This window comes from Giraffa tippelskirchi, chromosome 6 (assembly GCF_054371585.1).
Source record: "Giraffa tippelskirchi isolate mGirTip1 chromosome 6, T2T-mGirTip1v1.2.pri, whole genome shotgun sequence".
Lineage (NCBI taxonomy): Eukaryota > Metazoa > Chordata > Mammalia > Artiodactyla > Giraffidae > Giraffa > Giraffa tippelskirchi.
Window position 1 is genome coordinate 41532605 of NC_137280.1, and position 121896 is coordinate 41654500.

The 121896-nt window shown below is 42.2% G+C and overlaps 3 protein-coding genes across 19 annotated transcripts; 2 read left to right on the forward strand and 1 right to left on the reverse strand.

The window, feature by feature from the left end:
* Positions 1–35100: 35100 nt before the first annotated feature.
* RDH10 (retinol dehydrogenase 10) lies at positions 35101–65630 on the reverse strand. Of its 5 annotated transcripts, XM_081501659.1 has the most exons (8): positions 65531–65630; positions 65169–65374; positions 64034–64282; positions 62190–62425; positions 39936–40034; positions 38593–38738; positions 36625–36756; positions 35101–36517 (listed from the first exon to the last, which is right to left on the reverse strand). In XM_081501659.1, the coding sequence occupies exons 2-8, from the start codon at positions 65173–65175 to the stop codon at positions 36394–36396; spliced, it is 993 nt and encodes a 330-aa protein (XP_081357785.1). In that variant the 5' UTR covers positions 65176–65374; positions 65531–65630; the 3' UTR covers positions 35101–36393. The 5 variants fall into 5 exon arrangements, with proteins under 5 accessions (XP_081357785.1, XP_081357786.1, XP_081357788.1 ...); XM_081501660.1 differs by lacking the exon at positions 65531–65630 and having other exon boundaries at positions 62190–62381; positions 65134–65343; XM_081501662.1 differs by lacking the exon at positions 65531–65630 and having other exon boundaries at positions 38589–38738; positions 65169–65327.
* Positions 63671–73142, forward strand: RPL7 (ribosomal protein L7). Of its 6 annotated transcripts, none has more exons than XM_081501664.1 (7): positions 63671–63906; positions 66684–66792; positions 67053–67219; positions 67709–67846; positions 67964–68073; positions 68400–68609; positions 68891–68951. In XM_081501664.1, exons 1-6 carry the CDS (start codon positions 63875–63877, stop codon positions 68606–68608), a joined length of 765 nt encoding a protein of 254 aa, XP_081357790.1. In that variant the 5' UTR covers positions 63671–63874; the 3' UTR covers position 68609; positions 68891–68951. The 6 variants fall into 6 exon arrangements, with proteins under 6 accessions (XP_081357790.1, XP_081357795.1, XP_081357792.1 ...); XM_081501669.1 differs by lacking the exons at positions 63671–63906; positions 68891–68951 and adding exons at positions 65971–66211; positions 71234–73142; XM_081501666.1 differs by lacking the exons at positions 63671–63906; positions 68891–68951 and adding exons at positions 65971–66004; positions 71234–73142.
* Positions 73143–74005: 863 nt separating this feature from the next.
* C6H8orf89 (chromosome 6 C8orf89 homolog) lies at positions 74006–109945 on the forward strand. 8 transcript variants are annotated; one of them, XM_081501672.1, is made up of 7 exons: positions 74006–74102; positions 88292–88458; positions 93355–93508; positions 95689–95782; positions 98042–98099; positions 107682–107720; positions 109649–109945. In XM_081501672.1, the coding sequence occupies exons 2-7, from the start codon at positions 88332–88334 to the stop codon at positions 109795–109797; spliced, it is 621 nt and encodes a 206-aa protein (XP_081357798.1). In that variant the 5' UTR covers positions 74006–74102; positions 88292–88331; the 3' UTR covers positions 109798–109945. The 8 variants fall into 8 exon arrangements, 7 of the variants coding, with proteins under 7 accessions (XP_081357798.1, XP_081357801.1, XP_081357796.1 ...); XR_014057022.1 differs by lacking the exon at positions 74006–74102 and adding an exon at positions 74501–74803 and having other exon boundaries at positions 95689–95788; positions 98044–98099; XM_081501670.1 differs by lacking the exon at positions 74006–74102 and adding an exon at positions 74501–74803 and having other exon boundaries at positions 87838–88458.
* Positions 109946–121896: the final 11951 nt, after the last annotated feature.

Consider the following 121896-nt stretch of genomic DNA (forward strand, 5'->3'; position numbering starts at 1 on the left):
TGAAGTATATTAGTTTTACTAATGTCCACCTTTTCTTTACTGTATTTTCCACCTCTTCTGTCTGATCCATGTTGTTCCCACCCCCATCCTCTATCACTGCACATTCAACATTGGGTTCCCATCCCCTGGCCTATCCCTGCTGTGGCCCATGGCCAGAATGACACACCACCCCCATCTCCACCCCAAATTGCTTCAGGCATCCTCCAGGACACGATTTGGTCCATATTTCAATCTTATTAATGCTGATAAGCCTGGACTGAGCTGAACATGAAGGGGCTAAAAATGAATGAAACAGGGACTTCTCTGGCAGTCCAAGGGTTAAGACTCTGTGCTTCCAATTCCAGAGGTGTGGATTCCATTCCTGGTCAAACAGAAACAATATTGTAACAAATTCGATAAAGATGTTACAAAAAAATGAATGAAACACCATTGTTATTCTCAGGAGCTGAGCATCTATTAGGAGAGTCAGACAAACCGCGCATCACTAATGCAAGGCTGTCTCTGAGAGGTCCACCGATAGCAGTGAAACAGATCTGAAAGAGGAGATTCTAATTTCCACTCTTGGATCTCAGATGATTTCTTAAAGAAATTGAGGTTTGAGGGGAAAGGTATTTTAGCAGTACAGTCTAATAACAAGAGCAACCACTTATTAAATAACTGCCATGTGTCAGATTGGGACATATGTTATCATTAATTCTTTTAACAGCTACACATAGTAGGCATTATTCTATTTCACAGCTGAGAAAAGAAGGGCTCAGTGAGATTTAACAACTCAAGGATGCTGGGTGGTGTTAAAGTAAGAATTTGAACCCAGGTCTGTCAACATTGTTTTGTCCTCTTCCAGTTACTCTTTGAGCAAAAGTTGTAAGGTCGAGAGTATGTAGAGCACAGGATTCTTGGGGGATCTTGAGCTGGGCCTTGTCTCTTGTCCCTACTGCCATCAAGACTCAATTCAGATATCACCTCCTCCAGGAAGCCTTCCCTGACTTCCTCAAGTTACCTAGATGTCACCATATGCCTTCTCTCACACACATATTTGTAGGTGTGACAATGTGTCTTCTTTTCTCATGGATTTACTCACCAAATATGAATTGCCTACTCATTGGTTTCTGCCCATTGGATGGTAAGCTCCTTGAGGGTGGGGTTGTCTCTGGTTGTCTTCACATTCCCAGTTTGTGAGAGAATGACAGAGTCACAGGGGCACTGTGTGCGGAGAAGAGAGAATGAGTAGGCTTGAGGCATCCTGGCAGGATTTGGCAACAGGTCATGGGTGGTAGATGAGAGCTTCCCTGGTAGCTCTGCAGTGAAGAATCTGCCTTCAATGTAGGCGCCACAGGAAATGCGGGTTCAATCCCTGGGTTGGGAAGATCCCCTGGAGGAGGGCATGGCAACCCACTCCAGTATTTTTGCATGGAGAACCCCATGGACAGAGGAGCCTGGTGGGCTACAGTCCATAGGGTTGCGAAGAGTCGGACATGACTGAAGCGACTTAGCACACACGCATGCACACATGCGTGCACACAGAGATGGAAGAAAGCTCTGAGTTGCAGGGTAATGGAGAAAAGGGATGTGGAAGGAGGAGCAGGATGACTGAATGGTCCCCAGCCCTCCCACAGGGGTAAGGAGTCCAGGATCGGGGAGGTGAAGCCATCGGTTTTATTTGTGTGTGTGTTGCTGCTTGGGCTTTTTTCTAGCTGCAGCGAGCGTGGGCTGCTCTCTAGTTGCCGTGGCTTCTCTCATTGCAGAGCATGGGCTCTAGAGTATGCGGGCTTCAGTAGTTGCAGCTCCTGGGTTTTAGAGTGTGGGCTCAGTAGTTGTGGTGCACCAGCTTAGTTGCTCCAAGGCATATGGGATCTTCCCAGGCCAGGGATCGAACTGCATTTGGCAGGCGAATTCTTTACCACTGAGCCACCAGGGAAGATCCTGTTTTGGTTTTATAATTATCTTTTTTAATTAAAAAAAATTTTTGGTAGTGCCTCGAGGCTTGTGGGATCTTAGTTCCCCCACCAAGGACTGAACCTGTGTCCCCTGCAGTGGGAGTGCAGAGTCCTAACCACCAGACCACCGGGGAATTCCGAAGTGAGGCCATCTGAAGTTCACAAGTCTAATGCCATCAGGGACCCATGATAAAAGTAATGTGGGTCTGTGGGTAAACTCCTTGCCTCTGTTCTGAAACTGTCTGGGTCCAAGTTCCAGCTCCACCACCTGACCCCCTTCGTACCCCTGGCAATGTGGAGACCTGTCTGTGTCTCAGTTTTCCTCATTTCTGAACAAGGATTTAATCCTACTCCGAGGCTGGGGGAGGGTGGAGTGGAGACTGTGTGGGACCAGGGCTCACACCATCGTCCTCCTTTCTCTCAGGACGTCTCCCAGCACCTCGAGTTTTGCCTCAGGTGCAGAGTGTAAGCAGAGTGTGCACTTCTACTGGGGGCTTGAACCAGCTCAGCTTAAGGCTGAGCTTGTGTTGCTAAAAGGTCTGTAGCCAAGGTGTGTGTTTGTTTGTTTAAGGTTTTGGGCTCTGGAATCACGAGTCCTGGGTCAAATCTCTGCTCCAAACTTACTCCTGTGGAATCTTGAGTTTGTTACCTAACCACTCTGAGCTTCAGATTTTTTTTTTTCCATATAAAACAGGGACGATAATAACAATAGTATGTGCCTCATAGAGCAGGTCTATCCCTGGTGACTCAGATGGTGAAGAATCTGCCTGCAATGCGGGAGATCCAGGTTCGATCCCTGGGTTGGGAAGATCCCCTGGAGGAGGGCATAGCTACCCACTCCAGTATTCTTGTCTGGAGAATCCCGTGGACAGAGGAGCCTGGTGAGCTATAGTCCATGGGATTGCAAAGAGTCAGACACGACTGAGTGACTTTCACATTCACATAGTGTTGCTTGTGAGAATTCGTTGAGATATTAACAGTATGTGACTTCTCATTAAACTTTCACATTTCTCTGTGAGTCCCCTCGTGCTCTGACTTCTGTGCAGAAAACTGATAACTGCTCCCCTCCCCACTGCCCACTTCCCATCCCATGCACACAGATCTCCCGCCTGCTCAAGTTGACTTTCTTCTTGGGGTGTTTTTCTCCCCTGACATCTTTGCCAATCTTTTTTTTAAATTATCTATTAGCTGTCCTGGGTCTCAGTTGTGGCTCACACTCTTAGTTGTGGCATGTGGGATCTAGTTTCCAAACCAGGGATCGAACCCAGGCCCCCCACATTTGGGAGCTAGGAGTCTTAGCCACTGGACCACCAGGGAAGTCCCAGTGTTTGCCAATCTTTCTCCTTCACTTCATCAAGTCTGCTCAGTGTCATCCCCCTCTCAGAGCAATCTCCCTGGATCTCCCCACCACACTTGTTTCCCTCCAGCCTACCCTGTCATTCCCTCTTCTTTACTATTTTTCTTTCCTAACTAGCCCTTACTTCGTACAATATTCACATTTATTTTTGTGTTGTCTCTCTCTCTCCTGGAATGTAAGCTTCACAAGCATAGGGACCTAGTTTTTCTCCTAGAAAAGCAATCAGCACAGAGTAGGTGCTTAATAAATGCTTGTGGAATGAACATGTGAAAAAACAAATTTCTTAGCACCCACTAAGAGCATAACCGATTAAATGTTGGCTATTGTGCCTCTCAACATTGTCGCTGCTGCTGCTGCTGCTAAGTCGCTTCAGTCGTGTCCGACTCTGTGCAACCCCATAGACGGCAGCCCACCAGGCTCCGCCGTCCCTGGGATTCTCCATGCAAGAATACTGGAGTGGGTTGCCATTTCCTTCTCCAGTGCATGAAAGGGAAAAGTGAAAGTGAAGTCGCTCAGTCGTGTCCGACTCTTAGCGACCCCATGGACTGTAGCCTACCAGGCTCCTCCATCCATGGGATTTTCCAGGCAAGAGTACTGGAGTGGGGTGTCATTGTCGCTACTCCTACAGAAAAGCAGGGTTATTTGGGTTAGGGCAAGAACTCTAGAGTATAGTGCATGGTTTCAAATCCCAGCTCTGCCTTTTTCTACCCGTACAGCTGACTGTATGTTCCCTGGATGTATGTCACCTTCATGGTGTTGTGAGGAGCAGATAGGTCAATGGTGTGAGGCCCTAGGGCAGCTTGTGGGCAGAAGAGATGCGTCAGTCATTGTTATCTGGTGTCCACGGTTCACACTCAGCCACACTCACCCGAACACTCAGGTTTTCAGAAAAACATGCCAAACTACATTTCTCTTCTTTTCCACACTGTATATTTTGTTTTTACTTTTTTTTTTTTTAACGGAGGTAAATTCAAATAACATTTCCACGTGAATACTTCAGTGGCATTTGGTACATTCATAACATTGTGCAACCATCAACTCTACAGAGTTTCAAAAGGTTTGAGTCATTCTAAAAGGAAACTGTGTATCTATTAAGTAAGCACTCCCCAGGCCTCCCTCCCTCCAGATCCTGGAGACCAGGAATCTATTTTCTGTTTCTATGTGCTTACCTCTTCCGGATAAGATATCATATAAAGGGAATCATAGACTAGATGACATCTTGTATTTGATTTCTTTTACTTAGCATAATGTTTCCAAGATTCATCCACATTGTAGCAGGTACTGATGCTTTGTTCCTTTTGATGGCTGAATAATATTCCACTGAAAGGATATATGACATTTTGTTTTTGCCATTCTTCCACCGATGGACATTTGGGTTGTTTCTGCTTTTTGGCTATCTATGAACATGTGTGTACAATAATCTGTTTGAATCCCTGTTTTCAGATCTTTGGGGGGATGTATCTAGTAATAGAATTGCTGGATCATATAGTAACTCTGTGTTTAACTTTTTGAGAGACTGTCAGACCATTTTCCAATGCAGCTGCACCATTTCACATTCCCACCATCAATGGATGAGGGCTCCAATTTCTCTACATCCTCACCAACACTCCCCTTCTGACTTTTTGATGATAGCCATCCTAGGGGGTGTGGAGTTGTATCTCACTGTGGCTTTAGCATTTTTTCCTTCACTATGTATTGTTGAACCAGAGGCAGGACTTGACTCAATTGTCTGGTCTGAGGTTGCGCTTCATAGGAAAATGCACTGGAGACTGTGATTCTTCCCCTTGGTTTCCCCTTCATCATCAGGGTGTGAGGCTAGTTTTCTGGGTCCTGTTTCACTTCTAGGTGTGGCAGAGGAATTGGAGCCCAGCCTCCTCTGCTAAACTGGGCCATCAGCCCCTGACTCAAAGTGTGGGCAAGTGAGAAGGAGGAGTAGCTGGGTGCAGACTCCGAAAACAGATTATGGGTGTTCTAAGCCTGGCTCTACATCATCTCTATGACTTTGGGCTGACTGAGTCACTGCCTGTCTCTGTGCCTTTGTGTTTGCCTATAACTGGGCTTAATAATAGTAACTGCCTCATGGAGTTGTTGTGAAGATTAGATGAGTTACTATATGAAAGCCAGCACTCAGCCAGGGTGTGCAATTATTATCCCCGGCATTCTGAATTTCAGCTTCAGCTACCATGGCCCATCAAGCTCAGGATTGTCCTGCTCAGCTCCCCAGCCTCCTTCGAGTTCTTTAAGGACCATCTTCCATTGAACTACATAGGGACTCTCTTATCTGTTGTTTGGCCATCTTCAAAGCAAAAAAAAAGAGTGTGGTCTCAGTTCATAGCTCCTGTTGTGTCAAAGCAAAACTTTGATGAAACTCTTTGAACAATGTGCAGCTCTGATCATCAGACACAGGGCCAGGAACATGGAATGGGAGAGGTAGAATGTGAAAGGCCAGTGTAGTCCCCTGGACCACAGGTGCCTGGACATGATAGGCAGAAAGGAAAATCCACTTCTCTCTCTATCTCGGCACCCCCACACCATCTCTGAATCCTGCCCCGCCTCTCACTGGACCTCAGTCCCCTTGGGATGAGGCTTGGCCAACCTCACCTCTACCCTCCAGAAATGCTTCTGGGACTCCACCTGGAAACTGTCCTAACAATGGCTCCCTGTGCCACACCTTCAGCTCCCCTGATTCTCTCACGCCCTCCCCTCAAGCCTTAGAAATCCTAGGCAGGAAATCTGTTTCTTTGGGGAAGAGAAGAAAGTCCCTTTGAACTTCTGTGTTTATGATTTGTTTCACAGCCTGCTTTGCAGCCCCAATGAGCAAAAATTGTTTTAGCTGGTGGAGAACATTCTAGCCAGAAGAGGAAGCTGGGGACTGGATGGAGAGTAAAGATGAGGGTGGGGAGGCAACCCACAGCAGCATCACCAGTTCTGGTCTCAAGGGCACATCTGGGGCGCTTGGCTAGAGCCATCCATACTTTGGGCGGGTCAGGTCAACCGCTTCTGGATAATCCTATCATCCAGCAGCAGGAGCTCTAAAGCTTCGGTCCAGATGCTTGCACACTTGTAAGCCACGTCCTCATCTGAGGAGCGGGTGAATGAATGCATTCTATGATCAGCACAGTGTCCCGCTGGCTCTGATTAGCTTCGTGAGCCCTTCAAGCTCAGACTTTTCCAATGACCCACCCAAGAGAGTACAGCCGAGGCTCTTAATTCAGTGGATATCCATGGAGATCCAGCCTGGAGAACCCCAGCCCAAGGCAGGCAGGAAGATCCCTGGCCTTCCCAGGGCAGGCCTGAGACTCATCCATGGTTCCTTACTCTACTCTCTGGGCTTCCAGAACTTCCCAGATGCTCAGCTGTGTCCACCCATCTCCATGTTGGTAAATCAGAGATGTGGGTTGCAAAGACTGGAAACCCCAGTTTCCCACTGCTTCCAATTCAAGTTCCTCTGCTAGACCTCACCTTGAACTATGTATAGATTTATTTATTTTAAAAATAGTTTATTTATTTATTTGGCTGCATCAGCTCTTAGGTATGGGACATGAATGTGCAAACTCTTAGTTGTGACATGAGGGATCTAGTCTCCTGACCAGGGATCAAACCCCGGCCCCCTACTTTGAGAGCACAAATTCTTAGTCACTGGGCCACCAGGCAAGTTCCCTGGTTGTTTGCTTTGCTTAGAACACTCTCCCCCAAGATTTCTACATGGCTTACCCTCTCCCCTCTTATAAGTCTTTGCTCAAAAATCACCTTCTCAGTGAGACCCACCCCATTCCCCTTTATTTTCCTCCAGATCAGGTAACATCTTCTGTGAAAGTGTTAGTCACTCAGTGGTATCTGACTCTTTGTGACCCCCTGGACTGTGCCTCTGTCCATGGGATTTTCCAGATAAGCATACTGGAGTGGGTAGCCATTTTCTTCTCTAGGAGATCTTCCCAACCCAAGGATTGAACCTGGGTCTCCTGTATTGCAGGCAGATTTTTAACTGTCTGAGCCACCAGGGAAGCCAACATAATCTATAATTTTACTTTTTGTTTATGTTTACTGTTCATCTCACCACCGTGACAATGTAAGTTTCCTGTGGACTTGTTTTATCACTGAAGATCCTATGGACCTGAGACCAGGCCCAAACTACTCACAGTAAGCTTGCATTAATCATTTGTGAAATGAACTAGTAAATTACTGAATAATTTGTAAGTTACCTTTTAGTTCTGTGGGCTTTCCTGATAGCTCAGTTGGTAAAGAATCCACCTACAATGCAGGAGACCCTGGTTTGATTCCTGGGTCGGGAAGATACTCTGGAGAAGGGATAGGCTACCTACTCCAGTATTCTTGGGCTTCCCTGGTGGCTCAGCTGGTAAAAAATCCACCTGCAATGTAGGAGACCTGGATTTGATCCCTGTATTGGGAAGATTCCCTAGAGAAGCGAAAGGCTACCCACTCAGAGTCGGACACAATTGAGCGATTTTCACTTTTAATTCTGTGAAGCTGGGAATTTGGCTAGTGAAGGGAAAGAAGTCTGTATTTGGAATCAGAGGGCCTAGGATTGAGTCCCAGCTTTGCCAACTCACAAGGTAAGTTATCTGAAGAAAGTTAGCTGAAGATGTAGGAGTCTCAGTTTCCTCATCTGTAAAATGGGATTAATAATAGACAATGTTTATTTTGTGTTTACGGTGTTCCAACACTTAACAAACATATTTCCATCCTTTTTAAAAAATTATTTATTTATTTTATTGTGATTTTTTCGGCCACACTGGGTCTTTGTTGTGGCATCCCAGCTTGTCTAGTTTTGGTGAACACAGGCCTCTCTTGTGGCCCACGAGCTTACTTGCCCCACGGTCTGTGGGATCTCAGTTCCCTAATCAGGGATCAAACCCAAGTCCCCTACATTGGAAGACAGATTCTTAATCACTGGACCACCAGGGAAGTCCTGCACATTGCCATCTTAAACAACTTCTACTGAGATGATCCAATATTATTAATCTCCTGATATGGTACAATATTTAGTATGTTATCACCTATGATGCATTCTTGCCAAAAATATTTAACCTGAACCTAAATGACCCTTTTGGCCTAACTTCTAGTTTACAGGAAAAACAGAGATAGGGAGACATTAAAATAGTGTCAGGGGAAAAAAAGACAAATTCATAATTTGGGACATTCTTCAAGACAACTGAATCTGGAAGAACATCAGCTTCATGAAATTAATGATAAAGATGAAGAGTTGTTCCAAATTAAATAATATAAAGAGACATACAATGCATGACTCTTGCTTGGAAGGTAGTTTAAGAAAGCGCTGGACTTCTCTGATGGTACAATGGATAGGAATCTGCCTGCCAATGCAGGGAACAGGGGTTCGATCACCAGTCCAGGAGAATGCCACGTGCTGCTGAGCAATAAGCCCGTGCACCACAACTACTGAACCTGCATGCTATAACTACTGAAGCCTGTGGGCCTAGAGTTTATGGTCTGCAACAAGGCAAGCCACCGCAATGAGAAGCCTGTGCACCTCCACTTGCAGCTATTAAAGAAAGCCTGAGTGCAGCCACAAAGACCCAGCCCAGCCAAAAATAATAAAAAATCAATTAATTAATTAATTAAAAAAAAGAAAACACCATTTGCTTAGGCAAAAACTAGAAAAATAATACTTACAACCGGTTGAATGGATATATAAACATATATATTTTATAATAGAATATGATGTAGCAGTATAATACATTGTACAGCACAATATTCTGGTGTGCAGTCTCAGTTGCTTCAGTCATGTCTGACTCTTTGCGACCCTATGGACTGTAGCCCACCAGGCTCCCCTGTCCATGAGATTCTCCAGGCAAGAATATTGAAGTGGGTTGCCATGCCTTCCTCCAGGGAATCTTCCTGACCCAAAGATCAAACTCACATCTCCTGAGTCTCCTGCATCATAGGCAGATTCTTTACCTACTGAGCCACCTGGGAAGCCCACAATTTTCTATTTAGGCATATATTAAACAATGTACTGATGCATCACACTACATATCTGTATCTCAAAAGCATGTGAATTAAATAAATTAGACCCAAATGAAAAAAAATCAGTGGGATATACATTTGAGAACATTTGAATATGGACTAAGAATTTAAATGATTTTAGGAAGTCCTTGGGTTTTTTGTTTGCTCTTAATTTGTCTCTGCCTCACAGCTTGATCCCCTTCCAGGTACTGAACCTGCATCTCAGCAGTGTAAGCACAGAGTCCTAACCACTGGACCATCAGGGAATTCCAGGAAATCCTTGTTCACATTGTCAGGTGCAACATGGTGTTATGATTCTATTAGAGAAAAACCTTACTTTTAGGAGATTTCTAGTGAAGCATTTTGAGATTAAGTGTCATGATATCAGCAAATTGCTTTATGATGGTTCTGTTAGATAGATAAACAGATGATAGATGAGACGAAAAGTGTTAGTTGCTCAGCCATGTCCGACTCTTTGTGATCCCATGAACTATAGCCCGCCTGGCTCCTCTGTCCATGGGATTCCCCCGACAAGAATATTGGAGTGGGTTACCATTTCCTTCTTTAGGGGATCTTCTCAACCCAGGAATCGAACCCAAGTCTCTTGCATTGCAGGCAGATTCTTTCCCGTCTAGACACCAGGGAAGCTCAGATAAATAGATGTAAATAAAATCAGTATGGCCTGAAGTTTGCAACTTTTGAATCTAGGGATAAGTGTATGGGTGTTTATTGTACTGTATGTTTTTCGATTTTTTGTATGTTTGAAAATTTTCATAATTGAACATTGGAAAAAGATTCCATGGAGCTTCTGTGTTTACGCAGCAGCAGGAATCAGGGAGAGGAACACTTGGCCCCAGACAGCAGCCCGTAGCGGTGCCCAGCTTATCCTCCCTTCCCACCTGCAAAGCCCTGGGCAGCCCCTCTGCCACTTCTATAAAGTGCAGTGATCAGTGACTTGTGTAATGTCCTGGAGGGGAGATCGATGTGTAAAAGAGACACTACTTGTGTGTGCATTAGTCACTCAGTCGTGTCCACCTCTTTGTGACCCAATGGACTATAGCCCACCAGGCTTCTCTGTCCACAGAATTCTCCAGGCAGGAGTACTGGAGTGGGTTGCCATTCCCTTCTCCAGGGGATCTTCCTGACCCAAGCATCAAACCCGGGTCTCTTGCATTGTAGGCTGATTCTTTACCATCTGAGCCACCAGGAAAGCCCAACAATACTTGTGGTTACTTTTAAAAAATTCTACTCAATTTAAATAATACTTTGAGGAAAACCCCCTAATTTTCCTTAAGCTTTTAAGTTCAACTGACAACTCATTATTTTATTTATAAATCTAGTAAATTTTAACAATCACTCTTAAAGGGGCTTTTTACATTTTATTAATCAAATCCCCTTATATATTTTAAATTGGATTTATAAATGTAACATATTTGGCTTTATTTATAAACACTTCAAACAGCTAACAATCAGAACATTCCCTAAGACTAAAACAACCCTAATAAGTATAATAAATTAAACTTAAAAATCCACTGCATCTCAAGTTCTCATAAACATTCCAATATTGTTTACAAACCTAGTAAAATCACAAATCTAAACAATTACTCAATTACACATTTTAAATTGGAATCATGAGGCTAATATATTAGATTCTTTAATTCCAATGCCTCTTAAACATTACAAACACTCAAAAAGCCCAATATACACAAGTCATTGCAAAACCTAATAGAGGAGTATTAATACTTAGGTTGAATCCCTTCCAAGGTCAAAGACTTAAACATGGATGAAACAGCAAAATGGAAACTAGCAAGCTGTAGTTCCCATCTCAGCGGATTGAGGTGATTTTACTGTGGACATAGAGTCCAGTTTTCCTTGTGACTCACAGATGCGTTGACTAGAATTCTTGCTTTGTAGAGGGGTTTGGAATCTCCAGAATTCAAGGTATATGTCGCCCAAGTCTCTATGTGGTCTGAGTCTGTAACTCCTCGCACCAGAGTTGCTTCATCTTTTTTACTTGTTGCTTGATTCTGTTAGAGGGGCTTCCTGGGTGGCACAGGTGGTAAAGACCCTGTCTCCCAGTGCAGGAGACGTAAGAGACTCGGGTTCAATCCCTGAGTTGGGAAGATCCCCTGGAGGAGGGCATGGCAATCCACTAGAGTATTCTTGCCTAGAGAATCCCATGGACAGAGGAGCCTGGTGGGCTATGGTCCATAGGGTTGCCAAGAGTCAGACATGACTGTGTGACTTAGTGCACACATACACTCTGTTCAGAATACCCCAACTCCCATATATTCTTCTTGTCTAGGAGGACCACAGTTCTCATAGCTACTTCAGTTCAGTTCAGTTCAGTCGTTCAGTCGTGTCAGACTCTTTGCGACCCGATGAATTGCAGCACGCCAGGTCTCCCTGTCCATCACAAACTCCCGGAGTCTACCCAAACCCATGTCCATCGAGTCAGTGATGCCATCCCACCATCTCATCCTCTGTCGTCCCCTTTTCCTCCCGCCCCCAAACCTACCCAGCATTAGGGTCTTTTCCAATGAGTCAACTCTTCACATGAGGTGGCCAAAGTACTGGAGTTTCAGCTTCAACATCAGTCCTTCCAATGAACACCCAGGATTGATCTCCTTTAGGATGGATTGATTGGATCTCTTTGCAGTCCAAGGGACTCTCAAGAGTCTTCTCCAACACCACAATTCAAAAGCATCAATTCTTCGGTGCTTAGCTTTCTTCACAGTCCAACTCTCACATCCATACATGACCACTGGAAAAACCATAGCCTTGACTAGATGGACCTTTGTTGGCAAAGTAATGTCTCTGCTTTTTAATATGTTATCTAGGTTGGCCATAACCTTCCTTCCAAGGAGTAAGCGTCTTTTAATTTCATGGCTGCAATCACCATAAGCAGTGATTTTGGAGCCCCCAAAAAATAAAGTCTGACACTGTTTCCACTGTTTCTCCATCTATTTGCCATGAAGTGATGGGACTAGATGTCATGATCTTAGTTTTCTGAACGTCGAGCTATAAGCCAACTTTTTCACTCTCCTCTTTCACTTTCTGCAAGGAGATCCAATCAGTCCATCCTAAAAGAGATCAATCCTGGGTGTTCATTGGAAGGTCTGATGTTGAAGCTGAAACTCCAATACTTTGGGCACCTCACGTGAAGGGTTGACTCATCGGAAAAGACCCTAATGCTGGGTAGGATTGGGGGCGGGAGGAGAAGGGGACGACAGAGGATGAGATGGTTGGATGGCATCACCTACTCGATGAACATGGGTTTGGGTAGACTCCGGGAGTTGGTGATGGACAGAGAGGCCTGGCGTGCTGCAATTCATGGGGTCGCAAAGAGTCGGACACGACTGAGCGACTGAACTGAACTGAACTGAACTTAACTTTCACTTTCATCAAGAGGCTCTTTAGTTCTTCTTCACTTTCTGCCATAAGGGTGGTGTCATCTGCATATCTGAGGTTATTGATATTTCTCCCAGCAATCTTGATTCCAGCTTGTGTTTCTTCCAGCCCAGTGTTTCTCATGATGTACTCTGCATATAAGTTAAATAAGCAGGGTGACAATATACAGCCTTGATATACTCCTTTTCCTATTTGGAACCAACCTGTTGTTCCATGTCCAGTTCTAACTGTTGCTTCCTGACCTGCATACAGGTTTCTCAAGAGACAGGTCAGGTGGTCTGGTATTCCCACCTCTTTCAGAATTTTCCAGAGTTTATTGTGATTCACACAGTCAAAGGCTTTGGCATAGTCAATAAAGCAGAAATAGATGTGTTTCTGGAACTCTCTTGCTTTTTCGATGATCCAGTGGATGTTGGCAATTTGATCTCTGGTTCCTCTGCCTTTTCTAAAACCAGCTTGAACATCTGGAAGTTCACGGTTCACGTATTGCTAAAGCCTGGCTTGGAGAATTTTGAGCATTGCTTTACTAGCGTGTGAGATGAGTGCAATTGTGCGGTAGTTTGAGCATTCTTTGGCATTGCCTTTCTTTGGGATTGGAATGAAAACTGACCTTTTCCAGTCTTGTGGCCACTGCTGAGTTTTCCAAATTTGCTGGCATATTGAGTGCAGCACTTTCACAGCATCATCTTTGAGGATTTGAAATAGCTCAACTGGAATTCCATCACCTCTACTAGCTTTGTTCGTAGTGATGCTTTCTAAGGCCCACTTGACATAGCTACTTAATGACACACATTTGTATTGTTTGCCATGTGGTTTTGTCTAACTCCACGCTTAAGATCATGAAGCTCATGCTAGGGCTCTGAACCCACCTCTGTCCCATGCTACGGCAGCAGCTTGCCCAGCAACGTCCCTGGGGCAGGGCACAGGTCTCTTTCAACTCAAATCCTCCCAGACTATTTTGGCTGTTGCCACTTCCCCATATCTCTTTGCATGGGGGAGGGGCAGAAGGCTCTTTACCCTCAGACCCCAGAATCAGTATTCTTTCTCTACTTCTTCTCCATCCTCCCCCTGTGAGATCCCCAGCCCTAGGAGTATTTCTGTGGAATAAGGGTGACTGGGATCACTTTACTCTTCTTAAACCCTCTGATCCCAAATGCTTTGTGTACATTCTTCTTTTCTCTAAGGAATGTTTCAAATTCATACATTTTTAGAAGGCAAATGCAGGAAGGGATTCACGGATTTCTTTGCTTTTATATCTTCTGAATTTAGAAAACTAGGAAGTACTCAAACATGCAAAAAAAGAATAAAAGTCAATATAAAAATGTCAGCATACTCTGTTATTCTACCACCCAGTACATTAGAGTTTAATGATTTTCCATTATTTCCTTCAGGTGTGTGTGTAAATAGGATTTGGTGGCTCAGACAGCAAAGAATCTGCCTGCAATGTGGGAGAACTGGGTTCAATCCCTGGGTCAAGAAGATCCCCTGGAGGAGGAAATGGCAACCCACTCCAGTATTCTTGCCTGGAGAATCCCATGGACAGAGGATTCTGGTGGGCTACAGTTCATGGGGTTGCAAAGAATAGGAAACTACTGAAGTGACTTAGCGCGTACGCACATATACATATATATACTTAGAAAAAGACCAAAAACATTATACAGTTGAAACCCCTGCACACTCAGCTCTCATCTGATCCTATTCCTTTCTCTCCCCTGGGGCTAGTACTATCTCGTTTTGGTGCTTAGCATTTTGTGGATGCTTTCATAGTGATTCTTATATTTCATATATGCATCCAAGAATAAGCATAAAATAATTTTGCATATTTTTGAACTGTAAATAAATGACATAATGCAACTCTCTACAATGTCCTTATTGTATTCAATAATACATTTTGAGACTTACGCATGTTGATGGCATATAGCCATAGTTCATTCCTTTTTTCACTGCTTTATAATAATCCACTGAACGAGCATATTTCAGTGTGTTTGTTCTCCTCTTGATGGACCTTTTGATCATTTCCAGTCTGTTTATACAAGTCTATTACAATGGTTGTTCTTGTTTGCATCCTCTTGTGCACAAATGTGAAGATTTCTCTAGGCTTTTTATCTAGGGTGGGGTTGTAGGATAATGCTGTGTGTGCTGCTTCAATTTTGCTGGAGATGTCAAAGGTGGTACACCCTCTCCAGCAATTATGAGAGTTCCTGTTGTTCCACACTCTGGACAAGGTATTGTTAGAGTTGTTTCACTTTTGCCAGTAGTGATAGGCATGAAATAGTATGTCTTTGAGGTTTTATTTTGGTTTTTAATTTAAAAAATTTTTTTTAGTTGCAGCATGTAAACTCTTGGACTTCCCTGGTGGCTCAGATAGTAAAATATCTGCCTGGAATGCAGGAGACCCAGGTCAGGAAGATTCCCTGGAGAAGGGAATGACTACCCACTCCAGTATTCTTGCCTGGAGAATCCCATGGACAGAGGAGCCTGGTGGGCTACAGTCCACCGGTTCGCAAAGAGTTGGATACGACTGAGAGACTAACTTTCACTTTCACATGTGAACTCTTAATTGTGGCATGTGGGATCTAGTTTCCCAACCAAGGATTGAATCCAGGCCGCCTGCATTGGGAACTCAGAGTCTCAGCCACTGGACCACCAGGGAAGTCCCTCCTTGTGGTTTTAAATCCCATTTCCCTGATTATCAGTGAGATTTGCTTACAGATCCTTTGCTGTGAGGTTTTCTTCTTCTGTGGCCAAGAGCAGGGGACAGCCCAGCTGTTTGAAGGTGGGGGGAAGACACAAGAGTTGGAAGGAACTGATAGCTTCAACAACCATACAAAGGATGAATTTTGTTTTGTTATCCTGTAAATATACAGTGCTTGCCTTGGCAGCAGGAGGATCCATTGCCACCCTGTTGCTTGTCTATCTTTTCATTATCACCACTGCACTTCCCGCTCCAGCAAAGCTTCACTTTCCTAATTGTCCATAACTAACCCGGAGTATTAGATGAGGTTCACTTGCCAAGGGCTGGGATATCCTTGGCTCCAAAGGTATGGTACCTGCATAGAAAGAGCTTTATCTCCAACCAGTGAGCTTTGTTTGGGTATCAGTTCCAGGTTGGAGCCAATTTTGTGGAATAAGTGCTCCAAATCTGAACACTCCACCTCTAGAATTTTTACACGGTGTGTAAGACCTCAGTTTCCCTGAACAAGGATTGAATCTGCATCCTCTGCATTTGAAGCACAGAGTCTTAACCACTAGACCATCAGAAGAGTCCCTAAAAGCTAGGATTCTAAATACACTAGACTCATTGGAAAAGACCCTGATGCTGGGAAAGATAGAAGGCAGAAGGAAAAGGGGATGACAGAGGATGAGATGGTTGGATGGCATCACTGACTCAATGGACATGAGTTTGAGCAAATCTGGGAGATGGTGAAGGATAGAGAAGCCTGGCGTGCTGTAGTCCATGGGGTCACAAAGAGCCAGACACGACTGAGTGACTGAACAACAACAACAACAGATGCTCAATATTTCCTGGGGAGATGTGAAGACTTTCATAGAATTCTAACTCTTGGACAGTGTCGCTTTTTCATACCTACAGATTTTTTGAAAATTTTATTTATTTATTTTAACTGAAGGATAATTGCTTGACAATATTGTGATCATTTTTGCCACACATCAACATGAATCAGCTATAGGCATACATATGTGTCCCCTCCCTCCTGAACCACCCCCGCCACTTCCCTCCCCACCCCATCCCTCTAGGTGGTCACAGAGTGCTGGCTTTGGGTTCCCTGCTTCATACATCAAACTCCCACTGGCTATTTTACATATGGTAATGTATATGTTTCAATGCTGTTCTCTCAAATCATCCTACCCTCTCCTTCTTCCACTCTGTCCAAAAGTCGGTTCTTTATGTCTGTGTCTCCTTTGCTGCCCTGAACGTGGGCTATACCTATTGATTTTATGACTCCCTTTACCAATGACTGGGGCCATTTCTTTTTCACAGAGAAACAAAGTGGTATTAAAATTTCTATCACTTCTCTTCTATCTTAATGTACAAAAGCCATTAATCCCTTGTGAGTATAAAGGAATCTAGCTGGCATCTGGTCTTCCCATTTGGCCCAAGAACTCCCTTAAGTATGCCAGTTTCTTTTTTTTTATTATTAAATAAATTTATTTATTTTAGTTGGGGGCTAATTACTTTACAATATTGTAGTAGTTTTCGCCATACATTGACACGAATCATCCATGGGTTTACATGTGTTCCCCTTCCTGGACCCCCTCCCACCTCCCTCCCCATCCCATCCCTCTGGGCCATCCCATTGCTCCAGCCCTGAGCATTTGTCTCATGCATCGAACATGGAATGGTGTTCTGTTTCACACATGACAATATACATGTTTCAGTGCTATTCTCCCAGAACGTCCCACCCTCACCTTCTCCCTCAGAGTCCATAAGACTGTTCTATGCATCTGTGTCTCTTATTCTGTCTTGCATATAGGGTTATCATTGCCATTTTTCAAATTCCATATATATGCATTAGTATACTGTATTAGTGTTTTTCTTTCTGGCTTACTTCACTCTGTATAATGGGCTCCAGTTTCATCCATCTCAATAGAACCGATTCAAATGTATTTTTTTAATGGCTGAGTAATATTCCATTGTGTATATGTACCACAGCTTTCTTATCCATTTGTCTGCTGATGGACATCTAGGTCGCTTCCATGTCCTGGCTATTGTAAACAGTGCTGCGATGAACATTGGGGTACACGCGTCTCTTTCAATTCTGGTTTCCTCAGTGTGTATGCCCAGCAGTGGGATTGCTGGGTCATATGGCAGTTCTATTCCCAGTTTTTTAAGGAATCTCCACACTGTTCTCCATAGTGGCTGCACTAGTTTAGTATGCCAGTTTCTTGACTTGTGGAATTCAAATTGGGCCCCAGCAAATTTTAAATGATGGCATGTCTTCTACAGTACATTGCATGAATATTCAAAAACACAAATATGAAAACTTGAATGGTAAAATTTATTAAGCACATTCAGTTATTCTTTTTTTTAAAAAAAAAAACTTCATTGAAATAAAATTTAAATACCATACAAATCACTCACTTAAAGTATGTAATTCAGGAAATTCTCTGGTAGTCTAATGGTTAGAACTTGGCGCTTTCACTGCCTAAAGTATACAATTCAGTGATTTTTAGTCCATACACAGAGTTGTGCAACCAACATCAAAGTCCATTTTAGAGCAGTTTTATCACCCTAAAGAAAAACCCCATATACTTTGGCCGTCACACCCCAACCTCCATCTCTATTCCTAGTTGTAAGCAACTATTGATCTAATTTCTGTACCTACAGCTTTGCCTGTTGTGGACATTTCATACAAAGTAATGACATGGCAATGTGTCATCTTTTGCACCTGGCTCCTTAGAGTAATGTTTGCAAGGCTCATTCAAGTTGAGGCCTATAGAGCACATTCATTTGTTGATGGAAACACATATTGTTTCCACCTTTTGACTATTGTGAATAGTGCTACAATGAACATTCATGTACAAGTTTTCATTAAAATACCTATTTCTAAGTCTTTGGGATATATGCCTAGATGTGGAATTGCTGGGTCATGTGGTAGTTCTTGGGCTTCCCGGGTGGCACTAGTGGTAAAGAACCCGCCTGCCAATGCAGAAGACATAGGAGACTTGGGTTCGATCTCTGGGTTGGGAAGATCCCTGGAGGAGGGACTGGCAATCCACTCCAGTATTCTTGCCTGGAGAATCCCATGGACAGAGGAGCCTGGCAAGCTACAGTCCATAGGGTCTCAAAGAGTGGGACAATGACCGGAGTGACTTAGCACACACGCGGACATTGTAATTCTTGGTTTAACTTTTTTAGGAGCTACCAAATTGTTTTCCACAGCTGAACCATTTTACATCCGCACCAGCAATGTGCAAGTGTACCAATTCTCCCACATCCTCGCCAACATTCGTTTTCTGTTTTTATTATTGTTTTTATTATGATAGCCACTCTAGTGGATGTGAAGTGGTATCTTATTACGATCTTGACTGGCGTTTCTCTAATGACTCATGACATTGAACATCTCATGTGCCCATTGGTTGTTTATAGATCTTTGGAGAAATGTCTTCAAGTTCTCTGCTCATGTTTTAATTGGGCTGTTCGGTTTTATACAGTTGAGTTGCATGTATTCTTTCTGTAAACATTTTCTGAGCACAAATTTTGTGTGAGGCATGGGGGAATGACACGGGAGGAGAAATACAAAGATGGATAAAGTAAGATCCCTACCTTCTGATTGCTTGCAGCAGAGATGTGAACAGTGAGTGCCCCCAGCACAGACCTGGCACTCGGAGAGTTCAGTGGAGGGAAGGAGACTGCAATTCTGGTGGAGCAATTTTGCGGCCCCATGGAGGAAGTGAGCCTGGGACTCCACATTGAAAGTGGGAAAATGGTAGAAATGGCCTGGCCAAAGCTCAAAGATCCCCAGGTGTCCCGCAGGTTCAGTCATGTCCGACTCTGCCACGCTATGGACTGTAGCCTGCCATGCTCCTCTGTTCTTGGGATTCTCCAGGCAAGAATACTGGAACAAGTTGCCATTTCCTCCTCCAGGGGATCTTCCAGGCCCAGGGATCGAACCTGCATCTCCTGCACTGGAAGGCAGATTCTTTACCGCTGAGCCACCTGGGAAGCCCAAAGACCCCCAGGGAGATAGTAAATCCAGGAAAATGTTGGGGACAGAGGTGGGGGAAAGCATGTCGGGGAGGGAGGAGGGATACATGAACGAGATGATACACAATTAAAAATTGACAAGGTGAGGAGATGGAAATAACAACCCATTCCAGTATTCTTTCCTGGAAAATCCCATGGACAGAGGAGCCTGGCAGGCTTCAGTCCATGGGGTCACATGCCTGAGCACGCACGCATGAGGCAGGTGGAGGGAGATGGATTGGTAGCAATAAACAGGTAGAACTAGAAAAAGAAAAAAATTGATAAGATGAAGCTATAGAACACAGAATAACAACAACAACATGAATGGAAGTTTCGTCTGAGGATTTTAAGTGCTCGGAAACTGAGTGCCAACCTACCAGGAACTGTCCCCTGGATGTGGCAACAGAGCAGTTGTACCAGTTTGTGGTGGGGCTGCTATGACTCCGGTGTGTGAGTGTGGCTGAGAAAAGGCAGCCTGAAGACCTTGGAGCCCAGAGAAGTCCTGTTTCCTACTAGAGGACTTCTGTGTTAGCACCTGGACCACTCTGCAGAGCCAGGATGGCTGGTGGTCTGCCCCCTGCCTCTGGGTCCCCACTCTGCCTGTCTGAGCCCACGGCCCACTCTGTGGGCTGTCGGTCCCTGCAGGGCCTCAGCTTAGTGGTTTCTGGTCATGCCTCAGGTTACTTCCAACCCAGATGAAGGACCAGGACTCCTGAGAAAAACCACAGTGTCCTCATTACTTTCCACCCCAGACCAGTGAGAGAGCTGGCTCCCAACTAGGTCAACCCTCACCTCAGTTTGGGAAGGAAAACAATGGTGCAAAGCAATAGCTCATGTGCCCTGAAGGCCTTCTTGGTGCCAAGCCCTGGGAGGAAACCAAGACTCAACCCTGATTTGCAGAGAGCCCTGGTCAAGCCAGGATCAACCCCACAGAGGTGTAAACAGCAGCTGAATTCTCAAGATTGCTCAGAACCGGCTACCCCTCAGGACTGAGGGGTGTTCCTGATGCCCTGGGAAGGGTCTCTGGCTGTGAGCACTTTCCTAGGAACATCTCTGGAGACTTGTGGGGGAAAGGTGCGGTATTTCATGTGAGCATGCTTGATGTTGTGAGTAGGGTGCAGTCTGGGAGCTGGAGAAGTCACTGGAAACTGGAGCCAGCAATGCTGGTGGCTTAGAAAGTACACTTGGCAACAGCCTTTGCAGTACTCACACAGCAATCATTTCCTCTGAGTGTCTGGCCTTCAGTCCCCTAAGGATGTGTGTCCTGGTCACCTTGGCATCCTCACTGCCCAGCATGAGGCATCAGCTTGTAGTGCTTGCCCTGTGATTTCTTCCTCTCTTGTCACAGTCAAAGATAGCATCTCGTAAGGAGACCATCTGCTATGGTCACTTATGGGTGAGATGGCACCTTCTTCATAGTGGCCCCAAAGGCCGGGCCATTCAAGTATTTTTTGTTTAAATTGTAGTAAGATACCCAAGTGGGCTTCCCCAGTGGCTCAGTGGTAAAGAATCCGCCTGCAATGCAGGAGACTTGGGTTCTATCCCTGGTTCGGGAAAATCCCCTGGAGGAGAGCATGGCAACCCACTCCAGTACTCTTGCCTGGAGACTCTCCATGGACAGGGGAGCCTGGAGGGATACAGTCCTCAGGATCGCAAAAACTCAGACATGACTGAAGTGACTGAGCACGCACACACACAAGATACACAGTTCAGATCACTTAAGTCACTCAATTGTGTCCGACTCTTGGCGACCCTATGGAGTGAAGCACACCAACTCCTGGAGCAAAATCATGTCCATTGAGTCGGTGATGCCATCCAACCATCTCATCCTCTATCGTCCCCTTCTCCTCCTACCTTCAATCTTTCCCAGCATCAGGGTCTTTTCCAATGAGTCAGTTCTTCGCATTAGGTGGCCAAAGTATTGGAGTATCAGCTTCATCATCAGTCCTTCCTATGAATATTCAGGACTGATTTCCTTTAGGATGGACTGTTTGGATCTCCTTGCAGTCCAAGGGACGCTCAAGAGTCTTCTCCAACACCACAGGTCAAAAGTATCAATTCTTTGGCGCTCAGCTTTCTTTATAGTCCAACTCTCACTTCTATACATGACTACAGGAAAAATCATGACTAGATGGACCTTTGTTGGCCAAGTAATGTCTCTGCTTTTTAATATGCTGTCTAGGTTGGTCATAACTTTCCTTTCAAGGAGCAAGCCTCTTTTAATTTCTTGGCTGCAGTCACTATCTGCAGTGATTTTGGAGCCCCCCAAAATAGTCTGTCACTGTTTCCATTGTTTCCCCATCTTTTTGCCATAAAGTGATGGGACTGGGTGCCATGATCTTAATTTTTTGAATGTTGAGTTCTAAGCCAACTTTTTCATTCTCCTATTTCACTTTCATCAGGAGGCTCTTTAGTTTCTCTTCACTTTCTGCCATAAGGGTGGTGTCATCTGCATATCTGAGGTTACTGATATTTCTCCTGGCCATCTTGATTCCAGCGTGTGTTTCATCCAGCCCTGCATTTCTCATGATGTACTCTGCATAGAAGGTAAATAAGCAGGGTGACAATATACAGCCTTGACATACTCCTTTTCCAATTTGGAACCAGTCTGTTGTTCCATGTCTGATTCTAACTGTTGCTTCTTTACCTGCATACAGATTTCTCAGGAGGCAGGTCAGGTGGTCTGGTATTCCCACCTCTTTCAGAATTTTCCACAGTTTGTTGTGATCTACACAGTCAAAGGCTTTGGCATAGTCAATAAAGCAGAAATAGATGTTTTTCTGGAACTCTCTTGCTTTTTCGATGATCCAGCGGATGTTGGCAATTTGATCTCTGGTTCCTCTTCCTTTTCTAAATCCAGCTTGAACATCTGGAAGTTTGCAGTTCACATTCTGTTGAAGCCTGGCTTGGAGAATTTTGAGCATTACTTTGCTAGTGTGTGAGATGAGTGCAATTGTGCAGTAGTTTGAACATTCTTTGGCATTGCCTTTCTTTGGGATTGGAATGAAAACTAACCTTTTCCAGTCTTATGGCCACTTCTGAGTTTTCAAAATTTGCTGGCATATTGAGTGGAGCACTTCACAGCATCATCTTTTAGGATACACAAGTATGGTACAATTTACCATCTTGACCATTTTTAAGTTTCCAGTTCAAAAAAGATTTTTTTCTGACTGCACTACATGGCTTTGTGGGATTTTAGTTTCCTTACCTCCATCTCGGATTGAAACTGGGCCCTGGTAATGGGAGCATGGAGTCCTAACCACTGGACCACCAGGGAATTCCCAAGTTTACAGTTTAATAGCATTACACGTATTCACAATATTGTGCAATCAGTCTCTAGAACTTTTTTGTCTTGCAGAACTGAAACTTTGTACCCATTAAATAAATTCTCATTTCCTTTCCCCCCATCCTGGCCTCCCAACTGGCCCCTAACAACCAACATTCTACTCCTGTTGCTGTGAATTGATTACTCTAGGTACCTCGTATGAGTGGAATCATACAGTATTTGTCCTTTCGCAACTTGTCTATTTCACCGAGCATCATGTTCTCAAGATTCATCCCTGTCGTAGTATGTCTCAGAATTTCTTGTCTTTGTAAGGCAGAATAATATTCCATTGTATATCTATACCGAATTTTGTTTATCCACTTATCTGTCAATGGACATTTGGGTTTCTTTCACTTTTTCAGTCAGTCAGTCAGTTCAGTCACTCAGTCGTGTCTGACTCTTTGCGACCCCAAGGACTGCAGCATGCCAGGCCTCGCTGTCCATCACCAACTCCCGGAGTTTACTCAAACTCATGTGCACTGAGTTGGTAATGCCATCCAACCATCTCATCCTCTGTCATCCCATTCTCCTGCCTTCAGTCTTTCCCAGCATCAGGGTCTTTTCCAATGAGTCAGTTCTTCACATTAGCTGGCCAAAGTATTGGAGTTTCAGCTTTAGCATCAGTCCTTCCGATGAATACTCAGGACTGATTTCCTTTAGGATGGACTGTTTGGATCTCCTTGCTGTCAAAGGGATGCTCAAGAGTCTTCTCCACCACATAGTTCAAAAGCATCAATTTTTTGGTGCTCAGCTTTCTTTATAGTCCAACTCTCACATCCATACATGACTACTGGGAAAACCATAGCCTTGACTAGATGGACCTTAGTTGGCAAAGTAATGTCTCTGCTTTTCAATATGCTGTCTAGGTTGGTCATAACTTTTCTTGTGAATAGTGTTACGAACATAGGTTACAAATACCTCTTTGAGGTGCTGCTTTATTTTTTAATTTTTATTTATTTTTTTATATTTGGCTGTGTTAGGTCTTCATTGCGGTGCTCAAACTTCTCATTGTGGTGACTTCTCTTGTTGCTATTGGTGGGCTTTAAACCATGGGCTCAGTAATTGTGGCACAGGGGCTTAGTTGTCCCAAGGCATGTGGGATCTTCCCAGACTAGGGATTGAACCTGTGTCCCCTGCATTGGCAGGCGGATTCTTTACCACTGGACCACCAGAGAAGTCCTCAAGACCCTGCTTTTAATTCTTTTGGATATATATGGAGAAGTAGAATTGCTGGATCATATGAAAATTCTATTTTTAATTTTTTGAGAGACCACCATACTTTTTCCATAGTGGCTGCAGCATTCTACATTCCTACCAACAGCACGCAGGTGTTCCAGTCTTTGAAACACCTGTTTTTCTAAGACTGAAGTGTGCTCTTCAAATAACTTATTTGAACTTAGAAATACAGAAACATTTTCTTTCTTTTCCTTTTTCATCTTCCCACCTCCCAGATTGTATCTGGTGTGGTTGCAAATGAATCTGGCTTTTGGAGGTCTGATACAATGAGAAAATACTAGAAATCCCAAGGCTGATTAAGGAATCTGCTTCAGGCTACAATACTCCACTGCCTGGGAGGGCCAAGTAGACTGGCCTGGGAAATCCTACAATTGTGTGGATTTTTCTGTAGTCCACCATCACCTCCTCCCTTCCTCTTAAGCTCACAATGAACTGATCTGTGAAGTTACTCGATTGTTTTCTCCCATCCGTAAAGCACTACTTCTTCCCTTATAAGAGAAATAATTTCAAATGGACAGTTCTTCATTGAGAATCCAGATTGCGCACCCTTTATATCCTGTGGTTCTTGGAGCTAAAACCTAGAATTGCAAATGAAACTTGTTCCCGAAACCTCCATCCCAGAGAGGGGATCCTGCTGGCCCCTCTCTCCAGAATGTGCTGCGTTGCATCTGGAGCAGGTAAGGAGGGATGGTTTCTGGCTTTCAGCTGGCCTCGGGAAGGTCCTTGGGGACAGACTCCAGGCCGTGGTGGAGCAGGAAGTCGGAGCAGCTGGAGGAACTCTGGTTAGGGAATCTCCCCCGGGGCCACAGCTTTTGCTCCATCTAGTTCCTTCCGTGACAGCCGGATTCATTTCTTCACTCCCTGGCCACGTTCTCTGTTTCCCCGGCTCACAGTCCGGGGTGGGCGGGGGTCGGGGGGTGGGGGGGTGACGAGAGGGGGTGGGGTGGGGGGTCTCCCTACACTGCTTCAGGAATGCTGAGGGCAGCAAGTTGGACTCCAGAGGCTGTCATGAGAAAAGCATCTTCAGACCCCTCCCGGGAATGTGGCAAAGATCCTCTAGCATCCATCTTGCTGTAGAGCCCAGAAAAGCCTGACAATGCTGTTGCCAAAGTCAGAGCAAAGCCATAGAAAAGGAAAAGTCAGATTCTGGACAATAGAAGCATCTATTTCTTCTTTCTCTTTTTCTTCTTCTCCTGAAAAAGATAAGCTTTCCATTGTTACTTCAATACAGAAGAAAATGATGTGTTAGGGGTCCAATTCAACTTCTCTATGTCTGCCTCAATGCTCATCTTTTACAAACTGTGGCTAACTTTTGTTTTTCTTTCATGACTTTCCAAGCCTGGTGAGATACTCAGAGAGGTTGGGAGGGACAGCATTGGTGAAACAGCATCTATTGGTGCCTCACAAACTTTTCTGGTCTTTAGAACCTTACGTACTAATGAGGTTAATAGGAGTAAAGTCTACCAAGGGCACGTGAATACAAAATTCCTTTGTCCTCATAATTCCTTTAGAAGCAGTAGAGCAGGAAAACAGCTCCTTTAATGCGCACAAGATATGGGAAAGTTCCTTTTTATTGCATGGATGAGATGGCCACTAGGTAATATGTGAAAAACACTAAGGTCATTCAGTCAACATTAACTGAGCATCTAACTGTGTGCTTGGCTCTATTTGATGTTCTAGGACTAGGACAGTTGAGATGAATAAACAGGACCGTTGACCTCAGATGTACAAATAATTGCAACATAGTAGATTCCATGGGGTTGTAAAGAGTCAGACTCAACTTAGTGACTAAAACAAACGAAACAACAACAGATTTTTGTGTTATAATAAAAAGACATATATATTTGTTCTTTGCCCCCAGTTCCTGGCATAGAACTCTTAAAACCTTTGGAATTTCAGGAGTGAAAGGAGTGTCTTTTGTTATTCATAACAAGCCCCTTTCAACCAAGCCTGAGTTTATGCTAATGAGGTGACTCGAAGTTGGCAGTTAGATGGTTTCAAGAAGGGGCTGGCCTTGCCTAAAGGGTTGGAAGTTTCAACTGCCATCCATCCCCTCCCACCAGCAACCTCTTGGGTAGGAAGAGGTGATGGAAATTGAGTTCATCAGTGGCCAATGATTTAGTTAATCTTGCCTACATAATAAAACCACCCTACAAGTTCTTTTTCTTTTTTTTTTTTTTAATAAATTTATTTATTTTAGTTGGGGGCTAATTACTTTACAATATTGTAATAGTTTTTGCCATACATTGACATGAATCAGCCACGGGTTTACATGTGTTCCCCTTCCTGGACCCCCCACCCACCTCCCTCCCCATCCCATCCAAGTAGTTTGGGGGAATCTTAGTTCCCTGACCAGGGATCGAACCCCTCTGTAGTAGAAGTACTGAGTCCTAACCATTGGACTGCCAAGGAATAAAAATTCTTTTTTTTTTTTTTTAACTTTTATTTTGTATAACTTCCCAGATGGCACTAGTGGTAAAGAACCTGACTGCCAATGCAGAAGACATGGGTTCAATCCCTGGATTGGGAAGATCCTCTGGAAAAGGAAACAGCAACCCACTCCAGTATTCTTGCCTGGGAAATCCCATGGACAGAGGAGCCTGGTGGGCTACAATCCATGGGGTCGCAAAAAGTCAGACATAACTGAGTGTCTGAGCAGGATAGCTGATTAACAACGTTGTGGTAGTTTCAGGAGCAGAACAGCCAAGGGTGAAAATTCTGAAACTATGAGATTTGGAGAGCCTTCAGGTGAGCATACACCTTAAATGCTGGGAGGGCAGTGTGTCTGGAGAGGGTACCACCTTTCCTCTCCTCATCCTTGATCTGTGCAAACTTTTCATCTGGCTGTTGATTTGTATCCTTTATAATAAACTGTTGCCGGAATAGCTCAGGTGGGAGAGCGTTTAGACTGAACAGTTATAATAAACTGTTGTCTTAAGTACAGTGTTTACCTGAATTCTGAGTTGTTCCAGCGAAGTAGCAATCCCAAGGGGGTGTTGTGGGAACCCCTGACTTTGGAGTCAGCTGGACAGATGTGTGGGTAACTTGGGCTCCCATTTGCAGCTGGCATCTGAAGTGGGGGCAGTCTTGTGGGACTGAGCCCTTAACCTGTGGGTTTGTGCTCACCTTAAGAAGAGGTGGCAAGAATACATAGGAGAATTGTGCAAAAAAGATCTTCACGACCCAGATAATCACGATGGTGTGATCACTCACCTGGAGCCAGACATCCTGGAATGTGAAGTCAAGTGGGCCTGAGAAAGCATCACTAGGAACAAAGCTAGTGGAGCTGATGGAATTCCAGTTGAGCTATTTCAAATCCTCAAAGATGATGCTGTGAAAGTGCTGCACTCAATATGCCAGCAAATTTGGAGAACTCAGCAGTGGCCACAGGACTGGAAAAGGTCAGTTTTTATTCTAATCCCAAAGAAAGGCAATGCCAAAGAATGCTCAAACTACTGCACAATTGCACTCACCTCACACGCTAGTAAAGTAATGCTTAAAATTCTCCAAGCCAGGCTTCAACATTACATGAACCGTGAACTTCCAGATGTTCAAGCTGGTTTTAGAAAAGGCAGAGGAACCAGAGATCAAATTGCCAACATCCGCTGGATCATCGAAAAAGCAAGAGAGTTCCAGAAAAACATCTATTTCTGCTTTATTGACTATGCCAAAGCCTTTGACTGTGTGAATCACAATAAACTCTGAAAAATTCTGAAAGAGGTGGGAATACCAGACCACCTGACCTGTCTCTTGAGAAACCTGTATGCAGGTCAGGAAGCAACAGTTAGAACTGGAAATGGAACAACAGGTTGGTTCCAAATAGGAAAAGGAGTATATCAAGGCTGTATATTGTCACCCTGCTTATTTAACTTCTATGCAGAGTACATCATGAGAAACACTGGGCTGGAAGAAGTACAAGCTGGAATCAAGATTGCTGGGAGAAATATCAATAACCTCAGACATGCAGATGACACCACCCTTATGGCAGAAAGTGAAGAAGAACTAAAGAGCCTCTTGATGAAAGTGAGAGAGGAGAGTGAAAAAGTTGGTTTAAAGCTCAACGTTCAGAAAACTAAGATCATGGCATCTGGTCCCATCACTTCACGGGAAATGGATGGGGAAACAGTGGAAACAGTGTCAGACTTTATTTTTCTGGGCTCCAAAATCACTGCTGATGGTGATTGCAGCCATGAAATTAAAAGACGCTTACTCCTTGGAAGGAAAGTTATGACCAACCTAGACCGCATATTAAAAAGCAGAGACATTACTTTGCCAACAAAGGTCCATCTAGTCAAGGCTATGGTTTTTCCAGTGGTCGTGTATGGATGTGAGAGTTGGACGGTGAAGAAAGCTAAGCACCGAAGAATTAATGCTTTTGAACTGTAGTGTTGGAGAAGACTTTTGAGAGTCCCTTGGACTGCAAGGAGATCCAACCAGTACATCCTAAAGGAGATCAGTCCTGGGTGTTCTTTGGAAGGACTGATACTGAAGCTGAAAGTCCAATACTTTGGCCACCTCATGCGAAGAGTTGACTCATTGGAAAAGACCCTGATGTTGGGAAGGATTAGGGGTAGGAGGAGAAGGGGACGACAGAGGATGAGATGGTTGGATGGCATCACCGACTCGATGGACATGAGTTTGGGTAAATTCCGGGAGTTGGTGATGGACAGGGAGGCCTGGCGTGCTGTGATTTGTGGCGTCACAAAGAGTTGGGCACGACTGAGCGACTGAACTGAACTGAACTGAGTGGTGTCAGAATTGAAACTTAACTGTAGGACCCCCTGTTGGGATCAGAGAGCTGAGAATTGCTATTGGAAAAACCAAATGATATTAGAAACAAAGTCTCTGTTCTTACCACAATGACTATCATTACTGCTAGGCTGAACCCTATGAAATTGCCTTTTTTGTAAGTCAAAAATAATTGTCACAGCATGTTTATATAATTCAACCTAATGCCTTTTGTTCAGCATTTATAATTGGTAGTAGGCACAGTACTGAGTGCTTTATGTGAGTCTTCTTGAATATCCCTCACAATATTCTTGAGATCAGTACTACTGTTATTCCTAGTTTATACTTGAGGAGACTGAGACTTTCAGAAGTTAAAGAAAAGGCTGAGGATAAATGGCCAGTGAGGGGCAGACCTGGTTTTGAGCACAGGCTGTATGTCAGCAGACTCTGATATGCTCCTTTCTGTGGACTGCCTTAGCAGAGTGTCACAAACTGGATGCTTTTTTTAATTTAAATATTAGGAATGAGAGTAAGCTTTAATAATATAGTTCACATGTTAAAAAGAGTAATTCTATGATGAATAAATTTCTTTGTGTACCAAATGAAAAAACACACAGGGACTTCCCTGGTAGTCCAGTGGTTAAGAATCCGATCTGCAATGCAGGGGATGCAGATTTGATCCCTGGTCTGGGAACTAAGATCTCACCTGCCACTAAGCCTGGGAGCAGCAAGGAAAGATCCCACATGATGTAGCAAAGATCCTGCACGCTGCAACTAAGACCTGACACAGCCAAATAAATAAATACAAATAAATATTTTAAAAAGAAAAAATATACAATGAAGTGAAATTTAAATACATATACAAAGCAATTTTTTGTGCATTAAATAAAACACATCATTTATAAATAAATGTATGGCATGTGGGATCTTAGTTCCCCAACCAGGGATCGGACCCATGCCCTCTGTAAGGGAAGCATGGAATATTAATCACTGCACCATCAAGGAAGTTCCTTTTATGCCTTTTTAAAAAATATATTTATTTATTTATTTGGCTGCTCCGGATCTTAGTTGTGGAATGTGAACTCTTAGTTTTGGCATGGGGGATCGAATTCCCTGACCAGGGATCACCCTCAGACCCCTTGCATTGAGAGTGTGGAGTCTTAGCCACTGGACCACCAGGGAAGTCCCCCTTTTATGCATTTTTGACCAAGAGGTTTATATCCTATATTAAATCATAGGATAAAAGAAATGGGTGTTTTCTGTTAAATGTATTCTCTCACAGTTTCAGAGGCTAGAAATCTGAAATCAGGGTGTCGACAGGCTTGATTCCATTTTGTAGGCTCTAGAGGGGAAATCTGCTCCTTCTTTCTTCCTCACTGTCCTTGCTGGCAATCCTTGGCATTCCCTGGCTTGTAGCCGCGTCCCTCCCATCTTTGCCTTTGTCATCACATGGTCTTCTCTCCGTAGGTTTCCATCTTTCTCATAAGGACTCCAAGTGATTAGACTGAGGGCGTCCCTTCCTGCAATATGAACTCATCATGATTACATTTGCAAAGCCCCTATTTCCAAATATGGTCACATTTACAGGAACTAGGGGGTTAGGAGTTCAGGACATTATTTTTTGGGGGGAGGGGACACATTTTGATCCACACAACGTTGAGCTTCAATGGGGAATCTATGGCTTCAGGATGCTGCATGCCTGTGTTGTTGCCAGGATTCCAACCGGCTCACTGGCCTCCTGGATCACGCACACCCTTTACAGAATCAGGCTAGCTGGGGTGACAGCATGGGTACAGGCAGAGGGCTGGAAAGGAGGAGCCAGGCTCCTCCTCTGTGGGGGAGGGGATGCTGCCGAGGAATCCAGGTGGACCACCCAGGACGTGTGGGCAAGGCAAGGGGGCATTTTTCATGGCTGTTGTGAACACACATCTCTCCCTGTAGTATGGTTTAAATCACCTTGACAGGAAAACCTCAAACGTAGAATCTGAGCTGAAGATGCTTTGTTTTTCTTGCTAATCAGTTCTCTTGCTTTTGGTGAGTAGTTAGAAAGACTTCAACATTTGACAGCTGAAAAGCTTGTTGGAAGCTCCTGGAGGACATCTTGGGAATGCTCTACAGAAATGCAGCAAGTTAAATGAGAACTAGAGACCCAGTGACTAGAATTCCTGACTGCATATCCTCAATACTTGTCCAAAGAGACAGGGAAATGTGTAAAGTGCTGTTGTATGGTAGAAACTGCAAGGCCCAGGAAGAGTCACGAGAGAGTACCTAGGACTGTGGTCCCAGACAGCTCTGGCCTTGATTCCTAGGAGAACTGGGGAGTCCCCGGATGTCCATCTTGACCTTGGGGACCTGCCTGGAGTAGATCTTGTGTAAGAGTTTAGTACTTGAGGGAACCAGATAGGAGACTGTCTCGTTGAGCAGACTGATAGAAGTTGGTTCTGTCCAGTCTTTTTTGGCAAGTCACAAGGAATTCACTTGAACTAACAAGTATCCATTTGGCGATACTTGGAAAGCACTTTGGTTTTCCCCCGGGTTCTCATGAAACATGGCCTCACGCATTTAAGCAAGTCATGCTTCTGAGGCCAAGCCAACAAAACGGTCAGATCGCAGTCTCCAGCCTCCACGTAGAAAGAAATTCTCCTCTGGTCATTTCAACAATGACTCAGTTACTAGGAGCCCGAGTACTCGGGTAGATAGCCGCCATGTGCTATCTGTTAACACTGCCCTTCACCTTCTGGGCCTCTGCCCCAGTGCTGGCCACAGACTCTTTTTCTTGGGCCAGACGGAGGTTTCTTAAGCGTGACTCAGACTGGAGATTAGGCCCAGGCAGAGGAGATAATTGTTTCTAGTCTGGTTTCTCCTCGGGAGGAGGAAGTTCCCGTCGGAACTTTGCTCAGACGTCACCCTTTATGACTCTCCCCTCAGTTGCTCTCTCATGTTCCCCGGGTTTTGAGCCCTGGACCTTCTCATTCTGTGCTTCCCCCACTCCCAGTTTCCGTCCAGACTCCCAGCGCCCACTTCTCTCCTGAGGGCCAGGTCTAATGCCCCCTTTCTGTTGGGGATAGATTGTCATCTTGAATGCAGTTTTTTAGATTCCCTGCTGGTTCTGCTGTTCCCACTTAGAAACAACCTGGCTCTGTCTGACTTAACTTCACTTAGTATGATAATCTCTAGGTCTGATATTCAATATCTTCTGAGCTTCCCAGGTGGTACAGTGGTAAAGAATCCACCTGCCAATACAGAGATGCTAAAGATGCGGGTTTGATCCCTGGGTGGGGGAGATCTCCTGGAGTAGGAAATGGTGACCCACTCCTGTATTCTTGTCTGGAAAATCCCATAAACAGAGGAGCCTGGTGAGCTACGGTCCATGGTGTCTCAAGGGGTCAGACATGACTGAGCACAGCAGTGTATAATGGAAAATCATATGAGTAACTACATCTCAGCCGGCTAGAAGTCCAGTGTGCTACCCATTGTGCAACACAGCCAGTTAAGGAAAAGCATATGAAAAAGAAGATATATAGGTGTGTATAACTGAATCACTGATGTACACCTGCAACTAATGCAACATTGTAAATCAACTAGACTTCAATTTAGAACATTTTGTAAGTTAAAAATAAAAACAGGGACTTCCCTGGAGATACAATGGTTAAGACTCCATACTCCCAATGCACAGGGCATGGATTTGAACTCTGGTCAAGAAATTATTAATAGATCCCACATGACACACAGTATGGCCCAAAGATAAAAAAAAAAAATAAAAGTAAATTAAAAAATAAAAACAAAACTAAAAACAACATGGCTTTTGACTTGAGAGGCTCCAGTCACTCAAGCCTAAGTCAGATCTTGTGGGCAATCAGCTGTTTGGCCTTACAGAGTTCTCCTACCTCCTAAATTCTCACTGTGTTATTTTCCGGTCTCACTGCCAGGCTGGCTCGCAGGCCCGTCACCGCTCAGCATCACAGCTTCCCTCCTGACCGCTCTCCTGGCTCCCAGCAGCTCAAAATTCTTACAACAACTTGATTGATGCTCTTAACTCCCCAACTCTGCTCCTGTCACTTCCCTGCAAAAAAAACCTCCCTGGGCTTCCCTCTTCTCCATCAAATGAAGCACCCCTTCCTCCCCCCAGAATGAAGGCTTCTTTTCAAAATGGGCCTTTTGTCGGGGTTGCATGGCACTCCCTTCATATGTTCTGTTTCAGGCATGATGAGTATTTGTTTTTCAACCTCTGGGCCTTTCCTGATCATTTAATTTATCCCTTGTAGTGTCCACACTCTCACCCTCATCTCCATCTGTTGCACCACCAACCTGCAGGGCTTATCTCAGGGGCCTCCCCGCCTCACTAAGACCTTATCACACCTGAGGTTAATCTGTGGCATATGCACAGAAAGGTACACGTATTTGAACTTGCACGCAAATTGTATGCTACTTGAGTCCCTGGGCCTAGTAGATGCCTGGTTTATCTGTTAAACTGAGTGCGGACAAGTGCTGGCTTGATGCTCCCTGCCCCGTCCCAGCCACTTCTGGCCCATTACAGCCTTGCTTTCTCTACTCTTTTTAATCAGACACAGGCAATAAATTTGGCATGGAAAGAACTACCCCCACCCCCTGACCAGCCCCAACTGATTTTATATTTTGTTGGAGGCAAAAGCAAATTTCCAAGATTCAGGTCAACACCAATTTCAAATTTTTTCTGCCAGTTGGAAAAGAAAACTTTGAAAAAGACATTTGACTTTTTTTTTCTCAACTTGGGGAAACATTTGAAAGCTGTAGCCTTTCAAGGAAACAGGATACTTTAAAAACAAACAAACAAACCCCACCTACCAGCCTGGCTTTATGTAGTTCAATCCTGTCAAGCTCATCTAATCTTTTGTGACAGAACAACAGACCTGGCAGATCAAGGGGGGAAACAATAGTTGGAATTTATCTTTGCTGCCTTCAAAACTTTTGATTCCTGGGTTCCACTCAATATGATTACCATTAAACTGCTTGAGAGGTTAGAGAGAACCAGTTCTAGCTAGGGGATAGAAGTGGCCTCCCTAGGGGGTCAGCCGTGAGCCCAGTTGCCCTAAACAGTGCCTGAAAGGGCCAGACAACAGAAAAAGGTAACATATTCCAAGTCAGCATTAATCTCAAAGTGGAATTGGGGGTGTCAATGAATAATCAGCCAGAAAAGCAGCCTTGGCAGTTACATAAATGATCAACAAAAGTGGGCAGAGTTGACTAGAAGAGAGTTCACTTTTGGGGAGAAGAGCATCATTCATGTACCTTTAGCTTAAGAACAGGAGACTGGAGTAAAGCAGTGCAACAGGTAGGAATCCTGCAGCCCTGAGCTTGCATTGACTCAGTCCACTTGCCAACTCCACAGCTAAAGATGGGAAAGAGAATTTGGATGACATTCAAGGAAGAGTCACAGAGGTAATTCAACTAAGGCTGGGACATGGGAATTGAAGACTTATACCAAAAAGTTAAATGAATTTTGTTTATTGAATTTAGAGACCGACAACTTTGTCAGGGCAAAGACAAAAAAGAATAGAAAAAGGTTTGAATGACAATATATGAGAATAAAATTAAATGTAGGGGAGACTTGCTTTTAGTCTTAAGATTGATAAGTGGGTTTTAGAGTATTGGAACAGATATCTTGTAGGATGGTTGGAGGGTGCTAGGGGTTAACTGACAGGCACACCTGGAGAACCACTGAAAATACATCTCCACCCCATGTTGTTATATGAGGTTTACCTCAAAGCACAGTTGACTCTTGAACAACATATGTTTGAACTGTGCCAATCTACTTATACACAATCTTTTTTTCAGTAGTAAATACTATAGTACTACACAATCTGTGGTTGGCGGAATCAGTAGGTGGGGATTGGGGCAACGGAGGAACCATGGGTACAGGGGGCTGATTATAAGTTATACATGGATTTTTGACTACATCGAGGGTTGATCCTCTAACCCCTGTGATGTTTGAGGGTCAACTGTACTTCAAATCCGACATGGAAAATAAGAGCTAGCCAGTGCCTCAATGGCTTCAAGTTTAGTTATCATTTATAAAAAGAAATTTAAACACTGAATAAAGCTATTTCTTAAGACCAGTGCTGGGGACACTAGTGGTGAGGCAGTACTTTCCTATATGTGGATACATGGCAGAACTCATCTGTAGTGTAGCCAGACAACACACAGGTAATGGAATTCTTTCTATTTCCCCACCTTTAGTATCAACAAGCCCTTGATAAAGTATCTAATCTGTGAAGATGGTAACATGGGAAATGCGAGTGTAGGGCACCCTAACCCACCAGTATCCCTGAACACAAGCCCGTTCAAATGTTTTTCATTCATGAGTGATATGGCACAGAAAATAAGGACACAGTGTCTGTCCCGACAACATTGCTGATAACTAATGATCACACAGTCATTTGTATGTAAGTTGTCTTTAAATTTAATCACTCCTTTATAAAATCTCCCAATTAATTAGTAAAAGATGGCTTATTTGAATAGCCTAAAACATTGGCCGCTATTTAAACAAGACATTCTAAAAAAAAAAGAGCAATCACATAATAGTTTATAGTAATTTACAAGTGGATGGTATACATTTAGATACAGAGGTAGAAGTTCACTTTTACAACGTTTCACTAATACACATTTACCAAATTCAAGGCACAAAATAGTTTGCTTTACAAAAAAATACTGTAAAAATGTCATTTGCTGTTCTACAATGTGAATAAAACTTTCAAAAGAATCTTTACACCTTTCCATATGTATTCCATAGTGTAAGATTTTTTTCCCCCTTGCTAATCATAGTTGGCACAAAAACGGGGACGTTTTTAAGTGCACAAGTTCCCACTTTTAGAAACTGTTTCTTTGCAGAGCTGCTATGTATTCTAGATCAAAGTCCAACCAAAGAAATGAAACACAGCAACTTTCTTAGGAAAGGGCACTTTCTGTATGCAGCAAAATTCACAGGTAGAAAATCTATGATCTTTTTTTTTTTTCTTGGATAAATAGGTCTCCAGAGGAATAGATCCTTATGGAAAGACCTCAGAGATACATTTTAAAATTTGACCAACAATTCGGTCGTTGTGACTTTAGCAAAGAAACCTGATCACATGATTTTACTGTAACAATCAGACATCCTCTATTTTCAACTGATGGCGATTTCAAAATGCCTTTTTAAAAGAGTTGTATATATACACACCATGAAAGAGCCACACAGGCTTTGCAAAGCTGAAACTTAGAAAACAGAAAATACAGCACTGTCAGTCCTTGAAGTTGCAAGGGTGTCAACTTGCTAGAGATTAATTACAAGAATTAATAAATTCTATGGGAATGAAGGAAAACAAACATGTGAAACACACAGTCATTATCATCTCGAGACTTCCTGTTCATTCCAAAAATAATAATAATAATAATAATAATGGTGGCCTGGCGATATCACACAGCGGTTGTCTAAAAGACTGGACTGGTCTTAGGGTTCTGCCTGCAAAGGACCCCGTTGGCAACGACTTAAGCTCACTTTTGCTGATCACGTTTTCCAAGTACTCTAGTCAGTTAATTTACACTTTATTTATTTTTGTAAAAAGCTGATTTGAAAAAAAAAAACAAAAACACGGATGTAGAATCCAGAGAATATCCGTCAAGCTGATGTAGGTCAGACTAAGATATCCTGACCGTCTTCTGGTAGAAATGATATTCCGTACAAAAAAGATCCTCAGATTCCGTTTTTTGCTTCGTTGTTGTTTGTGGCTTGTTTCCTTTGAGCGATAAAGGGGTACATACACTTGTCTGCTCCTAGGAACCGATACATGCACACAACTGCTTCAAAAGGGAGGATGCTGGAAAAGGAAGAGTCACAGTTAGCAAACGTGAGATGTAGTGTGTTTGTTAAGTTACAGGGTGGCTGTGGGAAGGCCCGCCAAGCAGGGAGGCCCCTCACACTCACCTCTTCATGAAGGTCACGATGTACATGAGGCGGGGAGTGCAGATCATGGGCTGGTCGGTGAGGATGGCCTTCATGGCCTGCTTCACGCAGTAATCGGGCTTCAGAGGGGGGAGGAAAGGCTCGATTTCTTTCCTGGGAGTTACATATTCAAAAGATGAAATTAAGAATTCACACAAAATATGGTAGGCTGGAAATACACATCAAAACACGAAGGGTGATGTTATCTGAGCAATAGGATTTGCAATCTGTTTTGTTCACTTCGTTGTGCTTTCACTGTATTTTCCAAATTTTCCTATTGTGAACATATTTTATTTGCATTGTCTGGAAAGCAAGTTTTTTTTTAAAAAAAAGAAAAGCAGAATTGGTCTGCTTTTCTGTAGAGTGAGAAAGTTGTGTTTTCAAAATGCCTTGGAATGTATTTCAAATTATTATTTTTTTCTTTCAATTGAAAAAAGAGAGGGTGTCTGACATAACAAACAGTAAACCCAAACAGGATGCTAAACTTAGCATTAAGCGTAGTTCAAATGATGGTGTGTAAACACCAACATAAACCTTCCTGAGTGAAATAAAATTCAGCTGTGTGCCTCCCCGGATGCCTGGAGAGGAAAAGTCCGGGGCTTTTTTTGGGGGGTGGGGGGAAGAGTTGGGGGGGTGGTGTCTCTGAAATGAAGTGCACATGAGACAGCCTACCTTCAGCTGAATTCATCCAGTTACCGGTAGAAGTTAACAGAATTTACTCCCCTCACTTCTCATTGTCCCCCTAGAGCTCTGGACACCTGCTGTGATGCTAAATAGGAGACAGAGCTCCTCAGGCCCTCTGCAACCGGTTCTTAAGTTTGTAAGGGGCAAAAGCCAAACACACACACACACACACACACACACACACACACACACGCCCACGCGCGCAGGAAAAGACGTGGGGTCCAGTTCACTCCCAGTCTGGACCTGGACTCAGCCTGAGATTGAAATGACTCAAGCCACCTCCACTTACTTCACAGCCCGGCCAGGTTCAGGATGTGCCAAGATTGGCCCTGACCCACTGGGAACTGGTTCACTTATCTCGCTTTGTCTTTCAAATTCGTCTGAGCAAAGATCTCGGCAGTGAGCATGTCTGTGCAAGTGGCCTCTTAGTGAGTCACGACTTTGTTTATTCTGTGTAGCTCGAGTCAGATGTGACTTGACATGGCTATTCCCATGTGCCTCCTTCCAAAGTGTGGGGGTGTCTTATTTCATTTGTAGAAAATCTCAATGTTTCTTCTCATTCTGTCAGAGTGACTCTAGCTACAGACTATTCTCTGCAAAAAGGAAGTTCCCAAATGTGGGAAGGGTCTTTTCAGAAGAAAGGCCACCCTCCTCAGTGGCAGTGACACTGTTCTGTATCCAAACCAAAGTCACATTTATGTGCAAACATGGATGTTAAGGGGCTTCCCAGGTGGTGCAGTGGTAAAGAACCCGCCTGCCAATGCAGGAGATGCAAGAGTCTGGGGTTCGATCCCTGGGTTGGGAAGATCCCCTGGAGGGCACAGTAACCTGCTCCAGTATTCTTGCCTGGAGGACCCCATGGACAAAGGAACCTGGCAGGCTACAGTCCATAGGGTCGCAAAGAGTCGGACATGACTGAGGGACTGTGCACTAACTACACTAATGTTAAAGAAAGAAAATCACTTCCAAAGAAGTAGCTTCTAAGCAAAATCCTAGGTATTTGCTCCCTGAAGGTACAGAGAGGTCGTTTCCTACTGATGCTCCTTGCCTTCTGCAAGTTAATGCCAGCCCTTGCTTGTCAATCACACACGCGTCAATTTTACAAACCTTGACCAATGAAAACTACACATGAGCTAAAATGTCAGCTGTTGAAGTGCCAAGCTGCTTATGGTTGGAGATCTGACTGATTTCATATAGTCTCCTGAGATGGAAAGATGATTTGTTAGAACTGCTAATTGTTGGCATTGAGGCGAGTCCTTTACTGACCTGATTCGGCAGCCCCTGAACATGCCAGTGTCCACCAGGTAAGGGCAGACCAGCGTTGTTTTAATTCCATCCTTCTCTGCGGCTTTTAACTCATGGCTCAAGGATTCATGAAAACCAACGACTCCAAATTTACTGGCGCAGTAGTCCTAGGGGCAAAGTAGAGAGGGCAGAGGTACTCAGTATAGTGCACATTCCAGACCAAGCCCCAAGTCGCCCCGTTACTCAGGTTACATGTAGATACAAAAGGTTACAGGTGACTAAGCAAAGAAAAGGAGAGCATTCTAAAAGACAGGTATCTGATGTGGTTTGGTGCAGAAATAATATTTTCAAAGCAACAGCAGAAACAGATGAACACTTTTTGCCACATCAACGAAGTATCAGATTACTTTGGGGGAAGTTACCACAAAGGAGTCTATGAAAGCTAACAAGCTGGGGCTAAAAATGGAGAGAGGCTCACTTTGAAGTGTCTGGAAAATTTACAAATGGCCTCTTGTTCAGTAAAGGAGACTGAAAAACCAGTTTGTTTAAATTAATGCTAGGAGAACAAAGGCGACTAGAGCTGGAATTATGAGCTGTTTCAATGATCCAATTTTCAGGGCCAAGTGAAAATGGAAATGATAACTCCACCTTGTAAACTTCAACTAGAACTCAACCTAAGGATTCACGGTATAGAAAGGAAGTTCTTCTCCATTACCCAACTTTAAATTTAGGAATGGAAATGTACAATGTAGAAGTCGGCTCTTGTGCATCCTTTTGCATATTTGCATGGGGTGATGTTTTCTATTTTCTGCTACAGGCACCCATGGGACAAACAGCACAGAACAACAAACACATGCATGCTTTGCAACTTGAAGTTGGTGAAGAACAGGGTCTGATTAAGCCCAGTTTCACAGACTTAACATGCAGACACCTCACACCTACCCTAACCAGCTCATCTGATGAGCTAACACAAGATAGCTCACTTTTGACAAGCTGACCAAAACAGAGTGTCAACCTATAGCCTCATTTATCTGTTCTCTGGGGCACTGCCAGTGCCCTCCAGTTGCATCTTGACCCTATCTATGTCTTCCCACTGTCGTCAAGTAAAACTGCTAATGAGAATGGGGCCATACTGAGGACGGGCCCACCTACTTCTGCTGCTGCTGTTGGTTTGTCAAACTAGTGTTAAGTTTATGGCAGAAGATGTAGAGTTGGTGGGTGCTGGGGTGCACTCCACAAGCAGCATACAGGTAGCTTCCAGGGGCTCGCAGGAATACGAGGGCAGCAGGCACGCTTCTAGGACTGTAGTGTATTTGTGATGAGATGAACTGATTGAAAGAAGGAAATGCTTTATAATGACAAACCTCAACTCCAGCAGTGCTGAACAATCCCAAGGAACTCGCAACTGTCACAATATGACCATGATTAATCTCCAGCATGGTAGGAAGAAAAGCCTTAGTGGTCTGAAAGAAAAGGAAGATGTAAGCTTCAGAACTGACCTATGGATTTCACCTAAAAAAAAAAAAAACCCAAAAAACAACAAAACCAAACCAAAACCCCACCAACTCAAGATCATGAAACAAAGTTTTATTCATATAATACACATTTCCCAATTTGTTTTAAAATATTTCACATTTATCAAAAAGAGAAGATCCCTGAAGCATCCTGGTTCACTTAGCACCGTGTCATCGGCATGGCAGGCCTATTACAAGCCGTGACCCACAAGACTGTAATACAAGTGCTCTCGGGGACCATGTCCAGAGATGAAAAGAAAGCCATTAGGAGAAGGCTCTTTATCACTTTTCAAGTGAGTTATCTGCTAATCTAAACTACTCCTGGGTCAGAGATCTTTTCATGCTTGTGACAGCTGAGTGCAGCATCTCATGGTCTGGGAGGGACCTCCCGCTGCCCACAAATAGGAGGCTCCTATAATGTTTGCCTCATGACTACGTCTATTCAGCAACAGACCCATGAAGGCTGAGATATTCCAGCAGTATCTTCAAACATCCAAACTGTATTATCAGAGTATACTCACAGGAGGTTAAGTATTTTAGGTGTACAGAAAGAGGGTAAAAGTACAGAATAGTTTTAATGAAAACTGTGTCCTAATGCTAACTTTACATGACAACAGTTTATGGCATCTGACTGACCAAGCTCTGCTGTGGGGTTTCCTGGGGAGTGTATTTCCCGTGGAGGCAGGTGACCAGCCCTAGGGGGACAGAGCATGTGGCAGAAGCTCCAGGGCAGTGGACCCAGAGGTGGCATCCATTTCTTGTTTCACTAAACTTCTCTTTTCCCTCTAGCTTTCATGCCTTCAAGACACAAGGCTGTAATTTTTCTTTTTTTAAATTACTTCAAATTGCTTAAGATAATCTATTAACTACTCCACTAGGCTCCCAACAGTTTTATAACCTGCTTCCTAAAAGAAAGCAGCAAAGAGCAATCCATCTACTGCTGAGTTATATCCCACTGCCAACACAGCCTCCCATGATTTATGAAGTTAAAAAAAAAGCCCAAACACTACCCAGTGGACTTAAAGAAGAGTTGCATTCCCTTCTCAGAGGATTTCCTGGTTAAGACATCATTGAATTTTTGCACACGTATTTGATTTGCTCTGATAACTTCTGCGTGCTGCTGCTGCTGCTGCTGCTGCTGCTGCTGCTAAGTCGCTTCAGTCGTGGACAAGATCAAACAGTCATTCCATTAATTTTGAAGTTTTTTCCATGTTCCAATCCATGATGCATTCAGTTGTCAGATGAAATTTTGTGAAGTAGCCCAAGGTCTTCCCCAGTCTGACCCCTGATTATCATATAACCCCTCAGTCCCCACTTACATCCATTGTGGACTCTGCACGGTTGTTCCCTGAAAGTTGCTCAGTCATGTCCGACTCTTTGCGACCCCATGGACTATACAGTCCATGGAATTCTCCAGGCCAGAATACTGGAGTGGGCAGCCTTTCCCTTCTCCAGGGGATCTTCCCAAACCAGGGATCGAATCCAGGTCTCCCTCATTGCAGGCAGATTCTTTACCAGCTGAGCCACAAGGAAAGACCAAGAATACTGGAGTGGGGAGCCTATTCCTTCTCCAGCGGATCTTCCCAACCCAGGAATTGAAGTGGGATCTCCTGCATTGCAGGCAGATTCTTTATCAACTGAGCTACTAGGGAAGCCTGCTGCTGCTGCTGCTGCTAAGTCGCGTCAGTCGTGTCCGACTCTGTGCGACCCCATAGATGGCAGCCCACCAGGCTCCCCCGTCCCTGGGATTCTCCAGGCAAGAGTACTGGAGTGGGTTGCCATTTCCTTCTCCACTAGGGAAGCCTAGGTCATGCTTATTCTCATCTGTACAGTTTTACTCATGGACTCAACACTTCTCTGACAATCTGCCCACAAAGTCCTCTTATATAACTCAAAGTGTAATATCAACCATATATTTACATAGCCTCTCATGCTTTTCAAAGTGCTTTATGTTAATTATGTCACCAGAGCCCCTTAAAAATTCTCTAACATGGGTAGTTAAGAATGGTAAGTCTTGAATGTTATTCCACTCACCTTGACTTTGTCCATATAACCAGTATCAGTCACTGTGACATATAATTATATGTTCTGTGGTAATTTGCGTTTTTCTGGTTGTTTCAGTTTATAGCACCTGCAAACTCTAGGCTTTATAACTTGTATAAGAGCACTATATCACAGAATTACAATAAAGTAACATCACAGGGAAGCTTATCTACGTCAATCTAAACTAAAAACACATCCTTCAGTACTCATGCCTATGAGTCTTCTTTTAAATATCTGATTATAATCAATTGTTTCTAGATTAGCTCAAAAGTATAAAATTTAGTCTTGACATTATCCAGAGATCACTTCTAAGTATTAATAGTTTCCCTAGTCTTGGAAGAGAAGGATAGATTTAGCACGAAGGTCCTATTTTTAAGTTAAGAAATTAGAAGGACTTGAGAGTAAATCCTAAGCAATTACACACAGTACAGAATACTAGCAGGAATTTGCTACATGGTTACGACAAATCTGAGTTGCTGACCGTGGTCATCCCCAGCCTGCGTCCATGCTAACTCTACGAGGTGGCCAGCCCTTCCCAGAAACCCAGATGCCCAGTGGGCTGGCTCTAATGACTTCTCCACGTTCGTGCTCCACGTTGGTGCCAGCAGGTATTAAAGGACTAATCCATATCCCAGCACGTATGAAGGCAGTAACTGTTTTAAGTTCCTGTTTTTAAGTTTAATTTCTTGCAAGGTTCTAAAATGGATTCACGTCCCCTCTAGCCCTGCTGGCATTGACTTATTCCTTCAACCGGTATTTCTTGAACACCTACTACGTGCAGGACCTGATTATGATCTGGCCAAGCAATGATGGGGAACTCGTGAGCAGGTCTCATTCCTATCTCTAAGCAGACTTTTATACGCAGGTGGTGCCAGTGGTAAAAAGAACCTGCCTGCCAATGCAGGAGACAGAGGAGATGTGGGTTCGATCCCTGGGTTGGAAAGATCCCCTGGAGAAGGGCATGGCAACACACTCCACTATTCTTGCCTGGAGAATCCCATAGACAGAGGAGCCTGATGGGTTTCAGTACATGGGGTTGCAAATAGTAGGACACGACTGAAGCAACTTGGCATACTCACCAGCACCAAACTGTGTTACATCAGTACAACAAATAGAAAACAGTTCTGGTTTATCCTTCACAAAAGCAGCGTGCTGCAGCTGCATATTCTAAAAAGTCTGATTTGAGCCTGCTTCCCCTCCCACCCCACAAAGTAGTTCAGAGGGACATTTAAGCTGCTGGGTTTGTGCTTAAAGGAAATAAGAAAAAAGAACAAGAGAAACAAAAGGATCCAAATATAGCTATGTGACTAAAGTCTTTTCCAACTGTGTGTTGTAAACATATTTTTTAGGGCTTCATTTTAAGTAGCTAGTAAAGTGTGACACAGGTTTGTTTGTTTTAGTATGAAGCTTTCTTTAGAGGGAGGGGTTGTTTTTTTTTTTTTTAAAGGGGTGTGGCAAGTCAAAGATTCTTATAAAATATGTGACTTCTTTCCCCCATCAGGGACAAATTTGGCCTTCTGTAGAAACAAAACCCAGCATGTCATTATGCTTTCTACCTTCCAAGGCAAAGGCCTATGTTCATCTAGAAAGGCTCACTACTTACAGGTCTAACACTACAGTTACTACAACTCCTAGCCAGACCAGGGACAACACACCAGGTGCTGAGGAAACGGGGAGGGGAAGTGAGCCATTCAAGGGCCGGGTGGCCTTGGGACCCCGACTGATTGTCTTTCAAAGCTGGTGGCCACCATTCAGCTCCTCCTGGGTGCTGGGCGGAGGCAAGCCTGGGGGAAAAGCTTTCATACCGGGGCCACTCAGGTTTCTTTTTAAACCCAAGTTTGCACAGCTCAGGCTGGAGCCTGATCCACGTGACTGAGCACTGAGGCTGTTAATCATTTCCTTTGCTGCCTGAATAGAGGCGAGCAATTACTGCCCAGGCGTTCTTTCCACAACCAAACCCCTGCCTTGTGTCTGGGGCACATTACCACATATGCTTTGATCAACACGAAGCCTGGTCCTTATGTTAGGAATAAAAAAAAAAGGCTGTAAATGGGTGGTGAGAAAGCATCGTGTTCTCAGGAACTTTCCAGAGTAACCCGACAAGTTTTCCTTTCTAATTACTCTTGCCCTCGACAGTCTGGTGGGTGACATCTGAGATAGCACATCATATCCCGTCCTTGACATGGTTTGACAGCACAAAGAAACCTGGCACTTTGTAATGAATTACTAATGTGCACAAATATCGTAGCACGCATGAGAGGGGGACCAGCAAGAGGTGAAGTGCTAGTTGCCATGACACCAGTCAGTTCAAGCTCAGGTTCGTGATCTTCAACTTTGTCTCAGACTCGTTAGAAGAACATAAAGAGCAAATCTGCAGCTCACACTCATAAGGTTTGAGTGTAAATTCACGCATGGGCTGCTGACAGTGAATCTGAGAGGGGCAACTCAGAGAGCCTGCTGAACACCGCTGAAGGACGAATTATCAGGAGTTACCAGCTAGTCAAGGGATCTCTAAAGGAAGTACATTTCATCAGTCACCACAGTTAGCAGGTCCTAATGGTAGCTGGCAAGGTTAGCTTCATGCTTAGCCTAAGTCTGACTGGGCTGATGGGGACTTCAGGTCCTATTTGGTGGTGGTGGTATAATCACTGAGTCTCTTTGCAATCCTATAGACTGTAGCCAGCTAGGCTCTTCTGTCCAAGGGATTTCCCAGCCAAGAATACTGGAGTGGGTTGCCACTTCTCTTCCCCATCCAGGGATCGAACCTGGGTCTCCTGCACTGTAGACAGATTCTTTACTGACTGAGCCACCAGGGAAGCCTGCACTCCAAGATCTGTCCTCTTATTCAAATGTCTGAGACAGAGAGGAGGACATCTAGTTTGTCATCAGGAAAAAGTGGTTGAGTCTTGATCGGGCCAGGGGTTGGGGGGCTGAGAGTCAGCAACCAGTATATACCAATTTGTATGTTCAGTGAGACAATTTAGAGTTGGGAGGGACCCAGAGGGATTAGTTTATCTGCAAAAGAGAAAACTTTTAGTAATGGACTCTGGCTAAAAAGTGTGATAAGAGACCTTTGATTACCTGTGATGAATTTTATCACAAGACTCCAATATCATAACCTGCCACTGGCTGACAGGGTTGCTATGTGACTAAAGAAAAGAAAAGAAAGAAGGAGGATATTCAAATGGACACTGACATTGCTATGAAAACATGCTTTGCAAGTTTAATATCTCCATAGCTCCTCAGGGTTCCTCTTCAAAGCATTGGGACCTTTGAAAAGATAACTGTAAAGGTCATATTTATAATATAAACAAGAACTTCTTAAACAGAAGTGTGACTGGACATAGACATGACATGTCATATCTTGAGAAATCTTTGAGTGTTAGGTTTACGCCAAATTAACTCCCAACAGTTCCAACCCTCCAGACCATTCTTGGTGCTCTTAATGACAGACTGCAAATGCAGAGCCTGCAGCTGCACTGTCAGGACAAATTAACCTAAAGTTAAACAAAAGAGAATGTGAAGAAATGCGGTATCCGGCAAAGTCTGACTTGAGAAATTTCAAGATTGATGACATTTTAAAGGTATAGGTAAAACACTCAGAATATGTTTTCCATATTTGCGAGTTTTTCAAGGTTAATGGACACTAAGGGAGGAGCAAAGCTAATTTCTCACAGTAGGAAAAGGTTGCATCCTCTATTTTTGTGCATTTACCTGACTGTCCTGCAGTAAATGTCCTCAAGAAAAGGCATCTTAAAAAAAAAATCATTTTGAAGTATTTCTCACCTGAATGTCCAAAAATAACACAGAAAACTTTCATTTCTAAGTGAAGTCGCTCAGTTGTGTCCGACTCTTTTTGACTCCATGGACTGTAGCTCACCAGGCTCCTCCGTCCATGGGATTTTCCAGGCAAGAGTACTGGAGTGGGGTGCCATTTCCTTCTCCAGAGGATTTTCCCGACCCAGGGATCGAACCCAGGTCTCCTGCATTTTAGGCAGACGCTTTACAGTCTGAGCCACCAGGGAAGTTCAGGTCCCCTTCATGTCTAAAGGGGACCAAAAATCATATTATGATGGGAAAAGGCTTAATGCCATCAGCACATGTATTGGACAGTTTTCTGATGTATGTTTAAGGGTTTTCAGAATCTCCAAATAAGAGCAATATATATGATTTGGAAAAAATGCAATCAAGACTCTATTAAACAAAGAACATTTAACTGACAGCCTTGTGGTATCCCTCCAAACGGTTCAATGACCCTCCTTGGTGTTTTGCTATTTCTGCCTGTGTCGCTATGAGAGTCACTTGTCTTTATCAGAATCACAAAGGGTCGTACTGTTTATTTACAAGGCTAAAATGACATCTGGTGGCACATTCCTCTGAAAACTCAGTCACTGCTCCTGGAAAACTATGATTCAACACTACAAACTATTGAGGGTGCTGAAAGTATAGGGAACTGGGTTTAAAAATATAGGATCAATCATTAGTATGTTCAAAGATTAAAAAAGGGTGGCATGCTCCCAAGCTAATTTGGGAAAGGAACACATACCTAAATAAATAAGTCTTAATCCTATCGATTTACAGGTATCTGTTTAATCCATGTACTGACCACCAATGTTGGAAACTTCATTTTGGCCACATAAAGTGTAACTTGAAAATTTTTATTACAAAATTATCTTCAATTAGGAAGTCAAACTCAAATCTGTATTTGCTAGCAATACACTGGCTTTCAATACTTCATTTGCAGTTGACAGCATGCGTGCTCATGTTCAGTTGTGTCCGAACTCTGCGACTCCATGGACTATAGCCCACCAGTCTCCTCTGTCTTTGAAAGTTTCCAGGCAAGAATACTGGAGTGGGTTGCCATTTCCTTCTCCAGGGAGTCTTCCTGACCCAGGGATCGAACCTGTGTCTCTAGTGTCTCCTGCACTGGCAGGTGGGTTCTTTACCACTGCGCCACCTAGGAATCCAACCCAAATTCAGAAATTCATCTAATGCGATGATGGCCCTTTCTCCCCTTTCCTGTTCGGGTATGTTTGTAGGGACAAGAAAGATCTCCTGACAAATTGTTCAATAGAGTCTCCAAGATACTGAAGGCTGGACTGAGTCTCAGACTTAACAAGATGTTCATCAAAGTCTCTATGTGCTTGATACAAAATGTTCTCTCTTTAGCTGTTGAGAATATATCATAATCACCAAATTCCTATCAATGTTACATCTACTGTCCTTTTTCTGATTATTCTGAGCCCACAGGGATTGGTTTAACATTTAGAGGCATCAGCAGTTAATACTTAACACACATGCACGAGTCTACTCCTGCAGTTGCCCTGCAACCGAGAAGCTAATAAAAGAGCTGGGCTTTTCAAAGGAACACCTAGATGATGACACCATTAGTTATTCAGCAAAAATAAATGTTTCATTAACTTGCCTTCTCACTGTTAAAACAGGATGGATCTAACTTGAGGCAGGGACTCAGATATCAACATTTAGAGTTCGCTGTGCAGAAATGCCAGAAAGGAGGGGACTTAAAAACTCAACGTGCCTGGAAAGTACCCTGGTCTTTACTGTCCAGAGACCACATAATTCTGACTGTCAATCACTTAACCTTCCTTGTTAATTGACCTCTCTTGGCTTAACTCATTTGGGAGACAAAAAGGAGATAGCCAAGATTTCTTAGCTCAAAAGTGTGATGACAGCTTATATCCAACCATTCGTTCTTCGATTCCCACCACGTGTTCAATACACAAGTCTTAACACTGAGGTATTACTTGCCTAAGACTCTTATAAATGACTCAGTAAGGTATCAACTCCATTAGCGCAGTTGCCAGCATCTGGTGAGCAGTAAAAATATCTATTCATTAAACATTTATATGTTGTCATGACTGTGCCTTTTACAGTAAGATAATGTGAATCCATGCCTTTTACCTAGTAAAAAAAAAAATAATTTTTCTTTTACTTGAGTCCATGGAAGCTCAGTGTGTTAAAAGAAACGATGAAAAAAAAAAAAGAGCAAGACAATGAATGTTGCCCACTGGTTCCTAAATGCTACATTCCTTGACCCTCCCCCAGCTGAGTCCTAGATGATCAAAGCAGTGTGCCATGAGCTCCAGCTCAGGCCCCTTCCCCGATTTAATAACTCTTTATAGAACAGTGAAAATCACCCGAAAAATTGCAGTCAAATAGTCTGCTAACAACAGGTTGTCATTAATCCCTTTGTTTTGCTTTCACATCACCGAAAGTGTTAATAAAAACAGATCTTCCCAAGGGCAGGGGCTTCAGTTCTGCTCCAGAGACTGGTAACCACTTCCAGGAGGCACATCCACAGGCACAAGGGCTCAGCCACTGCCTAGGTGGCAGGAAGCCCCCCTCCACCCCACCCCCACCGCCAAACCATAGCCCAGCAAGGCCCCCATGATCACTTTCTGTCACCTCTTGTATTTCATATGTGCAAAGAGTTCAAATTCTTCTCTACCTTCTAGGGTGCTTATTGTAGGAGTCTTTATAGAAAATCAAATCTTTACCTAAACTCCAGGTACATCTCATCAAGAGCTTACTCCTAAAAACTACCTTTATTCTTAGGCATGCACTGTAACAATTCAGAACTCACTCACTGTGTATGAGGGTTTATGAGGCACCTGTATTGTGCTAGGCATTGTTTAAAAACATCTTTGCAATTGCACGGACTGTAGCCTGCCAGACTCCTCTGCCCATGGGATTTACTAGGCAAGAATCCTGGAGTGGGTTGCCATCTCCTCCTCCAGGGGATCTTGCTAACCCAGGGATCAAACCCACACATCTTCTGCACTGGCAGGCAGATTCTTTACCGCTGAGCCACCTGGGAAGCCCTTTTGAAAGCAAGTTAAGGATCATAAAAGCCACGTTTTCTAGAAATTGGTTCTCAAACTACGCTATACATTGGAATCATCTGGGGAAGTTTATTCTGATGCCCGGGCACACCCTGGACCAGTTATATCCCAGAGGGAGTCCAGCCTCTAGAGTCAATGTTCCCCAGGTGACTCTGTTGTGCAGCTGTGTTTGAGAGCTTTAGAAAAGAGTTATCTCACCCTCAGCATCACCAACATTTTGTGCTGGATAATTTTATGCTGTGGGAGGGCTGTCATGTGCATTGTAGGATGTTAAGCTGTATCTCCGGCCTCTACCCACTAGATGCCAGAAATAACCCCACCAGTTCTGACCCAGGAAAATGTCTTTAGATGTGGCCAAATGCCCCTGGGGAGGAAGAGTCCCCATGAGAACCACTCTTTAGAAGGAATACGCACATTAGTAAATTAGGTTCCATGTAGTCCAGTGATGATTTTTTCTGAGCTCTAATTCTCATATTGTCATCACATTTTCTAGCTTTGGAAAACATTCTAGACTTTAAAATCATGACTTATATTCAATCAGTTGTTGACTGGGTTAGGCTCAAAAGCCCATTCATTTTAGTTTACATGTCAAAACCTTCAAACCACCACTCTAGCACTCACTTCAGAAACACTGTTGAAGGTAAATAATGCTGACAATTTGCAGGGACCAGGAGCAGAGGAGGGGGATGCACAAGAGGCAAGGCCTCTGCCCTCCTGCAACTTGTTTTCAGACAGCTGTTTTGGTCCTAGGCAGGAAGAACATAGCTCTTCAGTGCACTGTGTGAAACTCCATCCTGGGCACAGCAACCAAGGGGAGGAGTGGGCAAGAGAGCACCTTTTAACAATGGCCTGGAACCACAAAAACAAAACAAACAAAATCCTAGACAAGGATGGACCCCAGAGTCCATGGTCTGGCATTTTTCCAGTCTACAAAATTCCTAAGGGACTAATTAGCTCTGGGGGAAAAATATGCAGAGAATACTGAGAAAGTGGGAACGGAAATACATGCTCAAGAGCAGTTCCTCCACTAACTGTGATGTGCACGAGAACCACCTGGCATCTAAATCAAGTGCAGACCTGACCCAGGAGATCTGGGAGAGGCCTGAGTTTCCTAATGTGCAGTCTGGCGGGTGACATTACCGCTCTGGACCACGGGCTGAGCAGAAGATTGCAGCATGAGCCAGCTAATGTCTACTCCAAACGTCAAGTGGCTTCAAATCGATTTCTCCTAGGAATTCAACAAAAAAAGGCAGACTAATTTCTCTGCCCTCTGTCTTACCTGTGTTCTCTGAACCAGGGAATCTGGGGTTGAGAGGTCCCGTTCTCCACTCCACCCATCCTTTCCCCAATAATGTCTTGTCAGATAAACACCAGTTCAAATTGATGTCAAGAGCCCTGGGAGATGTGTATGGACAACGATGGGAGTTTATAGGCTGACTGTTTATAAATTTGCCTTGGTTCCATTTTTAGCACCAGCAAGCCCCTCTGCCATGCCATGGTTTGAATGTTTGTGCCCCTCCAAAATTCATGCTGAAACCTAATGCCCAATGTGATGTTGCTGGGTCATGAGGGTAGAGCCCTCACGAATGGGATATGTGCCCTTGTAAAAGAGACCTCAGAGAGACCCTTCCCCCTTTCACCATGTGAAGACACAGCAAAGATAGCTGTCTACAAACCAGGGAATGGGTCCTCACCAGACAACCCATCTCCCAGAGCCTTCACCTTGACCTCGTCCAGCCTCCAGAACTGTAAGCAAAAAATTCCTGTTGTTTATATGCCCCTCAGTCCATGGTACTCTGCGCAAGCTGCCCAAATGGACTAAGACACCCCCATCTGCATTAGAACAAGCTCTCGAAAAGAGACCCAGAAGATTTCAAAATCCTTTCCCCTTATCTACAGAGGCTTTGATGGCTTAGTTTTCAAGGCAAGGAATTTAGACCTTTTTAGCCTCAGTATTCACCTTTAAAAATTTTCCACATTTACCTTTTGAAGTTTTCATGCTTTGATTAGCCTCTGAGAAAACCCTAATAGGAAAAGAACTATTCCTTTAAAAATCAGATGATTAGTCCACAAGTTTGGACACTATAAGCTGCACAATTTTGAGAATCCATGATTACATTTTCTAAGCAAAGCTCGTGGAGTTATCTGGAATTTTGATCTCGTAAGATTATTATGTAACAGAATAAAGGTTTTACATTTTCCAGGAGATAAGCCTAGAACAAACCAACAAAAACCAAAACTCAAACCACACTGTTATTGACATTTCAGTACCAAGTATTTACAGAACTTTGTTGCCAATCCATCTAGAAGAGCCCTTTTTATTCATTACTTTCTGTGTCTGTCAGTGCTGACCTGCAAATTAGGAAAAGAAGGAAGCTGGGTGGCTAAGGATGCACCATACTCTCCTCAATGAAGTAACCACCTCAGCTATAGACCACAGAAAATTATAGAAAAACACATGAATTGGGCCTTGGCAATAAAATTGTAGTGTAGTATTGGTTCTTTGTAATTTTACATGCTTATCTAATTCATGGACCAGACTTTTGGGGATATTAAGTTAGGGTTAATTAGTCATTGCTAAACTAACCATGCTAATTAAAAAAAAAGGAACATTTGAAGGTGTATTCATACCTTATACCACAGGGCACAAGCATAGGCGACTCACAGGAGAATTTACCTTTGAACATGTGGCCTGGAGAAGTATTTGCAGAGCTTCTACACTAAGGTTCCAGGCTTCCCTAGTGGCTTAGACGGTAAAGAATCTGCTTGCAATGTGGGGAGACCTGGGTTCGATCCCTGGGTCAGGAAGGATCCCCCAGAGAAGAGAATGGCTACACTCCAGTATTCTTGCCTGGAGAATTCCATGGACAGAGAAGCCTGATGAGCTACAGTCTGTGGGGTGGCAAAGAGCCGGACATGACTGAGTGCTCACACACAAACTAAGGTCCTAGGCTGAAGGTCTAGGTCCTAGATTCTTCCTTTCCCAGTGGAGCCCTTAGGCAAGTCCCATAGCCTCCCTCGGTCTGTCTCCTCATCAATAAAAATGGGGATAATGGCTCTACTTAATTGAGAGTTGCTGTGAGGAGCAAATGAGAGAAGAGCATTCATGAAAGGGCTTTATAAAATTTAAGTGCTATATAAAAGTACAGTAAATGCACCCAAGGCTAATTAAGCATATATTTAGAGGTTCCTTGGGTTAGAAGTGCCATCTATTTTTGGTTATGCTGTTTCTTCAAGTTCCTGCCAGTTCCAGGTTCTTACTATGTATGGTTCCCAGGCCCCCTGCCCTCCGGGCGGTGTCAGACCACACTTCCGGCAAAAACCCAGGACCGGACCACCAGAAGCGGTCTCACACACCCAGGGCTGACAGCTGCCTGCCCTCTTCCTCCAGAATCCTAGGAGATGCTCGGGAACCACACACTTTCCAGTAACACCTCTTTTCTTCCTCCAGAATCCTGGGAGATGTGCAGAAACAACAGACACTTTCCAGTAACACCTCTTCTCTAATCCTTTGCTTCAGTTCTGTTCTCTAGGGGTCAGAGAACCACCGTTTCAAAATACAAATGACATTGCTTGATAAAGGAGAGTCCAGCAAATATAAAAATACTAAAAGTCAGTCCTGAACTATTTAACAATAATTTATCAGACCTGTGGAGAAGGCAGTGACACCCCACTCCAGTACTCTTGCCTGGAAAATCCCATGGACGGAGGAGCCTGGTAGGCTACAGTCCATGGGGTCGCTAAGAGTCGGACATGACTGAGCGACTTCACTTTCACTTTTCCCTTTCATGCACTGGAGAGGGAAATGGCGACCCACTCCAGTATTCTTGCCTGGAGAATCCCAGGGACGGCGGAGCCTGGTGGGCTGCCGTCTATGGGGTCGCACAGAGTCGGACACGACTGAAGCGACTTAGCAGTATCAGACCTGAGGTTCCCTCCCCCCCCTCAGAGATTACAGAACTATCCCCATTAAAAAGATCCTTGAGAAATCAGTAGGGGGCAGTATGTTAATTACAATTTGCACGTGGGAAAAAATTCAGGCTTTGAATTTGAAGTTTTCACTTGTCCTCAAGCTACCCATGTGCTTACATAAGTTACACCACAAATATTTTCCCAGTTACACTGATTTGGGAAGTGTTAATTTTGAGCCTCATTGTTTAGAGTAACACTGAGAAGCTGAACCGTGTTAATATTCAGCAATTCCAGTACTAAGCCATTTGAAGGCAAGGCAAGAAATTCACATTTTTATGCAAGCGGCAAATGAGAGAGAAACACTTTGGTTTCCACAAGCCACCCCCCACAATGCCAATGTTTCCAATTTTAACACCGCTGCCACCTTTCACACATCTTTGTGGGATCTTTGGAAGTTTCACCGACCAAGTCATGTTGTTTCCAATGTGAATTCACTGTAAGTGGCTTGTCAGTTGGGCTCATTTGACAGCACTCAAGTTTGCGGCAGTAATTGCCCTTCCTTGTTCAATATTCTAGCAGCATTTGCTGTCGTGTTGGAAGTCTTATCATCATTATGAGAGGATATTCGTTTTTTTTTTTTTCCTCCCAGTGGTTCACTTAATTTTAGCTCCAGAGCGTTTAGGAAAATGGTCCCTGACAGGTGTGAACTTGAGTTTTGAGGGACTTGACAAATAAAGTGAAAAAGAAAAAGAAACCTCGGGAGCAGGCCATGCTGGATAAGAGCAAGTAAAAGACGCTGGCATCCTTTTGTCAGAAGGCATGCCCGCCAGTGCTGTGATGGTGTAAGCCTATGTAAACCCAGAGGTCCAGGTGATGGGAACTGGCTGGCCAGGTGTGGCAGGGTGAACGAGATTAGGTCCTAAGGCCATGCTCTGACAACAATTACTCTAAACAGTGGTGTCTGATCAGGGTTAGACCACAATCTGGGAGGTTCTCTAAGACAGCCCTGTCATGGGGCCCAGCTGTATGCTTTACCTGTCTACTGTATATTTTCAAAGAAAGAATGAAAGATTCCATCCTCTGAGTAACTTTCTGGTTATGCTTACAAGGGGTCTCTGCCTAGGTCAGTTGATAGAACTTTAAGAAGGGGTTAGTTCTTTGAATAGTCAACTACAACAGTAACTTCTGAGATAAGAAATCACTAATTAAACCAAGAGAGATTAACACATTTTAATCCGTCCGATCCCTGGAGTTACAGGCTCAAAACACTGGATTTAACCCCTTCAGCTGAGGCAGGGAACAGGTCCCTATTTCTTAAGGACTCTCAAGAGTTTGTCACACTCCAGAGATGAACAACAAAAGGCCTTTTATCTTGGAACAACTAGTTGCTCTGTGTGGGGAGGGAAGACACAAATTCACCCTGCCAGGACACCCCCTAGTGGAATTTCAGCATAGTACAATTTGGGGGTCCAAAACCATCCCTGGTGTTTTGGACTTAACACAGTCTCTGGAGTACTTTTCCAAGTCCAGAGGCTGTAGCTGCACCAGCCACAGTCAGGAGCCTTCTTCCTTACTGAGCACTCCCACACAAGCGCATAAACCACACACATCATCTCTCCATCCAGTCACACAGGCAGATAGCCGGGTTAGGCAGAGATAAGTTGCCTACTTATCATTTCAGTTTCTGAAAGAACTAGAACAAGAATTTTAGATGAATCTGCTATTAATATTCCTTAACTCAAGGGGAAAAAAAACATTTAAAGAAGGGTTTCCTACTTAAAAAAAATTATTCCCCCTCCCTATTGAAGGTATTAAACTGCTTGGAAGGAGTTTTCTGATTGTCACATCTTGCGTATGTTTAGATTACTCAAGTCAATTCACTAGAATTTGCCAAAGATCCTGAAAACCTGAAAAATGGTTAAGGTAAAGATAAACATTTCTTTCAAATTGTAGTGCTGGAGAAGACTCTTCAAAGTTCCTCGGACTGCAAGGAGATCAAACTAGTCAATCCTAAAGGAAATCAACCCTGAATATTCACTGGAAGGACTGAAGCTGAAGCTCCAATACTTTGGCCACTTGATACGAAGAGCTGACTCATTGGAAAAGACCCTGATGCTGGGAAAGACTGAAGGCAGGAGGAGAACGGGGTGACAGAGGATGAGATGGTTGGATGGCAACACTGACTCAATGGACATGAGTCTGAGCAAGCTCCAGGAGATAGTGAAGGACAGGGAAGCCTGGTGTGCTGCAGTCCATGGGGTCCCAAAGAGTCGAAGACAACTCAGTGACTGAACAACAACAAAAGACAAATGCAGAAGAAGCGAATACACTGAGAATGTGAGCAGTTAAGCATTTAAGCACAGGGTCTGTAGCCATCCTCTGGGCCACAGTGACCTGATCCTGCAGCCAATCAAGTTGCTGAGGACTCTGCCAGGTGCTCCCCACTCAGTCTTTCTGAAAAAGCTAGTCTGGCAGTGTCAGCATTAGTGCAGGTTAACGAATGCTGCCACTTTGACGTGCCCTGTGGGTTAATGTCTACTTGGGCAGATACTGGATAAAGCCCTGGATGCAGAAATAATGAAGGAGAAAAGAACATCAATTTTGCTTCCAAAAATCAAGATAAACAGCACATAATCAAACAAGAGAGTGCCATTCCCTGAACAAGGAACATGCAACTATTCTCATCTACAAGGACTGCCCCTTTAGTATATCAAGACACTATGAAGTCAATGTGAAAAGATTTCAAATGTGTTCGTTTTTCTTTCTCAGGAGCAGTGATACATTTTGTCTGAACTATTCAACTTTTGCCCCCAGGAAGACGGGACCCAAATGGTAGAAGAGGTGAATGTGCCGGCCCCTTCAGGCCCAGTGAGGCGATGGGCTCAGCAGGCAGGTGGAAATCAGCTTTGGAAGGCTGGAGCTGCCACGCTAACGAGCCTGGACTTCATGCTGTGAACAATATGGTCATGCAAGGGCTTGGGGTAAAGTTCTAGTCAGCATAATCTTTAAGTAGGCATACAACCAATTCAAGTCTGCTTAGGTAACCTGAGGTTGGAGAATAAAGGCTGGAAACAGGGAGAGAAGTTCACAGATTCTTTGCAGAGACCAGGCAAGAGGTGAAGGAAGCACAGAGGAGGGTGTGGGAATGGAAAGGAGGGGATCAAAGTACACGGTAGCAACAGAAGAGTCAGGCTTTGGTGACCCGTGAATGTGTGCAGCATGGAGGATTAAAGACATTGCTGATGTTTCCAGGCCTGGCATCTGCCACATGCCAGGGGATTCAAGAGGGCACAAAGAGGAATCGCTTTCTGTTTTGAGATTTGCTGGTTTTAGGAAATGCATGGAAGAGCCAAGACAGTTGTATGAACTTGGGAAATCTCAGAAATCACAGTCAAAGCCACTGAAATAAAGAGACTACCCAGCTGAGGAGCACAGTGAGAAGCAGTCTGAGCATGCCATACTAGACAGCCCTCAGATCTTGGAGGCAGGGAGAAGAGAGGACTGGGAAGACGAGAGGAGAAGCAGGAAAAAGTGGGTTTATCATGGCAACTAGAGCACCAGCATCTCAAAGAGATGCTTGACAGGCTCACTTTCTGTAGAAGGTCATGCCACACACTGGATATGGCCATTAAATAAGCCCCTGCCATTTTCTCATATGACATTGGTTACTTAGCAATATTTTCTAAACCACTGAGATAACCAGATTACAACATATATCAAGGGTGCTGGGAAGATTTTTGTAGGATGGTTCCCTGCTCACACCGGCTATGTAAGGTGACAGTTTATCATGTCATAGATGTTTATTTCTAGTAGCACTAGATTTGGGTCCAGCATGTAATAGATCAAGTATAGACACTTGAAGCTCACTGAGCACGTGATCTTATTTTATGTTAGGAAAGAAGGCTATGCAATGACCCTGATAGGAATGTATAGAGTTCCAGGTACCCAAGCAGTTGCTATCTAAAGAGACATTTTACTCGGTTTTTAACTGTGACCATGAGAATTAATAAGATGAAGTATGCTGACCCTATGTCAGTTTACAATTCGGTTTAAGACACAAAAAGTTTATTGCAGAAGCTCAAAACATTTGATTTTTATGCATATGAATTTATTTAATAACAAAAGCCAGCTTTAGTACAGACTTGAAAATACATCATGACTTTCACATTTTTAATCGCTGTCCTAAGACAAGAAAACAATATAAAATATTTACCCTAAGAATTCTTAATATTACATTTTGGAGGAGGAAGTATCAGCTACATAGTTTTATAAGAATACTTTAGAAATGATTTTTTTTAAAAATCCTAAATCCAAGAAGCCATGAACAAAACTAGATTTCTCTAACCAAAGGACAGAGGAATATAGTATTTGAGATTAAAAACCAATAAATCACGAAAGAACTTAAACATTAATGATTAGGGACCATTCATGAGATATTAGGTACAACCATAGCACTAATGTCTTTAAGTGCTACATTACTCAGATCTAGCCGGTGGGCTTTTACTTTTCCTGGATGGATTTTAACTAAATAGACTTTAGACACTTGGATATAGATAAATGCCCAATTCAGTAATTAGTATTTTAAAACTGTGAAACCTTTTAAGTTAAGTGGTCTATTAATTAACTACCAATTATCTTGTCTGACTATCATATCAATAGAAGTAAATTACCGACTAGCAATTTGACAGATTTAGTCCTTTACCATGCAAAATTTCTTTAGAACATAAAAAGGCCTGGAGTTAAATGCTTTTGCTTCCCCCTTTTGGTTAATCGGGGATCAATTTGCTGCTCATGTATAAATGCCAAATGCAGCTGTTTGGTCAAAAAGGACCTACAGATAAATTCTGTCTTTTAGAAATGACAAGTTACGATTTTTTTTTTCTTTTAAAGATTCTCTTTAAAAGTAACAAGTGAAGCAAAATATCAATGTTTTGGGGGAAACATGGGTTTGCAGCTCCTATGCGGAGGCCAGTTCTCCATATTCCAAAGGATATTAGAGAAGTATTTTCAAGTTTTTGCCTCTTACCCAGATACAGAGTGAGTCTGAATAGATGGTTTCTCTGATTTATGCCAAAAGTCAAGAGCACTGTATTGAACACATTCCCACGTTCTTGTCCTAACTGAACGTTGCACAACATATCATGCTGATTAAAACCTATCCCCTAAATCTATCACTTCTTGACTGGTAACCAAGACAAGGTTCTGAGGAGAGCTGCTGGGCTAGAAGAACCCTGAGTATCATAGCTTTGCGACCCCATGGACTGTAGCCTGCCAGGCTCCTCTGTCCATGGGATTCTTCAGGCAAGAATAGTGGAGTGGATTGCCGTTCCCTTCTCCAGGGGATCTTCCTGACCCAGAGATCAAATCCGGGTCTCCTGCATTGAAGGCAGATCTTTAACTGTCTAAGCCACCAGGAAAGCCCAGAGCAGACCTGAGGGCTGTGCAAAATAATGCTAAGTACTGCAAACACTTCTAATGGGTATGGAAATAGGTTCAAGGCCGAGAAGCAAGAAAGGAATTGCATCACAGACTTAGAGAATGAACTTATAGTTGCCAGGGAAGGGGGGAAGGATGGGAGGAAGGGATAGTTAGGGAGTTTGGGATAGACATGTACACACTGATGTATTTAAAATGAATAACCAACAAGGACCTACTGTATAGCACATGGAACTCTGCTCAATGTAATGTGGCAGCCTGGATGGGAGGGGGGTTTGGGGGAGAATGGATACATGTACATGTATGGCTGAGTCCCTTTGCAGTCCTCATGAAACTATCACAACCTTGTTAATCAGCTATACTTCAATACAAAAGTTTAAAAAAAAAAATCAAAAAACAAACGAACCATGGCCAGAATCCTCTCCTTGAGGCTCAGCAAGAAACAGGAATGACTGCCATATATGCAAACTGAGCTGATTTAAACTTATCTATCAACTGCCAGCCTTGCATCAATGAGCAGAGTCAATATACTACAGGAAAAAGCAAGCTTACAGGTGGGCACAGAGAATGGGAAAGTTGTGGATGAAAACAAAAGGAGAGACACACGGTAACAAACATAAGATCCCTCGCTTTGAGATCCTGTCACTCTTCCACAGCTTGAATTAGTCCAACATAATGCTTACCTTTTGAAACTTCAGAAGCCAGACTCATGGGAGCATTCTCTGAGTAGGTGATCTTCTAAATATTTAAGCAGAAGCCTAGCCTCTACTATCAAACATTTACTAAGTGACTAGGAGTAGAGTTCTGTTCCTGGCAGAGGAAAACAAATAGAGGTCCGTAACAACTTGCCTTCAGACAGCTTGCCATCTATCTGGGGCTCCGGGGGCACAATGGATCAGGAGGTATACCAGGGAGCACATAGCAGGCACAAAGGGCGAGGAGGACAACAAACACCGCGAGAGGTCAACAGAAAGAGATCAGTCATTCGACTGCAGCGTCATCAGAAAACAAAGGGTTGGACAAGATGGTCTCTAAGGATCCTTGTGGCTCCAACACATCAAAACACGAGAAAAGGGCCAGAGTGAGGATGTAGGTCATAGGAAGAACCTGAGCTAGCTCTGAAAAGATATACGGAGCGGAGCAGAGGGCCTTCCAAGCTGGGGGAGTAGTACAAGGGGTGGTTTGAAATCAGAGCACCCACAGTGAATGTCCACACGGTTTCCAGATCACTGCCTATGACTGTAGTGCTGGGTCAGTATCAACACACTGTTGATTATGTTATGAACACAGACATCAACTGCTACTTAAAAGTCTGGCTCAAGATGACCTGTTCCAATCACTGGACGAGTCTTGACTCAGATGATCCACTCTTTAAAATGTATGGGGCAACTCCTTTTCCCCACCCTGATGCAGTAAAAAGACACTGTGCTAGTTATCTTTTTCTGGAAGGAAAGCAGCACATGACAGTACATCTTGGAATAGTTACCATGAACATTTTCACCTAAGGGGACTACTGGAAGGGAAGCTGAATTCAGGTGGTTCTTAGACTACTCGATGCCCTCCCCCCAAAGAAATCACTATAAAATTATAGTAAGTTGTCTTTTAAATATTGGCTTGCTAGATTTCTTCCTAAATGGTTTGTGAATCTTGGCAAGAAGTCAGAAACTCCAACTCTTAAAATGAATTTTCTGACTCAATTTTGAAAATAAATTCTGAGGTTTAGATGCTTAAGGGAAAAACAGCTGGAGAATTCAGGAGCCTCCCATAGTTTAATATGAAGTGACGTCATTCCTGTCAAAGCGTCCAAGAACTCCCTAAATTGTGCAGTTAAACAACATTTCCAAGCAAAGGAAGGACTCTGGGAAGGTGGTATGTTCCTCATTGGTAGAGAGAGAGATTTGGTGCCACAAAAATTTTTCTGTTCGAAATTTAATTTCCTCCTTAGGTTAGAAAGTCTATCAACTAACTGATGTGCATTTTCAAAGCTGAGGCTATGGATTTTTTATGCCTAAGACACTCGACTTGGCTCTCTTTTTATAGGATGTCTGACAAACAGAAGCTTTCCTCTTACAAGTATCTAACTTCAGATTGCACAGGGTTTTTCTAAAAATCTGGTTATGTGTGACATTGTACAATTTAGCAAAATAATCAAGTAGGGCAAGTGGTCAAGGTGGTTAAACTTCAGAGTACTTTGTGGAGGTAAAGGTTCACAGTTTGGAAACTGTGCATCGTCTCAGTCAGAGGTGACTGGGAAAAAAAAAACAATCCTGGTGTCCATGGTTCATAACTAGTCAACTGACGGCTAGAGCTCTGTTTAAGAATGACAACTGGACTGAAATCAGATGCAGTTGCTAAGGCACCCTCATCCTCACCAGGCTTTAAATATGAAAACTACAGTCTACCCGCAATTTATGTACATCTTTTATTTCAAGTGGTGGCTATTTGATTTACTCTAAATTATAAACACACAAGATTCTTGATGAACTGTGTTGCCAAGTTTATTCTCTTGCGCTGGCTTTTACCCACCTGATCGCCTGCCACCTCTTTCTGTGGCCCCCATGGCAACAAGGATTTTTATTCAGTTCCCCACTCCCACTGCGCACAACACATACCCATCTACACTTGCACACGTGCACACACAAAACACACTGGAAGCCCTCCAAACTGTATTTGGTAACCTTATGTGCTTAAAACTTAGGTATGAGTTAGCGTCTGTCATTTATATGTTCCTTTTTGGAGCTTTGGAAATGAATTAAAGCTCATGCTTGAATATACAACATTAAAATGAGCGTCTGTGGGGGTTAGAGAAATGGTTTACTGCTCAAGGAGCAACGTTTGAATCAGTACTTCTAAAGCCAGATTAAGTTTTTAAGCAGTTGCTAAAAAATTAATGAGGTTTAATGTGACCTATTTAGGAGAAACAGTTCTTTGTTGTGTTCTGTTAGAAGACTAATCCGCCTATGAGACAATAAATAAACAAAAATCCTATTTCCTTATCCCTTCTTTATTGGATCCCACCTGCCTACAAAAGTAAAGGGGGGTTAGAAGAGCATAAAGTGGGTCAAGAGTATACAGTTAAAGGGGAGAGCTTCATGCCTACCATTACTGAAAAGGTCAGCTAGCAAACTGGGATCAGTTTTGCCCCCAGAGCAGAAGGCCCTCTCTCTCATCTATTTAGATGAGGTAATAGTTCTGTGATGACTGGAAGCTGAAATGGTTCAAGTCCCTGTTTTGCCAGGTCTCAACCCCTTTGCCCCCTAGAGAGGGACTCTGTGGTCCTTTCAGAGTGACTTCTTAGAGATATATCTTCTAAGCTGAGAAAGTTCTGAGATATGCCCCAATATGCCACAGACCCTGGGGATAGTAAATGGATGGTAAGAGGCTGCCAGGGTGGCCTGACCACTCCCACCGGACCACAGATGCTGATCTCAGAATCTTTGGCGCTTTCTGAGATGTGGCTCAGCAGTAATTTGGAAGCCTAAACTCTGACTTTAGGAATTCATAAGAACAACTGATATTTTACAAACTCAACAGAAAGTAAAATAAACAAACCCAGGGTTTTATACTCCCTCTTGTTATTTTTATGGCAATCTTTCAAACTAGTTCAAAATGTTCAGTCCTCTACCCTCTCCAGAAGTTCTGAATTGGGAGTAGGGGGGTGGGGAGGAAAACAACCATTTAATAGTAACTGGCATATGCTGTAACTCACCAGGAGGGAAGAGTGAGTTGGAAGGAAGCTTTGTGGGTTAAAGAGTGCAGGTGGCTTTCAGGCTGGTACTGAAGTCTCGCTCTTTCCCAACCTTCTTGCTGAGTAGGGCCCAATAATAAAAACAAGGATGTTTATATTTACCCAGAAGTGTGCGTGGCAATTGACCATCATGGTTCTCTCAATGAGCTCATCGGGACATTCCAGAAGGTGATGCCCAGACACCACGCCGGCATTATTGACCAGGACGGAGACCTCGCCAACTTCCTTTCGGACCCTTTCTGCTGTCAGGTAGACATTCTCCCTCTTTCCCACATCACAGGTGTAGGTAAAAACCTGCAAGTTACAGTGGGGCAGAATTTCTTCCTCACCATTCCCAGCTGTCCTCAGAAGTCCAGATGAAGGGAAAAAAAATGGAACAGAGAAGGGACAGGGGGTGGGGAGGGGGGTTGCAAAACATGAGTCACGTGGCCATCAGTAGGACAAAGATCACACAAAACAAAAATACTACAGTGAGCTTCAAGTTTCTAACACCATAAGGCTTGCCAATGACTGCACTTACAGCTGCCTTCCTCCCCCCAGTCTTTGGGAATTACAGCAATTTACTGGATAACTTTGCTTAGGGGAAAATCATGTAATTGTGACAAGCCCAATACAAGTCAGACCTCATGGGATTGGCTTTCTGGAGCTAAAGACACCTGGAATGAATGGATCTCAACCCAGAGAGTAACACCTCCTCCTCCCAAACACACACACACACTCCTCTTTGGGGGGAACAGTGGTCAGAAGCAGCTCTAACTCTTTAGTCTATGTGCCCCAAGGCTCACAAATCAAAACTGTAATTAATAATCTGAATTCAGCCAAAGCCCAGAAATGAACAGAATTTCTCACGACAAAGCGGGGATCACACTGGTTGGTCCTACGTGGAGTAGCTAAAACCTCCCAAGAAGCAGCCTTACACAAATCGAGTTGATAGGTAAATGTACGATTTTCCTGTATAAGAACTCAATTTAAAAACCTGATCTCTGGAAAACAACTACCTTTCTCTTTTAGGTTTGGGCAGGGAGCACAGAAATCTGTTTGCTACCCTCATACCAATGGAGAAAATGTACCAGTTTTGACCTTTGGTTTTCTGACATAAAAGACAGGTGCCAATAATTTTGGTGACAAATGATCGATATCTGGGAGGGGTGGTGTCCAAGTTAATCCTCCCAATATAATTCGGTGTTTTCTCTGGAAATGAAAAAATTGTCAAAAAGCAAGAGCCATTATCAAATCCAGACCAATACTTATGGTCGGTTATGGTTTCCACTTTCGCTTTTTTTTTTTTTTAAGTCCAGACTCAGGTTAGTTAATAAATATCCAGAAATGCAGATTTCCTAAGGTTATCAAAAACATGGAATGAATTTTACAATAAGGCTTAAATCCTTCAATCGTTTTCCCTTAAGAGGCCGGGTGTCTTTGAATCGGGCTGAGTATGTAACTAAAGCATTGACTTAACATCTCCGGTGCAACAATGTTAATTATTTTCCCGTGGCTAAACTTATAGTGAAATCATCAATGCTGCCCTCGTCTCAGCCCTTCAGACCGCAGTAACATACGTGTATGCATCAATGAGCGAGTCTGAGAACAACTTCCCAAAGACACTAGTTTCTCCTTCCCAAAGGAGACTGAGACATCTCTTTAGGATTCAAACCGGGGGTCCCAAGTTCCCTCGCTCTCCTTAGACTCCAAGGGCTTAGGAAAGCCCATAGTCTTCCCCAAAGGGACTGGATCTCCGTTAAGACCGGGCTTTGGCACACTTTCTCCCTTCTGATACAGAAGGGCTCATGCTCCTGATCAGGGAGCAAATTCCACTCGCGTAAGCCTGGGCTGCAGGGGGTAGGGTGCTCTTCCTCGAGAGCAGGACCGGCCGTGACCGTGGGGGGAGGGCGCGGGGGTGGGAAGAGGCTTGACCCAACAATGCCGCGGGCGCCTGTCCGAGTTACCTTGCAGCGCCGCGGCGTCGGCCGCCTCCAGGTCGCGGTAGATGTGGCGCACCATGCCCGCCGTCTCTTCGTTGCTCTGGGTGTTGATGTCCCAGAGCACCAGCAGCGCCCGGCGCCGGGCGAACTCGAGCGCGAAGAGGCGGCCCAGGCCGCTGCCGGCGCCCGTAATGAGGCACACCTGGCCAGCCACGCTTTTCTCCTTGGGCCGCACCAACCAGCGCGCCGCGGCCAGCACGAACGCCCAGAGCACTTTGAAAGTGACCACGAAAAACTCCACTACGATGTTCATCGCGACGTCCCGGGGGGGCCCCCGCACGAGCCCAGCGCCCGCGTCCGCCCCCCTCCCCGAGCTGCCCCGGGGACGCTGGTCAGAGCTGCTGGGACCCGAAGGCTGCGCCCCGCGCCCGCCCTCGAGGTGCCCGCCGGGCTGGAGTGCGCGGCGCCGCTCCCCGCTCGCGTGGGGCCACTCCCGCCCGGGCTCGGCGCGGTGGCCCCAGGCTGTGCCCGGCTCGGCGCCTCCTGCCGGCTGCCGCCCGCCGGTCCCGGAGCGCCCGCCCCGCCGGCCGGTCACGCCGCAGCGGCGGTGACAGCCGCGAGTTAGGCGGCGCGCGCGGCTCTCATGGCCAAGGCGCCGCCGCGGCTCCCTCTCACTCCGGGCGAGGGGCGCGCGGCGGAGACGGCACGGGTCGGCCGGCCGCCGCGGGAGTTGTCAACTTGACCCAAGTTGCGAGAGGGTGGGAGAGTGGGGTGCGGGGCAGCGGGAGCGCCGGGACAAGGGGACTCGATCGGCGACGGCGAGCGCTCCCCCACGGCTTGCGGCTGCCTTCGCGGTCTCGTGGCCCCTGGCCCTGCGCCCTCCCGCGGCTGTCACTCGGGCACCGGGCTCCGCAGCGCAGCGCCGCTGGCGAGTCGGTGCGCCGCCGGCCGCCGCTGAGCGGGCTCCACGCTCCGCGATATATAACCCGCGACCGGGAAGAGCCGGCGGCGGCATCGGCCCTCCCCCAGCTCGGCCCTCCCCGCCCCCCGGGCGCACCCCGCCCCCGGCCCAGCCCCCCGCCCGCCCGCCGTCCGCCGAGCAGCGGCGGGGCAGCCCCTCTCACATGGCCGTGGCCGCAGCCTCCAGCCCTCCTCGCACCTCCCATCGCGGTTCACGCCCCCACCCCCACTCCGCTGTGGGGCGTCCCGACCTCCGCCTGCCAAGCCCGGACAGTCGGCAGTGTCTGGGCTGTCCTCCTCCGGCCGTCCGGTCCTCGCTTGTCCCCCGTCTAGTCACTTTGGTTAACCCAGGGGTTCTGGACGGCTCCGCCGGCGATCAGGCGCTGCGGAAGACAGCCCTGCAGGCTGGAGGAACGAAGACAAGGACCTCGGCTGCGCGGCAACGGGCGTGCCGGTCGGCTGCTGGGGTTAGCGGAGGGCCGAGAAGGCGGCCAAAAGCTAGGAGCAGCCTAGAATCGTAGCTGGCCCTTTGAATCGAAGGCCAAGAGGCTCTCCATTTACCCGGTTGGAACCACCACCGCCGCGCTTCCCTACAGACCCGGACCGGCGTTGCCCTTTCGGCGGGCGGGCCGTGAACGTGATGCATGCCGGGACTTGTAGTTCGAGCCCCGCCGGCGCGTCGTTTGCATACATTAGTGGGTAGAATTCAAGCCAGAGCTTGTCGACGCAGCCTAAAGATTAGGACCCCGAGTAGTCAAGGAATCGACACTCTTTGCTCTCATGGTATATCGATTAAAGAGTCTAGCCAATCCATTCATTTTTCCCATACACATTTTGCCCGAAACTTGATCGTAAAGAGGCTGAGTCAGGTAGTTCTTAGTTCTGCGTCTGCGAGTCGAGTTCTCAGTTCCGAGTTCTTTTCTGGCTTATCCCGAGACACCTATGACTCGTGGGGCTTCACGCTCGCCGTCTTTAAGTGGACAGCGCGCATGCGCCAACTTCCTCTTTCCCGGCTGGAACCATGGAGGTTGCCGAGTAAGTTTCTTCTCGTCGTCTTGAGTATCCTCCTCCATCCCCGAAACCAGAGCTCTCCAGTCTCTCTCTCCCTCGTTCCGTCTGTAGTCTGTATCTTTGCCAACATACCTGTGTGTTTGTGACGCGCTGTGACACTACTGGTGGTCTCAGGCTAAGATGGGATTCAGGCGGCCTTGGGGAGGAGGTCTTGGAGGTACCGGGAATAAGGTGTGAGAGCTGAATATATGTGGGCTTGGCCGGTTGTCCAGTCCCTCGTCTTAGGAGGGAAGGTCAGAACCTCTGAATTGGGTTCTTCCTTAGCTGGTTTTTGCCCCAAGCGTCCCTGGTATCAGGACTTTGCTTAAACATGTGGAACTTGAGGTTTGAACCAGGGTGATGGTTGGTGGTTTACGAGTCACACTCACTAATAGTCTAGGGATCAGTGTCTTGCAGCAGTTGTTTACTCTGTGTGTTTCGGTGTCGCTATTTTTGTTTTCGGACCCAGGTACTGATTGTAGGTTAAATGTGAATTTATTGTCTTTATGACTCGTTAAAAGACAGTGGTCCGGGTTAGACCTAAAGATTACAGGCATAGCGTATTAGAACAGTTAAAGGTACGTTGAGAGCGTGCTCAGTACTGAATGGGGAGTGATGTAGTGCTGTGGGCCTTTTGAACTCTGTTTCTGTCTGCTGTTGTCAGAGAGAAGAAAAAGAAGGTTCCTGCTGTGCCAGAAACCCTTAAGAAAAAGCGAAAGAATTTCGCAGAGCTTAAGATCAAGCGCCTGAGAAAGAAGTTTGCCCAAAAGATGGTAAGTAAAGTTTTTGACGCACCAGTCCTGTGATAGAAAATGAGTTGGATATTTTTAACAAGGCTTATTTCAGCTACTGTACTAGTAAGTGTGGTTAACTTTTAGAACGATCTTTTCTAATGAAGTTGGTGTCTTTCTCTTGGAATGTTAATATATATGGTGGTGAGAAAGTTTCAAGAGAAGAGTGTTTTCTTAACTGGTATTGCTAATTGTGTTTGAGAGCCAAAAAGCAAATGAATAAGAGAATGTTGGTTTTTCAGCTTCGAAAGGCAAGGAGGAAGCTTATCTATGAAAAAGCTAAGCATTACCACAAGGAATACAGACAGATGTACAGAACTGAAATTCGAATGGCTAGGATGGCACGAAAAGCCGGCAACTTCTATGTACCTGCGGAACCCAAATTGGCATTTGTCATCAGAATCAGAGGGTATGTTCAGTTTTTATTGCATTCTAGTCTTAAAGGCAAAGCTGTCCACTCTGAGCAAAATTTCACATTTGTGGGGATCTTGGTTCTCATACACTGAAACAGAAACTTGAATGGTAAATGGAATGGGGTGGGGGAGTATTTTAGTGATGATAAGCCCTGTGCCTAAAGCATCTGTCCATTCTCTGATTGAGCATTTGAATTCAGTGTCCTGGAGAATGACTTCAAAAACAGATCTGTACAAAGGAAATAATAAGAGCATCAGGGAAAGTTTTGAATATGAAAGATACATATCAAAAGACTGTTTCCTTGCATGGGAGGCAAGTTGACAGGTGATAGAATACAGCTATAACTAAAGGAAAGAGTGGTCTTGAAACAGGAGAAGATTCCTATTTGGATGTGACGTGTTGCCCAAAAATGTTAGTTCCCTGTCTTTTTATTGTAAAAATTTTGATGAAAGCTAAAGGAATTTTCCTTCTTTTTTCCTTGCAGTATCAACGGTGTGAGCCCGAAGGTTCGAAAGGTGCTGCAGCTCCTTCGCCTCCGGCAGATCTTCAATGGCACCTTTGTGAAACTCAACAAGGCATCAGTTAACATGCTGAGAATTGTGGAGCCATACATTGCATGGGGGTAGGTGTCTTTGACTTTTTTTTGGTAAGTTGGCTACATTAGTGAGACGAATTATAGGGGTTTTGACAGTGATAGTCTGATTTGGTCATTTATGCCTGTTTTTCTTTTCGTATTTAGGTACCCAAATCTGAAGTCTGTAAATGAATTGATCTATAAGCGTGGTTATGGCAAAATCAACAAGAAGCGAATTGCCCTGACAGACAACGCATTGATTGCTCGATCTCTTGGTAAGTTCTGCCTCTCTGGGAAAAGGTAATTATTATAAAAGTTATTGTATCAGACAAGCTGTGTTTGGGCGTCTTGAGAATAGCCTGGCTATTCTTAACTGTTACAAACCTTCCCTTATTCCCTATACTGTTTATGAAAAACTGGAAGGTGTGATTTTACTGGCTTGAGCTGTATCTTTGTATGTAAAGCCTCAGATTCCTTCTTTGTTAATTTCACTTTTGATTTACTTGAACTCTGTTACAGCCTATATTCTTTAATGCCTTAAAATGTAATAATCTCAAAATAAACAATTTTAATAACCTTAAGTAATCTTGAACACGTTCAGGGAAATACGGAATCATCTGCATGGAGGATCTGATTCATGAGATCTATACCGTTGGAAAACGTTTCAAAGAAGCAAACAACTTCCTGTGGCCCTTTAAATTGTCTTCTCCACGAGGTGGAATGAAGAAAAAGACCACCCATTTTGTAGAAGGTGGAGATGCTGGCAACAGGGAAGACCAGATCAACAGGCTTATTAGAAGGATGAACTAAGGTGAGCAGCTACATCCAGAAAGAAGTTTACTTAATGCTAGAGTAAATTGATCTAAATGCTGATAAGGGCTTTGCTGAGTAGGCATTTGGTGGGGGAAAATCAACCATGTAATGTGATCACAGTTGATTTGGGTTTCCCTTTTGAGGACATTAATGGAGAGAAGAAAAGGCCTGTTTTTTTTCCTACTTAAAAGTGGAAAAGAAACAACTGGTATTGATAACTCCTGGTATATGTTAATTTTTAATTATTATGTTTAATGGGGTTTTTTTCCTTCCTTTCAGGTATCTACCAGGATTATTTTTGTAATCTGGTCAGTTAATAAACAATTGAAACAAATTGAAATGTATTGTCTTTTTGACTTTTTATCTTTCCTTTGCAAATGTTGGTGTCACAACATTAAGTCAACAGCCTAGCCTCTTGGATGCAAAACTTAGGGTCCAGCCCGTGTCTTATGAAAAACTTTCCTTAGGTTTATTGATTTTCCTGTACAAAAAAAATCCTAATTTTTCACTTTCAGTTGGCCAAACGGTCTGATCTAAGAAAGCCTATTTCACAGGCCTTTGTGCATAATAAAAAGTTCAGTTTACAGATTTAAAATGTTGGAGAAATTCCATTTTCTCAGGCTTTGGCTTGTGTGTAAAATAGTAATCTTAATGTCAATTTTCTTTTTGCATTTCACTCTATTTTTGCTTTGCATCTGCTACCCATACTTCAGTGAGTTTTTAATATTTCTACTATGTATTGTGTGTAACAAGAAAGGAAATTTGTGCCTGTGAATATAATTTATAAATAACACTCCGTGTGTAACATGGAATACATATATAAGTAAAAAGTTTTACTATCCTCACTGATTGAGCCAAGGATATGATGCAGTATGAAATAGATGGCCCTAGAATTTTGATAATATTGTACCAGAATCATTAACTTTTTAGTATTTGAAAGTTGTTAAGTATATTTAAATACAGTCTTGGGTCTTGAAAGCTGTTTATCTGGATTAGTGAGTTTAGGGTCAATGAATCCTTGAAGGAAATTAAGAAGGTTATTTATAACCAATATTACATAATGAGTACCAGGTGTTTTGCAAGAAAGTTAATGTCTTGGTAAACAGTTGGATCAGTGTTTAAAAATCATTAATTTCTTGGTGGATCCTAAAAGTCTTAAGCTTTGAAATTACCTATTTCATTTTACTGCTTTGGTAAGTAAATACACAGTATAGTCCCCAATCTTTGCACATCCCAGTATCCTGAAAGGTAGAAGTGGCTCAGAAGAAAATGTCTGGTTACCGTGATGGTGGTTCAAGTGGCATTCAGCTAACTACCTAGGCATGGGAGGGTGGAGGGAAACAGTGTAGGATTTGCAATAGTAATAGGAATGGTATTCTATATGTGGGATGGTATTTTAACAATGCCTCTTATAAAAAAAAAATTAAGAGCAGTTTGAGGTTCACAGCAAAGTTGAGTGGAGAGTGCAAAGTTCCCATGTATCCTCCTGTGCCCAATACCCAGTCTCCCCCACTATCAACACTGAGGAGTACGTGTGTTACAGTCCTTGGATGTTGACACATTTCCCAAAGTAGCCAAGTTTTTGAAGCTGGTGAGGATAGGAAGATCCTAGATATATGGAGAGGAAAGAAACAGTGTTTAGGCTGTACAGGTCTTCTGCATGAGAATATTTTGTGAACTGTTAGAACCTGCTGAAATGCAACTTAATGCCTTATTTTACTTAAACTCACCCAAAATCTTTCACTTTCTATAAGAGATCACCAGAAGGCTAGCCAGCCTCATTGATGAAACTCTGGGCACCCAGGTTCCACTTATGCAAAGATTGATCTCATGTAAGGACATTCCAGTTGTAGCCTTCAAAGCTCCAGCTTTGTTATTAGATCATCCCCTCGCTACCCTAGTCATAAAGTTTAACTGTCTGTTGCACTCACTGGCTTTTAGCAGTGTTACCCTGGTCTTGGCTTATCTTTGAGGGTTCCTTTGTGGTAAATGATTAATAAGAGTGCTGGCTCTGGAGCCAAACTGCTTGAATTCATATCCAGCTTCCACTTAATTGGGCTTCCCTTGTGGCTCAGCTGGGTAAAGAATCCGCCTGCAATGCGGGAGACCTGGGTTTGACCCCTGGGTTGGGAATATCCCTGAAGGGAAAGGCTACCCACTCCAGTATTCTGGCCTGGAGAATTCCACGGACTGTAAAGTCCATGGGGTCACAAAGTGTCAGACACCACTAAGCGACTTTCACTTTTCCACTTAATAGTTTGAGTCGTTAAATTACTTCATCTCGTTCCTTATCAGCAAAATAGGGGAAATAGTGGTAACTAATACAGAATTTTAGTGAAGATTAAACTATGTCAGGTCATGGAAAATGCTTGGGGTAGTGCCTGGCCCAAAGTGCGAAGTAAATGCTATTTACTGTGTAACTTCAGCATTGAGTTCAGTTCAGTCGCTCAGTCGTGTCCAACTCTTTGCGACCCCATGAATCGCAGCACGCCAGGCCTCCCTGTCCATCACCAACTCTCGGAGTCTACCCAAACCCATGTCTATGGAGTTAGTGATGCCATCCAACCATCTCATCCTCTGTCGTCCCCTTCTCCTCCTGCCCCCAATCCTTCCCATCATCAGGGTCTTTTCCAGTGAGTCAACTCTTCGCATGAGGTGGCCAAAGTATTGGACTTTCAGCTTCAGTATCAGTACTTCCAACGAACACCCAGGACTGATCTTTAGGATGGACTGGTTGGATCTCCTTGCAGTCCAGGGGACTCTCAAGACTCCTCCAACACTACAGTTCAAAAGCATCAATTCTTTGGCGTTCAGCTTTCTTCAGCGTCCAACTCTCACATCCATACATGACCACTGGAAAAACCATAGCCTTGACTAGACGGACCTTTGTTGGCAAAGTAATGTCTCTGCTTTTAAATATGCTATCTGGGTTGGTCATAACTTTCCTTCCAAGGAGTAAGCGTCTTTTAATTTCATGGCTGCAGTCACCATCAGCAGTGATTTTGGAGCCCCCCAAAATTAAGTCTGACACTGTTTCCTCATCTATTTGCCATGAAGTGATGGCACCAGATGCCATGATGTTAGTTTTCTGAATGTTGAGCTTTAAGCCAACTTTTTCACTCTCTTCTTTCACTTTCATCAAGAGGCTCTTTAGTTCTTCACTTTCTGCCATAAGGGTGGTGTCATCTGCATATCTGAGGTTATTGATATTTCTCCCAGCAATCTTGATTCCAGCTTGTGCTTCCAGCCCAGCGTTTCTCATGATGTGCTCTGCATGTAAGTTAAATAAGCAAGGTGACGATATACAGCCTTGACGTACTCCTTTTCCTATTTGGAACCAGTCTATCGTTCCATGTCCAGTTCTAACTTGCTTCCTGACCTGCACACAGGTTTCTCAAGAGAAGGTACAAATAGCTCTGCTTTCATGTGTTAGTCTAATGGGCAAAATAGACTTAAGATGGTGAGATAAGTGCTACACAGGATGTCCTAAGATGTGACAGATTCTTGTGTCCTTGGAGACCTCCTGGGGAAGATTGACAACTTTCTGCCCCTGCTGTTTTCCTTTACAGATTTGTTATCAGCCAGCCAAAATCTTACGCTCCCTTAAGACAGTTAACTTTTTAAGGTGGGCTTTTTTTTTTCTTTAAATTCTACACAGTGCCTGACATAGTTGACACTAAGTATTTGTTTTCTATTAGTGTAAAAAATTACCACAAACTTAAGTGACTTAAAGCACAAATTGTCAGAAGTTCAAAATCAGTTTCACTGGGCTAAATCAAGGGGTCAACACCCCTTCCTACCTTCTTAAGGCTCTAGGGGAGAATCTGTTCCAGTTTCTAGAAGCTGCTTACAATTCTTGGCTTGTGACCTCTTCCTCCATCTTCAAAGTATAGTCTCTGCTTCTGTCATTTCTGTCCCTTAACCTCCTGCCTCCCTCTTCTGTGGACTCTGTGATGAATGCTGGGCCACCTGGACATCCAGGATAATTCCAGATCTCAAATCCCTTAGTAAAAGATAACATCTGTAAAGTCTACATAAAGCAGCTTATTCAAAAGTTCTAGAAATTAGGGCAGAGAGACATCTGAGAGGGCTTCTCCTTGATCCTTAGGCTTCTCTGATAGCTCAGTCTGCCTGCAATGTGGGAGACCCAGCTTCAATTCCTGGGTCGGGGAGATCCTCTGGAGAAGGGAATGGCAATCCAGTGTTCTTGCCTGGAGAAGCCCATGGACAGGAGCCTGGTGGGCTACAGTCCATGGAATCGAAAAGAGTCGGACACGACTGAGTGACTTACACTCCTTGATCCTTAATTTATGACTCGGCTATATTTTCTTTTGTTCCTCAAATGACAAGCTTCTAATGTACAGTCTTGGCACTTGGAATCTTATGTCTGGAACATTCAGCCACGAGATCTGTATACTTGGCTTCTTTTTCATTTTGGAAAAAGATACCATACACATCTCTTTTTTGTATTTCATAGCATCTGTTACTATTAGAAATAAATTTTCCATTTACTTGCTGCTGCTGCTGCTGCTAAGTTGCTTCAGTTGTGTCCGACTGTGCGACCCCATAGACAGCAGCCCACCAGGCTCCCCTGTCCTTGGGATTCTCCAGGCAAGAACACTGGAGTGGGTTGCCATTTCCTTCTCCAAAGCATGAAAGTGAAAAGTGAAAGTGAAGTCGCTTCAGTCGTATCTGACTCTGCGACCCCAGGAATGCAGCCTGTTGCTTAACCCAGCCACTTCCATGTTTGAGTATAATCAGGTTTGAGTCTTAATCTTCTCTGTTCTAGCAGAACAGTGCCTGGTGCCTTGCAAGTCCTTTGCTTTTTAGATTGACTTGGCCTTTTAAGTAGCCATTTGATGATAGCGGGGGGCGAGGCAACAGCAAACTCAAAACATACCTTTTAATAGCAAGCATTTGACACGTTAAGTTAATGTACATTTAATACACGTTAGCCTGAGTGTGTGGTTCTCCACTGTAACGTCTCTGTTTTTTAATATGCTGTCTAGGTTTGTCAGTATCCCCATATTTTAGTCTACGGACTAATAACCTTCCTGACCCCTGGGGTCACACAACGAAGGGGTTAGGTTCCAGGTGTAATGTGAGTTGGTTTTCTTAATCAGAGGAGCTAGGAAAGATTAGTATCGAGCTTAATGTAAAGGAAAAGTGTGCTGAGAGCAGTTTCAGTTTTGTGGAATTCGAAGTCCTATTACCAGGGCTACACTTGCAACCCTAGTGGAGAGGTCAAGAAATGACAGGATTTTCAACAACTCGGCAAGAGCATATACAGGCTAAGACCCTCTGCGAGTCAGGCTGCTAGGCTTCCCCGTCGAACCTTCCACCAAAGAACCTCGACAAAGGAGGCGTAGAACGCAGAATTCTTGAGGGTACGGTGAGGGAAACGGGAACTCGGGACGACTGAGTCACATACTTCAGAGATTGGCTGGTCAGGTGCTGCTGGTCTAGATTCATCAGTCCTCTGGAGAGCCTGGTTAGTTTGAATCTTAAAATGCAACCCAGAGAGCCTCACCTCACCAACCTTGTCCAAGTGCCCACTACCCATCCCGTCTGTAGTACGTGGCACCACTTTCATCCCGCACAGACCTGCTGTCGGTACTGAGCCTCGTTTCCGCAGCCTCCTCCCACCCCGCCCCCCTGCAGCCATGATCCCGCAGGCGGCGGCACCCTAGAGTAGTTGTCCAGTGAGTCCTAGCTGCCTCCCCGCCGCCCAAGCACCATCCTGGTGCGGCACCCTGACATCCCTCCCCGACCCCCGCGGCACGCCCTCAGGTGACCGCGCCCCGGGAAGCTCCCGGCGCCTAGCAACGGGCGCGCGTCATGGGCGGGCGGGGCGGCAGCCGTATCACCCGCATCCGAGCCCAGCAGGGCGGGGCTGAGCGGCGGCCGCGACGCCCTCCAGAGCGTCGCCGGGCTGCCGGCCGCCGAGCATGTTCTCCCTGAGAGCGGCGCCCGAGCGAGCGCGCGGCCGCCCGCCCCGCCCCGCCGCCGCGGCCCGCCCCGCAGCTCGACCCGTCCCGGCCGGGGGTTCGGCTCGGCGCCGGGCCGCCGCTGGCTCCAGCGCGGTTCGCTGCCCCCGCTGACGCCGCTGCGGGAGCCGCAGACCTGGGCGCCGCCGCCGCAGGCCGGGCCGGCGAAGAAGCCCCTCCCGTCCACGGCCGAGCTGCGGGAACGGTGAGTGCCACCGGTCCCGGTGCCGGGGAGCCCCCGCCAGGGACGTCCCGGGGTTGGGGGTTGGCCTAGAGTTAGGCCTGCAAGGGAGGTGGATCGCTGAGGTCCGCTGGTCCGGCCCCCTCCCGTCCAGGGGAACCAGCCTGCCGAAGCACGTGGATAGCCCCAAGCATCTCCTGATGCTCTTCGAGAGGGGCTGGCGGCGGACCGGGGTTGAGGACCTGGCGGAGGCTGCGGACAGGCTGGGTGCAGAGAGACGTGCGACCAAGATCGGGCGAAGAGGCCTGCCTGCAGCATCGAGGCGTTCCCGCTCTCCCTCGTACTGGGCCAACACCCTCAGCCTCCCCTCGAGTGGACACACCCTTACGGGTTCGCCCTCCGACCCTCCTAGGACTTAAACTGAAGAGGGGATTGAATGTGTTTCTTTTTTTTTTTGAATGTGTTTCTATTTTCTTCTTTGACTGCCTGGGCATCTCCCTTCCTCCCCCAGCTGCACTTGGGATGCTGACCGTGTTAAGTCACATAGCTCTGGCCCGCTTTTCATTGCCATTTTTCCTTGTCCCATTTCTGATTTACCTATATAATTTGTGTGCTTATTACTTTTTTCCTCGAGAGATTAAAAATGCTAGAAAAGATTTGTGCGATGCAGGTAGTCTGTTCTGTTGTACTGGTCATCTCATCCTACAACCTACATCCTACGTCCTACAGCCTAGGGTCATAGACGTGGAAACTGTGGAGCTTCTCCGTAGATAAATGAAAATTTGCAACCATTTTCGGGGCTTCCTTTGTGGCTCAGCTGGTATAGAATCCGCCTGCAATGTGGGAGACCTGGTCTGGGAAGATCCCCTGGAGACGGGAGAGGCTACCCACTCCAGTATTCTGGCCTGGAGAATTCCATGGACTGTCTAGTCCATGGGGTTGCAAAGAGTCGGACACGGCTGAGTGACTTTCACTTACTCACTCACTCACTCAGGGTATTTTACTTTCTGAAGCACAAGAATCCTTCTTTGTTATCTTTATTGACTTTTTATCTACATTGTTTTTTAAATTAATTTTTGTTGGATCATGGCCTTCCCTGGTGGGTCAGACAGTAATGCATCTGCCTGTAATGCAGGAGACCCAGGTTTGATCCCTGGGTCAGGAAGATCCCCTGGAGAAGGGAACGGCTACCCACTCCAGTATTCTTGCCTGGAAAATTGCGTGGATAGAGGAGCCTAAAGTTGCTTTACAATGTTGTGTTAGTTTCAGCTGTACAGCAAAGTGAATCAGCAATAGGTATACATATACTCCCTCTTTTTTGGATTTCCTTCCCGTTTAGGTCACCACAGAGCACTGAGTAGAGTTCCCTGAGCTATACAGTGGGTTCTTATTAGTTATCTATTTCATATATAGTATTCATAGTGTATATATGTCAATCCTAATCCCACAGTTCACCCCCATCTACATTTTTAATGGTGAGTTTAAATCTTACATTACATGGCATTTCTTCTAAAATACTTCTGACATTTTTTTCAAGTTCTTACATTTTTGAAATTGCGTTATAATACAATTGTACTTATTCAAACAGCACAGAAGTATACAGACTTAAAGGTGAAAGCCCTTGGTTTCTACTCCTTTACTTTCCAACACTTCTTGGAGTTAATTTAATATTTATTCTTTCATTTTTTTTACATTTATTTTTTTGATCATTAATGAAATCATATGGATTCTTTTGAGAAATTGCCTTTTTAAGAAGATATGGAAAATACCTTTCATATCAGTTTGAGTGCATGCTAAGTCGCTTCAGCCATGTCCAACTCTTTGCAACCCCATGGACTATAGCCCACCAGACTCCTGTCAGGGGGATTCTCCAGGCAAGAATATTGGAGTGGGTTGCCATGCCTTCCTCCAGGGGATCTTCCTGACCCAAGGATCAAACCCACATTACATCTCTTAAGTCTTCTGTATTGGCAGGTGGATTCTTTACCACTAGCACCACCTAGGAAACCCCTTGTATCAGTTTAGTTAGATCTTCGTTAAATATTTCATAGATGTGTCATATAGATGTATGATCATATTGTATAGATATAATTTATGTAAGCATCCTTAAGATTGGTTCCAATTTTCCCTTATCACAAACAATGCAACAGTGAACACTCTTATACATGGGAACAGTTTTATAAAGTGAATTCCTTGAAGCAGAATTGCTGGGTCAAATGTATATACATTAAAAAAAAATTTGGTGGAATCTTGCTTTCCAAAATGTCTTTGCCAATTTACATTTCCATAAACAGGCTGTGGTGAAAAAAAAACCCAAAACCTGTGTTTATTAGCATTTAAAAAACAATAGCTCCCACTTATTGAGTGTTTATTACTTGTCCAGCATGGTGCTGAGCACTTGGCATACATTTAAAAATTTAATCCTCACAAACTCTATGAGAGTCAGAGGCACTATTAATTTCTCCATGACCCCATGATTATGCAGCTTTTGAAGAGCAGAGCCAAGATTAGAATCCAGGTTCATTTAACTGCAATGCTTGTGTTCTTTGTTGGGTTTGAATGCCTGGTCAGTAGTTGACTGGGAACTGTGTTTCATTGGGTGGTTTGAGGATTCAATGAGATGATGTGTTTGGTGTTACAGTATTATTAATATGTAGTTTCTTTCTCTACTAACTCCTGTAGGATTGGACGTGGTTCAGTTTTTCCCACGATTCTGGTTTCCTCTGGATCATTTCCCTCTCCAGTCACTTTTCTGCCTTCTCTTTATCTTCCTGCCTGGCATATATTTTAAGGGAGTCTGGCTTTCTTCTCACTTGAAAATCTCCTTTGCAACTCTAATCCAATCTCTGTTCTCAGTGCTCACCAGTAAATAGATAACTCTTAAAAACTTCATCTCCAGGACTTCCCCTGGCAGTCCAGTGGCTAGAGTCCGCCCTCCCAATGCAGAGGGCCTGGGTTTATTGCCTGGTCAGGGAACTAAATCCCACATGCTGCAAGTAAAAGATCTCGAATAGTGAGATGACGATGGGAGATCCCTCATGCTACAACCAAGATCGAAGACCCCATGTGCTGCAACCAAGACCTGGTACAGCCAGACAAGTAAATATTAAAAACAAAGCAGAACTTCATCTCTGAACCAAACCTATAGCCCTCAATATTTCTGTAGCTTAGATCCACATTATGTATCTCCACCCCAATGTCCTATACTCATTTTATCTAAAACGGAGCTGCTTGTTGCCCTCCACCCCCAGCCAGACTAGCGCTTTCTCTGAATTGAATTCATGGTTCCATAATTCTCTTGGTCACCCTAGTTCACAACCTCAGTCATCTTTGACTCTTTTTATTTTTCTTTGCTAAACCTCTGAAATTCAATCGGCTGTCAGTCTTGCAGCACTCAAGTGTGTCTATGACCTTGCCCTAGTGCTGAACCCCTGTCTTCACTCTCCAGGGCTCTATTCACATCTTTTTTTTTTTTTAATGTGGACCATTTTTAAAGCCTTTATTGAATTTGTTACAATATTGCTTCTTTTTTTTTTTTTTAAATGTTTATATTTTTATGTCTTCAGATCTTAACTCCCTGACTGGGAATTGAACCCTCGCCCCCTGCATTGGAAGGTGAAGTCTTAACCACTGAACTGCCAGAGAAGTCCCCCTCTTTTCACATCTTTATCTTCTCCAGCAGGTCCTCTACCTGCATTTCAACTGATCTAAATTATATCTAAATATCATTTTCCAGTTTATTCAAGTCTTTTGTGAACCCACTCATGAAAATTATATCTCCCTGCTTTGAACTCTTCTAATGTGAGATACTGTATATCTATCTGTCTAGCTCCCCTAAGACCTTAATGTGTAATCGTCTTTCCTTCTGGGCTGGAAATTCTGTGAAGGCAGAATCTTTAGTTCACTTTTGTATTTGTCATGCATGTGGCACTTGTGTCATGCATAGACTTGCAGATAGTATATGTTTAATGAACATATTTGAGTAAGAGAGCTAATATATTCACCCTTGGGAATAAAAGATTGCATGTATTTGGGTGAGCAATAAGTCACTTCAGTCGTATCTGACTCTTCGACCACATGAACTGTAACCCGCCAGGTTCCTCTGTCGGTGAGATTCTCCAGGCAAGAATACTGGATTGGGTAGCCATGCCTTCCTTCCTCCAGGGGATCTTCCCAACCCAGGGATCTAACCCACATCTCTTATGTCTCCTGTATTGCAGGCAGATACTTTACCATCTGAGCCACCAGAGAACCCCTATCTATTAGGGTATCGCTAGCTATAATGACAAATAGTCCCCAATATTTTTGATTTAACATATAGAAATTCATTTCTTACAGGACAGTTCCAAGGCAGATGTTTCTGATCAGCAGGCAGCTTTCTTCTCATTGGTAGTAAGATCAAGGCTTTTCCATTCATTAGCTTCTCTGTCGGTTTAAGTGCAGCCTGCCGGAGGGAAAGGAGGAAGTATGGAGGAAGAAGACCCAGGGGAATTCCCTGGCGGTCTAATGCTTAGGGCGCTGCACTCTTACTGCAGAGGACTCAGGTTCAGTCCCTGGTCGGGGAACTAAAATCCCACAAGCTGAATGGCTTCAAAAAAAAAAGCAGACCTGCTTCCTGTAAGCTTCTTGCAGAAAGTGTCACACATTGCATTCACCCACATTCTAATCAAGGGGTGGTGGCCACTTTCTAGAAACAACTCTGTTCTCCAGAGGAACAAGGACTTGGGGCATCCAGCCTTCTCTGCCATAGTTCATTGCTGTTTATCAAAATCCATGGGGCTTTACTTGCAGATATCTTGCTCAAAAACAAAACCAAACTTGGGCTTCCCTGGTGGCTCAGTGGTAAAGAATCTGCTTGCCAAATCAGGAGACACAGGTTCAATCCCTGATTTGAGAAGATCCCACATGCTGCAGAACAGCTAAACCCCTGCGCTGAAATTGCTGCACCCACGTGCCACAACGACGGAAGCCCTTGTGCCCCAGGGCTTGTGCTCTGCAACAAGAAGCCACTACAGAGAAGCCTGTGAACTGTAACTAGAGAGTAGCCCCTGCTCCCCACAACTAGAGAAAGCTCGCACAACAAGGAAGATCCAGCAAAGCCAACAATAAATAAATAATTAAAAAAAAAAAAAAAGCAAAACTCTCCTAGTGCCCTAATCTGGTTAGGTCAGCAAAAGCTCTGTCGTCCCACAAAATCTAAACACAGGTTTATCATCAATGTGTATCATAATGAGCTGTAATTGTTCGTTTACTTTGTTCCCCTGAGTAGGCTGTACGCTTTTGCATCACCGTCATTTTTGTATTTCAACTCCTAACACAATGACTGACATTGTGGATACATAAATAATAGCTTTCTCAATGAATCCACAACTTGCCTTTCTTTATGTTCATTTGATTATTTTGGTTTAATTAAAGCTAAAAATAAAGGTAATATTGCCATCTGCTCTTTGATGTTGGGCTGTTTTCAGTCTTTTTGCTTTTCTGATATAAAAAAATTGTAGGATTTGATATCCTTCAAGGTAAGTATTTGGATGTATCATTGATTATTCCTTTAGGATAAACTGGAAGTGGCATTGCTGGGTCCAAAGTATATTAAAAAAAAAAAAAAGCGACCCCATGGACTGTAGCCCACCAGGCTCCTCTGTCCATGGAATTCTCCAAGCAAGAATACTGGAGTGGGTTGCATTTCCTACTCCAGGGGAATCTTCCAACCCAGGGATCGAACCCGGTCTCCTGCATTGCAGACAGATTCTTTACCATCTGAGCCACTCGGGAAGCCTAAAATATATAAAATTATAAGGACATATATATTGCCAGGTTGCTGTCTGGAAATATCACACTAACACTTCCAATGAAATCTTATGAGAGTACCTGCTTCCTTGAACCCCATCCTACACTGTCTAGTAGTAGAGAAAAAAATCTTTACTATTTTCAGGACAAAAGTCATAGCTCATTATATTATTTTGCTTTTATTTGTGTATTAGTGAGGTTGAACCTTTATTGGCCATGTGTGTGTTTTTCTTTTTTTTCTGTGGCGACTTGTCTGTTTTTTAATAAACACACCGTCTTGGGGTTCACTTGCTTATTGACTTTTAAGTACCTGTACATACAAAAGAAATTAAATTCTTCAGTTCTTTATGCCATTGTTTAAAATGTTTTTCTGGGAACTTCCAGCTAGTGTAGCAGAGGAAGCTGACATGGAAGAGACTCCACTTGGCTTCCCTGTATTTCAAGTGCGGGGTAAAGTGTATTAAGATAATTTATGGGTGTGTGACTGAGCTAGAAACCAAGAAGAGGAAATCCCCAGGTGGCAGAAATGAAGGAAAGCTCACACAGGAAGGCAGTGTTGAGCATCTGCTGGGAGCTGAGAGTCACAAAGGAGTACTGTTCCAGTTACCATGACTGCATCACAAACTTCTCCAAAACTTAGTGGTGCAAAACAGCCCTTTATTGTGCTCATGGATGCTGTGGGACTGTGCCGGAATTTGGACACGGCAGCGACAGCTTGCCTCTGCTTCGCCATGTCTGGGGACTCAGATGGAAGATTTGAAGGCTTAGGTCTGGGAACACCTGCAGGCAGGCTCATTCCTCCATCTGGTGGCTGTTCCTGGCTATGGACCGAGACCTTAGCTGTGGATATCAGATGGAACCTTTCTATGGTGGCCTCTTCCTGTCACTTAGCTTCCTCACAAAATGGATTTTGTTGTTTAGTCGCTAAGTCATGTCCCACTCTTCGTGACTCCATGGACTGTAGCATGCCAGGCTCCTCTGTCCTCCACCGTCTCCTGGAGTTTGCTCAAATTCATGTCCATTGAGTCGGTGATGCTGTCTAACCATCAGATCCTCTGCTGCCCCCCTCTCCTTTTACCTTCAGTCTTTCCCAGCATCAGAGTCTTTTCCAATTGGTGGCCAGATTTAAAGTTGAGTGTCCCGAGAGAGAGCCTATGAAAACTGTTATCATCTTTTATGACCTAGTCTTGAACATGACAGTATCACTTATACTACATTTTGTTGAGTGGGAAAGTTAGTTTCAGAGAAGGGAGCACAAAACCTCATCTCTCGATTGAGGAGTGTCAGCATCACACTGAATAAAGATCACGTGGAGATGACATGTATTAGTACATCCTTGTTTGGGAAATACAACCTGCCACAAGTACCTTGACACAGAGATGATAACTAGAAAAGTATTCCCCATTGGCCTGGGGAGACTGTAAGGAATCTTTCCATCCACTTGAACTATCTATGGTAGAAGAGAGTCTACTACTAGACACTGGAGCCACCTCTCCTGCACCAGCTCATGTCTGAGGTCTGAAATCACATTACTGCATGGTTCAGGGACCACAGTTGAAGAAACTGGTGTATTAACTGAGCTGATATTTCTGAAACCCAGGGCCAGGCAGAGACCATTTGAGAGCATATGGAGAGATGTATAGCACAGTTTCCACAGCTCAGAGAGCACTGGTGTCCTGTAGATAACAGTTTCTCTAAAGATGAGCTTGTAGGGGCTTCCCTGGTGACCCAGTGGTAAAGAGTCACCTGCCAATATGGAAGACTTGTATTTAATCCCTGGTCCGGGAAGATCTCACATGCCCTGGAGCAACTAAACTGGTGTGCCACAACTATTGAGCCTGTGCTCTCGAGCCCAGGGGCCACAACTACTGAAGCCTGGGAGCTCTTCACAAAAAGACAAGCCAAAGCAATGAAAAGCCCGTGCACTGCAACTAGAGAGTAACCCCTGCTCACTGCAACTAGAGAGAAGCCCATACAGCAACAAAGACCCAGCACAGCCAAAAAAAAAAAAAAACAAACAAACCAGAATCCCACCTTCCAATGCAGGGAATTCGAGTTCAATCCCTAGTAGGGGAACAAGGATCCCACATGCAGCTAAGTCTGCAAGCCACAACTAGAGAAGCCTACACACCACAATGGAGGCCCAGTGCAGCCCAAAACTTTTAAAAAATAAAAATGAGCTTGCAGTCAAAGGCTATCAATCATACAAGGAAATGGAACCACAAGGAAGAAGACCCAGTGGATGCAGCAAATGGGAGATCTGTGCCGAAAAACTGAAAATAATAGACATCTTGGAAAAAATTTTTATAGTATTTAAGGAGATGAAGGGATTAAAACCATAAGGCAAAAATGGGACAGTGTGAATAAGAACAGGAGAGGCCTAAGACTGCACACTTACCCAGAAGGGTAAAGAGAAAGAGTCACTGAGTCAAGCAGTGCCTCCTGGACTCCAGGTGGTTAATTGGTTCTTAGCCTTTAATAATAATAATAATAATCATGATGATTATGATAGTAGCAGCTATCATTTGTTTCTATATGTAAAAATACCTTCCAGTAGTCTGTACTGAGATTCTTGTTTGAGAATTAAAGCAGTATACTGCTCATATTCTGCTGAACCATTGCTGAATAGTTCCTATGTTATATTATCAGACTTGTGTGTGTGCATTAGTTCCTCCATCATGTCCAACTCTTTGCAACCCCGTGGACTATAACCCATGAGGCTTCTCTGTCCATGGGATTCCCTGAGAATCTGTGCATGAGAGTACTGGAGTGGGTAGCCATTTCCTTCCCCAGTGGATCTTCCCGACCAGGAATTGAACCCCGGTCTCCCACGGAGCAAGCAGGTTCTTTACCATCTGAGCTACCAGGGAAGCCCCATTATATTACCAGACTTGGAGGGAGATAATGACACGTTCTCATTTTTAAATAGTTGCTTTGCCTTAGCCAGTGTGGCAGGCCTGCTAAGGTTTACTCACAGTGCCTATTCCTTCATCTTTCTAGTAAAAGACTCCTGATTTTTTAGCTGGGTACATCATGCCCAGAGTGGATGACATTTTTCATGACCCTTTACAGCTCAGCATGTCCACGTGGCTAAGTTCTGACCAATGGGATATAAGTAGAATTGTGTGTATGACTTCCCAGAAGTAACTTTAAAGAAAGGGAGAATGCCTCTCCCTTTTCCCTTCCTTCTCTCTGTAAGCTGGAGCTCAGTTTGATATTTTTTCAGTTGTGGAGAATGCCCATCATATCCAAAGGCAGAAGAAGTTGGGTAGTGAAGTCCCCATCTGCTTTTTCTTCGTTTTGAACCTTCACTACCATTCATCTAAACAATTGCAATAATTTCCTCATTGACCTTCTCATTCCCATCTGCCTTCTAATATTGCTCAAATTAAAGCAACATTTTAAAATCTTTAGATCTAATCCTTCAACAGCTCCCACTGTTTATATAGCTATGGCCTCCAAAATGGGTGCATGAACCCCAATATATAATGCATATGAAAAGAGAATAGAATTCCTGTTGCATATGTAATTTACATTTCAGAAATTTCACCTAGTAAGTACTCAGTAAAGGCTTATTGAATGAATTAGAGGAGGGGCTGACCAACTCTAGTAAAATATGTATAGTAAATATTTTAGACTTTATGGGCCACTGTTGCAGCTACTCAGCCGGGCTTATTGTAGGCCAAAGGAAGCTGTAGAAAATAGGTAAATGAATGGACACTTGTTTCTGTGTTCCAATGCACATTTATTTACTAAAACACGTAGCAGCCTGTTGTATTTCATTCAACATATCCAAAATTGTCATTTTAACATAAAATCAACATAAAATTCTTAATGAGATATTTTTGCATTTGAATCTGCGTGTGGTCTTTGAAATTGGGTGTGTATCTCTCACAGCATATCTCAGTTACGACTGGCCACATTTCAAGTGCTCAGTAGCTGCATGTGGATGGTGTCTGATAGCACAGGTGCTGGCACACATCTTTTTCTGCCTTTGAATGTGCCAACCTCATTCTGGTCTGTGGGCCCTTTGCACTCACTTTCCGTGAAGAGCGCTCTCCCTCGCTCATCATCTTCACACATCTCTGGCTACTTCCTGCCCGTTCAGATCTCAGCTTGAGATCACCTCATCTAGGAAGCGTCCTCTACCACCCAATCTGAAATATTCCTGCCTCTTGGCATACTGCTGTGATGAAATCCAGTCAATCCTCATTATTTATGGATTCCATCGTTTGCTGGTTCTCCCACTCATTAAAACTTATTTGTAATTCCAAAATCGATACTTGTGCATTCCTGCTCATTTGCAAACGTGCAGAGTGGCAAAAATCAGGGTTGGCTGACATGTAATTCCTAGTGGAGGTCAAACAAGGCAATGCTCTGTCGTCTTGTTTCACCTCACAGTACAAACAAGTGTCCTTTTCACTGTCTATTCAGGGTCATATTTTTCACACTATTGTGCTTTTTGTTGATTTCGCTGTATCTGTCGTACTAAAGTGCTGTATATTGTTCCTAAGTGCAGGAAGACCATGCTGCATCTTACAGAGGAGATATCCGTGTGTTAGATAATCTTCCTTCAGGCCTGAGTTATGGTGCTATTGGCTGTGATTTCAGTGTTGATGAATCAACAAGGTATATATTTAACGAGATGTCTTTAACAGAAGCATACTCAAAAGAATGTTGTGTATTGATGGGTTGATTTTTCTGTATGGTATAAGATCAGGGTTCAACTTCATTCTTTCACACTTGGATATCCAGTTTTCCCAGCGCCATTTGTTAAAGAGACTATCCTTCCCCTGTTGCGTATTCTTGGCACTCTTGTCAAAAATCAGTTTACTATATATGTATGGGTTTATTTCTGAAGTCTGTTCTGTTCCATTGCCCTATATGTCTGTCTTTATGCTGGTGTTTTTACTCACTTCAGCTTTGTGACATCTTTTGAAATCAAGAAGTTTGATGTCTTCAATTTTCATCTTCTTTTTTGGTATTATTTTGGATCTTCTTTTACTAGATTATTTTGGTTATCTGGGGTCCTTTGTGGTTCCATATTAATTTTTACTTATTTATTTAAATTGAACTATAGTTGATTTATAATATTGCATTGGTTTCAGGTGTTCAGCAAAGTGACTCAGTTATACATATATGTATATATATCTTTTTTCAATTCTTTTCCATTTTAATTTTTTATAAGATATTGAATATAGTTCCCTGTGCTATACAGTAAATCCTTATCGTTTATTTTATATATGGTAGTGTGCATATGTTAATCCCATATTCCTAATTTTTCCCTCCCCCTTTTCCCGTTTGGTAACCATGAATTTTTTTTTTTCTGTGTCTGTGAGTCTGTTTCTTTTTTGTAACTAAGTTCATCTATACTTTTCTTTTAGATTCCCCATATAGTGATATTGCATAATATTTGTCTTTGACTTACTTTAACACTTGGTGTGATAATCTCTAGGTCTATCTATGTTGCTGCAAATGGCATTCTTTCATTCTTTTTATGACTAAGTAGTATTCCATTGTATGTATGTTCCGCAACTTCTTTATCTATTCCTGTTAATGGACGTTTAGTTTGCTTCTGTGTCTTTGCTGTTGTAAATGGTGCTGCTGTGAACACTGAGGTGCATTTATCTTTTTGAATTAGAGTTTTCTCCAGATATATGCCCAGAAGTGAGATTGCTAGATCACATAGTAACTCTGTTTTTAGTTTTTAAGGAGCCTCCATAACTGTCTTCCATAGTGGCCGCACCAATTTACATTCCCACCAACAATATAGGAAGGTTCCCTTATCACCACACCCTCTCCAACATTTATTATTTATAGACTTTTTGATCATGGCCACTCTGACCGGTGTGAGGTGATACCTCATTGTGGTTTTTATCTGCATTTCCCTAATAATTAGAGATAACTGAGCATCTTTTCATATGCATATTGGCCATCTATATGTCATCTTTGGAAAAATGCCTACCTAGGTCTTCTCCCCATTTTTTAATTGTATTGTTTCTCTTGTTGATATTGACTTGTATGAGCTGTTTGTATATTTTGGAAATTAAGCCTTGTCAGTTGCATCATTTGCAAATATTTTCTCCCAGTCCATGGATTATCTTTTCATTTTGTTTATGGTTTCCTTGCTGTGTAAAAGGTTATAAGTTTGATTAGGTCCCATTTGTTTACTTTTGCTTTTGTTTCTATTGCCTTGGGAGACTGACTTAAGAAAACATTGGTACAAGTTATTCAGAGAATGTTTTGTCTACATTCTCTTTTCAGAGTTTTACAGTGTGATGTCTTATATTTAAGTCTTGAAGCCATATTTGGTTTACTTTTGTGAATGATGTGAGTGTTCTAACCTCATTGATTTACAATCCATATGAATTTTTGAATTATTTTCACTACAATTTTGAATTGTTTTACATTGGAATTTTGATAAGGATTGCATTGAATCTGCAGATCGTTTTGGGTAGCATGGATATTTTGACAATATTAAGTTTTCCAGTCCACAAACATGGGATGTCTTTCCATTTGTTTGCATCTTCTTTGATTTCTTTTATCAATGTTTTAGTTTTTCAGCGTACAGATCTTTTACTCCCTTAGCTAAGTTTATTTCTAAGTATTTTACTCTTTTTGATCTATTATAAATTGGATTGTTTTCCCAATACCCTTTTCAGGTAGTTTGTTTTTAGTAGATAGAAATGCAAATGATTTTTGTTTCTTGATTTTGTATCCTGCAACTTTCCTGAATTCCTTTATTAGTTCTAACTTTTTTTTTATCTGATAGAGTCTTCAGAGTTGTATATGATCGTGTCATCTGAAACAGGGACAGTTTTACTTTTTTCTTTCGAATCTGGATGCCTTTTCTTTCTAATTGCTAAGGATAGGACTACCAGTACCATGTTGAATGGAAGTTGTGAGACTGGGCATCACTACCTTGTTCCTGATCTTAGAGGAAAGCATTCAATTTTTACCTTTGATTATGATGTTAACTATGGGCTTTTCACGTATAGCCTTTTTTAATGTTGAGATAATTTCTCTCAGTTTCTAGTTTGTTCAAAGTTTTTATCATGAAAAGATGTTGAATTTTATCAAAAGTTTTCATGCATCTATTGAGATGATCATGTAATTTTTTAAAAAATCTCTCATTTTGTGATGTAATATATCATTCATAAATTTTGGTATATCAAACCATCCTTGCATCTCGGAGATAAACTGCATTTGGTCATGGTGCATAATGGTAATATTTTTGAGAGAATCCTAAGCCTTACATTGTCTTGTAGATGATTACTTGCTGTTGATGGAGAAGGAAATGGCAACCCACTTCAGTATTCTTGCCTGGAGATTTCTATGGACAAAGGAGCCTGGTGGGCTACAGTCCATGGAGTTGCAAAGAATCGGACACGACTGAGCGACTGAACTGAACTGCACTGAGTGACAACACACACTTGCTCTTGGATTTTAAATTTTTTATGTTGCCAAATACCTGTAACCTTGAATTTGAAAGAATTCATTAAAATATATAGAAGAAAAAAGTCTTACAACTTATTTTAGCTATATTCTTGAAGGCCTCTTGCTTTAAGATCCCAAGGATCTGTATTTACATGTTATAAGTAAACTTTTCATTTAAATCTATATTAGTATTTACTTTGTATGATGGAAAACAAATTAGAAAAATGTATATCTCTGAAATACCTTTTGTTTTCTTTTGTATTTTGTGTCCTGAATCTGATGCAGTATCTCACTTTCATCAGCACTGTTGAAAGAAGAAGAAATAATGCCAGTGCTGTCTCCTGAAATCAAATTTGAGCCTTCTAATGTCACCAGAAATACCCTTGATGGTTGTTTTCTTTTTGAGAGTAGTTGGAGGAAAGCAGTGTTAGAAACACAAAAGATGAGGAAAGGTAACTTCCATATTTACTTATTTTACTTGATAAAATGTAGAAGTTGTGCCTCGAATTTACATGTACCTTTTTAAGCAGTCAAGAGACATTAAATAATTTCTGTAACATTCATGTAAGAAGGATAGTACCTTAGGCTTATGGAAAAGAGAAATAGAAGCAGATTAGAAATAATTTACTGAAGGTATTTCTGTAAATCATGATAGAAACAAATTCTGAAGACCTAACCTTGGTTATCAGTATAGTACTATCTCTGTTGGATCATACTTCCTTTTATAAGTAATGTTTATTTTTAAATACCTCATGTTGTTTTCTATATTTTAAGAAACCCAACATTTTAACAGAACCTTAATAATTCTAACCAAAATTTTACTTTTTTAGTGAGTTAGGTAGAAATTATCTTGTATCTTATACTTGCTCAATAAAGACTAAACTGAGAACTTGCAACCTGTATATGAATGTAAAGCTTCCCCTTTAATTTCAAATATAATTGTATTTCCTATTTATCTTGAATTCTTCCTTCCCCTTTATTAATGGAGATATAATTCTTGAAAACAGCCAAGTTCAAACTTTTTTTGTGTGTTGCTATATTTGTCAGTGTTTTTTCTAGTGTCCCAATAAAGGTACTCAGAAGAAACCAGTTTGTCTGTTCTCCTACCTCCACGTCTAATTGCTGAAAAAAGACTCTATGATTTTTGATGAAGAGAAACTCTTTTTTTTCCAGAAGAAAAAAATCAAAGGTTGCAAAATAGCATTTTGAGCATATAACTCCAGTCCCATTAAATACTATTTCTATTTCTGTGCTAGATTTACTTAGTAGAGAAAGCTTAAAAAATGATTCTCTATGTTTAAAAATCATCCAAACCTTTAATCTCTTAATCTGCTTTTTCCACTCACTATCATCATTTTGAACTTTTTTGTTGTTGTTGTTAACATTTGGACAACCTATTTTACCAGTGATGCATGAGGTCAGTAGAAGAAGCCATCTTGATACTTCATATGTTGCTCTTTATAGATTTGGTGTGGAATTTTGCAGAGAGAAAATTAAAATCAGTGCCTGAAATGGAATTCTTTTCTCTCTCATTGCTAGTTCAGATAATCCTATATTTGTGCCTCTTGATTATCACACAAAAGTAGGAAGATGGAAAGATTTAAAGTAGCAGATACTGTAAGACTCTTGAAAGTGCTTTTAAACTTTTTTAAAAATTAATTTTTATTAAATAAATAAATTTAATAACTTCATAAATTTAAATAAATTAATTTGCTTTATAATTTTGTGTTATTTTCTACTGTACAGCAAAATGAATCAGCTATACATATCCATACATCTCTTCCCTTTTGGACTTCTTTCCCATTCCAGTCACCACTGTGCATTAAGTAGAGTTCCCTGTGCTATACAGTATGTTTTCATTAGTTATTTATTCTATACATAGTATCAATAGTGTATATGTGTCAATCCCAATCTCCCAATTGCTCCCACCCCCATCTTCCCCCTTGGTATCCATGTATTTGTTCTCTGTGTCTGTGTCTCTGTTTTGCAAATAAGATCATCTATACCACTTTTCTAGATTCCACATATATATGTTAATATATGATATTTTTCTCTTTCTGATTTCACCCTGTGTAGAGTCTCTTGGTCCACCCACATCTCTACAAATGACTGTTTCGTTCCTTTTTATGGCTGAGTAATATTCCATTGTATACACATACCACATCTTTAAACATTCTGCTGTTGATGGACATTTAGGTTGCTTTAATGTCCTGACTATATACTGCTATGAATACTGGGATTCATGTATCTTTTGAATTATGGTTTTCTCTGGTTCTGTGCCCAGTAGGGGGATTGCTGGGCCTTCTTTTAAGTTTTTTAAGGAAGCTCCATACTGTTTTCCATAGAGGCTGTATCAGTTCATACTCTCACCAACAGTGTTAGAGAGTTCCCTTTTCTCGATGACTTCTCCAGCATTTTTTGTTTGATGGCCATTCTGACCACTGTGAGGTGATTCCTCATTGTAGTTTTGATTTGCATTTCTCTAATAATGTGTTGAGGAAGGCTTTCTTATCTCTACTTTGCTATTCTTTGGAACTCTGCATTCAGATGAGAATATCTTTCCTTTTCTCCTTTGCTTTTCGCTTCTCTTCTCTTCCCAGCTATCTGTAAGGCCTCCTCAGACAGCCATTTTGCTTTTTTGCATTTCTTTTCCATGGGGATTTTCTTGATCCCTGTCTCCTGTACAATGTCACGAACCTCTGTCCATAGTTCATCAGGCATTCTGTCTATCCGGTCTAGTCCCTTAAATCTATTTGTCACTTCCACTGTATACTCATAAGGGATTTGATCTAGGTCATAACTGAATGGTCTAGTGGTTTTCCCTACTTTCTTCAATTTAAGTCTGAATTTGGCAGTAAGCAGTTCATGATCTGAGCCACAGTCTGCTCCTGGTCTTGTTTTTGCTGACTGTATAGAGCTTCTCCATCTTTGGCTGCAAAGAATATAATCAATCCTATTTCGGTGTTGACCATCTGGTGATGTCCACGTGTAGAGTCTTCTCTTGTGTTGTTGGAATAGGGTGTTTGCTATTACCAGTGCGTTCTCGTGGCAAAACTCTATTAGCCTTTGCCCTGCTTCATTCTGTACTCCAAGGCCAAAACTGCCTGTTACACCAGGTGTTTCTTGACTTCCTACTTTTGCATTCCAGTCCCCTATAATGAAAAGGACATCTTTTTTGGGTGTTAGTTCTAGAAGGTCTTGTAGGTCTTCATAGAATCGTTCAAAGACTAGAGACCTCTTCAAGAAAATTAGAGATACCAAAGGAACATTTCATGCAAAGATAGGCTCGATAAAGGACAGAAATGGTATGGACCTAACAGATGCAGAAGATATTAAGAAGAGGTGGCAAGAATACACAGAAGAACTGTACAAAAAAGATCTTCATGACACAGATAATCACGATGGTGTGATCACTCACCTAGAGCCAGACATCCTGGAATGTGAAGTCAAGTGGGCCTTAGAAAGCATCACTACGAACAAAGCTAGTGGAGGTGATGGAATTCCAGTTGAGCTATTTCAGATCCTCAAAGGTGATGCTGTGAAAGTGCTGCACTCGATATGCCAGCAAATTTGGAAAACTCAGCAGTGGCCACAGGACTGGAAGAGGTCAGTCTTTGTTCCAATCCCAAAGAAAGGCAATGCCAAAGAATGCTCAAACTACCGCACAATTGCACTCATCTCACATGCTAGTAAAGTAATGCTCAAAATTCTCCAAGCCAGGCTTCAGCAATACGTGAATCGTGAACTTCCAGATGTTCAAGCTGGTTTTAGAAAAGGCAGAGGAACCAGAGATCAAATTGCCAATATCCGCTGGATCATCGAAAAAGCAAGAGAGTTCCAGAAAAACATCTATTTCTGCTTTATTGACTATGCCAAAGCCTTTGACTGTGTGGATCACAATAAACTGTGGAAAATTCTGAAAGAGATGGGAATACCAGACCATCTGACCTGTCTCTTGAGAAACCTGTATGCAGGTCAGGAAGCAACAGTTAGAACTGGACATGGAACAACAGACTGGTTCCAAATAGGAAAAGGAGTACGTCAAGGCTGTATATTGTCAGCCTGCTTATTTAACTTATATGCAGAGTACATCATGAGAAACGCTGGGCTGGAAGAAACACAAGCTGGAATCAAGATTGCCTGGAGAAATATCAATAACCTCAGATATGCGGATGACACCACCCTTATGGCAGAAAGTGAAGAAGAACTAAAGAGCCTCTTGATGAAGGTGAAGGAGGAGAGTGAAAAAGTTGGCTTAAAGCTCAACGTTGAGAAAACTAAGATCATGGCATCTGGTCCCATCACTCCATGGGAAATAGATGGGGAAACAGTGGAAACAGTGTCAGACTTTACTTTTCTGGGCTCCAGAATCACTGCTGATGGTGATTGCAGCCATGAAATTAAAAGACGCTTACTACTTGGAAGGAAGGTTGTGGCCAAGCTAGATAGCATGTTTAAAAGCAGAGACATTACTTTGCCAACAAAAGTCCGTCTAGTCAAGACTGTGGTTTTTCCAGTGGTCATGTATGGATGTGAGAGTTGGACGGTGAAGAAAGCTGAGCGCCGCAGGATTGATGCTTTTGAACTGTGGTGTTGGAGAAGACTCTTGAGAGTTTTTTGGACTGCAAGGAGATCCAATCAATCCATCCTAAAAGAGATCAATCCTGGGTGTTCATTGGAAGGTCTGATGTTGAAGCTGAAGCTCCAATACTTTGGGCACCTCATGCGAAGGGTTGACTCATTGGAAAAGACCCTAATGCTGGGTAGGATTGGGGGCGGGAGGAGAAGGGGACGACAGAGGATGAGATGGTTGGATGGCATCACCGACTCGGTGAACATGGGTTTGGGTAGACTCCGGGAGTTGGTGATGGACAGAGAGGCCTGGCGTCCTGCAATTCATGGGGTCGCAGAGAGTCGGACACGACTGAGCGACTGAACTGAACTGAATAATGTGTTGAGCATCTACTCATGTGTTTGTTGACCATCTGTAGGTCTTCTTTGGAGAATAAGCTATCTTTCCATGTGAAGGTATCCTTATCTAATGTTCTGGGAATTCTGGTTGACCAAAATAATGAAGGCAGAGGACAGTGATGACTCTGGGAGATCTGTGAAGCTCTCCTTCCTTATTCTAGTATTTAGCCCCATAATGAGCTGTTCCCTACTGTCCCTATCCTAGGAATTGAAAGATATTCTCTTGGGAAAGATGCTAGCTCAATTACAGTAGCTTAATTTTATTTTCTTAATGACTGATTTAGTATATGTATTATGCACTTTCATTTATAGTAAAAGAAGTTACATACATTTAATCAAGAAATAATACAGATGGTTATAATACTATTTTAAATTAGAATACACCGCAGCGTTTGGTCTAGAAGAATTCAAAGAATGTGTCAAAATGCCGTGTTTACCAGGATTGCAAAACTGCCAAAAGAGCGTAAGTTCCACTCCACTAGAGTTTGATAGAAGACTCCTGCGTGCTGATACTGAGATACCTCCTGTCAGGTAGGTCATTTCTACTTGATTTTCTTTTGTTGAATATTTATTTGAAGTAACACTACTCAATATAGAGATTTTTCTGGCTAGTGAATCTAATTCTTTCTTGCCAACTTTTTTTTTTTTTGCATAAAGGATTTAATTTTTAAAAATCTCAATTAGCAGTTTTATTCAGTTTGACCAGTAGGTACTTTTTTCTGTTTTCAAGTAACATTGCCAGAAAGAATTTAAGAACTAATTTAAAAAAAAAAATTTATTGCTCTAGCATAGATTGCTCATAAGAATATTGAAAGTTTTAGCAATATAAATAAACAAGCTCTCTACAATAGTAACTGGTTTCTGTACCCTGAATAGAGAACCTTGTTTCATTTCTAGTTTGACTGAAGTGGTGTGAGAGAAAATTCTGAATGAAAATTCAGTCTAATGAAGACCTTGTATTGCTATCAGATGAAATGAGTTTGTCAACCAGAAAAGTCCCACTGTCTTTGAATTCTGGCATTTAAAAACATTATTATAAATACCTTTCCTTCTACAAATCAGATAGCATTAAAAGAAAACTTCTTTCTCCAAAGGGACCTATAAATTAGTTAGTAAGATAGTCTCATACCCCATTTGGTTTCTGCTTTTATTTATTTTTTCATGAAGTAGATGTTGAATGTGTAGTACTCCTTCACTTTGCAAGCCTAAAAAAGATGAAGCATTTTCTTTTGTTGAATATTTATTTGTAGTAACACTGCTGAATGTAGAGGTTTTTCTGGCTAATGAATCTAATTCTTTCTTGCCAGTTACTCTTTAGTGGAAGATGTAGATTTTCATATTTTCTCCTGCTGTAGTGAGCTTTAAAGACATCTAGTTATACATAGCACACACATAATTGGAATTTTAGAATATGTATCTCTTGAGTTTTCAACTAGTGTTATTGGTCTTATTAATTACTCTTGAAATAAATTTTTGTAATATAAAGAACTGGAATATACTAAAAATGAAAAGTTGTAGATAGTTTATATCTGAATTATGAAAATAAATAATATGAATTTTGTAGAAAATCTGGAGAAAAAAATAAAAACAATTATTTGATAGCTTACCCATCCTAACATACCCATTTTTATTCTTAGAGCTTCTCTTCTATCATCCTCTATTTTCATGGATTTTTATTTGAGTTGTGATTTTAGTATAATTCCAATTTTTTATTCTGCCCCTTTTTACTTAATATTACATGTGTACAGTTTTTCCATATTACTGCATAATCTTCAAACAGTCCTTACTGGCCACATTATAAAATATTTCATTGTTAGATTCATAGTTTATTTAATTTTATTTAATTTTCCTGTCATTGCTTTGACTTTTTTCACTTTGTAAATGACATCATAAATGAACAATAATACACATAAAGCTTTTGCCATTATTTTTAATATCATCTGAGGTCAAGCTATAAAATATAAAAACCAAAATCATTCTTTCTGAAGTGAGATTATAATGAAATAAGGCAGATAGTGAAGGACAGGGAAGCCTGGCATGCTGTAGTCCATGGGGTCACCAAGAGTTGGACACAACTTAGCAACTGAACAAATGCAGAATCAGAGATGATAGAAGAGAGACGGTGAGTTGCTAGTGGAGCAGATGGTAGCAGTTAAAGAGGATGGAAGGTGGGGATGTAGAAAGAAGAGAAACCATTGAAAATATGCATGTGAGAGCTACTTAAGGACAGTGAGTTTCTTTTATTATCAAGATACCTGCTTCCCTGATACTCAGCTCACTCTTGTCTTTGAGTAAAAGTATGTAGGGCTGCCTGTGGCCATGGCCTTGTCTCAGTACAGACCTGTCTTACTACCCTTCTTTCAATCACATGACCATCTTAAAGAAACTGCAAACCCAGAAAGCATCCCCTGAGTTAACCCATTTGATCTTTAGATTTTAAATCTTCATTTGGCTTCCTACCTTTTTCATCAGATTTTAGTTCATTATTTTTTTCATTTACAATTTGGCTGTATGTGAAATGATTTTTTAATATTTTACATTGACTTGAGTGTGAATATACTTACTTTAATGAAGAATAATTTGAATATATTATATTCATGTTATGATAAGTGTTCTTCAGACACAGAACAGAAGAGTGGTAGCTAAGAACCATGCTGTTTACATGCTTGGCGGACATAAATGTTATTTCTTTTTCTTTGTCTTTATTTTAGCCGTTCTACTGAGAACATGTCAAGTTGCCTACAAGTATTTTATTCTCCTCTACATATTGCACAACGGCCTGTGAAAGAACGGTCTTGGCAAAGCAGGAAAGTATTCATTTTTGTCTGTCTTGTATACAATCCCTTACTCTTTAAAAAAAAAAAATCTCTGTATATATGGATATTTGATTTTATATTCTGATAGAAGTTTAATGTGTTTTTAAGTTTCTTTAATGATAAAATTTTTCAGTGAATAGCAAGGTGATGTACTTTGGTAATGTAATTGAAAATAGCCCTAGAGGTGAAGTGCATTTAAAAGTTACAGTTGACTATTCTGCATATGATATGATAAACTGCCGCCAGCTGTCATGCTAGCAGACCTGAAACAATGATTTGTGAGTTTAATTCCATTAAATTAATATTATGAAACTGACACAATATGACCTCTCAACTCACCAGTGTTATCTTTAAAAGCTCCATGCAGCCAAGCACAAGATATTTGTTTTGATATTGGATACTGTTTTTTTTTAAAATGGATATTCTATGTTTTTTGAGGACGTGTTGCTAATGGTAAAGAACCCGTCTGCCAAGGCAGGAGATGTAGGAGATGCAGGTTCGATCCCTAGGTCAGGAAGATCCCCTGGAGAAGGGCATGGCAACCCACTCCACTATTCTTGCCTGGAGAATCCCATGGACAGAGAAGTCTGGTGGGCTATAGTCCATAGAGTCGCAAAGAGTCGGACACAACTGAAGTGACTTAGCACACACATGCACAAAGCCCTTCACACTAAGAAGATTAATCATAGAATTTCAATTATCTCTCAGTAGGTGCAAAAGAATCTGAGGAGTATCCTTAGGGACCACTAAAAGCTTATTACATAGCAATCAGTACGGCTGGTCTTGAGTTCCAACCTCAGTGTAAATACTAGGTATACTTATCTCAACTGTACCCATATTTGATGTCTAGGAGGGATGATGTTGTCATGGTAATAAGTTGCTAGGATACCTCCAAGCAGCTATGTAAGCTGACTTTGTTTAGTGTATTACATGGATTAAGAATGAATATATGTTTTGATTGGCTAGAGGAAAAAAAATTTATAGCTGATTTGTAAGTTTAGTGTACTTACAAGAAATTTGGAATGCATATGGGTTATCTTACCTAGAGCCAATTTGATCATGATGTATTTCCTCTAATAATTTACTCATTATCTAGGTTTATTCCAGTAGGAACAAAAGTTGATTATGATAAAATTCTGATTGTGGTAAGTAATAGGTAAAATGAGCACAAATAACTGATAGTTGGTATCTGGCTTCAAAAGAATAAAAAGTCTGGCTTAAAACTCAACATTAAAAAAACATGGCATCCAGTCCCATCACTTCATGGCAAATAGATGGGGAAACAATGGAAACAGTGAGAGACTATTTTCTTAGGCTCAAAAATCACTGCAAATGGTGACTGCAGCCATGTAATTAAAAGACGCTTGCTTCTTGGAAGAAAAGCTATGACCAACCTAGACAGCATATTAAAAAGCAGATACATTACTTTGCTGACCAAAGTCTGTCTAGTCAAAGCTATAGTTTTTCCAATAGTCATGTATGGATGTGAGAGATGGACCATGAAGTAAGCTGAGTGCTGAAGAATTGATGCTTTTTAACTGTGGTGTTGGAGAAGACTTTTGAGAGTCCCTTGGACTGCAAGGAGATCAAACCAGTCCATCCTAAAGGAAATCAGTCCTGAATATTCATTGGAAGGACTAATGCTGAAGCTGAAGCTCCAATCCTTTGACCACCTGATGTGAAGAACTGACTCATTGGAAAAGACCCTGATGTTGGGAAAGATTGAAGGCAGGAGGAGAAGAGGATAACAGAGGATGAGATGATTGGATGGCATCACCCACTCGATGAACATGAATTTGAGCAAGCTCCAGTAGTTGGTGATGGACAGGGAAGCCTGACGTGCTGCAGTCCATGGGGTTGCAAAGAGTTAACTGAGCAACTGAACTGAACTGAACTGGTATCTGACATATCTAAATATACACTAATTAATCTTAAGTCCCTTCCTCTAGCATTCCCTGAATCATGATTAGTGATAAATTCAGATAAAGGTGGGAAAAGGATGACATAACACTCACCCATTGGTAAAATTTATTAGCAAAAACCGAAATACTGAGTTGGTTCATATCTGCTTCTGATGGGGTTATTTGTAATGGGAGGAGTTTCCTTCCTTTAATGTTTATTTAATTTTTATATGATGTCCTTCAACAAGTGAATTTCACTGAAAGCAAGCTTCTTGTCTCAATGTATTTTAAAAAATTAATGTACCCTGGATTTATATAAAAGTGAATTTATGATAATATATAATTTTAGGTTAAAGAAGATTAAGCCCACATGTACTGTGACACCACTTCAGGAGAAATCAAAAGGTAAGCTGGATCATCTTTTTCTCCTACTACTTGTCTTATGAAGGGTGTAAAAATACTTATCTTTTTTAAACCTTCCTTTCTTTCCACTGACTTAATTGTCTCTGTTTTGTTAATTTTTCTTTTAAGTTATGCTTATTTTATAAACTTAAGTGCATGTTGTATTCAATATATACATGCCTTTATCATGTCATGTTGGAAGATGAAGCGAATAAACAGTGCCTCTAAATTGAGAAGGCACCTTGAGACTGAAAACCAAGGCAGACAGCACCATGTAATCAATGGATCGGCTTATTATATGGTAACTTAGCCACAGGGTGGGAGTTCCAGGGCCAACAACACCTTGGAAACATCTGTAGCTGCACTCTGCATTACCGAGGGGTCGTTGGGACAAATTTATAAGTTAACCTAGCGTATGGGGGTATGTGCTTAGAAACAGGAAGAACATTCCTAAGTCAAGATTTATGAATGGGTAACTATTCTCATGGGTGCCAGGAATATGTCAGGGAAGACCTTCATCATTGTTTGGAGACCACCTGTTCCTTATGATTTGTTGTTGTTTAGTCACTAAGTCGTGTCTGATTCTTGCAGCCCCATAGACTGTACCCCACCAAGCAGTATGAAAAACAGTATGGAAGTTCCTCAAAAAATTAGAAATAAAACTATCATGTAATCCATCAATCCCAGTACTGGATATATTTCCAAAAGAAATGAAATCCATATCTCAAAGAGATATCTGAACTCACATATTCACTGCAGCATTATTCACAACAGTCAAGATATGGAAACAACCTAAGTGTCCATTGACAGATAAATGGATAAAGAAAATGCAATATATATATACCCAATGGAATATTATTTTGCCATAAAAAGTAAGGAAGTCCTACCTTTGTAACAACATGGATGAAGCCAGAACACTTTATACAAGTGAAATAAGTCAGATAGAGAAAGACAAATACTGCATGGTATCACTTACATGTAGACTCTTTTAAAATGTCAAACAGAAACAGGGTAGAATAGTGGTTATCAGTAAGTGGGGACTGGGGAAAATGGGGAGATGTTTTGGGGATATAATGTACAGCATGGTGACTGAAATTAATAATAGTATATGGTGAATTGAAGTTTGCTGAGAGAGTAGAATTTTAAGTGTTCTTATCTCCTCTCCCCCTCAAAAAGGTAACCAAGTAAGATGATGCAGGTGTTAATTAACTTAATTATGATAATCATTTTATAATGTATATGTGTATCATCAGTGAGTGAGTGAGTGATAGTCACTCAGTCGTGTTTGACCCTTTGTGATGCTATGGACCATAGTCTGCCAGGCTCCTCTGTCCATGGAATTCTCCAGGCAAGAATGCTAGACTGGGTTGCCATTTCCTTCTTCGGTGGATCTTCCCAACCCAGGGATCGAACCCAGGTCTCCTGCATTATAGGCGGATTCTTTACTGTCTTACCAGGGAAGCAAGTCATCAGTGGTATATTTTAAACATACATAATTTGTATCATATATGCCTCAATAAAATTGGTAAAAGATGGAAAACAATATATCATAGGATTAGTAAAATGAAAGATAGAGCATTATGAAAATACCCAATTAAAGTGAAGAGAGAAAGATAATACAGAACAGAATATGCAAAGACAATATGTGATAAGATAAAACTACTTTCAGTTCAGTTCAGTCACTCAGTCGTGTCTGACTCTTTGCGACCCCATGAATCACAGCACACCAGGCCTCCCTGTCCATCACCAGCTCCCGGAGTCCACCCAAACCCATGTCCATCTAGTCGGTGATGCCATCCAGCCATATCATCATCTGTCGTCGCCTTCTCCTTCCGCCTTCAATCTTTCCCAGCATCAGGGTCTTTTCCAATGAGTCAGCTCTTCGCATTAGGTGACCAAAGTATTGAAGTTCCAGCTTCAACATCAGTCCTTCCAATGAACACCCAGGACTGATCTCCTTTAGGATGGACTGGTTGGATCTCCTTGCAGTCCAAGGGACTCTCCAGAGTCTTCTCCAACACCACAGTTCAAAAGCGTCAATTCTTCAGTGCTCAGCTTTCTTTATAGTCCAATGCTCACATCCATACATGACTACTGGAAAAACCATGGCCTTGACCAGATGGACCTTTGTTGGCAAAGTAATGTCTCTGCTTTTTAATATGCTATCTAGGTTGATCATAACTTTCCTTCCAAGGAGTAAGTGTCTTTTAATTTCATGGCTGCAGTCACCATCTGCAGTGATTTTGGAGCCCCCAAAAATAAAGTCTGACACTGTTTCCACTGTTTCCCCATCTATTTGCCATGAAGTGATGGGACCAGATGCCATGATCTTAGTTTTCTGAATGTTGAGCTTTAAGCCAACTTTTTTACTCTCCTCTTTCACTTTGATCAGGAGGCTCTTTAGTTCTTCACTTTCTGCCATAAGGGTGGTGTCATCTACATATCTGAGGTTATTGATATTTCTCCCAGCAATCTTGATTCCAGCTTGTACTTCTTCCAGCCCAGCATTTCTCATGATGTACTCTGCATGTAAGTTAAATAAGCAGGGTGACAATATACACCCTTGACGTACTCCTTTCCCTATTTGGAACCAGTCTGTTGTTCCATGTCCAGTTCTAACTTGCTTCCTGACCTGCACACAGGTTTCTCAAGAGGCAGGTCAGGTGGTCTGGTATTCCCATCTCTTTCAGAATTTTCCAAAGTTTATTGTGATCTACACAGTCAAAGGCTTTGGCATAGTCAATAAAACAGAAATAGATGTTTTTTTTGGAACTCTCTTGCTTTTTTGATGATCCAGTGGATGTTGGCAACTACTTTATACATGGATAATTCTAATTCCAGATTAAGAGGATCAAGGGAAAGTGAGACAAGCAGGATTTACTTACTGGCTGAGAATTTCCCAAACTGACTGAAAAATACCAAACAATGGATACAAAAATTCTATGAACTTCCAGCAGAATAATAAAAAAGAAAATCATAGTTAGTCACATCATAGTAAAAAGGCTACATATTCACAAAAAAGAAAAAAAAAGAAAAAAGATAAGTTGTCTTCTGGAGAGCAATGGTAAGACATACAACTGACTTTCCAATGGAAACAATGGAAGCAAGAAGAAAAAGCAGTGGTATTTTCAAGTGCTGAATGACAGTAACTGCCAAACTCAATTTGTATACACAAAGAAAATATCCTTAAAAGTAAAAACAAATAAAGACATTATTATTCAAGTGGAAGTTGAAAGATTTTATTGTCAGTAGAGCTACACTAAAAGAAATATTAAAGAAATAATGATACAAGATGAAAGCATGACAACTTATAAAGGAAAGAGAAGCAGTAGCAGTAGTATTGTCTTATGAAGTTTAAAATACATGTAGAGATAAAATACTGACAATAATACCACAGAGGTGGGATGGAGCATACATGGAGTTAAAATGTTGTAAGATCCTTTCATTATCTGAAATATAGTAATTAAGCTAAAGTAGATTGTAGGGACTTCCCCTTGGTGGTCCAGTGGTTAAAACTCTATGCTTCCTGATTGGGGAGTTAAGATCCCACACGCCACATAGCACAGCCAAAAAATGAAATTTCTTTTAAAAAGTCAGTTGTAATATATCAAAGAGATGTGATAAAATCTGTATGATAACCACTAAAAGAAAAAGATACAAGTAACAAGATTATAGGGAAATAGAAAAATAAAAAATATTTAATCATCTTAAAGCAAGAAAAGACGAAAAAAAGAAATATGAAATAGGACAAATAGAAAACAACTAGTAATATTAGAATTAAACATACAATAAATACATTGGATATAAGTGGACTAAATATTTCAGCTAAAAACAAAACCCATCAGACAAAAATAATTATGTGCTGGTTATAAGAAGCATACCTCAAAAATAAGGGCAGGAAAGATCAAAAATAAAAGGATAGAAAAATATAAACCATGTAAATGGTAATTAAAAGAAAGCTTGTTATAGCTACACTAACATCAAACAAAATAAACTTCAAAGCAGGAAGTATTACGCACAATAGAGTGATATTTCATAGTAACAAAAGGATTAATACAACAGAAAGAGTTAACCATCCTAAATTTGTATGCTCCATTAACATAAAATATATAAAGATCAAAGGAACATAATGAAAAGGAAAGTAGACATTATAGGAGATTTTTAAACAAATATCAAATAAGTGAAATCATGTAGCACATATTCTCTGACTGCAGTGGAATTAAACTAGAAATCAGTAATTAAAAATAATTATAAAATCCCACAGAGGTTTGGGTATTAAGAAATGTACTTTTAAGTAACTTGTGAGTCAAAGAAGAAATACAGTGGAATTTACATATTAGTTTGAACTGAATGATGATGAGAATATGATACATCAACACTCCTTGTGTACAGTAAAAACATAGCTTTTAGGGAAACCTAAAGCATGAAGTACGTGTATTAGAAAAGATGAAAGGCTTAATAAGCAATGATTTTAACATCTCAAGAAGTTAACAAAAGAACAGCATATTAAATTCAAAGAAAATAAAAGGGAAAAATAAGAGCAAAAATCAACAAAGTAGAAAACAAATATTCAATCAAGAAAAATCAACAAGAGCCAAAAGTTAGTTTTTTAAAAATGTGAATAAAATTGATAAATGTCTAGCAAGACTGACAGAGAGAGAGATTATCAGTATCATATTTAAAAAAGAGAAACCACAACCTAGCAGAACTGACACTGGTAAATTCTTCCAACATTTATATATTTATTTTTAATTGGAGAATAATTGCTTTACAACTGTTGTGTTGATTTCTGCCATACAACAACACAAATTAGTCATAAGTATACACATATCCCCTCCCTCTGTAACCTCCTTCCCACCCACCCTCATCCCACCCTTCTAGGTTGTCACAGAACACTGGGTTGAGCTCCCTGAGCTATATAGCAACTTCCCACTAGTTATCTGTTTTACATGAGGTAATGGATATATGTCAATGCTCCTTTCTCAGTTTGTCTCACCCTCTCCTTTCCTTCACTGTGTCCACTAGTCCGTCCTCTACATCTCCGTCTCTATTCCTGCCTGCAAATAGGTTCATCAGTACCATTTTTCTAGGTTCCATATATATTATATGTTCACTTCAGTTCAGTTCATTCACTCAGTTGTGTCTGACTCTTTGCGGCCCCATGAACCGCAGCACACCAGGCCTCCCTGTCCATCACCAACTCCCGGAGTTTACCCAAACTCATGTCCATCGAGTCGGTGATGCCATCCAGCCATCTCATCCTCTGTCGTCCCCTTCTCTTCCTGCCCCCAATCCTTCCCATCATCAGGGTCTTTTCCAATGAGTCAGCTCTTCGCATGAGGTGGCCAAAGTACTGAAGTTTCAGTTTCAACATCAGTCCTTCCAGTGAACACCGAGGACTGATCTTCTTTAGGATGGACTGGTTGGATCTCCTTGTAGTCCAAGGGACTCTCAAGAGTCTTCTCCAACACCACAGTTCAAAAGCATCAATTCTTCTGTGCCCAGCTCTCTTTATAGTCCAACTCTCACATCCATACATGACTACTGGAAAAACCATTGTCTTGACTAGATGGACCTTTGTTGACAAAGTAATGTCTCTGCTTTTTAATATGCTATCTAGGTTGATCATAACTTTCCTTCCAAGGAGTAAGCGTCTTTTAATTTCATGGCTGCAATCATTATCTGCAGTGATTTTGGAGCCCAAAAAAATAAAGTCAGCCACTATTTCAGCTGTTTCCCCATCTATTTGCCATGAAGTGATGGGACCAGATGCCATGATCTTAGTTTTCTGAATGTTGAGCTTTAAGCCAACTTTTTCACTCTCCTCTTTAACTTTCATCAAGAGGCTCTTTAGTTCCTCTTCACTTTCTGCCATAAGGGTGGTGTCATCTGTGTATCTGAGGTTATTGATATTTCTCCAGGCAATCTTGATTCCAGCTTGTGCTTCCAGCCCAGCGTTTCTCATGATGTACTCTGCATATAAGTTAAATAAGCAGGGTGACAATATACAGCCTTGATATACTCCTTTTCCTATTTGGAACCAGTCTGTTGTTCCCTGTCCAGCTCTAACTGTTGCTTCCTGACCTGCATACAGATTTCTCAAGAGGCAGGTCAGGTGGTCTGGTATTCCCATCTCTTTCAGAATTTTCCAGAGTTTATTGTGATCTACACAGTCAAAGGCTTTGGCATAGTCAATAAAGCAGAAATAGATGTTTTTCTGGAACTCTCTTGCTTTTTTGATGATCCAGCGGATGTTGGCAATTTGATCTCTGGTTCCTGTGCTTTTTCTAAAACCAGCTTGAACATCTGGAAGTTCACAGTTCACGTATTGCTGAAGCCTGGCTTGGAGAATTTTAAGCCTTACTTTACTAGCGTGTGAGATGAGTGCAATTGTGCGGTAGTTTGAGCATTCTTTGGCATTGTCTTTCTTTGGGATTGGAATGAAAACTGACCTTTTCCAGTCTTGTGGCCACTGCTGAGTTTTCCAAATTTGCTGGCATATCGAGTGCAGCACTTTCACAACATCATCTTTGAGGATTTGAAATAGCTCAACTGGAATTCCATCACCTCCACTAGCTTTGTTCGTAGTGATGCTTTCTAAGGCCCACTTGACTTCACATTCCAGGATGTCTGGCTCTAGGTTGAGCGATCACACCATTGTGATTATCTGGGTCATGAAGATCTTTTTTGTATATGATATTTGTTTTTCTCCTTCTGGCTTACTTCACTCTGTATAACAGGCTCTAGTTTCATCCATCTCAGTTCAGCTGACTCACATTCATTCCTTCTTATGGCTGAGAAATATTCCCATTGTATATATGTACCACAACTTCTTTATCCAACATTTGATTTTAAAAAGCTGTGTAATATAAATTATTCCAGAAAATAGGAAAAGAAGGAACACTTGAAGACCCATTTTATCAGGTCACTAACCTTGATTCTGAAACCTAGCTTGGATCTTATAAGAAACTTAAAATTATAGACCAATTTTTCTTAAGAAAATAGAAGTAAAAATTCTAAACAAGACTTACCAATTCAAATTAGTGATATATAAGAAGGATAATGTAACACACCATGTCAGATTTATCTAAGAAATGTGAGGTTGATTCAACATTAGAAAAGCAATTGATGTCTATCATCTTGTTAACAGAATAAAGGAGAAACTGCATATGTTCACTTTAATAATTGTAAAAGATATTTTAATAGGATTACTGAATCCTATTCATGATTAAAAATATTTTTAGCAAACTATAAGTAGAAGGAAACTGTCTTAATTTGATAAAGATGGTCTTTAAAAAACCTACAGTAAACGGTACACTCAAACAATTAATGGGTCAAAGAAGAAATCACAGGGAATTTTGAAAATATCTGGGGACAAATAAAAATTAAAAAACGCAATGTACCAATAGGTTGCAGCAAAAGCAGTATGCTAAGAGTGAAATTTATAGTGGCAAACACATTAAAAAAAAAAGAAAAAGATCTTGAATGAACCACATAAACTTACACCTCAAGGAATTAGAAAAAGAAGAATAAACTAAGCCCAACTTAGCAGAAGGAAGAAAATAATAAACATTAGAGAAGAGACAAATGAGCTTCCTTGGTGCTCAGTGGCAAAGAATCTGCCTGCATTGCAGGAGATGCAGGTTCAATCCCTGGGTCGGGAAGATCCCCTGGAGAAGGAAGTGGCAACTTACTCTGGTATTCTTGCCTGGGGAATCCCATGAACAGAGGAGCCTGGTGGGCTACAGTCCATGGGGTTGCAACAGAGTGGGACCTGACTTAGTGACTAAACAGCAACAACAACAAAATGAAATAGAGAACAGAAAACAAATCAACAGGACCAAGATTTAATCTTTAGAAAAGATAAACAAAGTTGACAATCCTTGGTTACACTAGAAAAAAACAGAGAAGACACAAATAATTAAAATTAGGAATGAAAGAGGAGACATTATAACTGATTACAGAAATAGGATTATAAGAGGCTACTATGAACAATTATGTCAACAAATTGGGTAACCTAGAAAAAATGGGTAAGTTATAGAAACATACAACCTACCAAGACTGAATCATGAACAAGGGGCAAACTGCGCAGAGCTATAGTAGAACTATTGAGGAGACTGAAGCAGTTATCAAATACATCCCAACAAAAACATAAGTCCAGAAATCTGGGATAAGAGGACTATAATTTTAAAATTTGCACATTTGTTCATATCTTACTGGTTCACACTCACTAACAAAGCTATACTTAGCTCTAAAGCAAGTTGAGAAAGGTAATCTCTCCCTTTTAGCTGACCTTGTCCGCAGCTAAAATTCTGTTTTGGAAAGAGTAAAAAGTTTTGAAAAGATCATTGGTAGTCTGCCATAATTCTTTTACAATTAAAATTTATAGCTTTCTCTTGCAGATGTTTGGAAATGTAGTTAATTTTTGCAATTTGATCTTATAGTCATCCACCTTGCTAAAGTCTCTTGTTATTTCTTGATTTATGTTTTATATTGTGTGTATATATTAATATATTTTATGCAATATATATAATTTTTTTAGTTCTTTATGTAGATTACCATATGCAAATGATGTCAGTTTTATTCTTTCTTTCCAAAGGTTTTTCCTACCCCCAACCCAAGCTTTTATTTTTGTGATTTTACTAAGCTGACTGCTGCTGCTGCTGCTGCTGCTAAGTCGCCTCAGTCATGTCCGACTCTGTGCGACCCCATAGACAGCAGCCCACCAGGCTGCGCCGTCCCTGGGATTCTCCAGGCAAGAACACTGGAGTGGGTTGCTGTTTCCTTCTCCAGTACATGAAAGGGAAAAGTGAAAGTGAAGTCGCTCAGTCGTGTCTGACTCTTAGCGACCCCATGGACTGTAGCCTACCAGGCTTCTCTGTCCATGGGATTTTCCAGGCAAGAGTGCTTAAGTGGGGTGCCATTGCCTTCTCTGACTAAGCTGACTAGAACCACCAATTCAATGGTGAATAGAAATGAAAAATAGGCATCTTTGACTTGTTTCTGATTTTAAAGGAAACTCCTTTAATGTTTTCTCATAAAGAATGATGTGTAGTGTAGGTTTTGCGTAGATATCCTTTATCAAGATAAAGAAGTTCTCTTTAATTTGCTCAGAGTTTTATTTTAAAAACAAATGAAAGTTTAATTTTATCAAACATTTTCTTCTGAATTGATTGAAATGATCTTGTAATTTTCTGTTTAATTTTCTAATGTGAAAAATGACACTTGTAGATTTTTTTTAATGTTCAATCACTTTTACATCCCTTGGATACCCACATTTAAGGCATAATTCATTATCTTTTTTGTGTACTACTGTATTTAATATTTTGCTAGGTTTTTAAAATCTATCTTAATGAGTGAGATTACCACTAATTTTCTCTTTGCCCGAATTCAGTGTCAAGATTATAACACCCTCATGAAATAAACTGGGGAGCATTCTGCTTTTTCTGTTCTCTGAAGGATATGACCTAAAATTGGAATGATTTCTCCCTTGAAAGTCTGATAGAGTTGATTTGTAAAATTATTTGGATCACTTGTTTTCTTTGGAGAAATTTTTTAATATTAATTCGATCATTTTAATTCTAGGACTCTTAAGGCATTGTAATTCTCCTTCCATCAATTTTGGTAAGTTATATTTTCTAGAATTTTGCATTTTGTCTACATTTTCAAATTTATTGGCATGAAATTTAGTTTTTGTTCTATCTGTACTTCTCCTAATATTAGTTATTTAGGTCTTCTGTTTTTTTTCTTAATTAATTGAACCAGAGAATTTCCCTTTTTTATTAGTTTTTTCAAGGAAGAATTTTTATCTTTCTAAAAATCTTTCTTTTTGTAAGTTTGTTTTCTACTTCATCGAATTTTCTTTCCTGTATTACATCCTTCTTCCATATTCTTTTGGAGAAGGAAATGGCAACCCACTCCAGTATTCTTGCCTGGAAAACTTCATGGCCTGAAGAGCCTTGTGGGCTACAGTCCATGGGGTCGAAAAGAGTCACCCACAACTGAGCGACTGAGCACATCCATATTCTTCAGATTGTTCTTTTCCTAATGTATGTCTTATATTGAGCTTATTAATTTTCAATCTTCTTTTCTAAAACAGGAATCTTAAGGTATAAGCCTTTCTATGTACAACTTTTGCTACATCACACAAGTTTTGTAATTTTTTCTTGATCAGTTAGTTACAAGCATTTTTAATGTTTATTACAGTTTATTTTTGATGAATGAATAATTTAGAATGTGTATACATTTCTAAATATTTGAGAACTGTAAAATTTACTGTTAATTTCCAATTTAATTACATTGGTCTGTATGATACCAGTTCTTTGAATTGTTTTGAGGTTTGCTTAATGCTTGCTCAGTGCTCAGTCACTCAGTCGTGTCCAACTCTTTTTGACCCGATAGACTGTAGCCCTGTTTTCTCCTCTGTCCATGGAATTTTCTAGGAAAGAATACTGCAATAGGTTGTCATTTCCTTCTCCAATAATTCTTAGAATCTACTTTTTGTGGCCAGAGACTCTAAGTGTCCAGTTCATTGTACTGCTAAGAACTGGAATCCTGCTCAGCTCTTTCCTTCTACTTTCTCTGAAATTTCCACTCTCATTACACACTGAAATAAAACAAACAAAAATACCAACCACATTGGAGAACTGAAGACAGTTTTTATTTTTGGCACTTGAAACTGAAGTTAATAATAATATTTTAAAGAAATATGGATCAGTCTATTACTATTAAAGCCTTGTATGTTTCTAAATAGAAGAATTTATACATAGTACATGGGAACTTTGAATTGATGGATTTTGATTTAAATCTTGCCTCTGATAATTTCTAAACTCTTTTAAATTTGTAATCCAAGATAGTACTAGTTACTGACTTCATAGTATTGATGTGTGGATGATATAGATGAAAAATAGTTGACATACAAGAGATCATTCAATTAATGTTATCTATTATCATTGTTATTACTCTCCTTCTATAATAGAAACTTCATTACTGCTATTTCAGTTAGTGAGTGACTTATTTTATAATTTTACTCTTTTACTTCACTTAGCATTTATGAGAAATGGTTTTATTTGGAGACATAACAAACTCTGATTTAGTTTTATATCATTAAATACAGACATTGAGCATTTTTTGAGTTAAATATTTTTTGGATGACTTGTCATCCCTGTGGCTCAGATGGTTAACAATCAGCCTGCAATGCAGGAGACCCAGGTTCGATTCCTGGATCAGGAAGATCTTCTGGAGAAGGGAATGGCAACCCACTCCAGTATTCTTGCCTGGAGAATCCCCATGGACAGAAGATCCTGACGGGCTACAGTCCATGGGGTCACAAAGAGTCGGACAGGACTGAACGACTGAACGCTTTCACTTTGCCATCCCACTCACTTAGAAAGTTAAGTGGCTTTCATTTCTACTTCAAAGAATGTGTTATATGAAGAACTAGTGGTGTTTAATGGTCATTTGAGGAAAAGATATTTCATTTGTACTCTAAAGAGAGTATCATTCATGTGTGCTTAATTCAATTGTAATAAGTGTTTTTTGTTTGTTTACAGGTTCTGGCTTCAGCGATCCTCTCGCTGGAGCACCATCTCAGTACTTACAGAGACTTTCCAACATGGCCATTTTGGAGTATGACACCATTCGTCAAGAAACAACCAAAAAATTTAAAAAGAGCAAGAAACGAGAGCTTCGAGACTGCTGATTATCATACACTGTGATGCTTTCTTCACTGACTTTTAAAGTTTATATTTTTCCTTTCTTTTCTTTTTTGATATATGATATGATGTGCAATGATTTACATAAAAATAGAAATGTAAATAGGAAATAAATGTTTTCTGTTATATACGAAATGTATTATATTTTGTTAGTCTCACAGAGACACTAAGGTAATTACTTTTATAGTTGATACACATAAGCATAAGAAAAATTTTAGTCTGTCAATTTTATGCACATCAGTTGCACCTTTGGATTCTATTTGATAAATGCTTTTTGAGTTGTCTGTATGATAAGTTTTGCTAGAAGCTGCAACAGATTCAAGAGTGAGTCTTTATTTTGGGGGTTAGAAAGCACCCAATGAGATCCTCACCTTGTCCCTGCTTGAGTTCGGAAGCAGTTTTGAGATAAGATGAAAATGAGAATATTCGCTTTGTTTGCTGATAAAACTTGGAAAGGAAATGCTGCCTTAGATGTATGGCTGCTGCTGCTAAGTCGCTTCAGTCATGTCCGACTCTGCGACCCCATAGACGGCAGCCCACCAGGCTCCCCCGTCCTTGGGATTCTCCAGGCAAGAACACTGGAGTAAGGTTGCCATTTCCTTCCCCAGTGCATGAAAGGGAAAAGTGAAAGTGAAGTCGCTCAGTCGTGTCTGACTCTTAGCAACCCCATGGACTATAGCCTACCAGGCTCGTCCGTCCATGGGATTTTCCAGGCAAAAGTACTGGAGTGGGTGCCATTGCCTTCTCCAAGATGTAGGGCAGCAGTGGATTTCCTAACACTGAACATGAGAATTGAGCAAATGCACACCCTCAGGTATCACTGACAACCTCAGGCTCACCTGCTCAGTCAGGCCTTTACTGCCAGGCAGAACAAGGCATCTCTCCTGCATACACAAGGCATCCCTGAAGGGAAAGGGGGTGGAAGAGAGACCTGCTATATCTCTGTGGGGAGGAGGAAGGTCTAGGTCAAAAGGAGAAAACCTTCCTCAAGATAGCCTAAGGAAGAACTTGCCTGGCAGTCCAATGGTTAAGACTTGACCTTTCAATGCAGGGGGTGCTGGTTTAATCCCCAGGCAGAGAGCTAAGATCTATGTGCCTTGCAGCCAAAATATCAAGACATAAAAAAGAGAAGTGATATTGTAACAAATTCAATAAAGACTTTGAAAATGGTCCACATCAAAAAGAAAAAACAACATAAAAAAAAAAAGCCTGAGGAGTTGGGGAGAAGTGTTTGCCAATACACCTCCCTGAAAAACAGGGAAAAGTCAAGGATACCAGTGACTGATCCAGTGGAGAATGAGAAATGGGCCATAAGAGACCCACGGAGTGTTAACAGAGTGCAAAAATGAAGCAGTAACTAACATCCAGCAGGGAAGTCAGAGAAAGCTTCATGGTAAATGCAGTGTTAGAAATGGGCCTTAAAGACATGGAAGGTGGATGAAGAGGGCATTTCTAGGAAAATGAAATAACCTAAACAAGGACATACTATGCATTTGGGAATGAGGTACTTGGCTGGAGTGTTAGGTAGTACAGGGGAGACTTCATCAATTCACCTGCTTACAGACACCAAGCCAGTAGCACATTGAAGTCACCAATCAGATGAAGGCTGTGGTGAGCTGGGGCATGTTTTTACATTCATAAATGGGCACTCACTGCCTATCTTCAGTTCTCCTGTCATGTGAGAAGCTAGAATCTGGATCCAGTTTTATGTCCTAGATGAAAATTTCCTGGAATGTAGTATATTCTTTCGAAGCTGCATATTCAATTTTTTTCTACATCTTGGGGAAATGTTTTCTTTCATTGCATCTTTGCATATTCACTCTTTCTGTCCCATATGTTTGAATTCTCTACTTCAGGAACACCAAATATGCTTGAGATCATCTTTATCTGTTTTAAATATCTGGAGTACTGGAAACTTAAGATTTGTCAATATTTTTTCTCTTTATTTTCCAATTAATCTGTGGGATTTTTTTTCTCACCCGCCTGTGCTGGCCGTTGCTGATTTTAGCCTTTCTTTCAGGTCAACAATTCTCCACTGTGTCCGGAAAGGTGAGGGTATTATTTTCCCATTTCATAGACAGAGAAATTGTGATTGAATAACTTACCCAAGTTTCCAGAGACTGTATTTGAACCTGTGCTTTCCTGAATCCCATGTCCCTACTTTCTCCATCACAGTAGAGCTTCTTTGAAAATGTCAGTTTGAATGTCCTTCCAGCTCAAAAAATGCTCGCGGGCAGGTCCATACCTGCCCTACTCAGACTCACCCATCAACAGCATTTAATTGATGGACCATTTGTGTCGGGCACTTGATGAGAGCTGTGTGGACAAAATCAGTTGTCCCTAATTCCTCCTTCCTCACTCCATTTAGGATGTGAAGCTTCAGGGGAGAGATAGTCTAGCTTTCCCACCTCAGAAAATCAGTAGAAATATTATAAACCGTAAGGTATAGTTTAAAATTTAAATAATCACTGGCATCTTTGTAGTGATTTGTGGTTTACAAAGCACTTACACTCACATGATCTCATTAGCACCTTGAGAGATGAGGTTACACGGGGCGGTTATGTATGGACAGTTTCATTGATGACAACAGTAGGGGGTTCCCATGGTGCCACATGGCTGCTAACAAGCAGCTCCACAGCACCTGGTCATCAGGAACACTTTATAAAGCTCCTTTAGGTCCATTGTAGACCCATATAATCAGTCATATAATTTCAAGTGCTTAACATGTATTTGTTTTTTTCTATCCAAATTTTTCTCCTTTGAAAATAAGGGAGGACTGCCCATGGGAATTATGAACTAGCTCCTATTGGAACGGGTTTGGGGTGTTGAATAGATGACCACTGTCAGCAGACAGCCCTAACTGAACTGAGGTCTGCTTCAGAATAAATATTTGTGATTACTCAAGCAGTTTTTGCCTCTTAATGTACAGCTTTTTCAGAATGCTTATGGTCTGTATCCTGATTGATGCCTGTGTGTCAAGAAGTATAGAAATTGCCACCAGAACCTGATGATTCCACCAAACTGTTCAGCTAAACACAGGAAATGTGTGAGTTCACATTGATGGACAGAACTTACTTTCCTCGGAATATAAGTGGATACCTATATAAAATGGACAGATGAGGGGAAGAATGCTTTTGAGGCATGGAGTGTTTTTCTTGGGTCATTTGTTAATCTGATACTAAAGAGATATCAGCCTGTAATTTTTCTACAGCTCTACTTGAGAATAATCCAAGATAGCATGTACGTGAAGAAAACCAAAAACCTATCTTCCAAAAACGACCTGGTGAAACGATGCCATCAAGGAGCTCATCCTAAAACTGATAACTCTGAGGGATGTGACAGACTTAGAGTCTATGCTTATAGAGCATTGTTTTGGCAACAATAAAAAGATGGACGAAAAGAAAGGACATTCTGACCCATGACAAGTCAATGTAATTTAATACAAATGTATTTTAGCGGATTAAATACATTCAAAAATTGATTTACGTTTTTAGAAGATTTGGCACATAAACTTGAAACAATTTCAGATAACTATCCATCCCCCCACTACCGGTCCTGTTTGGACTATCCCTCCTGAGATCCAGCCCAGGGTCATGGAGGTGGCCTTGGGGGCCAGACTGAAGCTGCACATGGCCAGTTGATTGCTGGGTGTCACATGTGTTGCTATCAGAGTAGTTGGGGCTGTGGAGTATATCCTGGACCTTAGGTCTTCTAGTTACATAGTATCTTTGCCCAGCCAGACAGAGTTCTGAGAGTCAGGTTAGAATACAGGCTAACCACTTGGGGTCTGATGTCAGATTGCCTGTGTACTAAGTTGCTTCAGTTGTGTCTGACTCTTTGCAACCCTATTGACTGCGGCCCACCAGGCTCCTATATCTGTGGGATTCTCCAAGCAAGAATACTGGCGTGGGTTGCATGCCCTCCTCCAAGGGATATTCCTGACCCAGGAACTGAATTCACATGTCCCAGAAGCCCCTGATATCAGGCTGCCTGGGGTCAAATCTCCACCCTGAAACTTGCTAGCTGTTTAACTGTGCTCAGGTTTCTTTTCCTTCCCCGAGTGTCATCTGGAAAATTGAGATGTAAAAAAAAAACCACACACAATAATACCAACACCTCCTTCTTGGGGGTGTTGGGAGTGTTAAGGAAATAACCTGTATAAAGCTCTCAACCCCATGTCTGCCACTTGGAGTTTAATCATGTTATTTTAATCCTTGGGGATGGTTCCCATCTTGGCGTGTGGGGAGGGGGCAGGTGTGGGAAACAGACGCCCTACAGAATAGCTCTGTAAGCCGAGAAAGGCTGATCAAACACTTCCCCCAATTTGGAAGGGGTTGAGTGAGATACAGTTACAAATTCCTGATTTTCTTTTCAATCTTGGCAGAAAGGGTATAATTTTATTAAGATGAAAGAGGGCTTGCAGGCTCCTGACAACAAAGAAAATCACCACTGTGTGTCTGAGCCTTCTCTGAATAGTCTTAAGGAGCCAGATTAAGGAATCTGGAGCGAAGGGAGACCCCGGTGCTCCCCGCTGACACGGTTTGCCCTCTGGGGTGCAGGGAGCAGAGAGGAACCCAACTGGAGCCCTCTTTTGATAACCACTGAGGTTAAGATGGGGATGGTGGTGCAAATGCGTGAAGACTTCTTCCAGCATTTCTGAGCTCTCCTGCCAGGCTGGTGGCTCTGATGTCTTAAATGACCTGTTTACAATGGTGAACTTAGGGGAAAATGACTATGTCCCTACTCCGTTTTTGAAAGATAATAAGTAAGTACTCATATCAGAGTTCAAATGTTGACACATATTCTCTTAAGTGAACTTTTGCATTGGACGTTTTCTTTCCCCTTCACTTTCCAAGTAAAGAACAGCAATATCCAGCTCATGTTATTTTGGTTCAAGAAAACAGCAGAGGGACTTCCCTGGTGGTCCAGCGGTTAAGACCTCCCCTTCCAATGCAGGGGGTTCAGATTCTATCCCTGATTGGGGAGCTAAGATCCCAGGTGCGTTGAGGCCAAAAAACCAAAATGTAAAACAGAGGCAATATTGTAACAAATTCAATAAAGACTATAAATATGGTCCACATCAAAAAAAAGAAAAGAAAACAACAGAGAATCTGATTCCTTCACACACACTCCTGCCAGGCTCTCTCCTCCTTTCAGTGTTTTTCTTTGTTTCTTTATTCACAGCTCTGTTGCCCAGTGTTAACGTGAATGCAGGAAAGACACATATGAACAATTGTGTCCGTCAGGAGTGACTTAACTATAGCGTTCTGCTTCTGTCTTGAAAACAGTTGTCTCCGCTCCCCACCCCCACTCCCTTAGTTGCCAAGGAAGTATTAATATTACTAGAAGTCTGAGAACAGTAAACCGTAAAAGTTGTTACCTGCTAAGAGGAAGTATGACATCTCCATGGAGACCTGTGAACTGAAGATGGTGACATTTAGAGGATGCACAGATTAGTACTTACCGTTGTCTTCTGCCCTTTTGATGTCAGATACTAAACATTTAACCAATATTGTTTCATCTATTCCTCATAGCAGCCCAGTGAGCCAAGTATGATTGTTATCACTATTATTCTCATTTAATGACCTGGTTAACCACGACATCTAGACCAGACATCCTGGAGTGTGAAGTCAAGTGGGCCTTAGGAAGCATTATCAGGAACTAAGTTAGTGGAGGTGATGGAATTCCAGCTGAGCTATTTAAAATCCTAAAAGATACCAATTAGGGAAATAGTGAAGGACAGGGAAGCCTGGCATGCTGCAGTTCATGGGGTCGCAAAGTGTCAGACACGACTTAGTGACTAAACAACAGCAACTCGATATGTGAAATCTTACTTCTCCAACCAGGGATTGAACTCCTGCCCCCTGCATGGCAGGACAGAGTCTTAACCACTGGATCACCAGAGAAGTCCCTTTTCCTGTTATAGTTTAAACCCAGCTTCATATCAATAAAAGTGGGGAAGAAAGCATGAAGTATGATTTTCATGATCACTCTTTTTAGAAAAAGGTTTATCTTTCCAAATATTCAAGAGCATAATTACTCATTTGGGCAAATTTCTGGCCATTGAGTTCCCCACTAATGAAGGAGAGGAATCCTCTTTTTGTAATTTTAAAGGCAACCCTTATAAGAAGTGTCTCTGGCAAGTGGAGGTAGGACTTTTGAATATTTCCTTCATCTTGGGAGGAAAGAAATTTTAAAAACACTTCAAGATAAAATAGATAAGAGAAAGAATAAATTCACCAAGGTTTTTTTTTTCTTTACTCTTTATCATTCAAATAACTTCCATGAATTAGTGTGTGCCATGCAAAGAATTCACTGGAAAACTATTTGTGGCTATTTACAAGGTCATTCTATTTCATAGTTGTAAGCTTTCAAATGGATGTTAATAATGAACTCCAGATGCCGAATAAAAAACTTACTGCATGTCATAATTCATAGGGCTTCCAGTGCATTCCAGTCTTTACATTCACTACTCAATTAATGATGCCATTAAGCAAGTTAGAAACTATGGCAAAAAAAAAGGAAGCTTACTTTGAGAATGCTCTTTGGGATAATGCTAAGTCTGCTGAAAATTCCCTGGATGGAAAAAATAGTGGAGGTTCTGAAACCCCCAGGACATCTCCTCACAAAGTTTGAGTGATTTGGTGCTTTAATTTTATGTTTGGTTCTCTGAGCCTCTCCCAAAGGATGAGTTCTGTCCAGTCCTGGCTCCTGACCTACTCAGAAAGGTCCTCAGAGAAAGAATAAGTTTCTGGAATGAAAGAAAGACAGTTGCAATTCAACCTTTCTTCTTTGGTGATCAGCATGAGAGGTAGACCACAATGCATGTGTGCTAAGTGGTTTCAGTCGTGTCCAACTCTTTGTGACCTCATGGACTGTAGCCCACCAGGCTCCTCTGGCCATGGGATTCTCCAGGCAAGAATACTGGAGTGGGTTGCCATGCCCTTCTTCAGGAGATCTTCTGGACCCAGGGATCGAACATGTGCCTCGTCCATCTCCTGCACTGGCAGAGCGTTCTTTACCACCACTAGCGCCACCTAGGAAGTTCAGTCCACAATACTCCTAACAGAATGATTTCATTTAAGGGACAAGAGGAGATGATGAAACAGAAGTACAAAACCATAATTCCAGTTCCAAGGAGAGAAAAAAAGTTAGCATCAATTTCCCACTTCAAGCCCTTCTGTTTAACAGAGGCTGAACTGCCTGAGGAATCACAGGGCTGGCCATTATCTTGAAAAAGGAATTTGCTAGGCGCATAATGATGTGCGTTCTCAACCATTTTGTGGATTTTGGTTTTCAATGCCCCTCTTTCATGTTCTCTCGAGTTTTTCCTGTCCAACATCTCTCCATCCTGCAGCACTACACACAGCCAAATTCATTTGACATTGGATGACAAACTGCATTTGAATTTGCAAGGTTGAAAGGTCAAGCCTGTTCTCTGTGAGTCAACCAGTCTCCTTCCCAGTGTCTCAGTCATGGGGCTCTGTTGGAATGCTCTCTGAGCTGCTGCCTTCTTCAGTTATCATGAATACCTAATTCTGAACTGGCTTAGATTCCTAATTACTGGCTCCATCTAAAGAAAGGGATAAAATAATGCCAGGGAATTGACAAAATAAACCTCAGCGCCTGCGTGCGTGTTAAGTCACTTTAGTCATGTCCGAATCTTTGCGACCCCATGGACCGTAGCCTGCCAGGCTCCTCTGTCCATGGGATGCTCTAGGCAAGAATACTGGACAGGGTTGCCATTTCCTTCTTCAGGGGATCTTCCCAACCCAGGGATTGAACCCAGGTCTCCTGCATTGCAGACAGATTCTTTACCGTCTGAACCACCAGGGAAGCAACAAAATGAGGGTTTTTTGGGGGGCGGGGGAAATGGGAGGGAGGTTTAAGAAAGAGGGGACATATGTGTACATACACGTGATTAGCTTTGTTGTACAGCAGAAACTAATGCAACAGTGTGAAGCAATTATACTCTGATAAAAGCTTTTTTAAATAAATTTCAAAAATGAGTTTTCATAGACCCTTAGTAGTATATCAGAGATTATAAGTAAAATACTCAGGAAATTTTTTTCCAAATACTTATGAGCTCTAGCAGACAGGCAAACAACTGAAATGCTAATTCAAGTGATTTTTACATAGTCATTTAAGGAGAACCTTTCAAGACATTTATTAGGTTGTACTAAGATCCGTTTCTTCAACTAAATAGTTATTCACCCCTTCTTTTCTTTTTAGCCTATGGCACTGATTGCCCTAAATTAAATAGGTTTTCAGAAATGTCTGTTGATAATTTTGTCAAACATTATGATAGTCATCATATGTAGTTTAGTTATTAAATGTATATTAGAGCAATAAATCTAGAATAAAAATTCCATAATTCAAACTTTTCCCTTCATTAAGTATTTAATAATTGCTATCATTTATTAAGCCCATATTTTATTAGGACGCTAAATGCTTTATATCCATCATTTAAAAAAATTTTTCACCAGCCCTGTGATGTCACTATAAATATGATATTGCAGAAGGGATTCAGAGAAGTTAAGTAACTTGCCTCAGCTCACTCAGCAAGTAAGTGCAGAGGTGAGATTCAAACACAAGTCCTCCTGATCCCAAAGCCAGGACTTTTAACCACTGTGATGTACCACATTCATGACATGGTTAAACTCATGTCTGAATGGGTAGAATTTTTACTGACCATGTCTATGCCCTCCAAGGCCTGGTGTCCATTCAATCCTTTAGCAAACACTTGGCCTACCCTCATGGACACGTTACAATGAAAGGAGAACCAAGATTAAAGTCAAAACAAAAGGTAATACAGCTGTGAAAAGAAGAGAAGCCAAAAGCAAAGGAGAAAAGGAAAGATATACCCATTTGAATGCAGAGTTCCAAAGAACAGCAAGGAGAGATAAGAAAGCCTTCCTCAGCGATAGATGCAAAGAAATAGAAGAAAACAATAGAATGGGAAAGACTAGAGATCTCTTCAAGAAAATTAGAGATACCAAGGGAACATTTCATGCAAAGATGGGCTCAATAAAGGGCAGCAATGGTATGGACCTAAGAGAAGCAGAAGATATTAAGAAGAGGTGGCAAGAATACACAGAAAAACTGTACAAAAACGATCTTCACGACCCAGATAATCATGATGGTGTGACCACTCACCTAGAGCCAGACATCCTGGAATGTGAAGCCAAGTGGGCTTTAGGAAGCATCACTACGAACAAAGCTAGTGGAGGTGATGGAATTCCAGTTGAGCTATTTCAAATCCTCAAAGATGGTGCTGTGAAAGTGCTGCACTCAGTATGCCAGCAAATTTGGAAAACTCAGCAGTGGCCACAAGACTGGAAAAGGTCAGTTTTCATTCCAATCCCAAACAAAGGCAATGCCAAAGAATACTCAAACTACTGCACAATTGCACTCATCTCACACGCTAGTAAAGTAATGCTCAAAATTCTCCAAGACAGGTTTCAGCAATACGTGAACTGTGAACTTCCAGATGTTCAAGCTGGTTTTAGAAAAGGCAGAGGAACCAGAGATCAAATTGCCAACATCTGCTGGATCATTGAAAAAGCAAGAGAGTACCAGAAAAACATCTATTTCTGCTTTATTGACTATGCCAAAGCCTTTGACTGTGTGGATCACAACACACTGTGGAAAATTCTGAAGGAGATGGGAATACCAGACCACCTGACCTGCCTCCTGAGAAACCTGTATGCAGGTCAGGAAGCAACAGTTAGAACTGGACATGGAACAACAGACTGGTTCCAAATAGGAAAAGGAGTACGTCAAGGCTGTATATTGTCACCCTGCTTATTTAACTTCTATGCAGAGTACATCATGAGAAAGCTGGAATCAAGATTGCCTGGAGAAATATTTATAATCTCAGATATGCAGATGACACCACCCTTATGGCAGAAAGTGAAGAAGAACTAAAGAGTCTCTTGATGAAAGTGAAAGAGGAGAGTGAAAAATTTGGCTTAAAGCTCAACATTCAGAAAACTAAGATCATGGTATCCAGTCCCATCACTTCATGGCAGATAGATGGGAAACAGTGGAAACAGTGTCAGACTTTACTTTTGGGGGCTCCAAAATCACTGAAGATAATGATTGCAGCCATGAAATTAAAAGACGCTTACTCCTTGGAAGGAAAGTTATGACCAACCTAGACAGCATATTAAAAAATAGAGACATTATTTTGCCAACAAAGATCTGTCTAGTCAAGGCTATGATTTTTTCAGTAGTCATGTATGGATGTGAGAGTTGGACTGTGAAGAAAGCTGAGCACCGAAGAATTGATGCTTTTGAACTGTGGTGTTGGAGAAGACTCTTGAGAGTCCCTTGGACTGCAAGGAGATCCACCAGTCCATCCTAAAGGAGATCAGTCCTGGGTGTTCATTGGAAGGACTGATGTTGAAGCTGAAACTCCAATACTTTGGCCACCTGATGCGAAGAGCTGACTCATTTGAAAAGACCCTGATGCTGGGAAAGACTGAGGGCAGGAGGAGAAGGGGACGACAGAGGATGAGATGATTGGATGGCATCACCAATTCAATGGACATGGGTTTGGGTAGACTCCGGGAGTTAGTGATGGACAGGGAAGCCTGGCGTGCTGCAATTCATGAGGTCGCAAAGAGTCGGACATGACTGAGCGACTGAACTGAACTGAACCATAGGAAAGACTTGCTAGCAAGTTTATGAATCAGATTTTGATAGTCAAGTATAAAACAAACCCGTAGATCCTGCTTGCTTTTGTTGGAATGTGAAAGTACTGACTAAAAGATTTAGCAATTGTTGTTCATACTTTTGTAGAAGGAAGAAGACTTTCATTAAAGTGATAATTATCGTGAATGTGCAAACAGCTTATTTGTTCATTTTCCCACTACGTTTTTATGTTTATTTATTTATTTTGACCATGGTACAGGACATGTAGGATCTTAGTTCCCTGACCAGGGATGGAACCCACACCCTCTGCAGTGGAAGCTCGGAGTCCCAACCACTAGATGGCCAGGAAAGTCCCTTATTCCTTTTTTTAAATGCACACTTTAGTTCACACTTTAGTCAAAGTGAAAGAACCTAAACCTTTCCTTAAAAGGTTTCAGATTATAGATCCTAATAAATTCATTTTAATTGATCTGAATCTGTTCTTTGGGCTCCCCTGGTGGGCTCAGATGGTAAGGAATACACCTACAATGCGGGATCCCTGGGTTGGGAAGATCCCCTGGAGGAGGGCATGGCAACCCACTCCAGTATTTTTGCCAGGAGAATCCCCATGGACAGGGGAGCCTGGTGGGTTGTTTAGATACATTTCATATATGAAGATGTGGGAAATTCAATTCTTCACATATTTCTTGATAGTCTACCTATACCATTTCTTGGGATGGATGCTGGAGATGTTTTTCTTTAGGGACTCATAGGCAGCAAATCAGGTACATGCAATGAGTGTGGAATGGAAGTTTTTAAAGATGGTTATGAACATTATGACTCATATAAAAACGTTAACCTGAGCACCATCATGCCAGTATTTGGCACCAACAATGAGAGAATAATAATAAAAACATGAAGTACTTTCCTTCCTTCTGCTTGCTTGAGTTTGATTTATTCTTCTTTCTTTGGTTTGTTATGTAGTTGAAAGTTACCTTATTGATTTGAAATCATGCTTTTTTCTCATTTTTTATTTTCTTATATAAGCATTTTGTGATATCAATTTCCCTCTAACAACTGCTTTAGCTATGTCCCTCTAGTTTTGGGATGCTACAGTTTCTTTTGCATCTTAATAAAAATATTTTCTGATATCTCTTTTTTAACCAAGGATTATTTACAAGGAGGTTGTTTAAGAAGTATTTATTGATATTTCTGGATGTGATTCTGTTGATTTCTAGTTTTAAACTATTGTGGTCAGAGAACAGGCTTTTTGAATAATTTAAATTTTTAAAAAATCATGGAGGCTCTTTTCAGGACATGGAAGCAACCTAAATGTTTATCAACAGATGAATGGATAAAGAAGATATGGTAATATATAGAATGGAATATTACTCAGCCATAAAAAGGAGCAAAGTTGGGTTATCTGTAGTGAGGTGGATGGACCTAGATTC

Coding starts and splice junctions, on each gene's coding strand:
- RPL7 (XM_081501664.1), top strand. CDS start 63,875: ATGCTCCTGATCAGGGAGCAAATTCCACTCGC. Junction 67,847..67,963: donor GAGCCATACATTGCATGGGG/GTAGGTGTCTTT, acceptor TTTCGTATTTAG/GTACCCAAATCTGAAGTCTG. Junction 68,074..68,399: donor ATTGATTGCTCGATCTCTTG/GTAAGTTCTGCC, acceptor GAACACGTTCAG/GGAAATACGGAATCATCTGC.
- RDH10 (XM_081501658.1), bottom strand. CDS start 64,322: ATGAACATCGTAGTGGAGTTTTTCGTGGTCACTTTCAAAGTGCTCTGG. Junction 62,426..64,033: donor CGACGCCGCGGCGCTGCAAG/GTAACTCGGACA, acceptor TTCTGAGGACAG/CTGGGAATGGTGAGGAAGAA. Junction 38,739..39,935: donor TCAGCACTGCTGGAGTTGAG/GTTTGTCATTAT, acceptor CTTTGCCCCTAG/GACTACTGCGCCAGTAAATT.
- C6H8orf89 (XM_081501672.1), top strand. CDS start 88,332: ATGCCAGTGCTGTCTCCTGAAATCAAATTTGAGCCTTCTAATGTCACC. Junction 88,459..93,354: donor AACACAAAAGATGAGGAAAG/GTAACTTCCATA, acceptor ATTTTAAATTAG/AATACACCGCAGCGTTTGGT. Junction 98,100..107,681: donor ACTTCAGGAGAAATCAAAAG/GTAAGCTGGATC, acceptor TTTTAATTCTAG/GACTCTTAAGGCATTGTAAT.